At 41.5% G+C, this 144,179-nt stretch overlaps 1 long non-coding RNA gene and 1 pseudogene across 2 annotated transcripts; both read left to right on the forward strand.

Moving 5' to 3' along the window:
• The first annotated feature begins 27,562 nt into the window (after positions 1-27,562).
• On the forward strand, positions 27,563-101,343 carry LOC309864213. Its single transcript, XR_014311392.1, has 2 exons — positions 27,563-27,796; positions 100,599-101,343. It is a non-coding gene; the product is annotated as an uncharacterized lncRNA (long non-coding RNA).
• LOC309864212 (large ribosomal subunit protein eL39 pseudogene) lies at positions 96,727-97,498 on the forward strand (annotated as a pseudogene). The gene has a single exon. The product of its transcript is annotated as a large ribosomal subunit protein eL39 pseudogene (transcript).
• Positions 101,344-144,179: the final 42,836 nt, after the last annotated feature.

Raw genomic sequence — 144,179 nt, forward strand, 5'->3', positions numbered from 1 at the left:
ATTCTCCTTCTACCCCTCCCTCCACTTGTGCCCCCCCCCCCCGCCCAATAAAATAAATAAATAAATAAATAAATAAAATTTTTTTTAAAAGAAAATCTATTTTGTCCAACATAAATATTGGCTGCACTGGCTTTCTTACACATATTTCTGTTTGCATGATAAATGCTTTTCCATTTCTTGACTTTTTTTTTAAGATTAAAAAAAAATTTATTTGAGAGAGAGAGTGTGAGCAGGGTGTGGGGTATCAAGAGGGACAGGGAGACCCCACACTGAGCATGGAGCCCAACATGGGGCTCTATCTCATAACCCTGAGATCATGGCCAAAATCAAGAGTCAGCTGCTTAACCTACTGAACCACCCAGGCACCCCTCCATCCCTTCACTTTTAATCTGCGTGTCTGTAGGCAGCATATAGATGGGTGTTACTGTTTTATCCCTTTCATCTCCCTATGTCCCATGATTGGAGCATTTACTACACTGATATTCAAAGTAATTACTGATAGGTATGTACTTATTGCCATTTTGTCAGTTGTATTGGTTGTTTTGTAGTTCTCTGCTCCTTTCTCTTCTTGCTATCCTCTTTCATGGTTTGTTGGCTTTCTTTCCTTTTATTTTTTTGTGTATATATTACTGGATTTTGATTTGTGGTTACCATTGTATTTATATAACACACACACACACACATATATACACAATAGGTTTATATAGAACATATATATATATTATATATATCTATAACCTCTTATGCAGATAGCAGTCTATATTAAATTGAAGATTGCTGAAGTTTGAACCCCATCTTTACTCCTCTGTGTTTTAGTTATATGGTATTATACTTTACATCATTTTATTCTGTGAATCCCTGACTAATTTTTACAGACATACTTAATTTTACCACTTTTGTGCTTCCAACTTTTCTTTTTCCTACTTGCAGTCTTTCCTTTCTACTCAAAGAGACCCCTTTAACACTTCTTGTAGGGCTGGTTTGGTGGTGATGAATTTTTGAAAGCTTTCATTTGTCTGGGAAACTATTTATTTCACTTACTCTGAATGATAGGCTTGGTGGATAGAGGATTCTTGGCTGTTGGTTTTCTCCATTTAGCACTTTGAATATATCATGCCATTCTCTTCTGGCCTGGAAAGTTTGTGCTGAAAAATCAGCTGATAGACTTATGGAGTTTCCCTTGTATGTAACTGTTTTATTTTCTCTTGCTGCTTTAAAAATTCTCTTTGCCACTGCTTTTTATTTATTTTTTTTTCATATTTGGAGCAAAAGACTTTTTTTTTTTTAATTTTCAGCATAACAGATTTCATTATTTTTCACCCAGTGCTCAATGCAATCCGTGCCCTCTCTAATACCCACCACCTGGTTCCCCCAACCTCCCACCCGCCGCCCCTTCAAACCCCTCAGATTGTTTTTCAGAGTCCATAGTCTCTCATAGTTCACCTCCCCTTCCAATTTCCCCCAACTCCCTTCTCCTCTCTAACTCCCCTTGTCCTCCGTGCTATTTGTTATGCTCCACAAATAAGTGAAACCATATGATACTTGACTCTCTGCTTGACTTATTTCACTCAGCATCATCTCTTCCAGTCTCGTCCATATTGCTACAAAACTTGGGTATTCATCCTTTCTGATGGAGGCATAATACTCCATAGTGTATTTGGACCACATCTTCCTTATCCATTCGTCCGTTGAAGGGCATCTTGGTTCTTGCCAGTTTGGCGGCCGTGGCCAAACCCCAACATTGGTGTACAGATGGCCCTTCTTTTCACTACATCTGTACCTTTGGGGTAAATACCCAGTAGTGCAATTGCAGGGTCATAGGGAAGCTCTATTTTTAATTTCTTGAGGAATCTCCACACTGTTCTCCAAAGAGGCTGCACCATCTTGCATTCCCACCAACAGTGGAAGAGGGTTCCCCTTTCTCCACACCCCCTCCAACACATGTTGTTTCCTGTCTTGCTAATTTTGGTCATTCTAACTGGTGTAAGGTGATATCTCAAAACAGGAAAAAATATACAGTGGAAAAAAAGACAGTCTCTTCAATACGTGGTGCTGGGAAAACTGGACAGCTATATGTAGAAAAATGAAACTCGACCATTCTCTTACACCGTACACAAAGATAAACTCAAAATGGATAAAAGATCTCAACATGAGACAGGAATCCATCAGAATCCTAGAGGAGAACATAGGCAGTAATCTCTTCGATATCAGCCACAGCAACTTCTTTCAAGATATGTCTCCAAAGGCAAAGGAAACAAAAGCAAAGATGAACTTTTGGGATTTCATCAAGATCAAAAGCTCTGCACAGCAAAGGAAACAGTCAACAAAACAAAGAGGCAACCCACTGAATGGGAGAAGATATTTGCAAATGACAATACAGACAAAAGGTTGGTACCCACCATCTATAAAGAACTCCTCAAACTCAACACACACAAAACAGACAATCATATCAAAATATGGGCAGAAGATATGAACAAACACTTCTCCAATGAAGACATACAAATGGCTATCAGGCACTGAAAAAATGCTCATCATCACTAACCATCAGGGAGATTCAAATTAAAACCACATTGAGATACCACCTTACACCAGTTAGAATGGCCAAAATTAGCAAGACAGGAAACAACATGTGTTGGAGGGGATGTGGAGAAAGGGGAACCCTCTTCCACTGTTGGTGGGAGTGCAAGTTGGGGCAGCCACTTTGGAGAAGAGTGTGGAGATTCCTCAAGAAATTAAAAATAGAGCTTCCCTATGACCCTGCCATTGCACTACTGAGTATTTACCCCAAAGATACAGATATAGTGAAAAGAAGGGCCATCTGTACCCCCAATGTTTATAGCAGCAATGGCCATGGTCACCAAACTGTGGAAAGAACCAAGATGCCCTTCAACGGACGAATGGATAAGGAAGATGTGTTCCATATACTCTATGGAGTATTATGTCTCCATCAGAAAGGATGAATACCCAACTTTTGTAGCAACATGGACAGGACTGGAAGAGATGATGCTGAGTGAAATAAGTCAAGCAGAGAGAGTCAATTATCATTGTGGAGCATAGCAAATAGCATGGAGGACATGGGGAGTTAGAGAGGAGAAGGGAGTTGGGGGAAATTGGAAGCGGAGGTGAACCATGAGAGACTATGGACTCTGAAAAACAATCTGAGGGTTTTGAAGGGGCGGGGGGGTGGGAGGTTGGGGAACTGGTGGTGGGTATTAGAGATGGCACGGGTATTAGAGATGGCATGGAGCACTGGGTGTGGTGCAAAAATAATGAAAACTGTTGTGCTGAAAATAAATAAAAGAAAAAAATAACAAGAAGGTGGATACAGCCTAAAGTAAGTGAAGGGAAAGCAGAGGCATGTGGGAATGAGGTAGACCCACACAGTCTGCTGTAAGGACTTTGGCCGGGGATCTGAGCAAGACCTGAAGCCACTGAACAGCTCTGAGAAGGAATATGGCATGCACTGCCATTACATTTTAATAATCTCACTGCTAAAAAGGAGCGAGAGTAGAACCACAGAAACTAGTTAAGAGGCCACAGCCACTTCCCAGGTGAGAACAGGTAGTGGCTTGAATTGGGCTGGTCAGAAGCAGTCAGGATCTGGATATAATTTGAAGATTTGCTAGCACTTAGGGAGATGCTGGAGAAAGTTAAGTAGAACTCCAGGGTTTGGGGCTAGAAGAAGTGAAAGAATGGAATTGCCATTCACTGAGATGCGACAACTGGAGGAAGAACAGGTTTGAAGCAGAAAAGAAATCAGGACTTGGTTCTGATGCTTTAAGTTTAAGATGCCAATTAGGCATTCCATACTCAGAAAGACTTGTGGATTTATGAGTCTAGAGTTTGGTGGAGAGTCCCAAGTTGGAGGTCTAAACTTGAGAGTCATTAGCAAATAAGTGACATTTAAAGTCATGAGATAGGATGAGATCACCAAGAGAGAACATGGGTAGAAGAAAGGTCTTAGGACTGACCCAGCTTATGTCAACACTTGAGGTCCCGAAAACCATAAGAACCCAAAAAAGAGACTAATAAGAATATCAATGATATAGGAAAGGAACAAAGGCCAAGTAAAAAGTGTTTCAAGGCAAGAAGAGTAATCAACGACATCAAATGTTGCTGAGGAATTGAGAAAATTATCCACGGAATCTGTCAACACTTCTGGGACCTTGATGAGAGTAGATTCAGAGTACAGGGCATGAAATCCTGATTGTGCTCAACATCACTATTCACCAGGGAAATGCACATCAGCACCATAATGGGACATCACTTCATACTTGTCATAATGGCTAGAATCAAAAAGACAAGAGATAAGTTTCAGGGAGGATGAAAAGAAAAGGGAGCTCTTGCACACTATTGATGGGAACATGACTGGTGCAGCCACAATGGGAAACAGTAGGAAGGTTCCTCCAAAAATTAAAAATATAACTACCATATGACCCAACAACTTTATTTACTCAAAGAAAACAAAAGCACTAACTCAAAAAGATATATGTACATCATGTTCATTGCAGCATTGTTTACAATAGCCAAGAGGTGGATACAACCAAGTGTCCATCATCAGATGCATGGATAAAGAAAATGTGGTATATATATTCAATGGAATATTATCCAACCATTAAAAAAATGAAGTCTTGCTGTCTTGATAATATAGATGGACCTTGAGAGCATTATGCTAAATGAAATGTCAAACCCAGAAAGACAAATACTTTATGATCTCACTTATGTGGACTCAAAAAAAAAAAAAAAATCACAGAAAAAGAGAACAGATTGGTGGTTTCCAGAAGCAGGGAGTGGGGGTGGGCAAAATGAGTGAAGGTAGTCAGTCAAAAGTCAATTATAGGGGCATCTGGGTTAAACCTCTGCCTTCAGCTCAGGTCATGGTCTCAGGGTCCTGGGATCGAGCCCCACATCAGGGTCTCTGCTCAGCAGGGAGACCTGCTTCCCCCTTTCTTTTGGACTGCCTCTCTGCCTGCTTGTGATCTCTCTGTCAAATAAATAAAATCTTTTTTTTAAGTCAACTATAAAATAAAGAGGTACCTGCATTATGGAAGGGGACAATCTTAATGTTTAAGCCATTTTGTTCAGTTTTTTCTGCTGTCTACAGGCAAAACAACATCCTAACAAATACACTTCACTAGGAAACACTCAAAGATTATACCAAGTGACTTATATGATCAGTCAAGATTAGGCTTTGAAAAAAAAAAAAATAGACCAACAGACAATGCAAGGATTCAGATCTTCAGAACAATGACTCTCAGCTGCCGTAGGCTGCAACCAGAATGAAGATCAAACCAAGAGGGGTTTAAATGTTTTAAGAATTTCTGATTTAATTCTGTTACCCATTTTTCCTATCCTAATGACTCTCTCAATAAAAACAGAGAGTTGAACCTCTTCCAGCACACTCATGCTATTCTGAGGTAATTTCCCTTGGGTAAGAAGCTCCCTTGGAAGTAGATGTACTATTTGGCAGAAGACAGCAAGAAACTGTCCCACTTCTGTGTTAATAAAATTCCCCTGTCTCCTACTTAAGCTCAGTGGGATTTCCCATAGTCAGTAGAGGCAGGTCAGTTTTAAGGATAGGGAAATGAGATGGCATGAGGAAATTAATGGCTCTGCACCCCACAGTTCCAACATGTGGGATATAGTCTCCCCATACCACCAAGCATGCTCCAAGACTCAAGCTGGGTGCCCCACCATCAACTCACATTTGACACTATCTACCCCTATGTACCTGGAGACAGCATCAGATTCCACAGGTTCAGTCCTACCAGGCTGCCCTCCACTTAGACACCAATCACAAGCCCGGATTCTTATGTGTGCTTCTGACCAACTTGCTATAGATCAGAGGTTCCCATGAACCCCTCCTTGGGTTTGATTAATTTGCTAGAGTGGCTCACAGAACTCATAAAACCCATTAACTCACTAGATTGCCCATTTATCAGAAATGCTACTGAAGGATACAAAACAACAGCCAAATGAAGAGATAGGCAGAAAGAGGTCCCAAATAAAGGGGCCCTGTTCTTAGAGAAATTGGCAAGTAGAAGTGTCTTGGTTCCCGTCTGGAAGCTCACTGAACCCGATCTTTGTAGGTCTTTATGGAGGCTTCATCACATAGGTAAGAGTGATTAAATCATTGGCCATTGGTGATCACTTCCCCAGAAATCAGAGAGTGGGCCTGAAAGCCCCACCCCTCTATTCATTTCTGGTTCCCTTTTGCAATCAGCCCCCATCCTTGGAGGCTGCCCCATGAGCATAAAGTCAGTTGGGATAGCAAGGGGCTTGATATGGATAACAAGACACCCATTTCACCTTCATGACTCTAAAGCATTTTCAGGAACTGAAGACAAGAGACAAAATATTGTATATATTTAATATATAACAAGAGATGTTCCCATTGCTCTAGTGCCTCAGGAGATTCTAAAAGTTTGAGGGCCTATGATCCAGGGACCATGGGTAAAGACCAAATATATATGAGAAATATATTTTGGTCATCTGAATGGCCAAATATATCAATTCCTTATAAATCACAGTATTACAGAAATGGGAATATTCCACATATTAGCTTTGAGCTGCATATTGCTCTCGGAGCATCCTAAGCATCGAATTAGAAAGAATTCCATGGGAAACTGTTTGACCTTAAGAACAAAAAGATAGAGGAAAGGAACTTATTAGAGGACCAGCTTCAGCGTGTATAGTCTCTCTACATATTGAGGTCTTACCCCATCTTATCAAGCATGATAATTTATTACACTCATCTCCTTGACTATAGTGTAGTGCCAGTAATAACTAATTGACTCAGTCAGTGGATGCCTCTTTTTGGTTGTTGAAAGGACCTTCTTTTTAAGACAACATGAAAATGCCTACATTTTAAGACATTTGTAGAAATAACAGAAGGCAATTCTCACACTTAAGGTACCAAACAGATGGAAGTTGAAGCCAGGCAGGTGGTGGTCAGAACTCTCAAATATAGGATTGGGTTATCATCTCTCTTAAAGTGGAAAGAAAAAATTATCTGACAAAAGGTGAAATTCAGTTTGATCTTTTTGCCTTAATAATAAAGATTATTATTGATTAGGGAAAATGATTTTATTTATATTCTGAAGTGATAGTACTCCAAATAATCAAGTTAATTAACAAGTACAAAGCAAACAGTAAAATGTTAAGGAATCTTCTGGAATACATTACTGCTTGAGAGTTAGATAAAAAGAGTTAATCATGAAAATGCTACATTCTCCATTTTAAACACTTTGTATCACGTTGATATCTTTTATCCATTTTGAGTTTATCTCTGTGTATGGTGTAAGAGAATGGTCGGGTTTCATTCTTCTGCATATAGCTGTCCAGTTTTTCCCAGCACCATTTATTGAAGAGACTGTCTTTTTTCCACTGTATATTTTTTCCTGTTTTGTCGAAAATTAATTGACCATAGAGTTGAGGGTCCATATCTGGGCTCTCCACTCTGTTCCACTGGTCTATGTGTCTGTTTTTATGCCAGTACCATGCTGTCTTGGTGATCACAGCTTTGTAGTAAAGCTTGAAATCAGGTAACGTGATGCCCCCCAGTTGTATTATTGTTTTTCAACATTTCCTTAGTGATTCGGGGTCTCTTCTGATTCCATACAAATTTCTGGATTATTTGCTCAAGCTCTTTGAAAAATACCGGTGGAATTTTGATCGGAATGGCATTAAAAGTATAGATTGCTCTAGGCAGTATAGACATTTTAACAATGTTTATTATTCCAATCCAAGAACATGGAATGGTCTTCCATCTTTTTGTGTCTTCTCAACGTGAGACAGGAATCCATCAGAATCCTAGAGGAGAACATAGGCAGTAACCTCTTCAATATCAGCCACAGCAACTTCTTTCAAGATATATCTCCAAAGGCAAAGGAAACAAAAGCGAAGATGAACTTTTGGGACTTCATCAAAATCAAAAGTTTCTGCACAGCAAAGGAAACAGTCAACAAAACAAAGAGGCAACCCATGGAATGGGAGAAGATATTTGCAAATGACAGTACAGACAAAAGGTTGATATCCAGAATCTATAAAGAACTCCTCAAACTCAACACACACAAAACAGACAACTATATCAAAAAATGGGCAGAAGATATTAACAGACACTTCTCCAATGAAGACATACAAATGGCTATCAGACACATGAAAAAATGTTCATCATCACTAGCCATCAGGGAGATTCAAATAAAAACCGCATTGAGATATCACCTTACACCAGTTAGAATGCCACTACTTTTTGACATTTAAATTGCTATGTGTCTTGGTGTGGACCTCCTAAGATTGATTTTGTTGGAGGCGCTCCATGACGCCTGGATCTGGATTTCTGTTTCCTTCTTCAGATTTGGGAAGTTTTCAACTATTATTTCTTCAAATAAATTTTCTGCCCCCTTTTCTTTCCCCTCCCTTCTGGGACCCCTAAAATGCAAAAGTTATTACACTTGATGATGTCACTGAGTTCCTTAAGTCTATTTTTATTTATTATCATTATTTTTTCTCTTTCCTGTTCAGCTGATTGCTTTCCATTACTCTGTCCTCTAGGTCACTGGTCTGTTTGTTGGCTTCCTCTAGTCTTCTATTTATTCCACCTAGTGTATTTTCAATTTCAGTTAAGAGTTCCTTATCTCTGTTTCATTCTTTTTTATGTTTTCTATCTCTTTTTAAGGTTCTCACAAGGTCCTCCATTGTTTTCTCAAGTCCAGGGAGTATCTTTATAATAATTACTTTAAATTCTCTATCAGGCACATTACTTATCTCCGTTTTGCTTAGGTCTCTTGCTGTGATTTTATCCTGTTCTTTCATTAGGACAAATTCCTGTCTCATTTTGTCTAATTCTATGTCTGTTTCTTTGTTAGGAAAGTTAGCTTCATCTCCTGCTCTGGAAAGTAGTGGCCTTCTGAAGAAGAGGTCCTGTGATGCTCTGTAAAGTAGTTTTCCCTCTTCATCAGAACCTGGCACTTCAGGGGTGTCTCTATATGTGATGTGTGTACCTTGCTGTTATGGCTGACCCACTTTTGCCTTGAGTCTGTCATCTGCAATAGCTCTCTGCCTGTTGTGGGCAGTGTTTGGTTCCCATAGTATTAATTGACTGGTTTGAGCTCAAGTTGGGCTTGAATTGAGTCAGACTGGGAGTTTACCAGAGATGCAGTAGCACCAAACTACAGGGTGCTTTCCCTGTGTTGTCCTTGGAGAGCTGTCATTGGTGGGCAGGGCCTGAAGTCAGATTAGATGTGTGTCCCCAGCCTACTCCTGGAGGCTCAGGGCTGCTTCTGTATGGTGACAGCAGGTGTTTAAGAAGTTGATTGGAACACTACATCAAAAACCAATGATGTACTGTATGGTGACCAACATAAAACAATTTTTAAAAAAAGGAAGCTGGTAAGCCTTCCTAATCTTCTTATGTCCCTTCTGCTGGACATGAATGCTAGTATTTTGAAAGGCACTTGTTAAAGATGGCACAGACACAGAAGAGAAAAAATTCTGTGTCCTTGAATTGTTGCTTCAAAGAGAGCTGTGTGACCAAGGATATCCAGATTATGGGAAGAAGAACTAGCATCCTAATGTGGAGAGGCACAAAAATGTTATGATTTGTTTTTTATAGCAGCTAACACTAATAACCCAGGGGTATTCTCCTTCTGCCTGATACACTATCCTGTTATTCTTTGGGGAACAACTTCTTTTCACTCCATCATGGCTTAGTAAGGCTATCTATTCCTGTGCTCTGTCCCCATCCCTCCCCAGTTTGGCCCACTAGGTGGGTATATGAACCGAGCTGGTCAAGTTCTCTGTTTCTGGGTGCATAATCAGTCCCGGAATGGTTTCATGACTCAAACTGCATCAGTGAGAATCTTTCTAAGCCTCAGCATCTGGGCAGTGGGAAAAGTAGTTTTCCCCTTCTTTGGACTCCTGTTTGAGAGAGGCTGCAAAATGGTGGCATCTTGTCCTCTATAGTGGGACATAATTAAGACAGTGAGTGAGGCAGGAAGAGCTGAAGCATGGAGACAGAGGCAGAGCTCCACTATCACTGTTGGGTCTTTGAACCTGGTGGTGCCTGGGTTCACTGCTTCTGTGAGCTGAAAATTCATTGAAATTACTGTATGTAACTTTCATTTCATTACTTATTCTGCCTAGGCAAGTTGAGCAGGACCACTGTTGTGAGCCAACATACTGCCTACTGTCAGTTCTGGCTCCATTCTGCTCTCCAGGCTTATGGCACACAGTCCCCACTCTCCATGAGAGCCACCAAGGAGAGCTCAAGGTTCCGCCCACTCCACAATCTGCTCCTTTCTGAGTCCTTCCCACCTCAGTAAGTGGTAACACCTGATGTCTTGAATCCAGAACCTTAGTTGCTCTCAATCTTCTCTCTCTCTCTCTCATTGTCCAGTTTGTCAGCAAGTCTTGTCTTTCTTCTTTGTTCTCATTTCTCTACTTTCTCACCTGCATTTTCTCCAAGGGCCTCCCAAGTGGGTTCTCAGCTTCCATTCTTGCTTCCCTGTAACTTATTCTCATGTAGCGACTAGAATAATCCTGGAAGTGCACATTCTTCTGCTGAAAACTGCAATGTCATTCCTTTGCTCTTAGAATAAAGTCCAAAATTCTTCCTGCGACTTTCAAGGATTTGCATGGTCTGGCTCTTCCTTGGTTTTCAACCTCACCTCTCATCCATCTCCTGCCACTCCCTACACATGGGGTCCTGGGCTCAACATTTCCTAGACCCCTCTCAGTTCTTCTGGGCCTTTGGGCCTTTGCACCTGCTGTTCCTACCACAGGGAAGTTATTCTTCTCTTTCTTGACATGGCTATACTTCCGCAGAGAGGCCTCCAACTATCCTATTTGAATGTATTTCCTTCCCAGGAGAGTCTGTGATTATCTCTTTATTCTTTTACTTGTTTGTTACTTTCCTCTCTGTTTTAGAACCTAAGCTTGAAGGAGGCAGGGGTCTTGCGTGCTAATCATAGCTGAATCTCGGGGTCCTATCTAGCACATAGCTGGTGCTCAATAAAAAACTCTTCTCTTCATGTGACAAGCCTTGAGGGGGTTCTCAGAAGGCAGTTTGAAACCACTCAAACTAGAAATTCTCTATGGTCCCTGTATGGTATGTCTTCCTCCTGAACAAAGTGCAAATCAAATATAATATTGTAATTAATATTCACTAGGTTGGAGTGGTATTTTATCTTATTTATATGTACATTTATTTTAAATCGAAGTATAGTTGACATATAACCTTATATTAGTTTCAGCTGTACAACATCATGACTTGACAATTACATGCCTTATGAAGTGCTCAGCATTGTAAGTGTAGGTACCATCTGTCAATATAAGATTTCTTGCATATTTCCCGATTACAGAGGTAGGGAATAGATGAAATACGTACTTAAGTTTTGTTTTATGAATACTTGTAAGGAGTTTCTTTTAACACCTCAAAGGTTAAAGTTGAACCCAAACACATGAATTTCTGGCACTTTCACTGCTGGAAGGATGTGGGTGACTGTGTCTGTGTCTGTTATTCTCTTTACTTTGGCTATATTCAGCTGTTGTTATAGTTTTGGTGAAATAGAGACAGAGTTTTAAAAAAATAGATTTTATGTTTTAATTCAATTTAATCAAATTTTTAAAAAAGTAGGCTCCATGCTCAGTATTGAGGCCAACATGGGGCTTGCCTTCACAACCCTGAGATCAAGACCTGAGCTGAGTTCGGGTCAGATGCTTAACAAACTGAGACACCCAGGTGCCCTAGACTTTATGTTTTAGAGAAGTTTTAGATTAACAGCAAAACTGAACAGAAAGTACAGAGATTTCCCACTTACCTGCTGGACTTCCTATAGCCTCTCCCACTATAAACATTCCTCATCAGAGAAGTGCGTTTATTATATTCAATGAACTTATATTGACAAATCATAATCAACTGAAGTCCTCAGTTGTTTATATGAGAGTTCGCTCTCAGTGTTGTATATTCTATGGATTTTGATAAATGGACAATGACATGCATCTGTCATCAATACAAAATAGATTCATTACCCTGAAAGTGCTCCGGGCTTCCCCTACCATTTCCATCCCCACAAGCTTCCGGCAACCGCCGATTTTTATTTATTCTCTTTACTGTCTCTGTAGTTTTGTCTTTTTCAGACTATCAAATACTTGGCATCATACAGAATGTAGCCCTTTCCCATTGGCTACTTTCACTTAGTAATATGCGATTAAGGCCCCTCCATGTCTTTTCATATTTTGATAGATAATTTCTTTCTGTGTGCTGAATAATGTTCCACTGTGTGGATGGACCACAGTTTATCTTGATTGCTTCTAAGTTTTGGCAGTCACAGAATAAAGCCACTATATACATGCCTGTGTAGGTGTTTGTGTGAATATAGATTTTCAACTTATTTGGGTAAATATCGAAAGTGATCCTTATAGGGAGACTGTGTTTAATTTTATAGAAATGGAATTTCAAAAAATTAACAAATAACGTTGAGATGGTTAAATGTTCACCCCACTGTGGGGATAATCTTACCAGTAGCCAGGGCCTCTGCAAATGATTGTCAGGCTGTGCCCCACAAGGACCGGGCCAGGAGAGTGAGTGTGGGCTGGAATCCAGCCTTCTCCTGCCCTAGTGTGAAGATTCACCTGCTTCACTCCCACAAAACTGCCCTGAGAGCAAGCTTAGATCTTGCTAACTGTCTTCTCTCTCCTTGGGTCCTGGCCTGGCACCTTATCCTTGGGTCAGTTTTCTCATTTCTTCTCTTTCCCAGAGAATTCGTCATCTCCAAGGCTGCTGGGGGGTGTGATGGGAAATGGAAGAATTTTGTGTCTTTATTGTACCCCGTAAATGTATCCCTTCTTCTTGAATTCCTCGTTCTAGAATGTGCCCTGGGCTCATCTGAAACCTGAAGAGCCATCTGCCACAGGCTCTGAGTGTGAGACTGAGTGCTTGGGCAGGCCTAAGGTTAAGTGACCTGTTTCCCTTACTCTCCGAAAGGTTTTAAAAGACAATCCCCATAGAAAGCTCTGTTCTTCCCAGTGCAAGAGGATAACGCAGCATGGTTTCCCCCACTGCGCCCCCAGTTCTCTAAATATATTTGCTCTCGGCCAGCAGGTGGCAGTATTCCCACACTTTTCTCTCCCCTGCACGCTACTAAACGCAGGATTTATGTAAAAGCAGAGTGGGTTCAGGGTGTTGATATAGTATCAGAGGAAACCTCCAAAGGCACAAGACTTTTTTTGTTTTGTTCATTTGAGGACAGATAATTTTTTACTTTTTTTTTTTTTTCATTTTAACCCCCTCCTTTTTCTTTTGAAACAATTTCAAATTTACCTAAAAGTTGCAATTATGGTTCTAGAACCTTTTTTTTTTCCCCTCAGAATCTTTTGAAAGTTGCCCATGTGATGTCCCATCACCACAGAGAACCTTATCTGTATTTCCTGCAAACAAGGACATTCTTCGACATAGCCACTAGAGAGCCTTCAAAGTCAGGAAATGAACCACAGTACATTACTCTTGTGTGATTCTCAGATAACCATCCGAGTTTCACCCCTTGTCCCATTATGCCCTTTACAGCACAGGAATCCAGTCCCGAATCACCACTGGATTTAGTTATCATGTCTCCTAATATTCTTAAAGCTGGGAATGTTCCACAGTCTTCCTTTGTTTTCCATAACCTTGGTACTTTTAAGATTACCGGTTTTACTTTGTAGAATGTCCCTCAATAAATCTGCGTCCTTACATGAGATTCAGTTTATGCATCTCTGGCAGGAAGATCACAGAAGTGACACGGGCTCTTTGCGCCGCTTCCTTTCAGGTAGTCAATGTCTCGGCTTGTGCCGTGACTGGTGAGCAGCTGTGTCTCTAGGCCCTTGATTACAGTGATGTCTGGTGGTCATGTCCGTCATAAGGACATTCTCGGTCCCTTTGTACTTAACAAGACTTTGGTGAGGAGGTACTTTGAGACTATGTGACTAGCACGTTTATCATCAAGTTTTTGAATTACTCACTCATTTACTTATACCAATAAGGACTGATGAATTGCTGTTTTATTCAGTGGGCTATTTGTTTCAGATTTAGTCAGTGAGAACCACTTTGAGGTGTCTTCATATCCTTTTGACACACTCCATCATTAATTTCTGGCACAACATGTGCAAAGTTCATACCGTACTTTCCTTGCCCCCATCTGCCATTTTTTCTAAGAGTTCTGGGTTCTTTCAGTGGGGAATGGTATTTAGAAACCAGATGAGCTCATTGTTTTTGGAGTGTCCTTGCTCCCAGGTGTTTTTGTTGGACAGAACTAAGGAATATGTGACTATGCATGTGAGTATGTGTATACACACACACATGCACGCAGAGAGACACACACACAGACACACATGCAGACATTGGCACACACAGATAGGCATACATTGACATATACATACAGATACACATGTGTGTACACACATATATACACGCAGACACATACACATATGCACATCCATACCCACATGTATACTCATTTATACACACCTAGATACACACATATGTACACACACACACATAAATACCTACGTATATATCAGACAATTACATCTACAAATTTTTTTGTACCTGTATATACTGAAAACTATGAGTCTACACCAGAGCTGACTACATAATTTGTGGGTCCCAGTGCAAAATGAAAATGTGATGTCCCTTATTCAGAAAACAGAAAAAAAGTGCTGTTTAAGGTATTGAAATATAAAGCACTTTCCTGTATTCCACAAGTTTCTCTTAATTTGTCATGATTTCTTTTATTTGGTATTTAAAGAAAGAATAATTAAAAATTTAAATCATTAGCAGGAATTTTAGTTTTCATCTTTATATTGTGCAATGCCAGTTTTCTGTTCAAATATGAAAGCATTTCATTTGTATGCAGAATCACCTAGAATAATACATACTTTGTACAGGCACACATATTTTGTCCTTAGTAGAACAGCTGTAACACTGCACAAAACTGACTGTGTTTATTTCCGTCCTGCTTTGTGCACGTTCTACCAACACTGTTTGCTCAGCTTAGGCTCACTGATGAGCCAGGAGGGACGTAAGGAAAGGAGCTATAAATTGTGTAGGGCCACAGGCAGGCTGCCCCAAGAGGGGCCACTGTGGCATATAGATTGTTTTAAATACAGATTACGTGAGAGATGTTCGGTGTGAGGACACTGAGACCCTCCTGGCCACCTGACATCAGGAAACACAATCCTCCGTGTGACAGGCGCCTTCCCTATATCAGGAGGGAGAGACAGCCTATCACCAGAGATGGAGAATTTGGAGCCCAGAATGCCGTATATACTTTTGGGACATTCTACTAATTAACTACCCTCGCCCGAGTTCCTGGAGAATTCTTTACTAATTGAAGCTCTGGAAGTTGTTTTCTTTGTCCTGTCAGTGCCTAACAGATTTATCATCTCTGTCTAAAAAGTATCAGATCTGTCTGTCTGGGTCATTCTTTCAGTCTCCATTTCATTCCTGGGCTCCATGCACATGTCACCAACCTTTGTTTTTCTTCTGTTTATCTGTCTTATGTCAATTTAATTCTTGGTCTAACCAGAAGAATCTTGGCCAGAAGAATATTTCTTCCTCCCTGACAATTGCCATTATCTTTCCTTTTCCTTCTAGGTCCAGAATTTCGGCAAAATTAGTTGGCTCATACAAGAGAACATGAGTAAGGAAGAATATGGTCTTTTGTATTTATTAGAATACTATTGTCTTCTAGCAAGTTCTAGTCCAAATGGAAAGCATGGCTCTCAAATCTGTCAGTCACAGAAGGACTGTGTTTCCCGTGTGCTGACTCTGAGTCTCCCTGAAGTCCCGGTGGGTCCATGGGAGCCTGGACTCATGGGGCATGGCGGACGCCACAGGCAAAGGGGACATCAGGGAACAATAGACATGTATTGTCGTATCTTCTCTACGTATTCTAGACTCTGTTGTCTTGTTAGACTTCATTTCCAAAGCACAAGTTCAAAAACAAAACTGCTAAGAATTTCGAGAAGGTGATGCAGAGTGTGAAACAAAGCGTGGGACTCTTCTAAGCTTGGGGACCCACTGGTCAGCACAGATCAGGAGATCAGAAGGCTGGCCTTGGCTCTGACATCTGATGATCCAAGGAATCTACCTTAGAGGCTGTCATGGGTGTTGATAGAAGACCCCCACATCCTGGACCCTGTGCAAAGGGTCATAGTGGGGAAAACACCCTTTGCTTTGCTTTGAACTTTGACACCTTCAGTTGGGGCTGTTAGCCTACGTGCACAGTTTTGTGAAGGCTCAGAATGGGAAGCTTCCCACTTAGCCTGCGGTGAGTTTCTGTGGTATGCCGTTTGAGTTCACTGGCTTCTGTTCACATCTTTCTCACTCCTTGGGGGGGAAAAAAAACATTTCCTTGAGGCAAAAGTTCCTGTGTCGTGTTTTTTTCCCAAATCTTTTGTTCTGACTTATTTAAGTTATGAGATGTCATCCTTAGTTTTCAGACATTTTAAGAAGGACCCAACTGCTGTCGAGGGAAACCGTGTGTGGGACTCAGCCATGATGTAGTCCACTGGTCCTGTTTCTCCCTGTCTTGCCAAGGAGTTTCTTCCCTCAAGAAAGGGATCACATTTGTCTGGGTCATGAATCTCAACCCTATTTCTTTAAGTATTCCATTTGTTCCTTTCACCTCTTTTTTTTTTTCCTGGGAAAATCCAGTTAGTCTCTAAGATTTGGTGTAATGGTGCCTTTTTTGGACGCCCCAGGCTAAACTGGTCAGAACTTTGTATCCTCTCTGTTCCTGTCTCCGTTCTGGTGTGTCCTGGTTTACATGGTGATAATTGGCTTTCAGGTCTGCGTTCTCCAAAAGGCTTCACATTTCTCCACGGTGGGAATTGGCCTTTATTCATTCTGTATCCCTAACACTTCTCATAGGGCTTCACCCCTGGCTCATTGTCAGCCTCTCTAAAAACACGTGCCTTCAACAGCTCTTTCCTTTGGCTAGTTTCTTCTCACATTTTAGTCTGGCATTTTCCGCTATTTACCTGGAGTATGTTTTTAGTTGTGGAAAATAGAATAGAAAACATTATCTCATATGCTGATGACATGGCTTTATTTTCAATTACTAGATGTTGTCTTAAAAGACATTTAATTATTCTCAAAAAGCAGAACATAAAAGTCTCTTTGGAAACCCAAACTGCCATTTTAAAGGCTCATTGCTAACCACTCTACAATAGTCCATTCGATTTATTTAGGCTTTTTGAAGGTTACCATGTTTTAAGACATTTCTTGCCCTTTCCTAGTTTTTTTATTAAACAATGGCTATAAATAACATTTGGTAAAATTCATTTGAATCTTCATTTGAAGATTCAACTTCAAGGGTTGGTTTGTCTGTGTGTTGAGGCAGACTCAGAAACTGTCCTGTGGGGAAGAGGATGGCCCTGGCCACCTCCTTTGGAGTGAACCACCTTCTGTTCACGCACACTGTAGTTTATTCTACAAATCCTATCTCAATCCAGCAGACAGTGAAGGGGTGTGGACCCGCCCATATTTGGCAGTATGCAATTTGCACTTTAGGTAGTCGTCAAACCCCAAATTCTCTCCTGGCCAATATTTGTAAAAACCAAGAAATAATATTTATAGACATGTGAAGGAAGCATAGCTGCTTAGCAGCTCGCGTGGTGATCACTCATGAGTGATAGGCTCTGATCCTCGCCATCACCTGCTTCCTCCTCCTTGTGGTTATTTTGGTGATAATTATGACAAAAGTGATGCAGTCCACCTGTTCTCCAAACTGGGCTGGACCTGCTAAAAATCATTCGTGGACTCAGCAGACCATTGGATAACTGCTCAGGTGCACGGCATTATTTCAGTCTTCTGTAGATCTTGGCTGAGCAGTCTCAGTATTTATATTTAAAAACGATTTAAAACTTTTTATCATAATTATTACCTGCACGTTAGTGAACTATCATTGGCATTCATTGGGGTAACATTATGATGGAGTTCCCTTGTGATGTCATGGTAGGGATTTGCCAAGATGTTCATTCATTCATTATTTATGCAGTATTTGTTGACTGACTGTAGTTGCCAGGCATGATTCGTATTGCTGTGATGGAGCGATGAACAAAACATTGAATAATCCCTCCCTCAAGAAGCTTATATTCAAGGTGCTGGTCAGTGGGGGGAGGCAATAAGCATAAAAATAAATAAATATTTAATACGTTAGAAAGCGAGAGTGCTATGGAAACAGAATAAGAAAGTGGGCGAACAGGTGCATTTAAGAACGTGATCATGGTGAGCCTCACTGGAAGGTGGCCTTTGAGTGAATACTTGAAGGAAGAAGGGGGGAGGGGCACAGACAGCTGGGGGAAAGCCTGGTGTTGGAGTGAGTTTCTGGTGTGTTCAGGAATGGCCAGGAGAACACTGTAGTTGGAGAGCAAGGAGGTAGCAGTGGGTAATGAGGTTGGGGTGGGGGCATCGTTCACTTGGGTCTGTTGGCCTCAGGAGGGACATTGGTTTTTGCTCTGAATAAGGTGAGAGCCATTGGAGGGTGGTGAGGGATATGTTGTTCAACTTGTGTCTCACTGTTTTCTTCCTTCTCTCCTTTCTCTCTCCTTTCTTTTTTAAAGATTTATTTATTTATTTGACAGAGATCCCAAGCAGGCAGAGAGGCAGGCAGAGAGAGGAGGAAGCAGGCTCCCTGCTGAACAAAGAGCCCAGTGCTGGGCTCGATCCCAGGAGCCCCGGGATCATGACCTGAGTCGAAGGCAGAGGCTCAACCCACTGAGCCACCCAGGCGCCCCACTCTCTTTTCTTTTTTTAAGATTTTATTTTTAAGTAATCTCTACACTTATAACTCTGAGATCAAGAATCACACGCTATGCTACTGAGCTGGCCAGGTAGCCCTTTCTTCTTTTCTCTTTTTCTTTCTCCTCTCCTCTCTTCTCCCCTACTCTCCTTCCCCTCCCCTCCCCCACCCCTCCCCCACCCCTCCCCACCCCCCTCTTCTCGCCTCTTCTTTTCTTTCTTCTCCTTCCTCTTCTCCTTTCTCTTCCTCCTTCGGGTAGTTCAATAGGAAATTTTTTCTTCAAATTGCAGTATCAGGTCAGCTGGAAAGTGTGACTGCTGGGACTCCCGAGGCTGTGTCATTCCGTTGAGAGCCAGAGGACTATTCTCCATCCACTTTCAGGTCAACGCAAGGGCCCCCTTTGATGGCAGAGTGTTAGGTTGATGAACCCGGACTTGGTGACCTGCACAGCTTCTTCACAGCAGTAGGCAGCTTCGGAACACGTACACATGGATTTTGACTGTTTTGGCAGATCGTTTTGTTACTAGTGGTTTCCCACACTAGACCATAGCTTCATGAAGGCAAAGGTCATGGAACTGTTTTAAAAATCAGCATTGTGGTGCCAGAAACCACTACACTGCCCTATTCATTTACAAATATTGGTTGAATATTATAAATATTGGATAAGTGTGATAATTTCTAGTTTCTTTATTGCCATAATGCTAGAACCACACAAGAAACCTGTGCTCACAGAGCCATAGGCAATTATATTACTGCATAAATCTATCTGTTTAAGAATATGTTGCAAGACTGTGGTTTGTGCCAGCAAAATGTGGGCCATGGGGCCAAGCTTTTGTCATGATTTAGCAACTGTCTGAAATGTCCCCTCTCTGCCAGTTTGTTGGGAAGTTAGATAAGAAGATTTCAGAGGAATGGTAAGATTTGATAAGAAAACCTACGTGTGTGTGTGTATGTGCACACGCATGTGGATGCGTGTGTAAATGAAAGAATTCATGATACTCGGTGTTCTTTTTAAAAAATATTTTATTTATTTATTTATTTATGAGAGAGAGGGAGAGAGAGAGAGCACACGTGATTGTGTGCGAGCAGGAGTCGGGGTTAGAAGGTGAGGCAGGAGAGGGACAAGCGGACTCCATGCTGACCCCACAGCCCTGAGATCATGACCTGAGCCAAAACCAGGAGTCAGACACTCAGCCAACGGAGATGCCCAGGTGCCCCTAGTTTAAATGATTCTTAAATTAATATGAATACATCATAATAATACCAACCTTTATAAAAATATCTACTTTTATGGATATTACTTAACTACAAAACCAAATAAATATGTCATTTAACATGAACACAGTTATGAAAGTGATATAATTTGAAGGAACAGCATCGGTGAACTTAACGGTGCCTCCTGCGTGAACCCTGGCCTACCTTCCCACGCCCGTGCCTGTGTTTCCCTTGGCAGGCTTGCACACCCCACTGCACGCCACTTCTCTCAACATTCCTCTTACTCAAAATATTGCAAAATACATATGCTTTCTGCCATCTGCAATGCAATTTACCTTTTACCTCCACTGGATTAAAAATGCCTCGTTCGTCACTAAATCAATTTCTGCTCAGTTCACCAAATTTAAAGTGGTATTACTCGATGACTATCTAATCAATCAGCCCAGCTGCTGGTGGAGTTCGCTCACTGTCCCTAGATGTTAAGCAGATGTTCCGATAGCCCAGACAGTGCTTACATAAAAAGTTTATGCATTACAACTGAAATGAAAAATAACTATATACTAATTTGTTGTAAAAAAAAAAAATTTAGAGTGACCAAATGTAGACCAGAGGACTGTGGCTTAAAAAACATCAGGCTAAACAGTGACTTACTGCCAATTCATTCAGACCCAAATAATCAATTTGGTATTTTTTCTTTCTCTGTGTGTGCATGTGGGGTGTGTGTATTTGTGTGTGTGAGTGACAGAGAGAGGTAGGGAGTGAGCAAGAGAGATGTTATTCTTGAAATGTACTTGTTTATTTTAGGCGAGTCCTTAAATTTGGATAGGTACATAATTTCTTCTGGAGATCTTTGAGGACAATCAAGAGTATGGTTGCCTCTGGTTATTTTCAAGATTCTTAACATTAAGTTAGCATTCTTGAGATGAAAGATACTATGTAGTTCTAGTAAATAAATACAAGAATTTGGGAATGCATGTCTTGGGCAAATGCCAAGACTATTGCTTTTTATTTTCCACTTAAGTAAAATATTTTTAAAATGTTCTTTGGAGATGGTGTTTGCCATTGTGTTATGTTTTAGACTGTTCATTAGAGAGTTTATCTAAAGCTTACTGGTGTTTATTTAGATTATAATAAATGGATTAATTATCTGTTTTTAGTCTTTTGTAATTGTTGTGAGGCTGACTTCAGTTAAAATGTCAAGTTACTTTTCTTTCTTTATACAAATGTTTTCTGGAGTGTTCAATGAGTTCTTTAAAAGTAAAGTATATACTTTACTGCTGCCAAAGAATGTATATGCCTTAAATGTGAGTTTTTGAACTCTAACATCTGTGAACATTTGAAATGTTTGTTTAAAAACCAAATTGTGACATTAATGTGGAATCTCCGTCTTGAAAATGCATGAGAGCTTCACTATTGAGATGACCAATTAACAGAAAGTGTAGTGACTTCAGATTCAGTTTCACGGTCTGCTTTCGAGGTCTATGTGGGGAACAATTCTAGTGCTTTGCAAATAAAATACATTAGCTCTAACTAGTGAAATAAACAAATGTTAAAATTCAGAGGGAGACAAACCATAAGTGACTCTTAATCTCAGTGTTAAAATTTAATTCTAACCTTGATAAAGAGCAAAGCTGTATGAGGGCCAGACCATGGAGTAAAAATGTTAATATGTAAAATTCTATTTCACAGTCTTAATCCATGACTGTGGAGACACCCATCTTCATTTGATTATTTTTAGTTTGCAGTCAGATGTTGGGTGTAGTATAGGGGGCCATAGCATAGCATAGCTGATAGATGTATTTATCTGTATGGAATTTTGGCCATTGTGATAGCCTTGGTGCTGTGTCTTCTTACCACAAGATTTGCTCATTATTTTTACTAGGATCCTAAGGGCTATTAGGATAGCTTTTAAAATCCCATCCTAAAACTACACCAAAGCATTTAAGTTTTACTGTCAGGGGGGACACCATTAAAGTAATTTTGGTAGAGTGTCATAATTCATGACATAAAGCACTGATTTTTTTCCCCTCTAGTTAAGATGATGCTGAGTAAGCTATATTTATGTGTGGGTGTCTATGTGTGCTTGCAATTATGCAAAGTTTATTGTGTCTCTTTTTATTTGATTCACTGACACATTGTAGAGTATACAAATACAAAAATATCATGTTAGAAGTTTCAATTTGGATTTTAGGTTTTTCAAAGTGTTTATATAGATGTTAGACAAAAACACACACTCAGTTGAACCTCAGGTGACAAGCTTGTGGAGCCATGAGCCTGATTGTTGGTCCAAAATCAGATGGCGTTTTGGTTGCAAAGAAAAAGAATCGCAACTCACACTGGCTTAGCTAATGAGAACACTGGATGGCTTGTGTAACAGAAGTTGGAGGCCATGGTGGACTTCGGGTCTGGGTGAGCCAGTGGCTCATGTGGTCTTCAAGGATCCTGGTCTTTTCTGTCTGTCCACTCTGACATCCACAATATCAGCTCAAGCAAATGCTTATTTTCTGAGCACTTGTGGTTTGGTCAGCAGCTCAGTTAGGGCTTCATGCTTGTCTATTCCCATCCAGTGGGAGGGACGGCTGGCGTCCTGTGGCTCTTTGAAGTCAACCACATGGATGGGGAAGGAAGGGAGAAAAGTAGGTGAGGCATGAATGCTACTCCTTAGCAGAAGATACGGAGCCGATCCAATAGCCAGGATTTCTCCTCAAAGGGCGGGTCAAAGATTGAGCAGAGATGGTTAAAATCTAATCACATGGGGTTGGGGTTCAGCCAAGAATGCAGTCATGGCAGCTAGGAGAACCCACATGCTGGGGAAGGAATTTTGTCTCTGAAGGTTCTGGGGAAAGAAGGAAGTGGGACATAGGAAGTATTAAGTCTCAGTTTCAGAACTGAGGATACCAAGAATAAATGAGAAAACCAACTTCATGTGGCACCAACAACATGTCAGGGGATGCCAGAGGTCATGTCCCCACATGGGACGGGGTGGCTAACTCTCCCCAAGGATCTGAGGGGCTCTCACCCTCCAAGCAAACCTCATGGGAGGGTCAGGGCTTGCCTAGGACTGGAGGGAAGCTCTGCTCCTTGGACTCTGTACCCGTCATTGGTCCAGGGCCAGTCCCTGCCTCTCTTGACCCCGGGTTCCCAACTGTCCCTGAGGGTTGGACATGGAAATGCTTGAGCTTGGCCGTTCCTCCAGGGGTAGGTGGAGGTGGAGGACAGGTGCCCCAGACACACAGACCTCCATTCCGAGAGGGCCAGGTGTGCACAGGAGACCAGCACAGAGGACGTGTAGCATGACCCAGCCTTGCGGTGGATGTGTACACGACCCATGGCACTGTCCCTGACCGGTCCCCCATGTTCCCTCACCACTGCCAAGTGCTCTGTGGCCCTGAAGTCTGCTGAGCACCAGAACCGTGCCCATCCTGGGAAGCAAGGCTCAGGGTGCAAGGCCAGGCGGGTTGGACATCTGGGCATGCAGAGGTCACTGAGTACCCCCAGCCAGCTGGCCTGGAATTCAGAATCCCTCCCAGGGTCCCGCTCAATGCGGGGTTGAGCCAGAGGACTGGGAGACATCAGTGGAGGCCAAATCAGGGCAGGGAGATCCGTGGGCCCCTTCAACTTCTCCTCTCTCCCTCTGCTCGGTCTTCCTGGTTGTTCCCTGGGACAGAGGTCCAGCCTGTCCTTGGATTTAGCCTGGGCTTGAGCCAGTGGGTGGGAAGGAGGAGAGGGAAGGTTAGGGTTTGGGTTAGGGGTTTGGGTTAGGGTGAGGGTTACAGTCAGGTTTTGGGTTAGGGTCAGAATTAGAGGGTTAGGGTGAGGGTTAGAGGGTTAGGGTTAGGGTTAGAGGCATAGGGTTAGGTTTTGGGTTAGGGTTAGGGCCAGGGGTAGGTTTAGGGTGAGGGTCAGGGTTAGGGTTAGGGTCAGGGTTAGGGTTAGAGTCAGGCTGAGGGTCTGGGTGAGACTCAGGTTTAGTGGTTAGGGTTACGGTTAGGATTAGGCTTAGCCTTCGGATCGGGTTAGGGTCTGGGCTTACGGCTTAGGATTCGGTGTTAGCGTTCGGGTTCACGTTCAGGTTTGGGGTCAGGGTTATGGGTTATGGGCTCGGGTTCGCGTTTCGGTTAGGTTTCGTATTGGCTTTCTGGTTCGGCGTAGGATTAGGCCCTGAATGGTGGCTCGGGTCACGTCCATCTGTGGCCCCAGTGCTGACCTTCCTTCTCCTTGGCCCTCTGTCATGCTGGATCCTCTCCACCTCCTCCTTCAACAATTACGAATGTCTCCAGGAGCAGGGTGGCAGGAGTGAGGTCTCAGGAGGGGCTGCCGCGATCCCGTGCCGCAGACAGCACTGAGTAAGTAGCCCCAGGACACTGTGTCATGAGGACTGGGATGAGGCTCCCCGCCCTCTCCTTGGGCATGAACACTGTTCCATTCGCTGCTGTCTCTACCACTGCTGTGCCAACTACGACTGAAAACACATCTGTGCCACACCGAGCCAGAGTTTCTGGGGGTGAGTCCAGGCTGAGCCCTGTAGGTGATAGGTGCACCTGTGACCTGGGATGGGCGCCGCTCACTGTTGTCCCAGACAGGCACCCCTGCCCCCCCCCTCTCCAGGGGACCTGCATTGGACCTCTGCTTCCTCACGTTCTCCCCAGGGCTGCTGGTCCCCAGACCAGACACCTGCCAGTCGGAGGGTGACCAGCACTGCCTCCCCAGGGTTTCCTTTGCCTGAGTCCTTCCCCGGGCGCTCCTGCATCTCCTGACACATATTCCCTGTGTGCCTACCCTCCCCCTTGAACTGGCACGTGTCTAGTCTCTGTCCCTGTCTCTGTCCCTGTGGGACCCAGGGTCTTGGAGCATGGATTGGAGCAGACCCATGGGAAACCTTTCTCTGGCCTTGGGTTGTGAGCGATGCTTTTGCCCGCTGCGGTGTGTCTTCCAGCTTTCTGCATTTCCCTGGTTTCTGTGTGGGCCACAGGAGGAAATAGCGTGTCCCGCCTGGGGACCGACGGTGGTGTCCCAGCAGGAACAGGGGGCTTGGCCCCAAGATGGTGCCCAGAATTTCTAATGGGGTCTCTAGGATGACATCTCCTCTGTAATGCATTGGGCGTTTCAACACCAAATAAGGGCAATTCTATGTCACACAGAGAAAAAAAACAAAAGGATCGCCCTTTGAAAATAGGCGCAGACACAAAGGCACCTATTGAGTGATTCCACTTCCAGAAACCTCCAGAACATGTGCAGGATCAGAAAGAGGAAGCAGCTTAGGGGTTGTGAGGGGCCAGGCTGGGGGAGCAATGGGCAGGGAGGGCTTGGGCTCAGGGTCTCCTGTGGGGTAGGAGATGTCGTGCAGCGATGTTCTGGGGTGTGGTGGCACAGCGGTGGGAATGGACTTCATGCTCATGCGGTGTTCGAGGGAAAAACAAGTACTTTTATTTAGAATAAATACTACGGAGCATACAGGAGATGGGCGGCGACTATAATGGTAACTACATAGAGGAGAGGAAGAACACGGGGGGAGGGGATGAAACATTGTGGGGGGGTGTCGGGGTCAGGGGATGGTAGTGAGGCAATTTTACGGGGAGATCTCCCCGCAGAGTTGTGGGCTCTGGAGGCGGGTCTGGGAGCCCCGCAGGAGCAGGTGTGGGGGCAGGGGTTGGATTCGGGGCGGGGACAGGGTCCACAGGAGAGGCCAGTGCAGGATCCAGAGCAGGAGCTGGGTCAGAGACAGGAGCAGGGGAAGGGCAGGGAAAGGAGCAGGAGCAGGGGATAGGGGCTGGGTCTGGGGTGGGAACAGGGTCCTAAGCAGGGGCAGGGGAAGGGGCAGTGGTCCTGGCAGGGCCAGGGGAAGGGAGGGGGGCAGTTGAAGGGGAAGAAGCAGGGGCAGGGTCCGGGTATGGGGCAGGAACAGTTGCGCAGGCAGGGCAAGGGGAGGCCATCCTGGCAGGGCCAGGGCCAGGGCCAGGGCCAGGGGAAGGGGAAGCGGCAGGAGCAGGAGCTGGGACAAGTGCAGTGGTGAGGACTGGTGCAGGGTCAAGGGCAGGAGCTGGGTCTGGGGCAGGAACAGGGGCACAGGGAGGGGCCTGGGAAGGGGTGGGACCAAGGGAGGATCTGGGTCAGGGGCCAGAACAGGAGCACAGGCAGAGGCAGGGGAAGTGGGAGTCACTCTGGCAGGGGCAGGGGCAGGGGGAGCGGCAGGAGCAGGGCTGGGGGCAGCAGCAGGAGCCAGCTCTCCCCGGACAGCATCAACATGTCCGTGGGCAGGCGCCCGGGCACCTGTCGGCTCCCGGTCTCCCGCCGAAGCGTCTCCAGTCACCATGTCCCCCTTCGGAGTTGCTGAAGTTGGGAATGGGTCTAGCTGCTCCCCTGGAGCAGCTGGGAGAGGAGAGAAGGTCACCCGCGGGCCTGCCTCTCCCTGTGGCTTTGCAGAGACAGAGCCCAGCCCGGGGCCTCCCAGAGAAGCCGCAGCCTCGAAGGAACCCTCCCCGGGCCGTCTCCCTGACTGCAGTCCACCCCCTGGGTGCTCCGAGCCAAGTCGTGGCTCCTGGCCCCACCCCAGCCTGTGCGGGCTTCTCCCTGTGGGGCCCACCAGCGACCCCTCCCCACACAGCCTCAGGTACCCGGTCCCAGCCTTGTCGCCCTCGGTCTTGGCCTCTGTGGGCTCCACGTCCAGGACCGCAGTCCAGTGGAGTAGCGCGGGCAGTGGTCTGGGAGGGAGCGGGGGCCTTCTCAGGACCGGGGACTCCGGGGTCAGGGAGGAGTGTGTGTCTTCCCGCCTCCTTCCTTGTTCATCCGTGGCCCGCCAAGGCAGAGACGGGGATTGTGCAAGAGGCCTTGGAGCCCTGCCCAGCCATACCCACCGTGCTCCTGCCCAGTCCCCCCGTTAATCTCGGACCCCAGGCCGACCTGAGCGGTCACAGTCCAGCACCTTGGTCAGTGACCTGTCCCTGCAGGTCTTAAGACAAACCGTGGGCAGAAGGGTGCAGTCCCCACACCTGTCCCACCCTGCCAGCCAAAACCTGGGGTGTGAACAAGTCCTGCCCACCAGGCATCTGACCCCTCATCAGCCTGTTCCTGCTCGGGGCGTCTCCACCCTCCATGAGCTCTCTTTAAACACACACACACACACACACACACGCATGCACACTCAGGGTTTGAGCAAAGGCCCCCAAAGCCAAAACAAAACCTGGGTGCTATGAGGTCTCTTGTTTTGAAGGGAGGAGCACTTCAGTTGTATAGGACTTGCAAAGGGAGTGGCTCTAGGGGAGGTTTTATTAGTGATCCACCTACCTCCAGTCCGGAAGATCATCAAGGTTCAAGACTTGAGGAAGAGATTGGATTTTTTGCAGGGAGGTGTGGCCATGCTGTGCTTTTTCTCCTTCTCTAGCAGGAAGGGTGGGGGTGGGAGTTTGGGAGGTTGGGGGATGCCCCTCCTCTCCAGCCAGGTTACAGATGGAGTGTATAGTTTCCTGGGCAGCTCTGATGCAGTACCACAGAGTTGGTCGCTTCAAGCAAGAGATTATTTTTTTGTCTTACAGCTCCGGAGTCCCAAAGTCTGAAATCAAGGGGCAGGCTCCCTCTGAAGGCTCTAAGGGAGGATCTTTTTCTGTCTCCCCCAGCTTCCCTGGTGTTCCTCGTATCGTGGCTGCGCCACACCAGTCTCTGCCTCTGTCATCCCATGGCCATCTTCTCCCTGGTGTCCATCTCTTCTCTTTTCACAAGGACACCAGTGGGTTCAGAGCCCTCTCTGAATCAGTAGGACCACATGGTAACTTGATTATGATCCACAGAGATGCTATTTCCAGGTAAGGTCACATTCTCGGGTATCTGCGGGGTAGAGCTTTCAATGTAAAGTTTTGGAGGGCACAATTTAACTCACAATAGGGGCCTCCAAGAGGAACCTTGGAGAACTCAGAATGTGTCCCCTGGAGAGTTGGGGCATGTGAGTAAGTGTCTAATACTTTATCCAAGAAGCGTAAAGGTAAGAGGATGTGGCTGTTGCTCCTGGGAGCTGGAGCGTGGTGGGGGAGGGAGCTGGCTAATCGGCAGTTCCTCAGTCGAGGGCAGGTCAATGTGTGCGTTTGTAGGAGCCAGAAGTGGAATGCATTAAAAGGAAGCTGGCCTGGAGTCTTCTTAAAAGGATCCCTCCCAGGTGGGATGTGGTTCTGTGACTTCCGATGAGAGGACGGTCCGTTAAAAAGAGCAGGAAAGTGCAGCCAAGACTTCTCTGCCCAGACCCAGGCCCCTCGCTGGGAATATTTCTACATGTAACCTTGCATACCTCCATTAAGCTAAACATGACTCGTGACTGATGTCTCCATTTCTAATATAGCACCATGTGGATCATTCTGGCTTTCTTGCTTACCTATCAATTCCCTCTCCATCAGTGCCACTAGCCATTACTTAGTTATTTAATTCCAGTATAGAGGATAGCAGCATCACAACTTTTAGCTGTACACTCCAAGGGAGCAATTTTATCAACTAGAGTATGGTGCTTGTGTGCAGTTCCTTTCTACTTTTAATCTTTAGGCTCCACACATTTCCAAAGTTACTTAGTTCAGCTCCTTTCCCCAACAACTTTGGTGAGGTTGTCATACCTTTGTCATAGTCTGCCTGCCTTACTGGGACTTTTCTGACTTCCAAATGAACTTTTTGCAATGTGCATGCATTAAATCTCAATCTTTGTGCTGTAACGTGTTTTGGACTTTGATAAATGCACAGCGTCATGTAGTCACCAAGATAGTATGATGTAGAATAGTCTCGCCATCCTAAAATCCCCCGTAGTCCACTTTTGAAGCCCGCCTTCCCACCTGAACCACTCATCTTTGAACTGTCTCTACATATTTGCCTTTTCCAGAATGTCATATAACTGGAATCATATAGTATATAGCCTTTCCAGCCTGGTTTCTTTCACTTTACCCTATGCATTTAAATTTCCTATGTGTCTGAATTTCATGGCTTGAGAGCTCATTTCTTTTCACTGCTGAATAATATTCTATTGTATGGATGTGCCAAAGCTTGCTTACCATTCGTTTTTTTAAAGCACATCTTGGTTGCATAAAATGCCTATATACATTCATTTGCAGGCTTTTGTCTAGATACACGCTTTCAGATCAGTTAGGTATAGAGCTAGGAGTGTGATTGCCGGATCCTATGGTAAGACTATGTTTAGCCTTGTCAGACACTGTCAAATCGTCTTCCAAAGTCACTGCTCCATTTTGCCTGACTAGCAATAGTGAATGAGAATTCCCGTTGCTCCCCATCCTCACCAGCACTTGGTGTTTTTCGCGTATTGGATTTTGATTCTTTTTTCTTTTTTTTTTTTGAAGAGACAGAACGAGAGGGCATGTATTGCATGGAGCGCTGCATGTGGTGCATAAAAAAATGAATCTTGGAACACTGAAAAAATAAAATAAAATAAAAAAGAAGAGACAGAGCGAGACAGCATGGGGGAGGGGCAGAAAGAGAGAGGGAGAGAGAGAATCCTAAGTAGGCGCCACACGCATTGCGGAGCCCAACATGGGGCTTGATCTCACGACCCTTAGATCCTGACCTGAATCTAAATCAAGAGTCAGATGTTTAACTGACAAGCCACCCAGGCACCCAAGATTTTGACCATTTTATTAAGTGTTGGTATCTCATTGTTGCCTTGTTTTAATTTTCAATTCCCTAATTACCAGTGATGTTGAGCATCTTTTTCTATGTCATCACTGCTTCAGGAATGAAAAACCTCAGTGCAGACAGAATGAGTTACCTCTGGACTGAATATGTCAATTTTTCTTTGACTAGAATATGCTCATCTGGAATGTTCTATCTGTACATCTACTCTAGTGAAGTGTCTGTTCAGATCTTTTGCACATTTTCTAATTGGATTGTTTGCTTTCTTATTGTTGAGTTTTAAAAGTTCTTTATACATTTTGGGTTCAAGTTATTTATCAGTTATGTGTTTTCTAAATATTTTCTCCCAGCCTGTGGCCAATCTTCTCGTTCTTTGAACAGTGTCTTTCCTAAAGCAAATTTTTTAAAAATTTCAATGAAATGTAACTTAATAGTTTTTATTTCATGGATCATGCTTTTGGTATTGTATCCAAAGAGTCATTGCAAACTCAAAGGTTACATGCATTTTATTCTATACTTTCCTTCGAAAAGTTTTGATAGTTTTGCATTTTACATTTAGGTCTAGAACCTGTTTTGAGTTAATTTTTGTGAAAAATCAAATAAATAAATAAATAAATAAATAACTTTAAGAATTTAACTGCAAATAATCACTTGTTACATTTATCTGTATTTGTACTATGTGTGACTAATCTGGGTAAATCTGTGACCTTTTTCTCCATTACGCAGGTCACTCAAAAGTTTACAGCATGCATGTGCTTTGTTACTATCAGTGGCTCTTCTAAAGCATTGCATTTTCCTTCTCTATCCACTGAAAACTGTGTTCCTTCTTACTACCTCAGCTGGGGTGGACATTCTTTCAGTACAGGTGCACTTTAAAAAAAAAGATTTTAGTTATTTATTTGACAGAGAGAGAGACAGTGGGAGAGGGAACACAGACAGGGGAAATGGGAGAGGGAGTAGCAGGCTTCCCAAAAGAGTAGGGAGTCCAGTGTGGGACTCAATCTCAGGACCCTGGGATCATGACCTGAGCCGAAGGCAGGCTTTTAACAACAGAGCCACTCCGGCGTCCCACAGTTGCACTTCTTAAATTAAAATCAATTCCCTTAGTCAATATCTCATTAGTTGGGGTCATTTAGTGAGAACTCTAGAATTAGAGAATTGTTGGAAAATAATGCTTTGAAATGGACACATTCAGGTCATGAACATGAAACAAACGCGTTCAGGTCACAAGTAAGTTCCTCTGTCTGCACTGATACTTTTCTCTCCTGATTCAGGGTTCTGCCTAGCTCCCTTCTTAACCTGGGAATCTGCATCCACATTGCCCCTGGCTATAGGCTGACTCTGTCACAGGCTATTGGACAGTCCTGTGTCTAACGAGGAAGATACAGAAAACTGTAGGTCAGAAGCCCATGAACTATCTAGTTCTGCTTGCTGCCGGTTGTCTCCGGTCTTGAGGTTGGATTGTCCATCTGAAATCTGACAATTTCCTGCATGGCTGCTGCTTAGATACGAGATATTTTAGATTCAACTTAGACCTTTGGCTATCTAGAGTAGTCACATCTTCCCCTCTTAGTTCTTGGCGGCTTCATTTTTTAGTTTCAAACTTGCATAAGCCTTTGTGACTTCCAGAAGGAATTAAAATGAGTGCTTGTGCCTAGAACCTCAGCCTCATTCTTCCCATGGGTCTCTGCGGATTCTGATTCTAGTTCTCTCATGTTCAGCCCATCCTGCTCCGTCTGAACCTGGTGGGCCATCTCTTTCACTTCCTCTCTTTGTCTCCTCCGACCTCCCTCCACCCTCCAGCAGACCCTCCTTAACTCCCACAGTCCCCGTGTGGACACAGCATGTGATGTCACTTCTCCCCAGGGGCCACATGTGTCTCTTCTATGTTCATGCCAGAGCACACACTGACTTGGCGCACACTGACTTGACACCACCTTCTCTGCCTTCCTCGCTCACCTGGGGCGCCAGGTTCTCTGCCTGCCCTCAGCACACTCAATTCTGGCACAGTTTCCCCAGCCTGCTGGTTATGCTCCATCTGCCTGCCTGGTCTTTGGCCAGAGGTGCCCCCAATTCCTCAAATCAGGTTGTGTTTTCTCCTCAAGGACTGGGCGAGCATCAGCTTTTCTAGAAGTCACTGTGCGCCCCTCGCTCTCCCCGTTCCGTGCTTCACACTGCTTCTTGTTTGTTCACCTGCCAGAGCCCTCCTCTTTGTTACCTGACGAACTGCATCAGTATAGAAGTCAATGAATAGATTTGCTCCTTTATCAATTTGCCAACCTACAGACTTAGGAGTTTTTGCTTGACTGAATATTCAAGAATTATGAAATTCCCTTGTGGGCCGAATCTCTCCCCGGCAGCACACCAGGAAGCAGCTCATGGAAAGGAAAGGAGACTGAAGACCGGAGGGTAGTGAGGATGCAGGGAATGTGGGCCCAGGACAGGAGAGGAGGGGCCATGCCCTGACCAGGGCTGCCTGGCCAGGGGGGGTGCCTGGGACTGGTGTGAGGAACCGGTCATTTTAGTGCTGGTCACGAGTTGGTTCTTCCCTCCCTGGGCAGGTGGATTCCTGTGGTGATAGAGGGAAAACCCTACGGCAGTCACTAATTCATGCTTTCTCAGTGGTGGAAAATGGAGGGTGAGAATATCACAAATACGGTTCTTGGGAGGCAAAATAATCTTAGATATTGCAGTGGTCTATAGCCTTTCAAACAGCCTCAATTCACAGTATTTCTGTGGCATTAATATTTTATGCAAGGGAGCGATTAGGAAAAAAATGCGCAGTATGGCTTTTGGGGAGAAAGATGTTAATAATATGAAGATTGGGAAAAATGGAGCTGACAGACAGTCTTCAAGCTAAGGAAGGAACTCTGGCTAGAGATACCCTGGAGAATGGTGATGTTTCTGCACCGCCCAAAGCTGCCCAGCTGAGGGGTGAGTGGGACTGAGCTCAGCCACTCTGTGGGTGTCCCTGAGTCTTGCCCACCGACAGGAAACTCTTATATTTGCACCTGCCAGCTGTATACTCACTGACCCACCTCCTGGAGGCCCTCAATCTGGGAGTCCTGCCTGCTCATGCTTGAGCCTGAGCCGGCAGTGTTGGAAGGTTCAGACGAAAATAAGAATTGAATTATGGGCAGGTCAGCTGAGGATTCGATTGACAGAGAACATGGCACCTTCGCTGGAGTGAAGCAGGAATATGGGTCATTTTAAGGACAGACGAATCCTTGTACAGCTGGAGACATGTTGGTTGTGCTTCCCAGGTGGAAGGTGCCCTAGAGCAAGGTGAGGGTGTGGGAGCGGAGCAGCACCCCCGGAAACGCCTGCCATCCCTGGGCTTCTGTGATGTGGGGCTGCTCTATAAGCTGAAAGTCAAGGCCAGAGGGAACGCTGGTGCATGAGCCCTTCTATCACTGGGAATTGGTTATTCCGTCCTAAATCAAAACCCTTATTTGTTTGCCTTTTGGAATCTTCTCATCCTGAAAGTCCCAAAGGAAAACCAAATACAGAAGAAGAACTGCAGAAAAGTGGGGAAATTGCCAGTTTACTTTTCCTCTAAAACCTTGACTCTGGGTTGGCTTGTGGTAATGAATACATTGGTAATGAGTCTGTTGTATACACACTTTTATAGATAGAATGTCAATAAATAAGTGTCAAACAAACTTTGAAAGACCGTCCGTTAGGCAGTCTTGGGTGCACATTGATGGTTCATTCTGCGTCATGAATTACAGGATGGCGCAAGTGTTAGCTGCTCTCTCCTTAAACTAGGGGGCTGTCTGGGGCTGGATGGCTCTGGGGCTTGGGGCAGGGGACGGGTGAGGTCAGGGCCGTGGGCTCTGCTCCATCGCACACCCACATCAAGCCACAGCGAGCGCTATCTGGTGACATGTGTGGTTAGACTGGCACCAGCCCACTTCGCTGACTCGGGAACATCTCCAAGCCACGGCTGTAATGCGGGTGGGTCAGTGAGGTAATTTTCATGGGAGACGGGCATGCGCCATACCACAGACTCAGAGAGCTTCTCTGCTGTTTTCTACAAATGGAAAAGTTAGATTGTTTATTCTTCTGTGGGAAAGCTGTTTTGTTCTGTGGGTGAGGATGAAGACTGTCTCCCTTATTTTCACCAGATCAGACGTGCTGCCAGGCCTGTTGTTAATATCTTTTTTTTTTTCTTTTTTAAAAAGACTTATTTATTTATTTATTTGAGAGAGAGAGAACACGAGTGGGGGGTGGGGAGTGGAGGAGAATCTTCAAGCAGACCTCCTGCTGAGCATGGATTTTTTTTCCCCCATGTGGGACTCGATCCCATGACTCATGTGATCATGGCCTGAGCCGAAACCAGATGCTCAGCTTCCTGAGCCACCCAGGCGCCTCCCTGTTGTGAACATCCTGTGCTCTGTCTCACCGTTGTCTGATGGGGCAGAGCAGCACGCTGGCTGCAGTGAGGAACACGGAGTGAGAAGCCCTGTCGGGCAGAGGGGCAAAGCAGGGCAGAAAGAGAAGACACACGTGGTGTCCAGCTTCCAAAGAGGTGACGTGGAGGAGCAAGCAGCAGCCGTTGGAAGGATGATGAAGTGGGTTTGTGCTTTCCTCCTCTCCTGTGTGATGCCACGCTGGCCCCATCTCCTTCCTTAGTGCAGAAGCACGACAAGTTGCCTGGAGTCTGGAGCTTGTGCAGACAGTCTAGATCTTTGAGGGAACACAGATGGTGCCAACTTCCCAGACTGTCATCCCTGCCCCCTTCCCAATAAAACTACTGGGTTGTGAGATAAAAACATTTGAAATTTTATTAGATAGTGTGTGCCATCTTGTTCCCCAAAGCCGTCCTGGCCCACTTTTGATACTTTTACCTCTGAAATTGTTGCTAGTCTCATATGGGTGAAAAGTGCTATCGCTCCCTTGATTTAGACTTTTCTAATTACCAGTGGAGTTGACCTTTTCTTTCCCCATTGAACTTTTTTCCCAATTAGTGTGTTGGCTGTTTGCATTCCTTCCTCTGAGGACTGCAGTCATCACTTTTGCATGTTTTTATTGGGTGTTTGCTGTTTTCTAATTGATTTATAAGTTGTAAAAAAGTATTTATTTGGATATGAATCTTTAGTTTGTTCTATGTAGGGCAAAGACTTTCTCAAGCTGTGACTCCTCTCTTATTCTGTTTATGGCATCTTTTGATACATTGGAAGTTTTGTATTTGACGGAGTCAAACATTCTCCCTTATTAATCATGCTTTTGGTGTCATGGTTAAAAGAACCTTACTACCTCAAAGTCATAAATATATTCTTTTACTTTTTATGAATGATTTTAAGATATTTTTCTTCTTCCCATTTGGGCCTTTGATTAATCTGGTGTTGATTTTGGGGGTATGCATCTATTTTAGCTTTTTTTTCTTTTTTTTTTTTTAACTGAAGTAGAATTAATATAGAGTCTTATCTTACTATCAGATGTACAGTATAGAGATCCAACAATTCTATGCAGGCCTCATGCTCATCATGATTGAGTGTATTGGTTTAACTTTTCAATATGGAAAGCCAACTCTCCTAATACTATTTATTGAATGGCTTATCAATTCTCCACTGGTTGGTATTGCCATCCTATCATATCCCAAGTTACTATATATATATGTATATGTATATATGTATACATATGTGTGTGTGTGTGTGTGTGTGTGTGTGTACACAGGCCAATTTCTGGACTCTCTGATTCATTGAATTTTTTTTTGTCACTCTTGCCTCAACTTTTTTTTTAAGATTTTATTTATTTATTTGAGAGAGAGAAAGAGAGATCACAAGACACAAGTAGGCAGTCAGGCAGGCAGAGAGGGGGGAAGCAGGCTCCCTGCTGAGCAGAGAGCCCGATGCAGGGGCTTGATCCTAGGTCCCTGAGATCATGACCTGAGCCTAAGGCAGAGGCTTAACCCACTGAGCCACCCAGGTACCCCTTGCCTAAACTTTTAAAAACAGTTTTATTGGGGTATAATTAACTTGCAATATGCTGAATGTATTTAGTTTTTAATTTTAGTTTTCAATTTCACGAGCTCTAGCTTTTTGCATTTATTAAATATTTATTTATTTATTTATTTATTTATTTATATTTGAGCATAGTGAACCCAAAATGTTACATTAGTTCCAGGTGTATGACACAATGATTCAACAAGTTTATACATTACACAGTGCTCACCACAAGTGTGCTAGCTTCCATCTGTCACCACCCATCTGTGTTATAGGATCATGGAGTACATCCCCCATGCTGTGTCTTTTATATCTGTGACTTTCTCATTCCATAACTGGGAGCCTGTATCTTCCACTCCCATTCACCCATTTTGCCCGTTTCTCACTCTCTTCTCCTTTGGTGACCACCATTTTGTTCTCTGTATTTATAGGTTCTCGTTTCTTCACCTGAATATTTATCTCATTAATTTTTGCATTTAAAAAAATATGCTTCCTGTTTTAGCTGCATCCAATAAGTGTTAATAGGTAGTACTTTTGTTGTTTGTTCTAAGTACTTGGGAAAATTTATGTGAGTTTTTCCTTAACCAAGAATTAAAAAAAAATGTTTTCTTATTTCCAAGCATATTTTAATTTTTCAATTAAAAAGTTTATTGTTTCCAATTATATTGCATTGTGATCATAGAACCTGGTTTTCGTGGTACAAATATTTTGGAGTGTGTTGAAAGTTGCTTTGTTTTCATAAAATATTGTATATTATCTGTTTATCGGGAAGTATATCAAGCTGTTTGCATTGCTTGAATTATTTGTGCTCTTATGCTTGATGTAACAGTTTCTGATGGCAATATGTTAAAAAAACTCATTATAATTGTGAAATCGTCAATTTCTCCTTCTAATTCTGGTAAATTTGGCATATATATATTTGAAGGGAATTTTGCTAGTGAAGCAAATTCATGATTTTTGTATCTTATTGGTTATTTTCCCCTTTAATTATTAAGTAATCTCTGTATCTTCATTAATATTTTTCTTTAATTTTATTTGACTAAGTTAATATTGCTAAACTGGTTCTATTTTCAACTTAAAAGAAAAAAGATATTATTTATTTATTTGCCAGAGAGAGAGATGGGGGGGGGTGGCAGGCAGAGTTGGAGAAGCAGGCTCCCTGCTGAGCAAAGCCCAGTGTGGGACTCAATCCCAGGTCCCTGGGATCATGACCTGAGCTGAAGGCAGATGCTCAACTGACTGAGTCACCCAGGCATCCCTATTTTTGACTTTTGAATATCACTTTTTTAAAAAAGTAGGCTCCATGCCCAGCATAGAGCACAATGCAGAGCTCAAACTCACAACCATGAGATCAAGACCTGAGCTGAGATTAAGAGTCAGATGCTCAGCCGTCTGAGCCACCCACACCCCCCTTAATGTCAAAATTTTTTTTCCTTAATGTCAAATTTTTAAGTGGAAGACTAAACAGTCAAAAAATAAAGAAATAAATATGGGAGTTTTTCTTTTAAATGGCAAATCTAAGGCACCTATATTTATTGTAGTTCCTATATACTTAGACTTCTACCTAGCATTTCATTATGTAACTACTATGTTTTTCTTTGGTTCTTATTTTTTCTTTACTGTATTCTGTTGAAATAATAATAAGGGAGCACAAGGCTGGCTGAAGACAAAGCAAAAGCTGACACCTTGCACCCCCCTCTCCATCCGCTCCCTCTCAGTCATTGTGTAGCAACCCTCAGGCAGCCCTGACTGCCAGGAACAATAAGCAAATAGTTAACTTGCAGGGATCACAATCCTGCAAGACAGGAGTCTCCCTTGGTTACAAAAGTCCTAAATCTCACTAACAAAGACGATTGATAGCAGGATTATGACATCCCACCAAAAAGTCTCCCAACTATCTTAATGTTAATGGCTGGTCTAAAGACAACATTGATCCAGTCCCAAGGGCAAGGCCTCACGTAGGCCTTGGACCTTCTGGCACCTTGTAGGCCCTCTTTAGCATATGAAAACTCCACTGAACCCTCCCTTCCCCTCACCTTCCCCCAATCGCAGGGTACAGAACCTGCCATCCCTCACAACCCGGGGCAGCTGCATCTCCGCCTGCCTACAGGCCCTGTCCCCGTGCTTTAATAAACCACCTTTTTGCACCAGAGACATCTTAAGAATTCTTTCTTAGCTGTCAGCTCCGAACCTCACCCCACCGAACCTGACTTAGGTTCTGGGACTTCATCAATAAAAGGTATTTTTTTCTTTTTCTTTTCTTCTCTCTCTCTTTTTTAATATTTTCTATCTTGTTCCTTTACTGGTTTGAAAATTATGCCTTCTATTTATATATGTATACATACCTCTAATTTTAACATTTTAAACAATATCTAAAGTTAATAAATATCTCTTTCCCCCTCTTGAAAAGACAGTAACCTTAGAACACTTAGACTTTCTTTAAACTCACTTGCCCTCTGAGGCTCCTGGCTGGCTCAGTTGGTAGAGCCTGTGAGTCTTGATCTCAGGGTTGTGACTTTGAGCACCAAGCTGGGCATGGAAACTACTTAAAATAAAAAAAATAAATAAACTCACTTGCCATCTTCCATTGTTGTGTATTTTTTCCCCTAAATCTCTGCTGTTTTATTTATTTATTTTTTATTAACATAAAATGTATTATTAGCCGCACGGGTACAGGTCTGTGAATCACCAGATTTATACACTTCACAGCACTCCATTGTTGTATATTGTTTAATCCTATCTTTGTCATCTCAAATGAGTTGTTATCTTTATTTTTGAGATGGGGCTTCTTTTTAGATTCTTTAAGTCTTTTGTTGTTGTTTGTGTGAGATCATGATTGCTTCAAGCACTCTTCTCCTTTCTGGGCTAAATGTTTTTCTTGCTGAAGTAAGAGCTGTGGTTACTCCCTGTGGGCTAGACTCTGCTCTAAGTGTGGTCATGGTCATGGTCATGGTCATGGTCAGCATTGGCTCTCCATCCCTATGGCAGCTCCAGGTGCTAGGTGCTGGTAGAAGGGCATCTGCCTGTACCTCAATTTCCACATTTACAACCTGAGCTCTGTCTCTCTGTGCATGTTCCTTCCTTGTTTTTCTTCTAGTGTCCAGGTTTCTGTGTGTTCAAAGCAGGAAGGGTGAGGATGAGGGGTCTCCAGCAGAAACCCAAGCATTATCCTTAGAGAGAACTTGAGCTAAGCAATCAGACATCCGTGGCTTTCTTGTGGCTAGGGAAAGTTCTGTGGAAGAGTTGCAGTCTCTGTGAATTAGTTCTTCCTTCTCTATTTGACTATGTGAGCTCAATTATAATGGAAACAAGTGAGAGTATTGTGGGATTTAAGACTGGAATCAGTGGTTCCCACATCAATTCATACAGTTTTTTCTAGATAGTTTTTTAGGAATAAGGAATAAGGAGTAATTTGGGGAATTTAATCAGAGGATATTAGTTCTGGTCCTCATCACCCACAAATGAAACATGGTAATTCAGTTTACTAGTAAGTGCTGTCAGAGAATAAAATTCAACTGAGTAAAATTTAAAGATCTTATTGACTTTTTTCAGCAATTCATTAATTAGGCAGCATCTAATCTAGCAGATAGGAGCTCTGCATAGCTGTATAAGCAGAAGGGAGTAGGAACAAGGAGATGGTACTAGGAAAAAGTAGATTGGTGGTTGTGAGGTTACTCTCCTTTAGGGATGAAGTGTGATCAGGCATATTACCTAACTAATGCTGATCCAGTGATTCCTGATGACTGGCTTAAGAGTCCATTTCTATGAGGGTCGAAACTATCATTAAGTCCCATGTTGGTGATGTGGGGGTTAGCATATATAAATCCATTTTGGGCCTGTTGTGTTTAACAGTACTTCTGAATACCATTATTAAATACAGGAGATGTAGATCGTGGAATACACTTTCATCCCAGTGCCACCTTGAGGAAGGAATTTGAATTGAGAGACAAGCTCTGTAGCTATGTCCATCTTAGCCACCTACTTGTCCTGTTTGCTTTTCACATGTATTTCTTCTTCTGTAAAATAAGGGCACCCACAGCATAGTTATTTAAAAATCTCTCATGACCAGAGTTGATAACTGGTAAGAATTTTAAAAAAGGCTTGCTACCATTTTTAATGAAAACTGTAGTTTAGGCAAAATGCAACTTACTGATTAAGAGTGAACTGATTAAGAGTTTTGCTTTACAGCACAGAAAGCCATTGAAAAGCAATAACAGTTGGCCATCTCAGTGGCTGAACTGCCTTAACACCAGAATATTTCCACTCTGTGCATGAGGCAGTCTGGCTCACAGTATGTACCACGTGCTCCTAATCTTGGACTTCCCTTTCCCAGAAAGCATATTGCTTACCTTCTAAAGTGAGATGTGAATATTATTGCCATTGCAAGATACTGAAAATAAAAATAACCACCAGTTATTGGGCACCGCAAAATACACTAGTATGCGCTGAATGTTTTCTTCCTCCTCCATGCACATGCCCCCCTCCAAATTCATATGTTGAGGCCCTAACCTCCAATGTAGTGGTATTTGGAGGTGAGGACTATGGGGAGTAATTATATTTAGATGAGATCATGAGACTGGGGCCCTCAGTGATGGGATTAGGGACCTTATATGGAGAAGATGAGACCACGATATCAGAGCTTGCTCTAGTTCCTCCCTCCATGTGAGCACACAGTAGGAAGGTGGCTATCTGCAAACCAGGAGGAGGGAGGGCTCTCACCGAGTCTGCTGGCCCCTCATGTCCAGCTTTCGGAGTCCAGAACTGTGAGAAACAGTCCATGGTATTTTGTTGTAGCAGCCCCCACTGACTAAGATATACATTTAAGGTGATAGGTATCTCAGCACTACAGTCCAGATTGGAATACTGAAGGCCTATCTCCTATTATTTTTAATATCAGGTATCATTAAATTTGTCAAAAAAACGTGAAGAGATTGCTTGGGTGAGCAGAGAGCCAGGAAGTAGGAATACGAAGATGAATATTACACCATTTCTGCCTTTGTAGAGCTCACTGTCTAGCCAGAGGAAAGCTGTGGGGAGCCCTCATTGTGACATGGTGTGATAAGAGGGGTGATGGAAGCGTGTACTGAGCGCTGTGCAAAGGAAGACATTAATTTATAGGGTAGAGAAAGTGGAGGCGAAGTGGGGACAGCTTTACAGCAGACATTTGCATTTTGCCTTGAGGGATGACTATGGATTCTGATACCCAAGAACTGACTTCTGGATAAATGTGGTGGATTGACCTCCGCTTCTTCTGGAATCCCCATTCAAACAACCATATGTGATTTAAAATTTGTGTTTAAATTGTAAGTGATATCAGGGATAGAGATGAATGGGATCTACTCTGGAGGCCAAACAACATCCGAATGAGTGAGAACTGACTGAGCAGAGCAGGTAAAGTTCTGCTTTGCCTGCAGATGAAACACCAGCAGACAGAGAGGGAAGGGCCAGGATGCTGAGGCTCTGTGCAGCGGCCCCCAGAACGGCTCAGGATCTGGAGCTACAGGAATCTCTGAAAATGCAGGTGCTGCTGGGATGGGAGGACGGTCTGCAGGGGAAGTGCTTAGGGTTCCTCCCCATCCCACACCATTAGGCAGCTGCCCCTCCTCTGCCCTGGCAGAAGACTGTATGGTTACTCTGTGAGGATATCCCGACTACCCGTGCTCTGGACTCAGAGGTGTCAGGCACAGTTAAGCCTGGAGGCTACATGCTGGAGAGTGAGACACACTAGAACCTTCCCCAGCCCTGTTCAGGGTGCTGGCAGCCATGCTTACATACCCCAGCAGAATATTGGAGTTCTCTTCTGGGGAAGCTGAGCAGCCCAAGAGATTAATGCCTTCACATACTAACAACTGTATGTGTGTATCCAATGAAAACATCCCAGTTTCCTTGCCACGAAGCTGCTTGTCCACAAATCCTGCCATGCACATGGAAATTCCAGCTGCTTTATCTGAGATTTACTCTTAACCAGGAATGAGTAGACAAAGATCATGAGACTTAGGGGAAAGTTTCCAACATTGAAGAGAGATCAATAACAAACAAAGGGCAAAGACAAACAAATAAAAAGACCCGTTTGGAGGAAATAAACACTTCGAGAAGCAGTAAAGCCTGCCCCCCCCCCCCCCCAGCAGGTTACTTTGAAAACACTGGAGAGGACACAGACAGGTTCTTGGAAAGGATATTCCCTTCCAAATAAAAGGCAAAGTCTTACTAGGAAAGATGTCTTTGTCCTCCGCTATTCTTTCTACCCTGGAATGTGGACACAATGCCTGGAGGTGAGAGCCGCCATGTGACGATGCAGTTGGATGTCACAAGTGAGGATGGTGGAAGAGAAAGGTGGAGAGAGCCTGGTTTCGGAAGAGCCCACTGAGACCCATGCCTACCTTGGAACATCCATGCACGGGCTTCTTAAACTCCTTGCTTGTTTAAGTCACTCTATAAAGGTTTTCTGTTACTTGCAAATGAATCTAATTCTAATCCATTTAACAAAAGTTATTAAGAAATACAGAGAAGACACAATTAAAAGAGCTGAATGTAGGGGCACCTAGATTAAGCCTCTGCCTTGGGCTCAGGTCACTGTCTCGGGGTCGTGGGATCAAGTCCCACATGGGCTCCTTGCTCAGTGGGGAGCCTGCTACTCCCCCTGCTTGTGCTCTCTCGCTCTCTCTCACTCTCTCTGTCAAATAAATAAATAAATTAAAAAAAAAAAAAACAAGGAAAAAAAGGAGTTGAAAGTAGTTAAGACTTGGCGGTGGGGAAAAAATGGGGGAGGGGATGACGGTTTTTCTTTACTCTAAGATTTATAGAACTTTTTTTTTTTTTAAAACTACATGTATAGGGGCCCCTGGGTGGCTCAGTTGTTAAGCGTCTGCCTTTGGCTCAGGTCATGATTCCAGGGTCCTGGGATCGAGCCCCACATCCAGCTCCCTGCTTGGCAGGAAGCCTACTTCTCCCTCTCCCACTCCCTCTGCTTGTATTTCCTCTCTCGCTGTGTCTCTCTCTGTCAAATAAATAAATAAAATCTTTAAAAAAATTACATGTATAATTTTTGAGAAAAATGCAAATTAACTAAAGGTGAAAGAAAAATTGGTGTGGGGGTGGGTGGAGCATTCTGGGCTAATGGCAGGAACACAGGGGTGAGCAGGAGCCTATGGGGGTGACAGGGTGGGGGAGGAGAAAAAGGTGGGAATTGGAGGAGGGACGCTGGAGACAGACTGTGGAAAGTTGGATGTGCCACGCTATAGAACTTGGACCAAAAGCAAACAAAAAAATTTAAATGTTGTTGAGTTCAGCCCTAGCCCAGTGGCCTGGAAAAGCTAATGTATCTGAGTCATTTCTCTAGAAGGGAACTACTTGTTCTCTTGGGAGATGGGAGGTACAAACAATTCAGTTTAATCACTCAGTCCAAAGGGGATGACGGGTTCTGGTTTGATGATGTTCATGATTATTTTGGTCTGATTTCTTTCCTCCTGTTTTAGAAAAGAGATAGATAGGAATGTGAACAAAACAAGGTAAACTTTTACTGTTACGTTTGAGTGCTGAGGAACAAATGCTATGGGCTCAGCACTATTAGTTGTGTGACACTGAGTTCCTTACTTCTCTGTGATTCAGTTTCTTCGACTGTAACGTGGTTATTTATTTTTTAAAAGATTTTATTTATTTACTTGAGAGAGAGCGAGAGAGAGCATAAGCAGTGGGGAAGAGGCAGAGGGAGGGGAGGAAGGAGACTCCCCACCGAGTAGGGAGCCCCACGCAGGGCTCGATCTTTGCACCGAGGGATCATGACCTGAGCTGAATGCAGATGCTTAACTGACTGAGCCACCCAGGCGCCCCTGTAACGTGTTATTATAATACCTACTTGTTACAGTTTAGGGGATTTGATGAGTTGATGAATGTAAAATCCTTAGAAGAGTGGAATATAGTAAGTGCTGTTTACAAGTTTGTTATCGTGACTGACATTACCTGCATGTCCGGTGGTAAGAATCCCTGAAAAAAGATCTACTGAGGATCCGAATGATTTGGCAAATAACATTTTAATATGTAACATAGAAATGAAAACTGCATTACCTATCTTGACAAGTAGAAGAAAACATCTGAAACCAATCAAAGGAGAGTTAATAAAGAACAATTGGGTGAATTAAGTGTGAACAATAGTCCAATCAAATGTGCCATTACAAAAACTGGATTTGGGCGGAAGGTTCCCAGCGGGAAGGGGAGGAAGGGTGAGTGTGAAGGTCAGTGGGGAGTGTAAGAGGCTACATGGATGAAACGAGTCTGTTCTTACGGAACATGAGTCAACAGTGTGATCTAAATACCGTAGAAGGCAAAACCACATTTGGGCAAGGTAACAGACCCAGGCTGAACAGCGGGACAGACTTCATTATTTCATTTCCTTTGGCTCTTGCTGGGTTCTAGGCAGACTTTTTTTGGGTTACATTTCCAAAAATCCCATGTTGCAGAATGTGGAGGGGAGTGCAGGGATCCTGACTTGGAGTTTGGAAAGCAAGAGGGATACAGAAACAGCCAGATCAGCCTGATGCTGACATTGACTTGTGGCTCATGTTTAGAAAAGAGAGGTTTTGATTCTTCTGGTTAGTCAGGACAGGGGAACAGAAATTGCAGTGTGACACTGCCAGCAGGGGGGATAGACATCAAACGCAGGAGGAATCTAACCACAAGAATGGATCGGTCAGTGGCACCAGTGGCCACCAAAGGCTAAGAATGATGCTGGGAACATGAAGGGTTCAGACAACTGCCTTTCAGGCTGACTTTGGCATAAACATGAGCCCAAAGTTGCCCTGAAAAATACTGTGGTCAGCTAAGCCCAGTGAGAGCTGCCTGTCCTCAGGACTTTGGGTGCAGAGTCCTCTGATCCCCACACCCAGGACTGTCAGAGGAGCACAGAACCTTGTCGATGATTAAAGCCACACTCAGGAGACGGTCATTCAGGCACCCGGTGGCGACCTTATGCTGACTAACAGTGGTGATTCTATTTCCGATGACTTCTAGAGTAAGCAGTGAAACCACTTTTGCTTTTCATCTGTATTTATTCAATTTTGTGAGAAAGATATAGAGGGGTCCCTGATCTTCACAAACTGGGAGGAAACAGGAAAAGTTGGTGTAGCGCAGGAAATGAAATTGATGTGAACTGTAAAAGGGGCTTGTCACCCTGGCCAGTGTTTGTCCTGAAAGCAGATCAAATGTCACTTCCAGAGATGTCTTCTTGGACCTCTTTTACTGCAGTAGACTCCCCTCCACCCCCCCCAGGGTGATACTGTCAGGTAATCCTACTATGTTCTATTTGCTTACTTATTCATTGTCTGCTTCCCTCACTGCATATCATATCACTTGAAATGGGTGATGGTCCAATATTTTTAAAAGCTCTGTCACCCAATACCTAGAAGTTTGCCTGGCATGTAATAACTGTACTTTTGTGGTTGATGTTGTTTTTTTGTTTTTGATGAACAAGAGGCAGCTGTCTAAGGTAGGATTGCTTTGGATGGCTAACTATTTGCATTCTTTTATTAGGAAACTTGTCTCTCTGAATGTCTGTGGAGTAAAGGTGCAGGTGGGAAAGTTCGAAGATAAACATATATAGGATGATTATTTAGGATTTTCTAGTTTTGTCAGGGTGCATAAAAATGCCTGGAAAAGCCTGGGTTTTTGCTTTGAGTGGCCAAAGATGTATCTAAAAGATCAGGAACACCTGATGAGGTGAAGAGCTGATTACAACAAAAGGGTAAAGTTAGGGACACAAATGTTCTCTACAACCCGCAGAATCATAGGGTTGTCAGATGCTAGTTTGCTTGGGACAGTCCTGTCTGACTCCTGCTGTCCTGACATAATTTTGATAATGCTCCTTTACAACTTCAGAAGTTTCCTGATTTTGGTGATCAGTTATATGGCTATGTGGTGTGTAACATTCAGTCCACTCCCTTTCAGCGCCCAGTCATACCTGGGCCACAGTGTGCTTCGAGCTGAGGATGGAATAGTAAGAAGGGATAGGAAGTTGTAGTTTTGGAGTTCATGGATTATGTAGGAGAATCTCAAGTGTTTCTTGACACTCATAATATGATTCTCCTAAGGTTCTGTCAGTCAAATGGTCTTTGTGTTTTTAAGTTTTCATGACTTCAGGATATTTGGGGCCATAGCTATGCAGGCAACGGGTCTTGCTACATGATCTTAAAACAGCATGGCTGGATCACAAAGTCTTCTTAGGAGAAAAGTATGGTCAATTTTATTCATAGCTCTGGTCTCTCTAGGGCTTAGCAAAGTCTGATTGTGGGGAGACCTTTGGGGAGAAGGAGATAGGGAGATATGTCTCCTTTTAACCTAAAAGACTTTTTCTTAAATACCCACTGCTTTCTTCTTGAAGATGGCTTTTGATCCTTAAAGCAAAGAGACATCTAAAAGAGCGCTCAGGCCATGCCCAGATATGTCAGAATACTTGGGTCCATAGACATAAAGTCTGCTAACACCAGCATCTGTCTGATATATTTGACCACTTTTGAGTTGTCGATGATGAATGCATGCCTTTGAAGGTTGAGGAAGGTCACTGAGTTCTTCCAGCAGAAGAACATGTCACTGCATGACACCAAAGTGGTTAGGTGATAAATTTCTCAAACCGGAGTGGATGATATGGCCAAGAGGAGAGGGCCACATGCTTGCTAGATCTGAATTACAGTTTTAGTCAATGAAAATCAGAGACAGATAATCTGAGACAAGGCATCACTGATGCAGGCACAGGGGCAGAAAGAAATGCTGCCCTAATGCATTGTGTCCATTGCAATTGACCTGCGCATTACTTTAAGAGAAGCTACATTGACTGTAACCTGTGATCCAATTCACATGAGGTATATTGTAATGTAATATCAATAAATTATATTCTATGTTAATTTGCCTGTGTATCCAGACTGTCCATAGTTTTCATCACCACCATGTAAAATATTTTCGTAGCAGTCTACTGGGTTGGCATACCATGACTTAGACATTCTTCAACTTTTGCGTATTTAGGTTGTTTCCTTGTTTCTATTGTAAAAGTCTGTAAAAGCTGGAAATATGCACACACTTTTCCCCATATTATAAGTTAGTTGATTAAGATGAGTATTCATGAAGAGGAAAGATTAAGGATGGTTTTAAGAGCAGCAGGTGGCAGAGGGTCCGAGGAGCAGTGACTTGGAAAAGGCATGTCCTTGTCTGTACAGCGCTCCTCATGGTGCTCTGTCATCTGTCTGCAGTATGTCCCCGGTGCGTGGTAGTGAACTCCCCAGAGCAGGCTGGTGAAGGACTTGACAATCTGATGAGCAATGACTTTCTGGACCTTGAATGGAAACATTGTACTCCTAATCTGTCTGGGTGAAGGAAGTGAGTGAGGAAAACCCTTCCATCTATACACGACATTGGTTTTTGTGCAACAACATAAGAAGTACTTGCATTTCTATGTTGCATGTCTAGTTTCAACCTTTATATGGATTGTTTTCTTTCCTTTGCATTCTCTCAAAGCAGGTTAATGGCCTGCAGGCAAACTGATTTCTCTGGGCAGAGAGATAGAAGACATTTGCACAAGAGGCAAAGAGCGTGTCTCTGTGGGTCTTTTGTGTGCCTTCCCTTGTTTTATTGAGTGGCCTTAAAGAAGAGTTTACTGTTTTTCTTTTCTTTATGAGGAATTAAAATAGGAGGCTTTGGGTGAGGTTTTATTTTTAAAAACTGTTTTCTTTGAGGAAAAAAAAGGGCTTCCCCTTTGCATGCTTGAGATTGATGTGATGAAGTTTAGGAAAAACTTTATTTGACAGCTGCTTATGTTTCTTTTGGGTGACTTGTTTAGAGATATGTGTACATCTAAAAGCTTAAAGGTGTTTATGACAGATTTCTGAGTTTCATAGGGGATATGGAACATTGTAGAATGATGGGATTTTATAGCCTCCAGTTGATGGAATTGTACACATTTGTAGAAGTGTTGGAAGACGCTGAGAATGATTTTGCAGAGTTTAAAGTAGAGTGTCCAGGCACATGAAGTAAGGGCAGAGCTAACACTAAGTAAGCGCCTACTGTGTGCTGGGCACAGAGCTGTATACTGTACAACTGTCAACCTATTTAATTCTCATGACAACCCTAGGAGGTAGGTAATGTTATTTCCCCATTTTACTCAGCATCAGTAGAAGAATTTGGACAAAGAAGTTTGATTTCCTAGATAGATGCTTGATCCACTGTATGGTCCTTGGGGCCAGTGAAGCTGTTCCCCACTTTCAGAAGTTGACTGCTTTGTGAAGTCTTCTTAAGGGTCAGAAGTGGCTGCTCAGCACCACTCTCACAGGGGGTAAATTCTAAGAATAGAAGAAAATCATTGCCAAGGAGAATGGTTATTGGTCCTGGCTTTAGCAATTTACAAAGTCCAATAAAAAGTAAATCCCAAAGCAGTCATATGTTTCGAATCTGAATGTTAACAGCTGTGCTTTTATTTCTTTGCTTACTATAATTCTACAATGCTAAGCTTTTTCTCTGTGTTTAGAAAAAGCTCTACCTTCACCTTAATGTTCTGGCCATACCACCCAATTGTATATTCCAAATTTACACCCAATTCCCATTTCTTTCTTTATATATTCCTTTCTTTTTCTTCTTTTTTATTTTAATTCAATTATCCAACATATAGTTCATCATTAGTTTTTGATGTTTCAACGTGTTCAATGATGTTCAATTTTCATTAGTTGCATTTAACACCTAGTTCTCATCGCATTATATTTCTTTCTTCTTAGGGAGTGATCCCTATAGGGTTAATATTTTAAAACAGCAAATTGCTAAACTCTTAATCTTCCTTTAATATCTAAATGTATGCATTTGGAACACACACACACACACACACACACACACACACACACACACATTTTAGTAATGTTTTAGGAAGTCTTTCTACCCCTGTCGATAAAGAAACTCTAAGAACCAATTTTTTCATTATTTCTTTCCTTCCTTCCTTCCCTCCCTCTTTTTCCTCTCTTCCCTTCCTTCCTCCCATTCTCTCTCTTCCTTTCTTTCTTCCTTTCTTTCTTTTTGTCTGTCCTTCCTTCCTTCTTTCTTCTACATCAAGGGAAAATGATCCCTTAATGGGTATATGAGAACACTGAGAGATGCTTGAATGTTTCCTGTTCCTTTCTGGTCTCTGAATTCTGAGTCACTGAGTTTGTATTTTTAAGTCAGTACCTGTGGGTGAAGTTGTCTTTCAAAATTAAACCCATGTCCATGATTTAAAATATCAACCAACCAGTGAACCAAAAAGCCCACTGCCTAAAAAAAATGAGCAAACTAACCAAAAACCCCTCAGGTTGAACCAAAACCTCTCCAAAAAAATCAGGTCCTCATATGTGATCAAAACCAGACAACTTCCCCCCGCCCCCAATTCCTCTTGCTCTACAGAGAAGGTACATCTCTGAACCTGCCAAATGGAAATTTTGATATGAGCAACTCTTTTAAAATTCTTAAGTCCCTTAAATATTCATTGTTTTCCAGTTCTTTACAATAATAAAATTCTTCTCATTAGAAAGTTTACCATGGAGAGGAGCAAGTTTGGGAGGCTTCTGTTTTCCTGTCTCCCCACTTGCTCAGAAAGTGGCCCGTCATTGGTGGGACATCCGGCTGTGGGTGCTAGAGGGTCCTAGTTTGAGTCTATGAGGACTGAGATGTGTCCCTCTAAATCAATCACCAGGATTGGACAGAATCCACTGAAGCCTCTCTGGTGGGGGTGAGGCTGTGAATTCTTGGAGGCAGAGATGCCAGGATTTACTACAGGATGAGCCTGTAGAACTTGTCTATAGGTTGGCTATTAAGCTAGAAGGGCATAGCGCTGGGGACGTGACTAACAGCTGCATTTGCACAGTACTTTATATAAGACGGAAATGATCTTTGCTTAATTCATTGAAGAATGTGGAAGAGGGCTGCTGGTGACAACAGTGGGACGTGGAGGGGGAAGGAAGGCCATTCCTTTCAGGCCCTTCATGGAACCCCTGCTGGTGAGGAGCTTCCTGGGATAAACACTGACCATGCTTGAAGATGGGCATGTTGGCAAACTGACGGTGGGAGAAGCTAGGGCAAGTGCATTTGCCCGAGCCTGCAGAAGGGGCAGGCAAACCTAGACACTTCTTCCATCATGGGAAGGGAGAAGCATTTCCAGGTTTCATCATGCGTCCTGTAACTTGTCTCCTTGGTTCAGTGTCTGGGTCCCAGAAGCTTCTTTACTAACAATCTCTTAAGGAATGGAGAACCATGGAATCTCTCAAGTAATCTTGCCCACATAACTCCAGTGGGTGATGAGGCATCCTGTTTCATTATGCCTCAGAACAATTTGGGCACCATGAGAGCCCAAACGTAGCTGGGGCAGGGCACTGCAGCAAGTAAAGGACGATAGGCATCACTTCCTATACGGGTGCGATTCTAGGTTTTTGGGTTTTTTTAAGTTCTACTGCAGTAGTCAGTGGCACAAGTGGTGGACATCTAGTGGTACCCCCTCCACTGAGTTTCTGTAACATCTGTGCTGCAGATTCTCAGTGAGTCTCACAGGGACCCTAGAGGTTGGCTTCTCAGCCTTGTGTCTCCTACACCCTAGAGGGGTGTTTCCTACTGGCCAGTCGCAGCCCATGTTACCCCACCTTCCAACCTCTGCCCAACCACTGTGGACCAGCTCTGGCTCAGGTCAGCCCAGGGAATTTCCCCACCACCCAGTGGGCATCAATCATACCTTTTCAGTGAGATCTGAATCCCAGGTTTGGAATAGGGAGTGTTCTTCTTTTTGAGTTTGTTCTTTCATTGGGTATTCTCCTTCAACTCTTGGGTATTCTTTAGAGTTCTCTTTTTCCCTTGGTAGTCAACCCCCTATTATGGTTAATGATTCTTTGTATTAAGGTCTCCCTATTAAAATTGTTATGTGGTTTCTGTCTCCTAACTAAACCCCAATTAGTACAAGATGATATTAAGATAATTGCTAGAAATACTGATTTTGTTCCTATCACCGTCCAGCAGCGATAATAACAACCCTCAGTCTGGTTGGGTTACAAAAAAGCGGGCTCTCTTTATTTCATATGGCCATCGCTTATATAGGGGAGCCGAGCCAATCAGCATAGACAGTGATATGCATCCACCAATCTTAAGCTTGTTACCAAGTACCCACAGCATAGCAATAGTTCAACAGCCAATAGGTAGTACTTCCTGTTTACAATCAGTCACTCTAGACACACCTTCTGGCAAATCGCCAGGCGCCATTTTGCAAAGCTCTGCGGTTGACAGATCTCCGGGCCCCTGGAGCATCTGCCCTCAACAGTTCCCCCTTTTTGTTTTATGGTAGAAGGAAAGACTCAGCAGGGGTCGTGCCTGTCTTAGGTTGTCGCAAGGCCAAGAATATCCTTACCCGTCATTGGATCATGATGCTTATAGGATCATGTCCTGTCTTAGGTTGGTATATTCCGCCTACGATCTTACCCGTCTTTGACTACCGATCCAGCATACTGAGCCATACCTGGGACTATTGTCCGGACTCGATGGATAACAGAGCTTGTTTGATGGCAATGGTGTCTCTTTTACAAATCCTCATCATGGGGCAAATGCACCATAAGCAATACACCACAGCGAATATCAGCAATCCACCCATGGATATGAACTCAAACCATTGCTTCCCCCATCCTACAACATTTTTCATACTTCTACCTTACTGGCACTAACGTTAACAATATTAGCACGAAGCTGTATTGTCAGATTCTCGAACCTGGCACTCCAGTTGCCTGTAAGCATCTTGGATAGTCCCCTGGAATAATTAGCTGCTCGAGTGAGGTTATCATATCCAACTGGAGTAATGCAGAGTCCAGTATCTGAGCGAAGGCATCCTACAGTCAGTAGTTGTATTACAATGTCCATTTGTTCTTGTAGCAAGTCAATCTGCTGATTAGCAAAAAGGAATACCCGCAGCGAGATGATCATTAATTTCACTCTGGGTTTGTAGAGCTTCTGCGGTATTCGTAGACAGTCGATTAATCTCCTTGGCTGTAGGAATAGCAACGGCAAGTGCAGTAGCAGCGGCAGCAGCAGAGGCAGCAACAGCTGTCACCACGGCAGCAGTGATACCAAAGTCTCTTTTATGTCTCAGCAAAACTGGAAGGTCTCCCTCTGGGACAGAGATGGGCATAGGCAAAAACACTGGAATACGCATTATCATAGTAAATGAAAAGCCTGTAGCATTCCAACATTGTGTAAGGAAGCAAGTGTTCAACTTATTAGAAATGGTTGTACTGTTACTGACAAGAAACATAAAAGGGGGGCGAATACAAACAGGAGTACAACAAGTTTGCACTTCAACACTCGTTTCAAACGTTTGGGAAAGGTTGTGCTTTTAAGAGGAGTTACATAATAAATTAGTAGTTAAGAGTGCGGGATAAGTAGCAGCTGGATAACTTTTGACAATTGACCCTGTAAATCACCTGTGCCTTGTATGGTTTTCCACGCCGTAGCGGCAGCAGTAGCAGTTTAGCAGTTTGCAAATACACTGCAGGTGGAAAATTGATCCGATTTTGATTTCCCGAAAACTGACAGAGACATGAACATATCTTAACTTTCCAAATTCTGAAACATGTGTGACATCCATATGCCATATATGATTAGGTAACAAACCCTTAGGATTAACCCCCAAGGTCAGTGCAGTTAGTAAGAGCATGCAATTTAGTTAGTAAGGCATGTCCCCTGCCTGTGCTTTTGTTATGGCCGGAGCAGTTTTTGCTTTTACGTGGACGTTAAAGACTCGCGCGGCTAAATTCCGGCTCTAAGGCTGCCCCGCTTCTTATCGCAGACTTGTAAAATCCCGGCTCAAGGCCGCCCCGCTTCTTATTGCGGACTTGTACAAGTTAATCCCGGCTCAAGGCCGCCCCGCTTCTTATTGCGGACTTGTACAAGTTAATCCCGGCTCAAGGCCGCCCCGCTTCTTATTGCGGACTTGTACAAGTTAATCCCGGCTCAAGGCCGCCCCGCTTCTTATTGCGGACTTGTACAAGTTAATCCCGGCTCAAGGCCGCCCCGCTTCTTATTGCGGACTCGTTAAATCCCGGCTCTAAGGCCGCCCCGCTTCTTATTGCGGACTTGTACAAGTTTAAATCCCGGCTCAAGGCCGCCCCGCTTCTTATTGCGGACTCGTTAAATCCCGGCTCTAAGGCCGCCCCGCTTCTTATTGCGGACTTGTACAAGTTTAAATCCCGGCTCAAGGCCGCCCCGCTTCTTATTGCGGACTCGTTAAATCCCGGCTCTAAGGCCGCCCCGCTTCTTATTGCGGACTTGTACAAGTTTAAATCCCGGCTCAAGGCCGCCCCGCTTCTTATTGCGGACTTGTACAAGTTTAAATCCCGGCTCAAGGCCGCCCCGCTTCTTATTGCGGACTTGTACAAGTTTAAATCCCGGCTCAAGGCCGCCCCGCTTCTTATTGCGGACTTGTACAAGTTAATCCCACCACCTTTGTCATGGTTTTACCCCGCATACCTGCGGACTTCTCCCTTGCAAGGTTTTTCTATTTCTACTCCCCGCTTTACCGCGGAATTCCCACTTTTGACGGTGGCTAATGTCCCTGCTTACCTGCGGACCTTTACTCCCCACTTTCCTGCGGATTACCTTACAAGATTCCTTTATTAGTTCCCGGGTTTCGGCACCATTTATCACCGTCCAGCAGCGATAATAACAACCCTCAGTCTGGTTGGGTTACAAAAAAGCGGGCTCTCTTTATTTCATATGGCCATCGCTTATATAGGGGAGCCGAGCCAATCAGCATAGACAGTGATATGCATCCACCAATCTTAAGCTTGTTACCAAGTACCCACAGCATAGCAATAGTTCAACAGCCAATAGGTAGTACTTCCTGTTTACAATCAGTCACTCTAGACACACCTTCTGGCAAATCGCCAGGCGCCATTTTGCAAAGCTCTGCGGTTGACAGATCTCCGGGCCCCTGGAGCATCTGCCCTCAACATGTTCCCTTATATATTTTAATTCCTTCTTATTTGAAGGCTGTAGTTGAGGAGAAGGAGTCTCTATCCTGGTCCTGAGAGGTGCCAACCCCCAGAAGCTGCGAGTTGTGTCCAGTGGAACAGGGTCCCAAGTTGCTGACACCCAGGCTCACTGAAGATTTTCATACTTGACAAAATGGGCAGAATGGATGAGAATTGATAATGTAACACTAGCTTCACATGTGAATGAGAGGAACCTGGAGAAAACAAGCTTGAATTTCTGGCTTGTCCAGAGGGATGGAAACTCAGAATTGGAACAAAGTTGAAAGAAAATACAGACAAGATTCCCTCAGTGAATCTGCTATATGATATATTTTTTATATCAAATCATTGACAAATATGTAAATATAAAAGGTGACCTGAATTTAGTAATGCTTCCATAAACTTGTATTTTGTTATGTATAAAGTGTTTACAAGACTAGAAAAAGTGGTGCATATATCAATCTATTTATTTGTTATTTAGTCTGTAGATGAGAGGGTTTCTTGCCTGAAGGTTATAATTCCACAACCCCCACTGAGATCAGAGGTTCACAGGCCTGGATATAGTGTTAGATTATAAGAATGGAAATAATACTGACAGCTAAGTTCTCATTAATGTATAACACTGAGTTCATGTCATCTTTTAAAAAGTCTTAGCAAAGTACAGAAATCTGGCTTTCCTTTGCAAAGTCTCTGTCTCCGCTGTATAATCTTCTTTGTCCATGCTTTGAAAGGAGAAGCAATCATTGTTTGTACTTCCTGTGAGAAGATGGTATTCTGGGTGAAATGCACTGGCCCTGCCTGGGCAGCTTGAGGGTTCCACTGAGGGAGCAGCTGGCTGCTGGCTACTGGCTGAGTGATGGACAAAGAACAATATGTCTTGGAGCTTGTCCCTGTCCCCAGCTGTCCACATCCTCATCCCCATCCTTATTTCCTTGATTTTTCTTCTGGACCAGGGGAATGTGGTTTTTTGATGTGATTTTCTCTTTCTCTACCTTTCATATTTTAAAAATTAGGATGCTACAGGGAAATACAAATCAAAACCACAATGAGATATCACCTCACACCAGTCAGGATGGCTAAAATTAATAAGTCAGGAAATGATAGATGCTGGCAAGGATACGGGGAAAGGGGAACCCTCCTACACTCTTGGTGGGCATGCAAGCTAGAGCAGCCACTCTGGAAAATAGCATGGAGGTCCCTCAAAAAGTTGAAAATAGAGCTACCCTACGACCCAGCAATGGCACTACTGGGTATGTACCCTAAAGATACAAATGTAGTGATCAGAAGGGGCACGTGTACCTGAATGTTTATAGCAGCAATGTCCACAATAGCCAAACTATGGAAATAACCTAGATGTCCATCAACGGATGAAGGGATAAAGAAGATGTGGTGTATATATATATAGGAATACTATGCAGCCATCAAAAGAAACGAAATCTTGCCGTTTGCGACAATGTGGCTGGAACTAGAGGGTATTATGCTTAGTGAAATAAGTCAATCAGAGAAAGACAACTATCATATGATCTCCCTGATAGGAAGAAGTGGAGATGCAACATGGGGGGTTTGGGGGATAGGAAAAGAATTAATGAAACAAGACGGGATCAGGAGGGAGACAAACCATAAGAGACTCTTAATTTCACAAAACAAACTGAGGGTTGCTGGAGGGAGCGGGGGTAGGGAGAGGATGGTGGGGTTATGGACCTGGGGGAAGGTATGTGCTATGGTGAGTGCTGTTAAGTGTGTAAACCTGGTGATTCATAGAACGGTACCCCTGGGCCTAATAATACATTATATGTTAATTAAAAAAATTAGGATCTAATATTTATGAAGACATGAACTAATATTTAACCTTTTCTGGCACCTAGTATACATGGTTACTCGACTCCATGGCACAGGTCTACATTACGTTAATCCAGAGAATACCAATAAGAAAAATGAAATAATGAAAGCAAAGGCTCCATTAGCTATAGAAACACTTCATTTAACAAAACCAGGAAGGAGAATGTATTTCCCTAAGTTTGATGTGATAGAATAAAGCAATAATACTTTGGTTTCTATAATTTCACATCCTCTGCTCTGTTTTTCCTTTGACCACTAACAACACTCAGCTGTGTTCCTTTGTGACCCAATGGCTGTGTGCCCAAGAGCTGGGGCTGATGACAGGGGGACCCGCTTGCTCTCTACCAATTTTCAGCTTCTTTTCTTCAGTCACCACCAGTCCCTGAGACTCAGCTCTTCCTGTTGTGAGTCTAGTGTTTGGCTAAACTGGAGAAGGAACTTAATGATGGTACTGGAAAGAATTTCTTGACAAAAATTAATTTTCTGGATATGGGAAATAAGTATTCTGGGCTTCATAAATGTGACTTATGGGGCAATTAGACAGCTTGGCAGCTCTTTTGGGTTTAGCATGGATGTCTGGAAATTATATGTCAACTGCCATCCTCATGCAAGAGTCTAAAGTTTTCTGGCCTCCCCAAGGGGAGACATGGTGATTAAATAAATGATCACTAAGTGAAAGACAAGAAGAAAGAAAATAAGTTATTTCATAAAATGGGAGAATAAAGGAAAAATGGAGTTTTTACATTTTGATACTTTTTCTCCCGTGGACTTTCCCCAATCTTAGTTTCCTTAGTGCCAAAGTTTTGATAATTCTATGTAATAACTTAAGAAAATCACACGACATGACTATGCTCTAGTTAAATGCAGACATCTATCAGTCCCAGTAGCGGGCATTGGGATGTTTGTGTCCACTCACGGATGGAGAAGTTGATTGTTGAGGGTAAATTGAACAGGCATCAAGGATACAATCTTAACTCACTCATCTTCTATGATAATGAAAACAGGAACAACCTTAAACATAAGTGGAAACTGGTGATTGGTGGAGGGTTGGGGAAGGAGCTTTCCTTTGCCCATGACCTTTGCTTCTCACCACTGTCATGCTGGCAGTGGTCACCCTCTGGATCTCAGTTTCTTCTGTGCTCTTATGTATTAGATCCTCCTCTCAACCCACCTCCTGTTCAGGTTATTGCTTCATGTTGGTATACGGGGAATGCCTGCTCAAGTTGATCTGAAAATATTTATAAAATTAAGTGGGGTTGGGTCAGATTACCAATGTTCAAAAGAAGCCTATGTGTTTGGTAAAAAAGAAAAACAAGGTGAGAAATACTGGTTTTCTTTCTAAAGAAAACTACATAGAGTTTTTGGAGCTGTGGACTAGTTTTAGGAATTGGCTCCAAACACAAGTTCCTGCCTGTGCTCCTGAGCAACCCAGGGTGTTCTTCCAATTTAGCCAACACCTGTCCAGCGACCTCTTGGGCTTTGGTTTCACCACCTGTGAGAAATAGCTGTGAAGCTCAGGGCTCATGATGAACAAATGGTGAAGCAGGCCAAGTGTGTGACTGCTAAGCTCCCAGGCCCCTTCTTCAGCTTTATTTCTCTTCTGGCTTCCACACTTCCCACAGGAGCTCAGAGCTTTTGGCAAGTATATAATCAAGACATTGCAATACAGTCCTGATTTTAAAGGTTCAGTGTAAATGTTCCTTCCCCAAAGCATCGTTGAATTTGTTTGATCATGAATTCTCGTTTTAGTGAGTTCTCAAGAGAATTTGCAAGACAATTGTTGAGGCACCAAGTGATGAGGACAGACTAAAAGCTTTTGCTCCCATTCAGGAAATGATGACTTTTGTGCTGTTTGCTAATGATGAATGTGATTATGGTATGGGGCTTGAGCTGGGAATGGCTCTCTTTTGTTATGGCTCACACTATTTTCATAAAGTTGCTGGCCAGCTTTTACCTCTTGCATATAATCTGTTGAAGAGGAATCTCTTTGCAGAAATTATTGAAGATCATTTGGCAAACAGAAGTAAAGAAAACAGACCAACTTTCAGCATGAATGAGTTGGCTTTCTTTCGGTGTATATTTTAAAGCGTTAGTATTAAACTTGTGATTTTTGTTTGTTTTTAAGGAATACAGAAAATAAATTGATGGAAATATTTACTAAAAAAAAAAAAAATGCCTGGATATAGGCTTATAGTGGGGAGGCATTGCTGTAAGATATCCCGTTCCTTGAGGACCTGAGCTCAACTTTTTGCTGAGCCACCTTACCTATGGCACTAGTGGTCACAAATATCTTACTGGGTCAGCTTACAGGAGGGTTTATATTTAAAACAAGTAAGCCAGTTTCTCAACTCAGGGGTAACCAAGTGTTCCTGTGTTTTTAATTGTGAGGTACAAACATGACCAAAAATCCAAATGTATGTGAATACTGTTAATACTTTCTTTTATAGAATGATAATTTGAGGGGGTTTGAGCATTAGACATGACTTGAAGAATGTGTGGAGTCTGGCCACATCCTTTTTTCTGGTGTCAGCAATCTTTCCTAAGCTTCATGGTTGAGGTTTAGTGGTTAAAACATGAAAAACTCAAAATTATGCCATTAAATGAAGATTCACTGTGAACTTGCAATGTGAGCCTCCTAGCAATCACTCAGTAGGAGAAGCCCATGTGCCAATTGGGATTCCTGTTACTAAATTCAGGAAGCAAACAGCTCTGGATAGTGAGGGATAGTTATATTAGATCATGTGTGCAACTTACTAAAACCCAACCCAACCCAACACAACACAACATAAACCTGTGTATTCTTTTTTTCTGAAGATAGTGTTTGGGTTGCCTGGATGTTGTCTGTCCCTAAACAGTGGTTTTCAAAGTTTTTATCCACTGGATTTTTCTTTAAGTGAAACAGCATTACTCCAAATAAGCTAATACTATGACAGATGAAACAGAAGTGCCCTAGTTGAAAACTGGGTTGGCAGTTGAGACTTCACTCTTGGTTTTTCCTCCTTGAAGCAGTGCATGAGCACTTCTGTGGAACTGCCAGTCTCTTAAAGAATGGTTGGGAGGCCATTCAGTGAAAGGAGTAACTCTTTGGAATCTATGTGGTCCATGTGAATTTGACTCCTTCTGGACTATCAAGTACCCCTGAAGCCTAGTGGACCCCCAGAACACTCCAACTATAATATGAGCAAAGAAATGCAACCGTTGGCCAGAAAATAATACTATGCCAATTTTGACTCATGAAAGATTCACCCAACCTCAGTGGCTATTCAGAGCAAAGCATTTTCCAAGCCAACACATGTAGAAAAATAAAAGTTTTACCCTAACTGGCATTTCTGTTTCGAAAGGAGAATAGAACTTGAAAGACAATGGGAAGGTAGGCTAGTGCCTCTGAGATGCAGTGTTCAGGACGAATGAAACCTTGGAATCTTGTGTCCTGATTTACTCACTGGTATATGAGCTTGAGGGGTGGATAATACATATTTTCCTCTTTTCGTAAAAGGTCCGGGTTGGGCCAGACGACACTTAGAAGCTGACCTCGGAAGGCTCTATTTGGAAGGCTCATGTGTATCACATGATGAAAGCTATGGGGATGGTCACCCAGCCAGCTGTTCACTGTGCCAAGCTGGGTCTCCATAGCTTCAAAGTCATTCCAGTATAATTGAAAACATGTGCTGAAATATGCATTTTCTTAAGGTTCAAAATTTCCTTGTGATGCATTTTCCATACCATCTTGATTTAAAAGCAGAGGATGACAATGCTGTGGCCAAAAACTTGTATGTCAGTATATAAGTCTTTTAAAACAAATCTTTTCAGAATAAAAATCCTGATGAATGAGCAGAACTGAATCACAGGTCTGAGAATGGAGACAGGTGAGAAGTCTAAAGAAAAGGCTTCGAGTCAGATTGTTCAAGACAATGTCATTATAGTTCATAATTTTGTACAAATGTTTCACGCTTTTGCTTTCTTAAAAATTATTCTTATATCTGGACATCATGTCTATGACTTCGACAAAGAGGAAAAAAAGCATCCGATCATATTTATCTTGTGCGAGTTTCCATCTGTGGCAATATTAAATGCCTATCTGGACCAAGCTTTAAATTATGGGGGCAAAGCCAGCAGGTGGAGGCTTGGCCACCTGGACATAGCAGCTCATTTGAAGGGAGCTGCCATCGAGAAAGGCCAATGCAGAATAGCCACAGCTTCTGATGTTTCAAGATAGCCTAGAAATTAATACTTCTAATGTAAAAACCTCCTAATTTAAAAAATTTTGGAAATTAAAGATGTAAATACAGTGTGTGGTCCAATAAGTAACTCTGAAGGGGAGGCCAGGCCCTGGGAAATGTCTGGTCTACAGAGTGTGATACTGTTTTGAAAAGTTAGCAGGCAGCAGAGACTTACAGAAAGGTGGGACAAGTATTCCTGTTGGGGTAGAGTGGGGTGGGAGAATGGGGTTAGTCCCATCTCTGTTTATCCTAAATGAGGTGGGGAACGGAGCGTGGGAGCCCACTTCAAGGTGGAGTCAGAGAAACTTGGTTTTGCCATCTTTGTGTTGCTTTCCTGCATGTCTCCTTTACCTTTCACTTTTCATAGCACATTTCACTTCAGACATTTTTGGTTATTAAGTGTATGGAGACTTTCCCCCATATTAACCAATTCTTCATGACACCAGTTGGGTGGCTTACTGTTTAACTCAATTCTGACACTACCAGTCTAGAAAAAGCATCAGATTCCACAGGTGAAGGCTCAGCCCCATGAGGTGTCCCTCCACTTCAGGTGCCAAATGTAAAGAGTAGGTCCCCAGGTTATCCAAAACTGCTGTCCAGTTGGGTACAAATTGGGGGTTCAGTTTCAATTGATTTGCTACAGCAGCTCACACTTATTTCTGTTTACCAGTTTATTAAAGGATGTGATAAAGGACACAGATGAGTAGCTAGATGAAGATGTACAGAGGACAAGGTGTGGGAGGGTCCCAAGTGCAGAAGTTTCTTTTCCTACGGAGTTGGGGGGAGCATCACCCTCCTGATATGGATGTGTTCACCAATTGGGAAGCTCCCAGGAGTAAAGGTAAGGCTGGAAATTCCTTTTTTTTTTCTTTTTTAAAGATTTTATTTATTTATTTGACAGACAAAGATCACAAGAAGGCAGAGAGGCAGGCAGAGAGAGAAGAGGAAGCAGGTTCCCTGCTGAGCAGAGAGCCCGATCGGGGCTTGATCCCAGGATCCTGGGATCAGGACCTGAGCAGAAGGTGGAGGCTTTAACCCACTGAGCCACCCAGGTGCCCCAAGGCTGGAAATTCCAATGGCTTGGTCTTTCTTGTAACCAGTCCCCATTCAGGAACCCAGTAGAGTCACCTTACTAGAACAAAAGATGTTTTTGTACTCTTATCACTTAGAAAATTATGTTTTTGTACTCTTATCACTTAGAAATTTATAAGAGTTTTAGGAGATCTATGTCAGGGAGAGGCCAAAGACAAATATTAAAACAAGAGATAGTCCTAGTATTCTTATCACTTATGAAATTCCAAGACTTTTAGGAGTTCTGTGCCAGGAACTGATGGCAGAGACCAATATATATTCTACAACACAGTAGAAATCCAAATGTTGGTAGAAGTAAGTGAGATCCAATGTTCTAACTATTCCCTAACTATTGCAGGGAATCTGTCTACTTTGGAGTGATACAAGGCCCACAAGCCAACAGACACAAAGGTTTATGAGGCTGGAAAGAGCCTGAGGAGTCTTCTTGCCTTTACAGTTTCCCACATCATGGAGCTCAGGGATGGGCAATGCCAATTTATCTCTTAGGATCAAAGTTTAAGAGAAGAAAAAAAAAAATAAAGGAATCCAGAGAAGAGGACTTCTAAGTCTGGCCAAGATGGAGTAACAGGGACCACATTTACTTTTGCACTTGAAACAAACAAACAAACAAACACACACCAGGGGTGTCTGGGTGGTTCAGTCAGTTAAGTGCCTGACTTTTGGTTTCATTTCAGGTTATGATCTCATGGACCATAACATAGAACCCCACATCAGGTTTCATGTTCAGTGGAGAGTCTGCTTGAAGATTCTCTCCCTCTGCTCCTCCCAACTCTCTCAAATAAATACATCTTAAAAATAAAAGAAGAAACCAGGGGGCGCCTGGGTGGCTCAGTGGGTTAAGCCGCTGCCTTCGGCTCAGGTCATGATCTCAGGGTCCTGGGATCGAGCCCCGCATCGGGCTCTCTGCTCAGCAGGGAGCCTGCTTCCTCCCCTCTCTCTCTGCCTGCCTCTCTGCCTACTTGTGATCTCTCTCTGTCAAATAAATAAATAAAATCTTAAAAAAAAAAAAAAAAAAAAAAAAAAAAGAAGAAACCAGAAAAAATATGTGTTTTGAAAACAATAGTTTTCAAGACACTAAACATCAGACAATGGACTAACTCCTGACATAGGAAAACTCCTGACATAGGAAGACACAAATGTGTCTTGTGATTGCTCCAGCTTTGGAGGTTTAGGCTGCAGCACAGAGAGGGGAAATCCACATGGGACACTCATGGGACACTCCACAAATATTACCCCCAGATTGAAGGTAGAGAACCAAGGTGGCTAGAGTTCACAGGACTAAATTCTGGAGAGGAGAGAACTACACAGAGAAAGAATTCTGGAGATTTGCAGAGGGCACCTCTAGAGTATTCATCAGAACACTGATCAGCATATGCATGTAGAAAGCACTTGAGATCAGGAAGGCACTCTCTGAAAGATTTAGAGGGAACAGTGCTCAGTGTCCATACCTGTATGGACAGCAATAATACCTGTTCCTACTAGCCAGATTGAAAAACCCCATAATTCATGTGAAATTGAGTAGAGTCTCTCGAAGGGTCTGGTCACTGTAGCAGGGTGTAATTATTTCTAGACAAAATCCTGTTTTGGTTCTACCTAACAAGACTTAAAAGCAAGACCTAAAAGGATTAAACTGGTTCTAAGAAACGTAACTGCACCTCAGAACAAAGTTTGAGAATATTTATGGGTATACAAAAATATCCAATACCTGACAAATGAAAATTCAAAATATCAGACATCTGATAAAAAATTACTGTGCATGTAAAAAAACCCAGGGAAACACATTTTATAATGAGAAAAAAAGTCAAACAGAAGCCAACCCAGAGCTGACAAATATTAAAATTAACAGTCAAAGACATTAAAAGATTATAACTATATCCTATGTGCTTGAAAGTTAAGTGGAGAAATGGAAGTTATACAAGACCCCAATAGAGCTTCTAGGGATGAAAACTACAGAGTATCAGATAAAAATACACCGAATGGGATTGCAAGCAGATTAGATATTACACAAGAAAAATTTAATGAAAAGATTGAAGACAGAAAATAGAAACCATGCAAAATTAAACCAAGATAGAAAAGAGGAAAGCAATAACAAGAGTAAAACTAGAATAATAAAACAGAGTCCCAGTGATCTGTGGGACAACTATAAGCAGTATGATGTATACACAATTGGAATCCCCTGAGAAGGGGTCAGAAAAAGTTTTTGATGAAATAATTACTGAAAGTTTCTCAAGTATGATACAAACTATACACTCATAGATACAAACAGCTCAATGAACCCCAAGGAGAAGAAACACACATGAGAAACTACACAAAGGCACATCTCAAATTACTCAAAACCAGCAATAAAGAGAAAATGTCAAAGGCAGCCAGTGGGGAAAATACACATTTGTACAGAGGAGCAAAGTTAAGGATGATGGCAAATGTCTCCAGAAATAATGCAGGCAAAACCATAGTGGTGCAGCATCTTTAAAGTCTACTGAATGAGGGGCACCTGGGTGACTCAGTGGGTTAAAGCCTTTGCCTCTGGCTTAGATTATGATCCTGGGGTCCTGGGATTCAGCCCTACATCAGGCTTTCTGCTCATTGGGGACCCTGATTCCCCCCCTCTCTCTGTCTGCCTCTCTGCTTACTTGTGATCTGTCTGTCAAGTAAATAAAATCTTAAAAAAAAAAGTACTACTGGATGAAAAAAAAAATTCCAACAACAAAACCTCTTCAACCTAGAATTCTTCACGTAGCAAAAATATCTTTCAAAAATGAAGAGAAGGCAAAACGGTGGAGAAGTAGGAGATGCTGTTTCAACCGGTCCCCTAAAGTGAGCTTATTATCTCCCAGAATACTCTGAACAGACATAAAATAAGCCTGAGATGTAGGATTGTACGCTTCTAGATCTCTGCGGGGGCAGAAGACACCAGTAGACAGGTAAAGTGGAGTGGGAACTTTGGACAGATATCAGAAGATAAACAAAAGGGGGAGGGAGCCACCAGAAGCAACCCATTGGAAAGTAATACCCCAATACGAGAGTGCCCTGTGATTGGGGACCAGCATTAACTTGGAGTCTGGTTAAAAGCACTCAAAAAGAGCAAAAAATTTCCATTTACTATAGCACCAGGAACCATAAGATAGCTGGGAATAAACCTAACCAAAGAGGTAAAGGATCTGTACTCTAGGAATTACAGAACACTTGTGAAAGAAATTGAAGAAGACACAAAAAGTAGAAAGACCATTCCATGCACACAGATCAGAAGAATAAACACTGTTAAAATGTGTATACTGCCTAGAGCAATCTGTACTTTCAATGCCATTCTGATCAAAATTCCACCAGCATTTTTCAAAGAGCTGGAGCAAACAATCCTAAAATTTGTATGGAACCAGAAGAGACCCTGTATTGCTAAGGAAATGTCTAAAAAGAGAAACAAAACTGGGGGCATCACTTTGCTTGATTTCAAGCTTTACTACAAAGCTGTGATCACCAAGACAGTATGGTACTGGCACAAAAACAGACACATAGAGCAGTGGACAGAGTAGAGAGCCCAGTTATGGACCCTCAACTCTATGGTCAACTAATCTTCAACAAAGCAGGAAAAAAATATATAGTGGTAAAAAACCCAGTCCTTCAATAAATGGTGCTGGCAAAATTGGACAGCTATGCATAGAAGAATGAAACTTGACCATTCTCTTACACCATACACAAAGATAAACTAAAAAAAGATAAAAGACCTCAACGTGAGACAGGAATCCATCAGAATCCTAGAGGAGAACATAGGCAGTAACCTCTTTTACATCGGCCACAGCAACTTCTTTCAAGATATGTCTCCAAAGGCAAAGGAAACAAAAGCAAAAAAGAACTTTTAGGACTTCATCAAGATCAAAAGCTTCTGCACAGCAAAGGAAACAGTCAACAAAACAAAGAGGCCACCCACGGAATGGGAGAAGATATTCGTAAATGACACTACAGACAAAGGGCTGATATCCAGGATCTATAAAGAACTCCTCAAACTCAACACACACAAAACAGATAATCACGTCAAAAAATGGGCAGAAGACATGAACAGACACTTCTCCAATGAAGACATAGAAATGGCTAGCAGACACATGAAAAAATGTTCATCATCACTAGTCATCAGGGAGATTCAAATCAAAACCATACCGAGATACCACCTTACACCAGTTAGAATGGCCAAAATTAACAAGACAGTAAACAATATGTAGTGGAGAGGATGTGGAGAAAGGGGAACCCTCTTATACTGTTGGTGGGAATGCAAGTTGGTGCAGCCACTTTGGAAAACAGTGTGGAAATTCCTTAAGAAATTAAAAATAGATCCTCCCCATGATATTTGTTATGCTCTACAAATAAGTGAAACCATATGATAATTGACTCTCTCTGCTTCACTTATTTCACTCAGCATCATCTCTTCCAGTCCTGTCCATGTTGATACAAAAGTTGGGTATTCATCCTTTCTGATGGAACCATAATACTCCATAGTGTATATGGACCACATCTTCCTTATCCATTTGTCCGTTGAAGGGCATCTTGGTTCTTTCCACAGTTTGGCGACCGTGGCCATTGCTGCTATAAACATTGGGGTATATATGGCCCTTCTTTTCACTACATCTGTATCTTTGGGGTAAATACCCAGTAGTGCAATTGCAGGGTCATAGGGAAGCTCTATTTTTAATTTCTTGAGGAATCTCCACACTCTTCTCCAAAGTGGCTGCACCAACTTGCACTCCCACCAACAGTGGAAGAGGGTTCCCCTTTCTCCACAGCTCCTCCAACACATGTTGTTTCCTGTCTTGTTAATTTTGGCCATTCTAACTGGTGTAAGGTGGTATCTCAATGTGGTTTTAATCTGTATCTCCCTGATGGCTAGTGATGATGAAGATTTTTTCATGTGTCTGATAGCCATTTGTATGTCTTCATTGGAGTAGTGTCTGTTCATATCTTCTGCCCATTTTTTGATATGATTGTCTGTTTTGTGTGTGTTGAGTTTGAGGAGTTCTTTATAGATTCTGGATATCAACCTTTTGTCTGTACTGTCATTTGCAAATATCTTCTCCCACTCCGTGGGTTGCCTCTTTGTTTTGTTGACTGTTTCCTTTGCTGTGCAGAAACTTTTGATGATGAAGTTCCAAAAGTTCATCTTCGCTTTTGTTTCCTTTGCCTTTGGAGACATATCTTGAAAGAAGTTGCTGTGGCTGATATCGAAGAGGTTACTGCCTATATTCTCCTCTAGGGTTCTGATGGATTCCTGTCTCACGTTGAGGTCTTTCATCCATTTTGAGTTTATCTTTGTGTATGGTGTAAGAGAATGGTCGAGTTTCATTCTTCTACATATAGCTGTCCAGTTTTCCTAGCACCATTTATTGAAGAGACTGTCTTTTTTCCACTGTATGTTTTTTCCTGTTTTGTCGAAGATGGAGAGGAGAAGGGAGTTGAGGGAAATTGGAAGGGGAGGTGAACCATGAGAGACTATGGACTCTGAAAAACAATCTGAGGGTTTTGAAGGGGGGGAGGTTGGGGGGAATGAGGTGTTGGGTATTAGAGAGGGCATGTATATTGCATGGAGCACTTGGGTGTGGTGCAAAAACAATGAATACTGTTACGCTGAAAAAAATAAATAAATTATAAAAAAAAAGAATGAATGTTACAAAAAAAAAAAAAATAGAGCTTCCCTATGACCCTGCAATTGCACTACTGGGTATTTACCCCAAAGATACAGATGTAGTGAAAAGAAGAGCCATCTGTATCACCATGTTCATAGCAGCAGTGGCCATGGTCGCCAAACTCTGGAAAGAACCAAGATGCCCTTCAACGGACAAATAGATAAAGAAGATATGGTCCATATATACTACGGAGTGTTATGCCTCCGTCAGAAAGGATGAACACCGGGGTGCCTGGCTGGCTCAGTGGGTTAAAGACTCTGACTTTGGCTTAAGTCATGATCCCAGGGTCCTGGGATAGAGCTCCACATCAGGCTCTCTGCTCGGCAGGGAGCCTGCTCCCCCCACATCTGCCCTCTGTCTGCCTCTGTCTGTAAAAAAAAAAAAGTTGAATACCCAACTTTTGTATCAACATGGATGGGACTGGAAGAGATTATGCTGAGTGAAATAAGTCAAGCAGAGAGAATCAAGTATCCTATGGTTACGCTTATTTGTGGAGCATAAGGAATAGCATGGAGGACATGGGGAGTTGGAGAGGAGAAGGGAGTTGGGGGAAATTGGAGGGGGAGACGAACCATGAGAGACTGTTGACTCTTGAGAAACAAGCTGAGGGTTTTGGAGGGGAGGGGGGTGGGTGGTTGGGTAAGCCTGGTGATGGGTATTGTGGAGGGCCTGTATTGCATGGAGCCCTGGGTGTGGCAAACAAACAATGAATTCTGGAACACTGAAAAGAAATAAAAAAATAAAAATTAAAAAAAAGTAAAAAAAATGAAGAGGAAATAGAGAATTCTTTAGACATGCAAAGGCTGAAAGATTTCACCAGTGGCCTACATTATAATAAATTTTTAAGATAATCTTCCAGGCAGAAGGAAAATGGTATCAGATGGAAATATGGCTCTAAACGGAGGAATGAAGAGCTCTAGAAATAGTACTATGTGGATAAATGTAAAATTAATTTTTCTTACTATTTAAATCTCCTTGAATAATAATTGAACAAATAAACAAAAACAACATAGTGTGGGGTTTAAAACGTATTGAAAATACAGCATAATGGGGTGCCTGTGTGGCTCAGTTGCTTGTGTCTGCCTTTGGCTTATTCATTAATTGCTTCCCTCACTGCTTATCATATCACTTGAAATGGGTGATGGTCCAATATTTTTAAAAGCTCTGTCACCCAATACCTAGAAGTTTGCCTGGCATGTAATAACTGTGCTTTTGTTGTTGTTGTTGTTTGTTTTTGATGAACAAGAGGCAGCTGTCTAAGGTAGGATTGTTTTGAATGGCTAACTACTTGCATTCTTTTATTAGGAAACTTGTCTCTCTGAATGTCTGTGGAGTAAAGGTGCAGGTGGGAAAGTTCGAAGATAAACATATATAGGATGATTATTTAGGATTTTCTAGTTTCGTCAGGGTGCATAAAAATGCCTGGAAAAGCCTGGGTTTTTGCTTTGAGTGGCCAAAGATGTATCTAAAAGATCAGGAACACCTGATGAGGTGAAGAGCTGATCACAACAAAAGGGTAAAGTTAGGGACACAAATGTTCTCTTCTACAACCCGCAGAATCATAGGGTTGTCAGATGCTGGTTTGCCTGGGATAATCCTGGCTGACACCTGCTGTCCTGACATAATTCTGATAATGCTCCTTTACAACTTCAGAAGTTTCCTGATTTTGGTGATCAATTATATGGCTATGTGGTCTGTAACATTCAGTCCACTTTATTTCAGCATCCAATTATATCTGGGTCACAGTGTGCATTGAGCTGAGGATGGAGTATTAAGAAGGGATAGGAAGTTGTAATTTTGGAGTTCATGGCTTACATAGGAGAGTCTCAAATATTTCTTAACACTCATAATATGATTCTCCTAAGGTTCTATCAGTCAAATGGTCTTTGTGTTTTTAAGTTTTCATGACTTCAGGATATTTGGGGCTGTAGCTATGGGGGCAATGGGTCTTGCTACATGATCTTAAAACAGCATGGCTGGGTCACAAGGTCTTCCCAGGAGAAAAACGTGGTCAATTTTATTCATAGCTCTGGTCTCTCTAAGGCTTAGCGAAGTCTGCTCTTGGGGAGACCTTTGGGGAAAAGGTAGATATGTACTCATAATTATGCCTCCCTTTAACCTAAAAGACTTAAGAAAGAACCCAAAAGATAAGTTAGAAAGTGTTTTGAATGAAATTAAAATGAAGGCACAACGCTTAAAATTTGTGACATGACTCTAAATTGGTACAATGGGAAGCTTAGGGCACGAAATGCATATACTAGAAAAGAAAAAAGGTTTCAATCAACAATTTCAGCTTACTAATTAGGAAACAACAAAAAAAGAGCAAACTAAACTCAAAATAAGCATAGGAAAGGATACAAGGATGAAATTAATGGATTACAAACAAAAAACAATAGAGAATATTAAGTCAAAAACTGCATTTTTAGAGAAAACCAGTAAAACTGACAAGCCTTAGCCATACTAATCAGGAAAAAAAGAGAGAAGGTACAATTACCAGTATAAAAAATGAGAGGGGCGCCTGGGTGGCTCATTGGGTTAAAGCTTCTGCCTTTGGCTCAGGTCATGATCTCAGGGTCCTGGGATCAATCCCCTGTTTCCCCCACCCCTATCCTGCCTGCTTCTCTGCCTGCTTGTGATCTCTGTCTGTCAAATAAATAAATAAAATCTTCAAAAAAATGAGAGACATGGTATCATCACAGATCTTACAGATATAAAGTTATGATAAAGGACTATTCTGAACAAAATTAATAAATTTGATAACTGAGATGAAATGAGCACAATCCTTGAAAAATAGAAACCACTAAAGCTCACTCAAAAAGAGATAGATGACCTAAATAGTCCTATTGAAGACACTGAATTTATAGTTAAATAACTTCCCACAAAGAAAATTTCTGGTTCAAATGTCTTTACTGATGAATCATACAAAACTTTTAAGGAAAAACTTAAATCAGTTTTTCCCAAACTCTTGTGGGTAGTTGAAGAAAAGGGGATATTTCATAAGTCATTTTATGAGGCTAACATTACCTCTTAATAAATGGTAAATGTTAAAAGACAAGCAAAGACATTATAAGAACAGAAAGCTACATACATAATATCATCATAGAAATAGTTGTAAAAACTCTTAACAAACTTATAGCAGATTGTACAGAACAACATAGAGACAGAATAATATATCATGGCCAGGAATATACTATATTTATCCCAGAAATGCAAAGTTGGTTTAAAATTTGAAAATTAAAACTATACCACGTTAGTGTAAAATGTTAATAACAAGGGAAACTATGTGTAGCAGGATCATATAGGAACTCTGTACTTCCTGTGTAATTCTCCTATAAACCTGAAAAATCACCTATAAAAAGATAAAGTCTATTTTAAAAAACTAAAAAATAAACATTCCGCTTCTCTTTCCAGGGACTGGTTTAGAAAATAAAAAAAATTGAAAATTAGCATGCGTAATTCCTCATGTTAACAAACTAAAACACACACGCACATGTGCACACCAAAAACTAAAGCTTGTTGTCAAGAGCATTTGCCAAATTCAGTATCCCTTTATGATAAACTCTCTCAGTTAACTAGGAACAGAAAGAAACTTCCTCAGCCTGATAAAAGAGTCAATACAAAATGTCTCTGTTCTTATTTGGCTTGGAGTTAAGCACACACAGAATGATGGAAATATTATGGAAATAGCGCAAGCTGGTGGGTCAGAACACTTGAGTTGGAAACACAGCCTTCCCACTGCTGTGATCACACACGTGTCAAAAAGCCCCTCGGAGCCTGTAAGCTCTTATTTGTAACAGAAATAACAAACAAAGAAGTTCTGCTTTGTTACTGCACAACATTGCTTGGACACATTAAAGTTAGTACCTTCTCTGTTTTCTTCACTTGGTTCTAACAATGGAGAGATTGGTCCAGGATGGCAGGTTTCAGCATGTTTATTAGGCACAAATATTTATTCCAGGTCTGATCTGGGTAAGGCATCAGTAAGCTGGTATAAAGGAGTTGGGAAGAGGCTAAGAGGTAATCATAAGAAGATGAGGGGCACCTGGATAGCTCAGTCGGTTGAGCCTCTGACTTTTGGTTTCAGCTTTGGTCATGATCTCAAGGTCTTGGGATCAAGTTCTCCCCCCACCCCACAGGGCTCCCCACTCAGTGTGGAGTCTGCTGGTCCCTCTGCTGCTCCACTTGTTCAGCAATAAAAAATGTTTCCCTTATTACACTAAAACTCTCTTTAGGTGTGTGGGTGGGACAGACAACACATAATGAGTGCTATCAGTGTCTGTTTTATAGGTGTAGAAACCTGGAGGACTAGAATACAGTCTTACATTCACACTTGGTAGATATTTGGAGCTATAAAACAGTTACTAATGTCTCAATATGCCCATCCTTGAAATGGGAATGGTAATAGTTAAAAGAATTACATTACTGTATTTTTTAAAAAGATTTTATTTATTTATTTTAGAGAGGGAGTGAGCGGGGAAGGTGCAGGGCGGGGGATGAGAATCTGAAGCAGACTCCACCCTCAACATGGAGCCCCATGCAGGGCTCAACCCCATACCCTTGAGAGCATGACCTGAGCTGAAGTCAAAAGTCAGGCTCCACCGAATGAACCACCAAGGTGCACCATTTACCGTATATTTTGATGTGACTTGAAGACTCTGCAAAAGCTAAGGTTATCACTCATTTGCATGTCTAAATGGGACTGTTCATGAATTTTCACCCACCCACCTTTGAGCTGCACCTGCCCCCTGCCCCTGACCCCTGCACCTGCTCATGCGGTCGTGCCTGCTCTCTTCCTCTGCAAAGACACACACACCAGGCCTTTCCACGGTCCGGGGCACTTTCCTCCAGACAAGGACAAAACAGGGTGTGGGGTCAGAACAGCTCGGGTTTCAGACCCGAGAACCCAGACCCTGCACAGGAGTGAGGTTTGGAAAAGCTGCTCTTCAAACCGCTGCTGCACTGGCTTCCCGGGCCAGTTGGAGGGTCTTCTCATGCACCTTTCCCAGGGTGGTGCTGCACCCTTTCCTCCTGCTCTTGTCCTTCCTCACCCACCCTCTGGCTCCTTCGCAGGAGATGAGTTTCTGTAATTTGCTAACATTTCTCTTTCCAGTTTAGCCTCTGAGTGGTAGTGGAAGACTTCGCCTAAGGAGACTGGCCAGCTCCCAGCCTGCCTCCAGCCAGGCTTTGTGGGTAGGGCTCAGTGGGAGATGGGCCCCCACCGATGGCTCCTTTGAGAAGGGGTTGGTGGGGTGTCTCTGTCCAGGATCGGCTCTGTTAATGCTCGCTGTTCGTCAGTCTCCAAACTGCGTCTTTTTGATTGAAGTGCTAAGCGTTTCTTTTCTTTCCTAAGCAATATTTTATGATTGATTCCTGGGTTTTGTTTTAAGTACTTTGAAGAAGAGGGATGCCCCGCCTCCAGTTTGATTTGATGCCATACTCACACCAAGAGGGTATGCGAGAAGTTGATCACACAGGTAGGGAGGCTTTTGGGGAGAGCAGGCAGGCTCTCCTTGCTGGCTTGAAATATCCTGAGAGACATCTGACCCACACCTGTATCCACAAAGAGGGAGCACTGGGGCCTTCTCAGCTTGCTCAGGTGTGGATGGAAGGTGATGGATGGGGGAGGCTTAAAACCTATCAGGGAGGCACCTGGGTGGCTCAGTGGGTTAAAGCCTCTGCCTTTGGCTCAGGTCATGATCCCGGGGTCCTGAGATCGAGCCCCGCATGGGGCTCTCTGCTCAGCAGGGAGACTGCTTCCTCCTCTCTCTCTCTCTGCCTGCCTCTCTGCCTACTTGTGATCTCTGTCTGTCAAATAAAAAAAAAAAAAAAACAAAAAAACAAACAAACCTATCAGGGAACATCAAAAAAGGGAGGCATACTTTTTATTATAGGTTTATTTCAGATTTAAGAACAATTATTCAAACTACGGAGACATTTTGTCAAGTCAGAGAAGATTTACCTGTCCTTAACTGATAACCAGATTTAAAAATCTAGATTGTCGGTGTCGTGCCCCTCAGATGGCGCCGATCGCGCCTCTCAGATGGCGCGGGCTACATAGTCCGAGCAGCACGGACAACCTGAAAAACATCCGCCCTGGCCACACGTGACCTCGTGCTCGTCACATGAACACCGCATGCCACCACTGCCTACGAGCCCCAGATACCTCCTGTTCACGTGAACACCTCTGTGATTGGCTGTTATGCCCTATATAAGGCAAGGGAACTTCCCCGCAGGGGAAGGAGAAAGAAAGGGAGGAGAAAGATCAACCAGGGAATAAACAAGGGCTTGTGCATCGACCTGTGTGTGTGTTGGTGTTGTGTCGTCTCTGCAGGCAGGGAGGGCGCGACACTAGATATCTGTGGGCAACAAAGCGAGCAACACAGCCTGCTTCACTTCTTCAGACACCCCATGTGAACTAAGCCACCAGCAGATGACCTCCTTATGCTGTCAGCGTGAAGCCTCAGGTCATGATATAAGAGGTGATTAAAATAGACTTTATCATTTATTTCAAAATTATTTCCTTGTTCAAAGTCTCAATAGTCTCATTGGCCCTATTAGCAAAGAAATTCAATTTCAAATGAGGCTCTTTATTGCTTATTTCCAGATTTACATGTCCACTGGGCACCTGTCACCTGAGAGCCAGCAGGTGTGTCTACGTGTGTTGAGAAAACATCCCATAGGGAACATGCTCCTAATACAGCTCCTGATTGGCCCTCACAACTTGACCCATCTTTTTACTTTTTCATCTCCCCAGCTGGACTACCCAAGATCCTAGCAGTCACTACTCTCACCCCCATAAGTCAGTGGGTAGAGTTATAAAACAACCCGAATCTTACCTGTTTTCACTCTGATTCCCCGAGACATCTCCACCAATGTTTTTCTGCCTGCACCCTGTAGGAGCCCCTGTGTCATTTCCTGTGCCCCTGCTGTGGGTTGACCTGTGGTCTCCCAAGAGGTGTGTTGAAGTCCTGACCCCTGGGAATTTTGAATGCGATTTATTTGTTTATTTATTTAGTTTGTTTATGAGTTATTTATTTATTTTAGGCAGACAGAGTACGTGTGAGTAAGCACAGGGAGTGGCGTGAGGGGACAGGGAGAGAAAGTCTTAAGTAGACTCCACTCTGGGCATGGGGCCCCACATAGGGCTTCATCTCACGACCTTGAGATTGTGACCTGAGCTGAAACCAAGAGTCAAATGGTTAACTGGCAAAGCCACCCAGATGCCCTGAATGTGATCTATTGAGAAATAGGGTCTGCAGGTGCAATTAAGTCCATCCTTAGGGTGGGTGCGGATCCAGTCTGACTGGTGTCTTTATTAGAGGAGAAGACACGAATGTACACACCACACACACACACACACACACACACACACACAGGGAAGGCACCATGAGAAGATTGAGGCAGAGCTTGGAGTGATGCAGCTATAAGCCCACGAATACCAATACCAGGGCCACTAGAAGTTGAAGAGGCAATGAAGGATCCTCCCCTAATAGCATTGAATCACCATATTGTGCTCCTAAAGCTAATACAACACTGGATGTTAACTAACTGGGTTTAAAATAAAAACTTAAAAAAAAAAAAAAGAAACTACATTATGTCTTTAAGAAAAGAAAGTAAGAAAATTTAGTTCAGTCTTTCAATATTGTGTTGAATGGTAGGTAGCTGGAGTTCAGTTCTAGTAATTATCATCAACAGGAAGAGCCCATGATGTCATAATTTACATACATAGAAACATCTCTCAACTGTAAAGTACTACCTAAAACATTGTTAACAATTAAATGTGCCACACAGACAAATAAGGATAGTATGTCATAAACAGTTAAAATCACAACCTTTTGAGTAGAGGTCTGCAGAAGAAAAAAAATCTAATTAATAAACCGAGGCCTTGCAATAGGAATAAAAGAAGAAGAAACCTCCTTTCCAAGAGCCTTCTGAGGGAGCATATCACTATCAACATCATGATTTGGGACTTCTGGCCTCCAGAACTATGACACAATCAGATTCTGCTGTTTGAAGCACCCCACTTTGTGTTACTTTGCTCCTGCAGCTTTAAGGACCTAGTACTAGCCCTATAGTCACCTTTTCACATAGTGGCCAGAGGGATCTTTTGAAACCTAATTCAGATTGTGCTCTTCTTCTGTATCTCTTACTGATTTTTCTCTGAAGTTGGGATAAAATCCAAACTGCAGGAAGGTCAAGGAGGCCTGACATCTGGCCCCGCTATCTCTGACCTCATCTCTTACCCCTTCCTCTGTTCCTTATCTTCAGCACAAGCAGCCTGTTTGCATCTGGGACCTCACTTGCTAATGGTCTTTTTATTTGCTTGTTCTATGGTCCCAGAGGAATCAGCTGGAGTCACTAACCTGGCCCTACATATTAACCCTACTTGATTTCCGCCCAGAGCACGTGTCCCCTTGTGACATTTCTGTACTAGTTTGTTGTTGGTCCCCGCGCCCTCTATGGGGAGCTCGTGAGATCTCAGCCTCCTCTGTGCAGGGCGGTGCCCCAGTGTCCAGAACGGGGCACCCCACTGTAGGAACATGGATTTCATGGGTGTTTGGTGAATCAATGTATGACACGTGAAAATGTTTAAAGAAGAGTTTTGCTTTTCATGGACACCAGTAAATGAAAAGAAACTTTGTATTTGCCGAATTTATTGACATTTTCTTAAGTATGCATTCATAAGTGCAATATTTGCTTTTGTGCAGCTAATCTCCCTTGGCTCTTAATTCAGAAACAGCAGTCAAACTTCACTGGGGAGAGGATCATAGACATGTCACCATACCTACTGTCTAGGCAAATACCCGCTCTGCCATGAAACAAGAGGGTCTTGGTCTAAAGGAGGCTCATTGTACCCTTTCCAAGGACCATGCCATGGAGACTACAAACTGAAGTACTTCTTGATCAAACAAAAGTGACCAAGTGTTAACGCAGTACTTCTAGGTGAAGAGTAGAAAGGTAGTCAGTGCGTCATTTGTCATTTCACTCTATGCCTGAACATTTTCAAAACGGAAAGCTGGAAAAAAAATTAGCCAACAAAATACTTCATGATTTCAAATTACCTTTAGAAAAACTTTCTGCTAAGATTAAAGGGCTAATGGCAGGTTTGTATTAGAGAATTGACCGTAGACTATTGGTTAATTCTGAAATACAATGCATATTTTATGTGTTTTAAAGGTTAGTCAGAGGTCTTTGCAACAAACCAGGGAACTGAACCACAGAGTTAAATTCCGGAATTTTCTCAGGTGTGAAGAATAAAAATTAACAACATTTTTTTTTTTGGGGAGATATGAAACAGTGCTTGAAAATTAAGCAAACCACCAGTAATTGAATGACATGAAAGAAATAGCTAAAAAAATTGATCTTCATTTTGTCAGGGACTTTTTGTTCCAAACATGATAGTTGGCCTTTTGTCCTAGTAGGCTACACAAAAGGAGAAGGAGTAGCCTACACAAAAGTAGGCTACACAAAAATGGGAAAATTCTCAAAGTTACCTCAACTGTGAAAGATCAAGCTCAGGTTTCATGGCTTTGCACATGAAATCACTTGGTGATGTATGAAAAAACTTGATTTTGCCTATTATCTCTTAAGTGGCAGATGCTTATTTCTTACAGAGTGATAGGATGTGGCCAGCCAGGGGGAGAAAGTGACTGTTCTGGTTGTCTCTGGAATGGAGGAAAATGACCAGAACCGCTTTGTGTTGTGTGTTGAAAGGACAGCTTGACCCTCTACCACTTTTGCCTGACTGTCCTGTAGTGTCTTCTTCTGTGTCAGAGAGAGAAATTACACTTGGGTTTTGATATCTCTCTGTGTCACATAGCATTAACATTCTTGTCCCTAGAAGCTCCTTCTGCTGTAATATGATGGAGTATAAAAGTTTATTTTAAAAAATGATCCTTCTGGGGCACCTGTCATTCTCACCTGTTAAGAATCTGTATTCAGTTCAGGTCCTGATTCCAGGGTCCAGAGACTGAGCCTGGTGGCAGCCAGCTTCCTGGTCAGTGGAGAGTCTATTTCTCTCTTTCCCTTCCCCACAACCAGTGCTCTCCCTCACACATTCTCACACATCCTCTCTCTAAAATAAAATAAAATAAAAACAAATAAAAGATTTATCCTTCAGCAACGTGGCAGGATACAAAGTCAATGTACAGAAATAAGTGGCTTTCTTATACACTAACAATGGAAATACAGAAAGGAAAATTAGAGAATTGATTCCATTTACTATAGCACCGAGAACCATAAGATAGCTGGGAATAAACCTAACCAAAGAGGTAAAGGAACTGTACTCGAGGAACTACAGAACACTCATGAAAGAAATTGAAGAAGACACAAAAAGATGGAAGACCATTCCATGCTCTTGGATCGGAAGAATAAATATTGTTAAAATGTCTATACTGCCTAGAGCAATCTATACTTTTAATGCCATTCCAATCAAAATTCCATCGGTATTTTTCAAAGAGCTTGAGCAAATAACCCAAAAACTTTTATGGAATCAGAAGAGATCCCAAATTGCTAAGGAAATGTTGAAAAACAAAAATACAACTGGGGGCATCATGTTACCTGATTTCAAGCTTTACTACAAAGTTGTGATCACCAAAACAGCATGGTACTGTCATAAAAACAGACACATAGACCGTGGAACAGAGTAGAGAGCCCAGATATGGACCCTCAACTCTATGGTCAAATAATCTTTGACAAAACAAACAAACAAACAAACAAAACAGTGGAAAAAAGACAGTCTCTTAAATAAATGGTGCTGGGAAAACTGGACAGCTATATGTAGAAGAATGAAACTCGACCATTCTCTTACACCGTACACAAAGATAAACTCAAAATGGATAAAAGACCTCAACATGAGACAGGAATCCATCAGAATCCTAGAGGAGAACATAGGCAGTAACCTCTTCGATATCAGCCACAGCAACTTCTTTCAAGTTATGTCTCCAAAGGCAAAGAAACAAAAGTGAAGATGAATTTTTGGGACTTCATCAAGATCAAAAGCTTCTGCACACCAAAGGAAACAGTCAACAAAACAAAGAGGCAACCCATGGAATGGGAGAAGATATTTGCAAATGACAGTACACACAAAAGGTTGATATCCAGGATTTATAAATTACTCCTCAAATTCAGAGCACACAAAACAGACAATCATATAAAAAAATGGGCAGAAGATATGAACAGACACTTCTCCAATGAAGACATACAAATGGCTATCAGACACTGAAAAAATGCTCATCATCACTAACCATCAGGGAGATTCAAATTAAAATCACATTGAGATACCACCTTACACCAGTTAGAATGGCCAAAATTAGCAAGACAGGAAACAACATGTGTTGGAGGGGATGTGGAGAAAGGGGAACCCTCTTCCACTGTTGGTGGGAATGCAAGTTGGTGCAGCCACTTTGGAGAAGAGTGTGGAGATTCCTCAAGAAATTAAAAATAGAGCTTCCCTATGCCCTGCCATTGCACTCCTGGGTATTTACCCCAAAGATACAGATGTAGTGAAAAGAAGGGCCATCTGTACATGGGGACATGGGGAGATGGAGAGGAGAAGGGAGTTGAGGGAAATTGGAAGGGGAGGTGAACCATGAGAGACTATGGCTGATGGGCACAAGGAGGGCTTGTGATGTAATGAGCACTGGGTGTTATATGCAGCTGATGAATCACTAAAGTTTACCTCTGAAATTAATACATTATATGTTAACTGAATTTAATTTTTAAAAATAATTAAATAAAAATAAAAAAGAAAGGGCGCCTGGGGGACTCAGTGGGTTGAGCCTCTGCCTTCGTCTCTGGTCATGATCTCAGGGTCCTGGGATCAAGCATCAGGCTCTCTGCTTGGTGGGGAGCCTGCTTCCCTCTCTCTCTCTGCCTGCCTCTCTGCCTACTTGTGATCTCTCTCTGTCAAATAAATAAATAAAATCTTTTTTTTTTTTAAAAATTGAATCTCTTATGGTTTGTCTCCCTCACTATCCCATCTTGTTTGATTTATTCTTTTCCTACTCCCAAACTAATAAATAAATAAGAAAATAAAGAGGTTCAAAAAAAGAAAATAAATAGAAATTTATATTTTTTAAAAAGGAAATGTGTTTAATTTGCAAATAGAGCTGGGAAAGATACAATCTTGAGTTCAGCACAGAGAGTCAGCAGTGTTGCCTGGAGGGAGAGATCAAAAGTCTTATGAGACAGATGAGTCTTGATATGAACCCTAAAAAAGGGAGAAGTTGGAAAATCAGAGAGCCTAGTAGAAAACATTCCAGGGCAGGTGAAATGATGGATGTATAAAGTCAAGAAATCTGAACAGTGTCAATAAAGTTTCTTAAAGGTAAGTTTCACTACCTGAGACCAGAGCCAACCAGTGATGGAATTAATACATAGGAAGAATTGATCTGCTGCCCTACCTCCTCTCTTCTCTGCTTTACTGCCCTAAGGTCCAAGCAATACTCAGTTTGTTTCCTATGTTTCAGAATCTCTTGGGGTGCTTGGGTGGCTCAGTGGGTTAAAGTTTCTGCCTTCAGCTCAGGCCATGATCTCAGGGTCCTGGGATTGAGCCCCGCATCGGGGTCTTTGCTCACTGGGGATCTTGCTTGTGATCTCTGTCTGTCAAATTGATAAATAAAATCTTTTTAAAAAACCTCTTATGGTTTGTCTCCCTCTCTGATTTTGTCTTGTTCCCTTCCTTCCCCTATGATCCTGTTTTCTTATATTCCACATATGAGTGAGATCATATGATAATTTTCTTTCTCTGTTGGACTTATTTTGCTTAGCATCATACCCTCTAGTTCCAACCACATGATTGCAAGTGGCAAAATTTCATTTTTTTTGATGGCTGAGCAGTATTCTATTGTGTGTATTGTATGTTTGTGTATCTATCATCTATCTATCTATCATCTATCTATCTATAAATATATCATCTTCTTTACCCATTGATCTGTTAATGGACATCTTGGGTCTTTTTACAGTTTGGCTATTGTGGACATTGCTGCTATAAACACTGGGGTGCAACATGGCCCTTAGGATCACTACATTTGTGTCTTTGAGGCAAATACCCAGTAGCTCTCTTTTCAACAACCCGAGGAAGCTCCATACTGTTTTCCAGAGTGGCTGCACCAGCTTGCATTCTCATCAGCAGTGTAAGAGGTAAACAGATTTCTTTTGCACCTCCAACATTCATTGTTTGGCATCGTTATTGACATTCTCATGTGTTTATGTATTGTTTACATTACTCTGTTCTTGGCTCAGTCTCATAGGTAGAGTAGATGCATGCAAAAATTTGAATATGTTGGGTGTGTTGCAGCATTTTTAACAAACAAGGGCATTAAGGCCATGATTCCTTCAGAAGTAACTGGTTGCAATCAAACTTTCAGCTTGCATGGTTTTTGGAAGAAGTAATGACAAATTAGAAACTGACAACTGAAAAAGGAATATTTCAGTCAGAAGGTATGGTTTCTGCACTAGTGGATTCATTTGATTTGAACCCTATTTTTAGTAATCATGAGGTCATTATATCTCTGACTGATTAAACATAATTCTCACTGGGACGCCTGGGTGGCTCAGTAGGTTAAGCTGCTGCCTTCAGCTTGGGTCATGATCCCAGGATCTTGGGATCGAGTCCCATATGGGTCTTCTTGCTCAGCAGAGGAGCCTGCTTCTCCCTCTGCCTGCTCTGACTGCTGCTCCCCCTGCTTGTGCTCTCTCTCTGACAAATCAATAAGTAAAATCTTAAAAAAAAACCCCATAATTCTCACTGTGATATGAGCATGTGTGTCCTTCTAGATGCACACATTGTCTCGTACCCACAATCATGAGGGTGAGTGAGATTCTGGGAACACAGGAAATCCTGCTCCAGTCAGGGTTTGGCACTTGAAAGCCCATCCAGCCTGGTGCCAATGTATCTGGGCGGTACCTTGCCTTCCTCTTTGCTGAATTTTCCTCCTGACTTTGGTGACATCCTTTGTCTCTGGAGTTATGGCAGTTCCCACTGCAGGATCCACCCTAGGAGGGCCTCCCAGTGCTGTGCAGCCTCCAGAACCCAAAGGGTTGAATTTCATCAAAAGATGTTTCTTTTTGGTCTTGTAATGATGAAGGTAAACACATGGGCCATTAGCTTCATTTTCTGAGGATTTTCGAGGTCATGCTTTAAAAATTGTGAATGAAATTAACATCTCCATTTTATGTGGTGCATGTGTCCCACATGTGGAGTTCCTGTTTTCTTGCTTGGGTGGAGGAGAGCTGCGGAGGTGCTTTCCTCCCGGGAGCTCCTGAGGAGTTTAAAAAACAGAGGTTCTGGGTTGAATGAAAACGTCTCTATTCTTTCTTAAAATATTCACAGGGTCTCATGCCAGAAAGCAAAACAAGATTGCTCCATTAGTCACCTAACAATGAAAGGAGAAAACCACCCACTTCTCCAATGCTTCCTTTCAAAGTAACCTCAAACACCCTGATGAATTCATGGAATTAATTAGAAACAATAGTAGTGACACAGTGAGATGGGTAGTATTGTCCCCGGATGACATTTCAGAATGCCCTGAGGATCCTCTACTCCCTCAGCCGTACTTCACTGCCACCCTAGATGCAGACCCTCGTCCCTCCTGACAGTGGCTCAGGTGTCCCTTCCCCCATGTTGCCACTGTCAACCTGGGCCTTCTCAGGCATAATTTTCAGTCCTCAAGCACTCCAGGGACATTTAAAAATAACTAGTCATAGGGTGCCTGGGAGGCACAGTCACCTCTGACTTTTGGTTTTGGCTCAGGTCATGAACTAAGGGTCCTGGGATTGAGCCCTGAGTTGGGCTCCATGCTTGGCAGGGAATCTGCTTGACACTCTCTCTCACCCTCTCCCTCTGCCCCTCCCACCTTCTCTCTAAAATAAATAAATCTGAAAAAAAAAAAAAAAAAGCTGGTGACATACTTGACCATAAATCTCAACAAATCCAAAAGATTAGCATCATCAATAATAAAAAGTCTGACCAAAATACAACAAAATGTGAAAGCAACAATGCAAAAGATATACAAAATGTGTTATGTAAGTATTTAAAAAATTAAACAAACACTTCTGAAAGATTCATAGTTCAAAGAAAGTATCATAATAGCGAATTTAAATATTTTGAGCTGAATAACAATAAAACCACTACCAAAAATTGTGGGATGTAGCTGAAACAATATATATACAGGGAAACTTTTGGCTTTAAATGTATACATAAAAAAGGTTTCATAGATCAGTGAGCTGAGTTTCAACTGAAAAGTAAGGAAAAGGACAAGAGAGCAAGTCCCCAAAAGGATAAAGACAAATATAAAGGACAAAGAACAGGAATAATAAAATAGCATTTTAAAAACCCACAGAGGAGTAAAATGAAACTAAGCTTTCTTTTTAAAAAATTTTTTTAAAGATTTTATTTATGTATTTGACAGAGATCACAAGTACGCAGAGAGGCAGGCAGAGAGAGTGGAAGGGATGCAGGCTCCCTGCTGAGGAAAGAGCCCGATAAGGGGCTTGATCCCAGGACCCTGGAATCATGATCTGAGCTGAAGGCAGAGGCTTTAACCCACTGAGCCACCCAGGCACCCCAACACTAAGCTTTCTTATCTCTAGAAAGGAAGTGCTAAAATCCACTTGAAAGTGAAGTTATGAAAGTCACGTCATACATCGTACAAAAGCACTTTGTAAAAAGTAGAGAAATATTCATGTGCACTTCTGTCCTTGTTTAATTTTTCCAGCACATTCTTACTATTGACCTGCTCTGTGCCAGACAACTTGCCTGACAGCTGGAGTTCAATGCCTGCTGGGAACTTACCCTCTATAGGGGTAGTGGCAATTGTGATATCTACCCAATATGTCCCAAATCAGTATGTGTGGCAAAAGGGACATCCATTGTGTAATGGAGCCTAGGAGGTTATAAGTAGGAGCAGAACATTTCTCTTCTTCCCTTCTAGGTTCTTTGGCTGGTCTAATAATTAAATTGGTACAGAACACATTAACAGGAGAAAAACAAAAGTTTATTAACATGTATATGCAGAGGCCAAGGGGAGGCTGTCTACAAAAGTGTCTCTCTTGGCACATTGATTATTCTATTTTTTGATTATTTTAAATAAAAATTACTTAAGAAACAGCCGGCTGCTAGAACACTCAAACCCTCCTCTGTCCCCTGGAAAGCAGGAAACAAATCTCCCATATGAAAAATACCCTTCCTGTACTAAGAAGTAAAAAGATATTCCTAACCCCAGAGATCTGGAGTTTAAAGCCAAGAAAGCTGTAGAAACAGACCTTATTTTCCTCTATTCTACTACCTCAACTGAAATTTGCTTAGAATTCCCTACTAATTAAAACTCCCAAATACCTCTTTCATTACTCTGTTAATTCTTTACAAATTTATTGTCTCTTTGTTTAAAATGTATAAAACCTGTCTGCCTCGGTTATTTCCTTAGGGCTCAATTTCATTGGGTCTTCTTGTGCATGTAATAAAATGTCGGGTTTTTTTCTCCTTTAGCACGTCTCATGTAAAATTTAATATTTAGTCCAGCTGGAAGACCTTGAAGGGCAGAAGAAAACTTTCTTCCCCTACATATACACGGGGAGACACCCAGAAAAACTCTCTAAAATGGCTAAAGCCATCACTTTATTTTTATTTTTTAGGATTATTTATTTACTTATTTATTTGAGATAGGGAGCAGTGGGGAGGGGCAGAGGGAGAGGGAAAAGCAGACTCCCCACTGAGCAAGGAACCTGACTTGGGGCTGAATCCCAGGACCCTGAGATCATGAAGTGTAACAAAGGCAGATGCTTAACCCACTGAGCCATGCAGGTGCCCCCAAAGTCATCACTTTAAGTATCATCTTCTTCTAAAAACAAAATAAAATGTGGGGGGTGGGGATGGTTATGGGAGGTGATCAGGTGACCAAGAAAAGCACAATAAACGATGAAAAGTTTGTTATGCAGATTTAAGTTGCTGTCTTCTCCACTGGTGAGAGTTTCTAGGGGCTTAGAGTCATCATCCTCTTCCTAGTACAGCAGAGAGAGTCCCCTTACACACACAAATGTCCCTTATAAAGGGTAATTTTGACTTGATTTCTAGAGTTTCTCCTGTGTTTGCAGTTTCTTAAAAATAATCAGCCTAAAATAATCCATATGCCAAAGAGACCTATTTTGAGGTGGTAAATTCTGATCTCCTATACCTACTTAACGATGTTAAGAGTGTTCTGCTAGGAGATGAGGTTCAAGCAGAGGTCAGGAGGTGGGAAGGAGGGAGTAGTGTACCAGGTGAAGGGAAGAGCTTGTGGGACAGAAAGGGCCAATGTGGCTGGAGCCCAGTGGGCTGTGGAGGGGGAGGGGGACACAGGTAGGAAGGAGCCACGTGGGCTCTGGTAGGCCATGTTTGGAGTTTTGCTTTCTAAGAGCAATGGGAAATAGCGGCAGTATTTAATTTGTGACAAGGAATGGATGAGAAGAGGGGAGGTGAGCATAGGGAACCATTTGGAAGGCCTGTGTGGTCCAGGTGAGAGATGAGCTGATGGCGGCTGGGATGAAGATGGCAGAGGCAGAGATGGGGAGAAGAGGTGGGTTTGAGTAATATCTTGAAGATAAAATCTAGAGACAAGGGATATTGATCCAGATACCCTACTGGCCCCCATTGAAAGGGATGATCTAAGGGGTGTCTCTCTGGCATGCAGTCTTTGAATGTGGACCTACTGGCTTATCTACCAGACAGGGGCCCTGAAATGCTGTTCTTATGCACCCAGGGTCAAAAGACAGCAAGGCTGCTGACCTTCTGTTTATGACATAAGCCTATGTCATTGGTCTACCTTCTCTGATGATGATAGTCCTGTTGCATTTTCTGGGAAAAGTTGGCTGCTTGAACAGCTGCTCTGGTGGACCTAATGTTCCTCCTTTTTATAGTGATGGGATATAGCCAGAGGCCCACTGTACGTTATGAAACTTTTAATAAGTCCTATAAATAATACCCTACTTGTTGAAAACATTTATTATTTAGGATTTTAATTGCATTAATTTTATAAATTCAAAACTTACCTTGAAGCTGACAACAATGAGGAAACTTATAAAACATGTGTTCTGTTAAAAGTTGAAATCTGAGTAATCCTATGCTGATTTTGGAGGTCTGGGTAATTAATACAGTTTGGGGAAGTGAATCTTAGTGGGTCACTTGTAGAATATCTTCATGAATAGGGTTTTCTGGGAAGATGCGCCAGATGCTCACCAAGCTTAAACCTTGGTGTAGTTAGTATACATTTCTTCCTGGGTGCACAGTCAGACTACAGTTCCCCGTCTCTCCTGCAGGTAGGTAAGGCCACATGACCTAATGGAATTTGAGTGGAATTAAGGTGGATAATTTCCAGGACTTGCCTAGAAAAACCTCCCATGTAGGAGCCTGATCTTTTCTCCTTTCTGCTGACAGAATGGTGGGTCCTCAAATGACCTTGGGAATCAGCTGTCAAAGACGGCTCAGAGCCTAAACATCTACATGAACCACACCCCACTTCCAGCTGGATTTTATATATGTGAGAAATAAACTTCTGCAATATTAAGCCACTGAAAGTTGGGAGTTTGTTATGTAGCAGTGTTCTGCAATACTGTACTGGGCACTGAATTGTGTCCCCTGCCCCTGCCCCAATCAATTCATGTACTGAAGCCCTAACACCTAGTGGGATGGCATATGGAGACGAAGCCCTTTGGAAGTAATTAGGATTAGGTTTAAGGTCATGAGGTTGGGCCCTCATGATGTCATTAGTGGTTTGTAAGAAAAGGAAGAGAGAAAGCTGTCTTTCCGACGTGAGCACTGAGACAGAAGGCAAGCCAGGAAAGAAGGCTTTCACAGGAGCTGAATTGGCTGGCACCTTGATTTTGGATTGCCAGCCTCTAGAACTGTGAGAAATAAATGTTCTTTAAGCTGCCCAGTCTGTTACTTTGTGAAAGCAGCCCGAGCAAACACACGAATCTGTCTAGCTAAGTGCAGTTGAATCAGGTAGTCACATTCTGAGAATTCCTCCTAAAGATCTTTTGTTTTCCAACCATCTGGTTCAGTGTATCTACTTATTCTCACTTCCCTGTTTCTTCCAGGTTTCACTGGTCCCATATTTCTCAACTGTTCCCAAGCAAACACCATAGGCAGTAGAGAAAGAACAATGTGTACTGCCAGAATGCTTGGGGGCTTCCTGATGCTGCTTGGACTTGCATTTGAAGTGAGTTTGTCTAAGAGTTCATGCTGGGTCTCTGGGAAGACCCCCAGCAAACATAGTCCCTCCATCCTCTGCTCCCACTCCAGTTTCCCTGCCCTTGTTCTGAGGCGGATCATCAGGAGATCTGAATCAGTATCCTAGGAAAATCAAAGGCAAGAAATATCTTGACATAGAGCAAAAATAAGAAGAGATGGAAAGCAAGTGGAAAAGAAACTTGGAAGATAGATCCTAAAACATTTTTTTTATTAACATATAATGTATTACTTGCCCCAGGGGTATAGGTCTGAATCATCAGGTTTACACATTTCACAGCACTCACCATGGCATATACCCTCCCCAAACCCCCAGCACCCCCTAGTTTGTTTTGTGAGATTTAGAGTCCCTTATGGTTTGTCTTCCTCTTGATCCCATTTTTTTCATTTTTTCCTTCCCTACCCCCACAACCCACCACCGTGCCTCTCAAATTCCTCATATCAAAGAGATAATATGATAATTGTCTTTCTCTGATTGACTTATTTCACTCAGCATAATACCCTCTAGTTCCATCCACATTATTGCAAATGGCAAGATTTTGTTTCTTTTGATGGCTGCATAGTATTCTTCTCTCTCTCTCTCTCTCTCTCTCTCTCTCTGTGTGTGTGTGTGTGTTTGTGTGTTTGTGTGAATATATCTCACATCTTCTTTATCTATTCATCTGTTGATGGACATCTATGTTTTTTCCATAGTTTGGTTATTGTGGACATTGCTGCTATAAATATTTGGGTGCACGTGCCCCTTCAGATCCCTACGTTTGTATCTTTAGGGTAAATACCAGTAGTGTGATTGCTGGGTGTAGGGTAGCTCTATTTTCAACTTTTTGAGGAACCTCCATGCTGTTTTCCAGAGTCTCTGCACCAGTCTGCATTCCCACTAACAGTGCAGGAGGGTTCCCCTTTCTCCACATCCTCGCCAACATCTGTCATTTCCTGACTTGTTAATTTTAGCCATTCTGGCTGGCGTGAGGTGGTATCTCATTGTGGTTTTAATTTGTATTTCCTTGATGCTGATTGATTTCATGTGTCTTTTGGTCATTTGGATGTCGTCTTTGCAGAAATGTCTGTTCATGTCCTCTGCCCATTTCTTGATTGGATTATTTGTTATTTGGGCGTTGAGTTTGATAAGTTCTTTTTTTTTTTTGATAAGTTCTTTATAGATTTTGGGTACTAGCCCTTTATCTGATATGTCATTTGCAAATATCTTCTCCCATGCTGTCAGTTGTCTTTTGGTTTTGTTGCCTGTTTCCCTTGCTGTGCAAAAGCTTTTGATCTTGATGTGGTCCCAATAGTTCATTTTTTCCCTTGCTTCCCTTGCCTTCGGTGATGTTTCTAGGAAGAAGTTGTTGCAGATGAGGTTGAAGATGTTGTTGCCTGTGTTCTCCTCAAGGATTTTGATGGGTTCCTGTCTCACATTGAAATCTTTCATCCATTTTGAGTCTATTTTCATGTGTGGTGTAAGGAAATGGTCCAGTTTCATTTTTCTGCATGTGGCTGTCCAATTTTCCCAACATCATTTGTTGAAGAGACTGTCTTTTTTCCACTGGACATTCTTTCCTGCTTTGTCAAAGATTAGTTGACCATAGAGTTGAGGGTCTATTTCTGGGCTCTCTATTCCATTCTATTGATCTATGTGTCTGTTTTTGTGCCAGTACCATACTGTCTTGATGATTATAACTTTGTAATAGAGCTTGAAGTCTGGAATTGTGATGCCACCAACTTTGGCTTTCTTTTCACCATTCCTCTGGCTACTCGGGGTCTTTTCTGGCCCCATTTTAAATTTTAGGATTATTTGTTCCATTTATTTGAAAAAATGGATGGTATTTTGATAGGGATTGAATTAAACATATACATTGCTTTACATAGCTTAGAAATTTTCACAATATTTGTTCTTTCAATCCATGAGTATGGAACATTTTTCCATTCCTTTGTGTCCTCCTTAATTTCTTTCATGAGCACTTTATAATTTTTTGAGTACATATTCTTTGCCTCTTTGGTTAGCTTTATTCCTAGGTATCTTATTGTTTTGGGTGAAGTTGTAAATGGGATGAACTCCTTACTTTCTTTTTCTTCTGTCTTGCTGTTGGTGTATAGAAATACAACTGATTTCTGTGCATTGATTTTATATCCTGACACTTTACTGAATTCCTATACATGTTCTAGCAGTTTTGGAATGGAGTCTTGGGTTTTCCACATAAAGTATCATATCATCTGCAAAGAATGAAAGTTTGACCTCTTCTTTGCCAATTCGGATGCCTTTTATTTCTTTTTTCATCTGATTACCAAGGCTTGGACTTCAAATACTTTGTTGAATAGCAGTGGTCATAGTGGATATCCTCGCTGTGTTCCTGACCTTAGGGGAAAAGCTCTCAGTTTTCCCCCATTGAGAATGGTATTTGCTGTGGGTTTTTTGTAGGTGGCTTTGATGATATTGAGGTATGTACCCTCTATCCCTACACTTTGAAGAGTTTTGATCAAGAAAGGATGCTGTACTTTGTCAAATGCTTTTTCAGCATCTATTGAGAGTATCATATGGTTCTTGTTCTTTCTTTTATTAATGTAAGTGTATCACATTGATTGATTTGTGGTTGTTGAACCAACCTTGCAGCCCAGGAATAAATCCCAGTTGTTGGTGGTGAATAATCCTTTTTATGTACTGTTGGATCCTATTGGCTAGTATTTTGGCAAGAATTTTCGCATCTGTGTTCATTAAGGATATTGGTCTGTAATTCTCTTTTTTGATGGGGTCTTTGTCTGGTTTTGGGATCAAGGTAATGCTGGCCTCATAAAATGAGTTTGGAAGTTTTCTTTCCATTTCTATTTTTTTTGGAACAGTTTCAGGAGAATAGGTATTAATTCTTCTTTAAATGTTTGGTAGAATTCCCCTGAGAAGCCATCTGGCCCTGGGCTCCTGTTTGTTGGGAGATTTTTGATGACTGTTTCAATATCCTTACTGGGTATGGGTCTGTTCAAGTTTTCTCTTTCTTCCTGGTTCAGTTTTCATAGTTTATATGTCTCTAGGAATGCATCCATTTCTTCCAGATTGTCAAATTTGCTGGCATGTAATTGCTCATAATATGTTCTTATAATTGTATTTCTTCGGTGTTGGTTATGATCTCTCCCCTTTCTTTTTAAAAATTTTTTTATTTTTTAAAATTACTTTTCAATGCACTAGAATTCATTGTTTATGCACGCACACCATGTGCTCCATGCAATACGTACCCTCCACAATGCCCATCACCAGGCTGGCCCAACTTCCCACCTCCTGCCCCTTCAAAACCCTCAGATTGTTTTTCAGAGTCCATAGTCTCTCATGGTTCATCTCTTCCTCCAATTTCCCTCAACTCCCTTCTCCTCTCCATCTCCCCATGTCCTCCATGTTATTTGTAATGCTCCACAAATAAGTGAAACCATATGATAATTGACTCTATCTGCTTCACTTATTTCACTCAGCATCATCTCTTCCAGTCCCGTCCATGTTGCTACAAAAATTGGGTATTCATCCTTTCTGATGGAAGCATAATACTCCATAGTGTATATGGACCACATCTTCCTTATCCAGAACCAAGAACCAAGGGCATCTTGGTTCTTTCCACAGTTTGGCACCTGTGGCCATTGCTGCTATGAACATTGGGGTACAGATGGCTCTTCTTTTCACTACATCTGTATTTTGGGGGTAAATACCCAGTAGTGCAATTGCAGGATCATAGGGAAGCTCTATTTTTAATTTCTTAAGGAATCTCCACACTGTTCTTCAAGTTGATCTCTCCCCTTTCATTCATGATTTTATTGATTTGGGCCCTTTATCTTTTCTTTTGGATAAGTCTGGCTAGGGGTTTATCAATCTTATTAATTCTTTCAAAGAACCAGCTCCTAGTTTTGTTGATTTGTTCTTCTGTTCTTTAGTCTCTATTTCATTGATTTCTGCTCTGATCTTTATGATTTCTTTTCTCCTGTTGGGTTTAGGCTTTCTTTGCTGTTCTTTCTCCTGCTCCTTTGGTGTAGGGTTAGGTTGTGTACTTGAGACCTTTCTTGTTTCTTGAGAAAGGCTTGTATCACTATATACTGTCCTCTCAGGATAGCCTTTGTTGTGTCCCACAGATTTTTTTAAAATTTATTTTTTATTTATTTTCAGAATAACAGTATTCATTATTTTTGCACCACACCCAGTGCTCCATGCAATCTGTCCCCTCTATAATACCCATCACTGGGTACCCCGACCTCCCAACCCCGCCCCTTCAAAACCCTCAGATTGTTTTTCAGAGTCCATAGACTCTCATGGTTCACCTCCCCTTCCAATTTCCCGCAACTGCCTTCAGATTTTGAACAGTTGTGTTTTCATTTTCATTTGTTTCCATGAATTTTTTTAATTCTTCTTTAATTTCTTGGTTGACCCATTCATTCTTTAGTAGGATGCTATTTAGCCTCCATGTACTCAAGTTCTTTCCAATTTTCCTCTTGTGATTGAGTTCTAGCTTCAGAGCACTGAGGTCTGAAAATATGCAAGGAATGATCCCAATCTTTTCATACTGGTTGAGACCTGATTTGTGACCCAGGATGTGGTCTATTCTGGAGAATGTTCCATGTGCGCTAGAGAAGAATGTGTATTCTGTTGCTTTGGGATGGAATTTTCTGAATATATCTGTGATGTCCATCTGTCTTCAGTGTGTCATTTAAGGCCTTTATTTCCTTGTTGATCTTTTGCTTGGACGATCTGTCCATTTCAGTGAGGGGGGGTGTTAAAGTTCCCTACTATTATTGTATTATTGTTGATGTGTTTCTTTGATTGTTGTTATTAATTGGTTTATATAGTTGGCTGCTCCCATGTTGGGGGCATAGATATTTGAAATTGTTAGATCTTCTTGTTGGACAGACCCTTTGAGTATGATATAGTGTCCTTCCTCATCTCTTACTATAGTCTTTGTTTCAAATCCAATTTATCTGATGTAAGGGTTGCCACCCCACCTTTCTTTTGATGTCCATTAGCATGGTAAATTATTTTCCACCCCCTCACTTTATTAAATTTTCTCCACCCCCTCACTTTAAATCTGGAGGTGTATTTGGGTGTAAAATGAGTCTCTTGCATATATATATATATATATATATATATATATATATATATATAATCTTTGGGTCTTTTAAAAAAAATCCAATCTGATACTCCGTGTCTTTTGGTTGGTCATTTAGCCCATTTACATTCAGGGTAGCTATTGAAAGATGAATTTACTGCCATTGTATTGCCTGTAAGGTGACTATTACTGTATATTGCTTCTATTCTGTTCTGGTATATGTTACTTTTAGGCTCTCTTGCTTAGAGGACCCCTTTCAATATTTCTTGTAGAGGTGGTTTGGTGATGGCAAATTTTTTTAGTTTCTGTTTGTCCTGGAAGGTTTTTACCTCTCCTTCTATTTTCAATGGCAGCCTAGCTGGGTATAGTATTCTTGGATACATATTTTCCTCATTTAATGCCCTGAATAGATCATGCCAGTCCTTTCTGGTCTTTGGATCTCTGTGGATAGGTCTGCTGCCAATCTAATATTTCTACTGTTACAGGTTACAGACCTCTTGTCCCAAGCTCCTTTCAGGGTTTTCTCTTTGTCTCTGAGATATGTAAGTTTTATTATTAGATGTCAGGGTGTTGACCTATTTTTACTGATTTTAAGGGGGTTTCTCTGTGCCTCCTGGATTTTGGTGCCTGTTTCCTTCCCCAAATTATGTAAGTTCTCTGCTATAATTTTCTCCAATATACCTTCTGTCCCCCACTCTCTTTCTTCTTCTTCTGGGATCCCAATTATTCTAACATTGTTTTACTTTATGGTATCACTTACCTCTTGAATTCTTCCCTCATAGTCCAGTAGTTGTTTATCTCTCTTTTCCTCAGCTTCTTTAGTGTCCACCATTTGGTCTTCTATATCACTAGTTCTGTCTTCTGCCTCATTTATCCAAGTAGTTAGAGCCTCCATTTTTGATTGCACCTCATTAATAAACATTTTGATTTTTACTTGTTTAGATTTTATTTCTCCAGAAAGGGTTTCTCTAATATCTTCCATGCCTTTTTTGAGCCCAGCTGGCACCTTGAGAATCAGCGTTCTGAACTCTAGTTCTAACATCTTGCTAATGTCCATGTTGATTAGGTCCTTGGCAGTCAGTACTGCTTCTTGTTCTTTTATTGAGGTGAGTTTTTCAGTTTTGTCATTTTGCCAGAGAGGAATAGATGAATGAGAGAACAAAATGCTAAAAGGGTAACAATGACTCCAGAAAAATATATACTAAGCAGATCAGAAGAGACCTGAAACTGGGCAAAAAGAAAAGAAAAACCCTTGCAACCCAGAGATAAATCCTACCTGGTCATGGTGGATAAGCTTTTTAATGTACTGCTGGATCCTATTAGCTAGGATCTTGTTGAGAATCTTGGAATCCATATTCAACAAGGATATTTGCCTGAAATTCTCCTTTTTGGTGGGGTTTTGCCTGGTTTGGGGATCAGGGTAATGCTGGCTTCATAAAAAGACTCTGGAGTTTTCCTTCTGCTTCAGTGTTTTGAAACAGCTTCAGGAGAATAGGCATTATTTCTTCTTTGAATGTTTGGTAGAATTTCCCCAGGGAATCCATCAAGTCCTGGGCTCTTGTCTTGTCTTTTTTGGGCGGTTTTTGATCACTGCTTCAATCTCGTTACTAGATATTGGTCTATTCAGGTTATCAATTTCTTCCTGATTCAGTTTTGAAAGTCATTAGTTTTCCAGGAATGCATCCATTTTGTCTAGGTTGCTTAACTTATTGGCATATAACTGTGATAATAATTTCTGATGATTGTTTCTATTTCCTTGGTATTAGTTATGATCTCTCCTTTTTCATTCATAATTTTATTAATTCAGGTATTCTCTCTTTTCTTTTGGATTAATTTGGCCAATGGTTTATCAATCTTATTGATTCTTTCAAAAAGCCAGCTTCTAGTTTCATTGATGTGTTCTACTGTATCCCTAGTTTCTATCTCATTGATCTCTGCTCTAATCTTGATTATATCCCTTCTTGTGTGTGGATTTGGCTTAATGTGTTGTTGTTTCTCCAGTTCCTTAAGGTGTAAAGAGAGCTGGTGCATTCTGGATTTTTCAATTTTTTTGAGGGAGTCTTGGATGGCTATGTATTTCCCCCTTAGGACTGCCTTTGTTGTATCTTATATGTGGTAGGACAAATCAATAAAAGAAGAGAGAAGAACCACATGGTCATCTCAATTGATCCAGAATGAGCATTTGACAAAATCCAGCATCCCTTCCTGATTAAAATGCTTCAAAATATAGGGATAGAGGGAACATTCCTCGACTTCATAAAATCTATCTATGAAAAACCCAGAGCAAATATCATCCTTAATGGGAAAAAGCTCACAGCCTTCCCGTTGAGATCAGGAACACAATGATGCCCACTCTCATCACTCTTGTTCAACATAGTATTAGAAGTCCCAGCAACAACAATCAGACAACAAAGAGAAATAAAAGCTATTCAAATTGGCAATGAAGAAGTCAAGCTCTCTCTTCACAGATGACAGGATACTTTATATGGAAAACCTAAAAGACTCCACCCCCAAACTACTAGAACTCATACAGCAATTCAGTAATGTGGCAGGACACAAAGTCAATGTACAGCAATCAGTTGCTTTCTTATACACTAACAATAAAAATACAGAAAGGGAAATTACAGAATCGATTCCATTTACTATAGCGCCAAGAACCATAAGATAGCTGGGAATAAACCTAACCAAAGAGGTAAAGGATCTGTACTCGAGGAACTACAGTACACTCATGAAAGAAACTAAAGAAGACACAGAAAGATGTGAGACCATTCCATGTTCATGGATCGGAAGAATAAACATTGTTAAAATGTCTATACTGCCTAGAGCAATCTGTACTTTCAATGCCATTCCAATCAAAATTCCACCAGCGTTTTCCAAGGAGCTGGAGCAAACAATCCTAAAATTGGTATGGAACCAGAAGAGACCCCAAATTGCTAAGGAAATGTTGAAAAAGAAACACAAAATTAGGGTCATCATGTTGATTGATTTCAAGCTTTACTACAAAGTTGTGATCACCAAGACAGCATGGCACTGGCACAAAAACAGATACATAGACAAGTGGAACAGAGTAGAGAGCCCAGATATGGACCCTCAACTCTATGGTCAAATAATATTTGACAAAGCAGGAAAAAATACACAGGGAGAAAAAAACAGTCTCTTCAATAAATGGTGCTGGGAAAATTGGACAGCTATATGTAGAAGAATGAAATTTGACCATTCTCTTACACCATACACAAAGATAAACTTGAAATGGATAAAAGACCTCAATGTGAGGCAGGAATCCATCAAAATCCTATGGGAGAGCATAGGCAGTAACCTCTTTGACGTCGGCCACAGCACCTTCTTTCAAGATATGTCTCCAAAGGCAAAGGAAACAAAAGCAAAAATGAACTTTTAGGATTTCATCAAGGTCAAAAGCTTCTGCATAGCAAAGGAAACAGTCAGCAAAACAAAGAGGCCACCCACGGAATGGGAGAAGATATTTGCAAATGACAGTACAAAGGGCTGATATCCAAGATCTATAAAGAACTCCTCAAACTCAACACCCAAAAAAACATAATCAAGTCAAAAAATGGGCAGAAGACACAAACAGACACTTCTCCAATGAAGACATACAAATGGCTATCAGACACGTGAAAAAATGTTCATCATCACTAGTCATCAGGGAGATTCAAATCAAAGCCACACTGAGATACCGCTTTACACCAGTTAGAATGGCCAAAATTAACAAGACAGGAAATAACATGTGTTGGAGGGGATGTGAAGAAAGGGGAACCCTCTTGCACTGTTGGGAATGCAAGTTGGTGCAGCCACTTTGGAAAACAGTGTGGAGATTCATTAAGAAATTAAAAATAGAGCTTCCCTATGACCCTGCAATTGCATTACTGGGTATTTATCCCAAAGTTACAGATGTAGTGAAAAGAAGGGCCATCTGTATCCCAATGTTCATAGCACCAATGACCACAGTTGTCAAACTGTGGAAAGAATCAAGATGCCCTTCAATGGACGAATGGATAAGGAAGATGTGCTCCATATACACTATGGAGTATTATGCCTCCATCAGAAAGGATGAATGCCCAACTTTTGTATCAACATGGATGGGACTGGAAGAAATGATGCTGAGTGAAATAAGTCAAGCAGAGAGAGTCAATTATCATATGGTTTCACTTATTTGTGTAGCATAAGGAATAACACAGTGGACATGGGGAGATGGAGAGGAGAAGGGAGTTGGGGGAAATTGGAGGGGGAAACGAACCATGAGAGACTGGACTCTGAGGAACTAACTGAAGGTTTGGGAGGGGAGGTGGGTGGAAGCCTGGTGATGGGTATTGTCGAGGGCACATATTGCAGGGAGCACTGGGAGTGGTGCATAAAAAGTGAATTCTGGAACACTAAAAAAAACGTAAAGAAAAAAAAAAGAATCATGGGAAAAAAGCATGAATTATATGTGCTGTATTTCCCTAGCGCTGGAGATTTGCAGTTCTCATTGATCAGTAAACTTGGTCTTGGCTGACGTTCTAGCTCATCTTCTGGGAGAGGGGGCTCTTGTGATTCTCAAATGTCTTTGCCCCAGACAAACTTGCATCACCCTTGCCAGGGGCTAGGATAAGCAATCTGCTCAGTTTTGCTCTGGGGAGATTTTGTTCCCTGAATACTTTCTGTACAGCTTTGGTGGGCCAGAATGAAAATCGTACCTCCCAATCTCCAACACAGTGGACCTGAGAGCTCAGGGCGCCACTCCTCAGTGAGCCCTTAGAGAAAAACTGTCAATTATGTCTGTCTTTCTGGTCTCCAGCTGCATTCTGAGCTCACCTGGCCTGTGACCAAGTGTTTCTATCTTTGGCACATCACCCTGTTTGGAGTTTCCAAACCAGCAGATTCTTAAAGTGCCCTCCCATGCTGCTCCTCCTGTTGGAGGAAGTGGAGTGGTGTCCCCAGATCTGCCACTTGTGGGGTCCTTGCTTGAAGAGTAGTGGCCTGACTGTGCCATGGGTCATGGTTTATGGCAACCCTGAGCTGAGAGCCTTCTCTTCGGGTCCATCTCTGCAGCCAGCCTTCCTGCTCTGATACTTGGAAGCTCCACCACACTTAGTCACCCCTGGTCTTTCTGTGACACTTAGGGTTCTGAGACCACATTGTCCCAGCGAGGGTTCCATCCCCTGCTTAGCCACTGGAGCAACATCCCTCAGTAGAGCAGACTTCTGAAAGTTCTGATTTTGTGCTCTGTTGCTCTATCACTTGCTGGGAGCCCGCTGATGGACCACCTCCCCCCCGCCCCACGTTCTATCTTCCCATATATCACCTCAGATTCACTTATCTACATGTCTTACCACCAGAAAGTGGTTGCATTTCTGTTCATAGAGTTGTGTTATTCTTTTCTTTGATCTCCTGTTGAGTTCATAGGTATTCAGAATGGTTTGATAACTAGCTGAATTCCTGGGACTAGATGAAATTTACGTCTCCTACTTTTCTGCCATCTTGCTAGCTCCCTCTACTGTGTTTCTTCATGGCTTTATGTCTCATATATTTTCAGTCCTGAATACTATTCCATTGCCTGGACATACCATGTTTATATATCCATTCACCTACCAAACAACATCTTAGTTATTTCCAAGTTTTGACAATTATGAATAACCTCCCATAAATATCGGAGGGTGGGTTTTTTATGTCGGGATAAGTTTTCATTTCTCTCGAGTAAATATTAAGGAATGCAATTGCTGGATTGTATGGTGAGAATATATTTAGTTTTGTAAGAAGGTGCCAAAGGGTCTTCCAGAGTGGCTGCCCTGTACTGCATGCCCACCAGAAGTGAATGAGAGCTGTTGTTGCTCCACATCCTCAGCAGCATTTGGTGTTGTCAGTGTTCCAGGTTTTGGCCATGCTAGTAGGTATGTAGTGGCATCTCATCTCTGTTTTAAGTTGTATCTTCCTGATGACATGTGATGTGGAGCATCTTATCAATGTTTGCTTGCCATTTGTATATTGTCTTTGATGAGGTATCTATTCAGATCTTTGGTACATTTTAAAATTGGGTTGTTTGATTTCTTTCTCTTTTTTGCCACCATCCTGCTGTGTGCCACTCACTGTTACTGACCATGTCTTCTCACAAGACTTTCAGGATGAAGCAATTCCTGGCCAAGAAACAAAAGCAGAGTCATCAAATTCCCCAGTGGATTTGGATGAAAACTGGTAATAAAATCAGGTACAACTCCAAGGGGAGGCACTGGAGGAGAACAAGGCTGGGTCTCTAAGGCGTCCCACATCATGAGATGACACACCTAATTGGCACCACGTAATTAATTAATTAATTAATTAAGCTCCTTGAAGATCATGTGTTCTATTCTGTCACCCTGTAAACACCTTTCTACCTGGCCAATAGATACCTTTGATCAGGGAAATGATTTTTCTGTTACTATACCTCTGCACTAGTGGGTTGGCTTGATAATAAACATGAGGTCTTTCAGCAGTAAAAAAAAAAAAAAAAAAAAAAAAATTGGGTTGTTTGTTTTCTTAGTTGTGAGTTTGAAAGTTCTTTGCATAATTTTGATAACAGCTCATAATTTTGATAACAGCATATAACTAAGTGTTATATGCAACTGATGAATCACTAAATCCTATCCCTGAAACTGATAATACACTATAAGTTAACTAAATTGAATTTCAGTTAAAAAATTAAAAGACATTTAATAATAGTCGTTTATCAGATATGTGTTTTTCAAATATTTTTTTCCCAAGTCTGTGGCTTGTTTTCTCATTTTCTTGAAAATCTGCTTTTTTAAGAGTTAGCCAGGTTTGAGGCCAATTTGTTGAGAGAAAGCATCTGTCCAGGCATTTCTAGTAACAATGCAGAACTCTAAGAATAGAGGGAAAAATATTTCTCTAAATGCCTCTAGGCAGAAGGAATAAGGAAAGAGTCAGGTCTGCTGAGAATTCCACATGTGACCCCCTTTTTGATATTCCTTTCATGGCTCTGGCATGTCTATTTCTCTTAACATCCCTCCTTTATATGGCTTTTCCCCTAACAAATATTTGTACTCTGGATATAAATATACATATCCAGACCCAACAGTTATACTTCTAGGAACCAAAATCTATAGAAATAAAAACACTGGGTAGTAATAACACATGTGTAAGGATGTCTATAGCGGCAAGAAAAAAAAGTAAACGAAGGGAATACTTACTATCAGTGAAGTGGTCAAGCTGTTTATGGGATAGATTAAAGTATTACACAAGCATTAAAGAGGATGAAGGAAAATATGCCAGTGGACTTGATAGTGATGAGTGAGAAAATCAAGAATCAGAAAACTGTGATATGTTCACAGCACATGTGCATGGTGCATGTTTATAAGTGTAACTATATGGAACTAAAAAATGTAAGCTTAACTAGCACAGGAACTTTATTAATTGTTTACCACATAATCTATAATGCTTAGGAGACCAGTGTAAATTTAGAAAAAAAATTAGAAAGGTAGATACCAGATTGAGAGAATACCAGTGTATGTGGTTAAATGGGTGAAAGGGGTCCAAGAAAAAAATGGTTTATATATTACCATATTTACATATTTATGTAGCAGTCTATATATGTATGTTTGAAGAAATCTTTTTAAATTAAAAAATTTAGCTTATTTTTTCATCTTAGAGAGAGAAAGAGAACATTAGTGGGGGTGCAGAGAAAGGGAAAGAGAATCTTAAGCAAACCTCATACTGAGTGTATGGAGTCCCACCTGGGACTTGATGTGGGGCTCAACTAGGGGCTCAATTTTAGGACCCTGAGATCATGACCTGAGCTGAAACCAAGGGTCAGATGCTTAATTGACTGCACTACTCAGGCATCTCTGTTTGAAGAAAAAATATTTTTAAAGGTTTCATTTATTTATTTGGAAGAAAGAGAGAGTGAGTGAAAGAGTGCACAGCAGGGGGAGGGGTAGAGGGATAAGCAGACTCCCTATGAGCAGGGAGTCTGATGTGGGACTGGGCCCCAGAACCCTGGGATTGTAACCCAAGCTGAAGAGATGATTATACTTAACAAACTGAGCCATCCAGGTGCCCCTGAAGAAATTTTTAAAAGTAAAATAAAATAAAAAATTTGCAAACTTTATGTTCTACTTCATTGTGTATTTATGTTTATACACAATATTTATATTCATTAATTTAAAAATACTTTATTTTTTATTTATTTTTTATGTTAATAATTTTTAAAATATTTATTTATTTTTTTCAGTATAACAGTATTCATTGTTTTTGCACCACACCCAGTGCTCCATGCAATCCATGCCCTCTCGAAAATATTTTAAATTACTTATATGGAGCTCTCTCAAAAGATTTATTCTCAATTCAAAGAGAGACTGTGGTATCAAAGAATGGTTAATTTTTAGGTGTGGTTATGGTAGACCAACTCCTGATCTTTGTGAAATACACACCAAAGTATTTATGAATAAACTGATAGAATGCCTGGGTTGGGTATGTGCAACAAGACTGGTTTGTACTGGGCGCCTGGGTGGCTCAGTGGGTTAAGCCGCTGCCTTCGGCTCAGGTCATGATCTCAGGGTCCTGGGATCGAGTCCTGCATCGGGCTCTCTGCTCAGCAGGGAGTCTGCTTCCTCCTCTCTCTCTCTCTGCCTGCCTCTCTGCCTACTTGTGATCTCTCTCTGTCAAATAAATAAATAAAATCTTAAAAAAAAAAAAAGACTGGTTTGTACTAATAATTGCTGAAGCGGGGTGATGGAGACATGGAGGATTCATTATATTTTTATTGTATACTATCATATTATTGAAATTTGCCATACAAAGTGTTTTTTTGTAAATTTTTAAAAAAAATTTATTTTTTCAGTGTAACAGTATTCATTATTTTTGCACCACACCCAGTGCTCCATGCAATCCGTGCCATCTCTAATACCCACCACCTGGTTCCCCCAACCTCCCACCCCCCTCAGATTGTTTTTCAGAGTCCATAGTCTCTTATAGTTCACCTCCCCTTTCAATTTCCCTCAACTCCCTTCTCCTCTCCATCTCCCCTTGTCCTCCATGCTATTTGTTATGCTCCACAAATAAGTGAAACCATATGATAATTGACTCTCTCTGCTTGACTTATTTCACTCAGCATCATCTCTTCCAGTCCCATCCATGTTGCTATAAAAGTTGGGTATTCATCCTTTCTGATGGAGGCCTAATACTCCATAGAGTATATGGACCACATCTTCCTTATCCATTCATCCATTGAAGGGCATCTTGATTCTTTCCACAGTTTGGTGACCATGGCCATTGCTGCTATAAACATTGGTGGTACAGATGGCCCTTCTTTTCACTACATCTGTACCTTTGGGGTAAATACCCAGGAGTGCAATGGCAGGGTCATAGGGAAGTTCTATTTTTAATTTCTTGAGGAATCTCCACACTGTTCTCCAAAGTGGCTGCACCAACTTGCACTCCCACCAACAGTGGAAGAGGGTTCCCCTTTCTCCACATCCCCTCCAACACATGTTGTTTCCTGTCTTGCTAATTTTGGCCATTCTAACTGGTGTAAGGTGGTATCTCAATGCGGTTTTAATTTGAATCTCCCTGATGGCTAGTGATGATCATTTTTTCAGTGCCTGATAGCCATTTGTATGTCTTCATTGGAGAAGTGTTTGTCCATATCTTCTGCCCATTTTTTGATATGATTGTCTGTTTTGTGTGTGTTGAGTTTGAGGAGTTCTTTATAGATCCTGGATATTAACCTTTTGTCTGTACTGTCATTTGCAAATACTTTCTCCCATTCCGTGGGTTGCCTCTTTGTTTTGTTGACTGTTTCCTTTGCTGTGCAGAAGCTTTTGATTTTGATGAAGTCCCAAAAGTTCATCTTCGCTTTTGTTTCCTTTGCCTTTGGAGATATATCTTGAAAGAAGTTGCTGTGGCTGATATTGAAGAGGTTACTGCCTATGTTCTCCTCTAGGATTCTGATGGATTCCTGTCTCACGTTGAGAAGACACAAAAAGATGGAAGACCATTCCATGTTCTTGGATTGGAAGAATAAACATTGTTAAAATGTCTATACTGCCTAGAGCAATCTATACTTTTAATGCCATTCCGATCAAAATTCCACCGGTATTTTTCAAAGAGCTTGAGCAAATAATCCAGAAATTTGTATGGAATCAGAAGAGACCCCGAATCACTAAGGAAATGTTGAAAAACAAAAATACAACTGGGGGGCATCACGTTACCTGATTTCAAGCTTTACTACAAAGCTGTGATCACCAAGACAGCATGGTACTGGCATAAAAACAGACACATAGACCAGTGGAACAGAGTGGAGAGCCCAGATATGGACCCTCAACTCTATGGTCAATTAATTTTCGACAAAACAGGAAAAAATATACAGTGGAAAAAAGACAGTCTCTTCAATAAATGGTGCTGGGAAAAACTGGACAGCTATATGCAGAAGAATGAAACCCGACCATTCTCTTACACCATACACAGAGATAAACTCAAAATGGATAAAAGATATCAACGTGATACAAAGTGTTTAAAATGGAGAATGTAGCATTTTCATGATTAACTCTTTTTATCTAACTCTCAAGCAGTAATGTATTCCAGAAGATTCCTTAACATTTTACTGTTTGCTTTGTACTTGTTAATTAACTTGATTATTTGGAGTACTATCACTTCAGAATATAAATAAAATCATTTTCCCTAATCAATAATAATCTTTATTATTAAGGCAAAAAGATCAAACTGAATTTCACCTTTTGTCAGATAATTTTTTCTTTCCACTTTAAGAGAGATGATAACCCAATCCTATATTTGAGAGTTCTGACCACCACCTGCCTGGCTTCAACTTCCATCTGTTTGGTACCTTAAGTGTGAGAATTGCCTTCTGTTATTTCTACAAATGTCTTAAAATGTAGGCATTTTCATGTTGTCTTAAAAAGAAGGTCCTTTCAACAACCAAAAAGAGGCATCCACTGACTGAGTCAATTAGTTATTACTGGCACTACACTATAGTCAAGGAGATGAGTGTAATAAATTATCATGCTTGATAAGATGGGGTAAGACCTCAATATGTAGAGAGACTATACACGCTGAAGCTGGTCCTCTAATAAGTTCCTTTCCTCTATCTTTTTGTTCTTAAGGTCAAACAGTTTCCCATGGAATTCTTTCTAATTCGATGCTTAGGATGCTCCGAGAGCAATATGCAGCTCAAAGCTAATATGTGGAATATTCCCATTTCTGTAATACTGTGATTTATAAGGAATTGATATATTTGGCCATTCAGATGACCAAAATATATTTCTCATATATATTTGGTCTTTACCCATGGTCCCTGGATCATAGGCCCTCAAACTTTTAGAATCTCCTGAGGCACTAGAGCAATGGGAACATCTCTTGTTATATATTAAATATATACAATATTTTGTCTCTTGTCTTCAGTTCCTGAAAATGCTTTAGAGTCATGAAGGTGAAATGGGTGTCTTGTTATCCATATCAAGCCCCTTACTATCCCAACTGACTTTATGCTCATGGGGCAGCCTCCAAGGATGGGGGCTGATTGCAAAAGGGAACCAGAAATGAATAGAGGGGTGGGGCTTTCAGGCCCACTCTCTGATTTCTGGGGAAGTGATCACCAATGGCCAATGATTTAATCACTCTTACCTATGTGATGAAGCCTCCATAAAGACCTACAAAGATCGGGTTCAGTGAGCTTCCAGATGGGAACCAAGACACTTCTACTTGCCAATTTCTCTAAGAACAGGGCCCCTTTATTTGGGACCTCTTTCTGCCTATCTCTTCATTTGGCTGTTGTTTTGTATCCTTCAGTAGCATTTCTGATAAATGGGCAATCTAGTGAGTTAATGGGTTTTATGAGTTCTGTGAGCCACTCTAGCAAATTAATCAAACCCAAGGAGGGGTTCATGGGAACCTCTGATCTATAGCAAGTTGGTCAGAAGCACACATAAGAATCCGGGCTTGTGATCGGTGTCTAAGTGGAGGGGAGCCTGGTAGGACTGAACCCTTTACCTGTGGAATCTGATGCTGTCTCCAGGTACATAGGGGTAGATAGTGTCAAATGTGAGTTGATGGTGGGGCACCCAGCTTGAGTCTTGGAGCATGCTTAGTGGTATGGGGAGACTATATCCCACATGTTGGAACTGTGGGGTGCAGAGCCATTAATTTCCTCATGCCATCTCATTTCCCTATCCTTAAAACTGACCTGCCTCTACTGACTATGGGAAATCCCACTGAGCTTAAGTAGGAGACTGGGGAATTTTATTAACACAGAAGTGGGACAGTTTCTTGCTGTCTTCTGCCAAATAGTACATCTACTTCCAAGGGAGCTTCTTACCCAAGGGAAATTACCTCAGAATAGCATGAGTGTGCTGGAAGAGGTTCAACTCTCTGTTTTTATTGAGAGAGTCATTAGGATAGGAAAAATGGGTAACAGAATTAAATCAGAAATTCTTAAAACATTTAAACCCCTCTTGGTTTGATATTCATTGTGGTTGCAGCCTACGGCAGCTGAGAGTCATTGTTCTGAAGATCTGAATCCTTGCATTGTCTGTTGGTCTATTTTTTTTTTTCAAAGCCTAATCTTGACTGATCATATAAGTCACTTGGTATAATCTTTGAGTGTTTCCTAGTGAAGTGTATTTGTTAGGATGTTGTTTTGCCTGTAGACAGCAGAAAAAACTGAACAAAATGGCTTAAACATTAAGATTGTCCCCTTCCATAATGCAGATACCTCTTTATTTTATAATTGACTTAAAAAAAAGATTTTATTTATTTGACAGAGAGATCACAAGCAGGCAGAGAGGCAGTCCAAAAGAAAGGGGGAAGCAGGTCTCCCTGCTGAGCAGAGACCCTGATGTGGGGCTCGATCCCAGGACCCTGAGACCATGACCTGAGCTGAAGGCAGAGGTTTAACCCAGATGCCCCTATAATTGACTTTTGACTGACTACCTTCACTCATTTTGCCCACCCCCACTCCCTGCTTCTGGAAACCACCAATCTGTTCTCTTTTTCTGTGATTTTTTTTTTTTTTTTTGAGTCCACATAAGTGAGATCATAAAGTATTTGTCTTTCTGGGTTTGACATTTCATTTAGCATAATGCTCTCAAGGTCCATCTATATTATCAAGACAGCAAGACTTCATTTTTTTAATGGTTGGATAATATTCCATTGAATATATATACCACATTTTCTTTATCCATGCATCTGATGATGGACACTTGGTTGTATCCACCTCTTGGCTATTGTAAACAATGCTGCAATGAACATGATGTACATATATCTTTTTGAGTTAGTGCTTTTGTTTTCTTTGAGTAAATAAAGTTGTTGGGTCATATGGTAGTTATATTTTTAATTTTTGGAGGAACCTTCCTACTGTTTCCCATTGTGGCTGCACCAGTCATGTTCCCATCAATAGTGTGCAAGAGCTCCCTTTTCTTTTCATCCTCCCTGAAACTTATCTCTTGTCTTTTTGATTCTAGCCATTATGACAAGTATGAAGTGATGTCCCATTATGGTGCTGATGTGCATTTCCCTGGTGAATAGTGATGTTGAGCACAATCAGGATTTCATGCCCTGTACTCTGAATCTACTCTCATCAAGGTCCCAGAAGTGTTGACAGATTCCGTGGATAATTTTCTCAATTCCTCAGCAACATTTGATGTCGTTGATTACTCTTCTTGCCTTGAAACACTTTTTACTTGGCCTTTGTTCCTTTCCTATATCATTGATATTCTTATTAGTCTCTTTTTTGGGTTCTTATGGTTTTCGGGACCTCAAGTGTTGACATAAGCTGGGTCAGTCCTAAGACCTTTCTTCTACCCATGTTCTCTCTTGGTGATCTCATCCTATCTCATGACTTTAAATGTCACTTATTTGCTAATGACTCTCAAGTTTAGACCTCCAACTTGGGACTCTCCACCAAACTCTAGACTCATAAATCCACAAGTCTTTCTGAGTATGGAATGCCTAATTGGCATCTTAAACTTAAAGCATCAGAACCAAGTCCTGATTTCTTTTCTGCTTCAAACCTGTTCTTCCTCCAGTTGTCTCATCTCAGTGAATGGCAATTCCATTCTTTCACTTCTTCTAGCCCCAAACCCTGGAGTTCTACTTAACTCTTTCTCCAGCATCTCCCTAAGTGCTAGCAAATCTTCAAATTATATCCAGATCCTGACTGCTTCTGACCAGCCCAATTCAAGCCACTACCTGTTCTCACCTGGGAAGTGGCTGTGGCCTCTTAACTAGTTTCTGTGGTTCTACTCTCGCTCCTTTTTAGCAGTGAGATTATTAAAATGTAATGGCAGTGCATGCCATATTCCTTCTCAGAGCTGTTCAGTGGCTTCAGGTCTTGCTCAGATCCCCGGCCAAAGTCCTTACAGCAGACTGTGTGGGTCTACCTCATTCCCACATGCCTCTGCTTTCCCTTCACTTACTTTAGGCTGTACCCACCTTCTTGTTATTTTTTTCTTTTATTTATTTTCAGCACAACAGTTTTCATTATTTTTGCACCACACCCAGTGCTCCATGCCATCTCTAATACCCGTGCCATCTCTAATACCCACCACTAGTTCCCCAACCTCCCACCCCCCCGCCCCTTCAAAACCCTCAGATTGTTTTTCAGAGTCCATAGTCTCTCATGGTTCACCTCCGCTTCCAATTTCCCCCAACTCCCTTCTCCTCTCTAACTCCCCATGTCCTCCATGCTATTTGCTATGCTCCACAATGATAATTGACTCTCTCTGCTTGACTTATTTCACTCAGCATCATCTCTTCCAGTCCCGTCCATGTTGCTACAAAAGTTGGGTATTCATCCTTTCTGATGGAGACATAATACTCCATAGAGTATATGGACCACATCTTCCTTATCCAGTTGTCCGTTGAAGGGCATCTTGGTTCTTTCCACAGTTTGGTGACCATGGCCATTGCTGCTATAAACATTGGGGGTACAGATGGCCCTTCTTTTCACTACATCTGTACCTTTGGGGTAAATACCCAGGAGTGCAATGGCAGGGTCATAGGGAAGTTCTATTTTTAATTTCTTGAGGAATCTCCACACTGTTCTCCAAAGTGGCTGCACCAACTTGCACTCCCACCAACAGTGGAAGAGGGTTCCCCTTTCTCCACATCCCCTCCAACACATGTTGTTTCCTGTCTTGCTAATTTTGGCCATTCTAACTGGTGTAAGGTGGTATCTCAATGTGGTTTTAATTTGAATCTCCCTGATGGTTAGTGATGATGAGCATTTTTTCAGTGCCTGATAGCCATTTGTATGTCTTCATTGGAGAAGTGTTTGTTCATATCTTCTGCCCATATTTTGATATGATTGTCTGTTTTGTGTGTGTTGAGTTTGAGGAGTTCTTTATAGATGGTGGGTACCAACCTTTTGTCTGTATTGTCATTTGCAAATATCTTCTCCCATTCCGTGGGTTGCCTCTTTGTTTTGTTGACTGTTTCCTTTGCTGTGCAGAGCTTTTGATCTTGATGAAATCCCAAAAGTTCATCTTTGCTTTTGTTTCCTTTGCCTTTGGAGACATATCTTTTTTTTTTTTTTAAAGATTTTATTTATTTATTTGACAGAGAGAAATTACAAGTAGATGGAGAGGCAGGCAGAGAGAGAGAGAGAGAGGGAAGCAGGCTCCCTGCTGAGCAGAGAGCCCGATGCGGGACTCGATCCCAGGACCCTGAAATCATGACCTGAGCTGAAGGCAGCAGCTTAACCCACTGAGCCACCCAAGCACCTCTTTGGAGACATATCTTGAAAGAAATTGCTGTGGCTGATATCGAAGAGGTTATTGCCTATGTTCTCCTCTAGGATTCTGATGGATTCCTGTCTCAAGTTGAGGTCTTTTATCCATTTTGAGTTTATCTTTGTGTATGGTGTAAGAGAATGGTTAAGTTTCATTCTTCTACATATAGCTGTCCAGTTTTCCCAGCACCATTTGTTGAAGAGACTGTCTTTTTTCCAGTGTATATTTTTCCCTGTTTTGTCAAAGATTATTTTACCATAGAGTTGAGGGCCCATATCTGGGCTCTCTACTCTGTTCTACTCTGTCTATGTGTCTGTTTTTATGCCAGTACCATGCTGTCTTGGTGATCACAGCTTTGTAGTAAAGCTTGAAATCAGGTAACGTGATGCTGCCACCTTCTTATTATTGCCCAAATACCCCACCCTGCCCTGAGATCTTGACACTTGTTTTTTCCTCAGCTTTGGATACTTACCCCAGATATTCATGTGGCTCATTCCTCACCTCCCTCTTGTATCTTCTCAAAGTTTTTGTGTGACCACCCTCCTCACCCATCACTCTCTATCCATGGGTTTTGTTTACTTTTCTTTATTGTCCTTATGTGGATAATTTTATAAGATTTTATTTGTAATTTAAAAAGTTGGTTGCATGTTAAATGGTTAATATTTTGAATATCTTGGGTTAAGTAAAACAGATTATAACAATATTTTTAAAATCTTTTTTCAGTATGCCTACTAGAAAATTTAAAATTATATATGTAGCTTGCGTTTGTGGCTCACATTCAATTTCGCTTGCACAGTTCTGGCTTAGACCAGTAATGCTTTACTTGACTCATGGTGGGGAAGGGGTGCTCACTCATGTAGAATTGGAGTTCTGCAAGTATTGAAGAAGTGGGGGAACAGCCACTGGAAGACAATCAACAGTGTTTGCTACATGGAAGCAGGTGTTTGGAACGTGGGGTTTGGAGCTAGACAAGCCTTTAGATTCTAGACCCACTAATCAGGGGGTAACATCTCTGAGCTTTAGTTTCTCTTCAGTGAAATGGGGATAATAGTATTTAGCATGTAAGGTCACTGGAGAATTAATGGGATGATATTTATACAGTTCTTAACACAGGCCTGGGACCTCAAGGGCACAAATCAATGGTCGTTACTATTCTTAGTTCTCACGCCTTGGCTAGCCCCGTTGCTGGGCAGACTGTCCTTGGCTGGCATTCCTAGGTGCTGTTGGCAATGTCCCGAAGTTCCAGTTTTCTAAACTGTAGTGTTGGAAGCACATCATCACCACGGAAACTTTTTTCTGGTTTATTGAAACATTAGCTGGGCATATGTGAGGTATATTATTCCCAGGATTCAGAATTTACCAAAATCACAGGCGCATGACGGTAATGTCATTTTAGCAAAAGGGTCCTCTGAACCACAAAGGGATATCCCAGTGTGTTTGGAAGTTTCATCCAACCATTCATTCTTGCCAGATGCCAATCCCACTCCTACCTGCCTCCAGGGATTTCAGAGCCTGTCCAGGTTCTCAGGTTTAAGGACCCTTAGGCTTAAAGCTCCTCGTCAAAACTCTGAACTGTTGGAGGAGGTGAAGCATGTCTCTGAACCCTGCCAACTCACACTGAAGCTGACAGTTTGCCTCCTTGGAAGGAAGCTTTCTGTACATGAATGAGATGGGCCTGACATGACATTCTGCCAGGCTGTCTACAAGGGCCACACCCACAACAGAAAGGATTCAGCTGGTGCCATTAAACATACTTTTTGGAGGAGGAATGCTGCATCAGTACTTGTTTTGCTGTACTTATTGACTCAGTAGGGACTGGTGGGGAGAACACATAGAGCTGATTGCCAGGTTGAATGAGACTGACTACTCCTCTGAAATAGTCATGGTAATCAATACTAAAATCAGATCTGAATTGTGGATTGTCTCAGAGATTCTCAGAAACACACCTATTGTATAAAGTAGTGATTTCCAACGTTTTCAGAAATGGAAGTTGTCACTTGGGTGATTTGTCATGATCATTCTCCACCTTTCATTCATTGAAATACACCTTTCCATTTAGTTTGGGGATTGTAAATATTATAAGTTATATTTTTAAAAAGTGATTGAAACTTAAGGCTGGTTTTCAGTTTTAAAATCAACACATTTTTTTTAGAATTTGTGACTCTGCTTATTCTTCCAACTGACTCCTTCCCTTGAAGATAATTTGAACTTCTTTAAGGTACAAGATAAGATCCAACTCTCTTCCTTGTGTTCTTTCTGCTCTTGGGTATATTTCATAGTGACTCTGTCCTGACCTCTCAAGCACTGGTATATTGCTGAATAAATGAGAATGGGAGTAAAAGCAAGAGTTCTTGCTCTGGACCCTTCCTTGGGAAGAATAGTTCTGTCTTCTGCTTTTGGTATTTACTCAAAAGGATGTGTGATTATTCTTAAAGTATTGCTTGGCAATTGTTATTTAATTTCTCATTTGTATATCTCGCACCTCAATTAAATAGTATGCACCTGGAAGGCAGGGATATGAGCTCCTTTGGGTTCCAAGTGGTAGTAATTCAAGTCCATGTAGCTTAAGCAAGAGCTGGGATTTACTGACTACTATACCTGGGAAAGATAGGGCTGCCCTAAAGGAATCAAAGGTTGTTGTCAGGGCTGTTCTTATTCTTTATTTCTTATTACATCTTCTCTCTTTACTTTACTTCTCTCTTTACTCTCTTTGTGTTGGTTTTATTCTGTTATCACAAGACTTTTCCTCTATGTGGTAGGTGATGGGGGTGGGCAGAGGGAATGAATAGGAAGCAGGGGACCTGGTAGCAGAGAGTTACAGACTTCTTTTGTATGCTGAATTTGGCTGGTCTTTGTCCATGGTTCCTGAAAGAAAGTCTCTAACCTCTTGGAATTTCCCAAGTGATAGGAGTGTCTTTGTAATTCAGTGTGGGTTTCTTGGACCACACCTGAGTTTATACTAGTGAGGTGACTCATGGTCATCCCCTAGATAGTTTCAGGACAGGTGTTTGTCATGCCAGAAAGGCCAACCATGTAGTTAGAGGGTTGGGGCTGTGGTAGAAGCCCTACTTCTGGAGGGAAGGAGGGTTGAGATGGGGGCCAGTGACACCATCAATCATACCTACAGAACAAAACCCCAGTAAAAACTCTGGTAATCATGCATCAGTGTGCTTGGAGAGTGACACCATCCTGAGAACATGGGAGTTTGTGTTTGGAACCCTCCTACATATTGTCCTGTATGTCTCTATTTGGCTGGTACTGATTGGTATCTTTGTGCTATAATAAAGCTGTATAATGTTTTCCCAAATTCTATGAATCATTCTAGTGAATTATCAAACCTGAGGAAGTGGTGGGAATCTCTGAATTTTTAGCAGTGGCGATCCCCAATTTATATCTGGCATTTGAGCTGAGGGTGATAGTTATAGGACTGTGCTCTTAACCTGTGAACTTTGACCTAACTCTGGATAGTTAGAATTATATTCTTTAAAAAAATTTTTTTTTCATTTATTTATTTATTTATTTTCAGCATAACAGTATTCATTGTTTTTTGCACCACACCCATGCAATCTGTGCCCTCTCTAATACCCACCACCTGGTTCCCCCAATCTCCCACCCCTTGCCGCTCCAAACCCCTCAGATTGTTTTTCAGAGTCCATAGTCTCTCATGATTCACCTCCCCTTCCAATTTCCCCTAACACCCTTCTCCTCTCTAACTCCCCATGTCCTCCATGTTATTTGCTATGCTCCACAAATAAGTGAAACCATATGATAATTGACTTTCTCTGCTTGACTTATTTCACTCAGCACCATCTCTTCCAGTCCTGTCCACGTTGCTACAAAAGTTGGGTATTCATCCTTTCTGATGGAGGCATAATAGTCCATAGTGTATATGGACCACATTTTCCTTATCCATTCATCCACTGAAGGGCTTCTTGGTTCTTTCCACAGTTTGGTGACCATGGCCATCGCATTCTTCTTTCCAAATAGAATTTGCAGCTACCTTGGCAAAGAATGAGATAGTTTTTCCTCCTAACATTGAAATGGAAAATTCCACATTAAGACTTTGATTAGACAGACTGGGTAATGTTGCCACCTTTGAGCTTACAGGTACATGGCAGGGGGAGGGGCAACTATGCAAAAAATAAATAATTTTTTTCATCCATGCCTGAGTGGAGGAAGCAAGGAATAGTGTTGGGTGACAGGAGCTGGAGTTGTCTTCCATGGTGCAGGTCCCTTGTAATTTTGTGACCTTTTTTAGTATGTTATAAGGACAGCTATTGCCCATCAAATATCAAATATTTATCTCCTCCCTTATATATGTCTGCTTTCCTTATAGTTGGGTTGGGTCAATATGACTAGTTCTGGTCCATGAATTATGAGCAGAACTGATGTGAGTTAGTTTAAGGCTAAGGTAATAGAAGCCTAGGATTCTTTGTCTTCTCTCTTCTTTCCTTGTTGCTATGCCCTTGGCAGCCACATGTTCCATATGGCATACCAAAAGATGGAGAAGGCCACCTGTTCATGTTGGTCCTTACTGTTAAGCCAATGAGACTAGGGGACATAGTAGGCAGATTAATGACCCTCCCCCAAGATATTAGGTTTTAATCTCTGGAAACTTAAATGAAAAAAAAAAAAGTCTTTGCAAGTGTAATTAAATTAAGAACCTTTTGATAAAGAGATTATCTTAAAAAAAAGAGGTTATCCTAGATTATCTGGATAAGTCCCAAATACCATCATAAATGTCTGCATAGGTGAGAGGCAGAGGAGGTTTAGATATACATCCAGAGGAGAAGATGATGGGGGCAGAGATTGGAGTGATGTGGCCACAGGCCAAGGAAATTTATTCTCTCACATCTCTGAAAGCCAGAAGTCTGAAAACAGTATCACTGGGCCAAAATCAAGATGTCTACAGTGCCACATTTCCTTTGAACACTGGATGAATTTTTTTCTTGCCTCTTTTAGCTTCTGGTGGCTCCAGCATTCCTTAACTTGTGGCAGTATCACTTCGAACTCCACATCTGACTTCTCATGAGCTTCTCTTCTGTGTCTTCTCCCCCACATCTATGTCTTTTCTTCCCATAAGGACACATCATTGGATTTAGGACCCATACAGATAGATAATCAAGGGTTGTCTCTTTATCTTGAGATCCTGAATTTAATCACATCTGTAAGGATTCTTTTCTCAAATAAGGTCACATACACAGGTTATGAGTGGACAGGTTTTGGGAAGCCATCATTCAACCAACTAGAGATATCAGTGTCTCTCCAAAGTAACTCTGGGACAGGCAGTGTCTCCAAAACAGATTTAGTGGAAGATTTTATTCAATGAGTAGTTTACCCTTATCTAAAGAACATATATTTTAAGAAATATGAAAGCTCTTAGTATAGGTGTTGACCAATTATTGCTTTATGCAAAACACACACAATTGAATACTGCCTGTGTATTGTTTGAGAATGTTCTACATTAGGTTGAACATATGTCCTATCTAGTAATTGCTTTCTTGGCTTTGTGTTATTGGCCTAGAATGTCATCAGTATATCTGACATACCAGTCCCATCTTTACCATGATGATTTGATTGATTCCTGTTATGAGGATGACGTACCGGTTGAATAGTTTATGACTATAAATCCCAGGCTCCAAATACATCAAAGGAGATGACAAACATGACATGTTTACTTATGATGCTAAACTCAAACCAGAAATTGACTTGAAATACTGTTTTAAACATCTCAAAGTCTGCAATTCTTTGGTTCAGTTGAATAAGATTAGGTTAAGCATTCTTCAAATCTTGATGGCTTAAATTGTAAAATGGTATATTATTTGATCCAAAGAAGTAGAAAAAATTCAGAAAGTACCCAGAGGCTTAAATTGTTTTTAGGCATCTCCATTTAAAATGAATATATTTGGAATCAATTTTGAAATCAAGCTCAACCCAAAACTAGGGAGTCTAGGAATTTACCATGTTGAGATAGAAAGGATCCTGCACTTTCTGGAGATTCTGTACCATTTCTGGCTTTGCAGCTGGATTGCTATGCAAGCTTGCACAAGTTATTTAACCTCTCTGGGCCTCGTCTTTTCATCAATAAAAGAAGAATGTTGGAGAAGTTCATGTCTATGCTTCTTTCTACTCTAGAATCCTATGATTCTCTCACAGGAGCCCTATTTTATAACAGACCACCCAGGTGAGAAGTTAACTCTCTAGAGCATACCTCATTGTTTGACTTAAGAGAACATGCAGGAGTAGGTCATTGCAACACAATCATGAGTAAGGGCAGACCATGAAGCAAAAACAACTGAAACAAAAACTTGGAACTGATGTTGATTTATCTTGAAGATATGTTTTTCCATTTTCTCTGGCAAGTTTGCTCTCAAGTAGATTCAGCTGAAAAAGTACAAGCTGGCAAGATGCACACAGGCCCTTCTACTTAGGAAAAGTTTCAGAGTCCTGGACTCCTGAGAACACCTCATGTTTACTTTCACCATGAGCTTCTAAGGGATGCCAGCCTGGGCTGTAGATCTTCCTGTATCTAGCTTCCCTGGGCATCAAGTCACCTTGATACCTTTCTGCTCCATCAAGAGTTGTACCACCCCCACTCACAGCTCCCTCCACCCCCCAGAAGGAGAATATGTCTGCAGAGAACATCCAGGGCTAGGGGAGCGTGTTTAGGGGATGGCGTGCTTATGATGAACTGGATGAGGGGAGATGTTGGATGGTTTCCTAAGGGTGAGAACATACAACTAGCTGCTTTTTGCCAAAACAATATTCCATAGCTCAAGGAATGAAGTGGCCTTCTAAGCCAGGCGCCTAATGTGCTCAGGCCCAGATGACTTCATGTGGACAGTGACAACTGGCTCTGTCTTAATAAATAGTTCTTAGCAGAAGGCCTGGCAGACTCTGTGTTTTCTCTACTTTATAGGTTGGAGGTATGGAAATAAGAAACAGGAGGCTTTCCTTTGAGAAATGTGTGTTTCAAACTTGAGAAGCTTAGGGGAATTTTAAGTTATTTTTTCTTAGGTTTTTCCTTATGATATTTGATATTCATTGGAGGGAAAAACAAATGATCCTTACCTTGTGATCTCCCCACTTTGAGATTTCATGGGAAGATTGATAGGTCTGTCCCTGTGAGCACTGTGGTAAAGTGATGACAGATTTTCCATGTGGAGTGTGGTGTGGGCACAAGTTTAGTACCTTCAAGAGTTTCCAAGATCACACTCTTGGCACCATGACCCTAAAGTGTCCAGGAAACAACTGAAAATCACTCATCACACCAGGAAACAGGAAAATATTCACTTGATTGAGAAAAGAAAATCAATACCAAGGTGACACAGGTGTTGAAACTGTTTTAGGCCAAGAGCAATGAGTGACCTGCACCCCCATTCTGCACAGACCTGTCTGGAGACTTGGGAAGCATCACCACTGTGAGGAGCAAGTGACATGGGACCAAGGCAGTGCCCAGGGATGGCACAGACCAGGCAGGTATCTGCAGAAGAGAGTTCAGTTAGGGATGAGGAGAGGTGAGGAACATCTTACACCTGTGAGATGATTTGCTTGGAGCACAGGAGAAATTGTGGCAAGTATTTTGAGAGTTTTTCCTATCAGCTAGAATACAAAAATCTTTGCCCTCAGGAAGTCAGGGAGACCCAACCTTTTGTGTGTGTGTGTGTGTGTTTGTGTATGCAGGTTTTATAGTACATTACATGAAAAAAATCATCATTCCTAGTGCTAGAGTTGATATATTTGTCTCCACTGACTTCTTTGTTTTGCTTTCAAGGCCTTTAGCATTTACTACAAAAGTTATAAAATCTGGCCACACCACCAGCTGGTCAATGATAGAGCTGGATCTTAGCTCTACCACAGTTACTGCTTTTTGTTTCTTCCCTTTCTCCTCCACTTCATTCTGATTCTGGAAAACTCTAAGGCTGGCTCTTCCAATGCTCAGAAACCTTTCCTCATGACACTTATTTCCAAAACAGAACTTTTCTCCTGCATTATGCTAGTAGTTACGATGATCACACAATTAAAGTCCTTCCATTATCTGTAGCATCTTAATGTTCATTGCCTTTCCTCTTTCAAGTAGAGATTTCTCTGGTTCTTGGTATGGCAAGTGATTTTCTGTTGTATTCTAGACACTTGGAATAATACATAGTGAGACTCTGGATCTCATTTAATCCTCTGCTTTAGCCAGCAATCACCATCTTGGAGTGTAGTAGGCAGGTCCAGAAGGGAATGGATGATCAGTGCTCCCTAGGCTTACTGACATCACCCCAACAAAAGTGGAGTGCCAGAGGGCCATGCCTTGCTTGCCTTCCCCTGCTTTGTAGCTGATGCCCGGTCATGGAAGCTTAGTGCTGTACTGAACTTCAGGGGTGCAGTGGTGGCAGAGGAAGGTGTTGTGTATTAAATAATTTGATTGACTGTGTCCTTGATTCCTAGGAGAAAATTCCCTGGAAATTCCTCAGTAATAGGAGTATCTTTGTTCATCATGAACCCCTGGAATCACACTGAATTTATTCTAAAATATGAGATGACTCAGGCTGGTGGCCATTCACCAGAAACAACAACCTTATGATTATGAGCATGGAGATTTGAGCCAGCCCAACCTCTGGGAATGGAGGGAGGCTAGAGATTAAGTTGAGTCATGGGGCCCATGATTCAATCAATATTGAGTATGTAACCCCAGTAAAAACTCTGGACACTACAATTCAGTGGAGCTTTCTGGTTGGCGACCACACTGATGTACTGGCGGTTGACACACCCTGACTCCATGGAGAGAAGGCATAGAAGCTTTGAGTTTGAGATTTATTCTAAAGCTATTCCTATGTGCTTCATTTGACTGGTCCTTGTTTTTATCCTTTATAATAAAACAAATCAAAACTATGGACTCTGAAAAGCAATCTGAGGGGAATGAAGTGGTGGGGGGGGTGGGAGGTTGGGGTACCAGGTGGTGGGTATTATAGAGGGTATTATAGAGGGCACAGATTGCATGGAGCACTGGGTGTGGTGCAAAAATAACGAATACTGTTATGCTGAAAATAAATAAATGTAATTAAAATGTAATTAAAAAAAAAAGTATGGTGTTTTCCTCAGTTCTGGGAGTCATTGTAGTGAGTTGTCAAACCTGAGAGGGACCCCTCATATTTGTATTCAGTGGTAATAAGTGTGGGTGGCCTGGGAATTGCTGAAGTTAGCAGTTGGCATCTGAAGTGAGGGTAGTGTTGTTGGGGACCATGCCCTTTAAGTGACGTGGTCTCTACTAACTCTGAGTGGTTAACATCAGAACCAAATTACAGGACACCAGCTGGTGTTAGAAATAGAGGGGGATTGCTTTGCACTGCTTCATTAGACCTTGTTGCTGTTGTGTGGTGGTGAAAGTTCCCCCATTGGCCCTGCTGGCATTACCCCTGTAGAAGCAGAACACCAACTCACAACTGCACTCTGGCTTGTTGCCACGTGTGGGTGGAATTTCAGCTCCATGTTCAGCCCTACTGACCTTGGTTGGGGGCAGTGGGCAGCTTTCCTTTTGGTGTTTGGATGGGTGGGTATTACAAAAAATATTTCTGTTGTGCCTTTTTCCTTGTCATTTGGCTCAAGGGGTAAGCTTCTTTGTCTGTTCCTTTTGGTATATCTGTGTTGCAGTCTCCTCTAGAACCCCTTGCAGATATATAGGAGGCTAAAAGAAACTCAGAGAGTTCACCTTTGTGCTCTTTCTCAAGTCCTGTGGTCCCTAGCTGGCTCTCTTTCTTCTTTCTACCATTCAGTCCTTCTATGTTTGTTTGTTGTATTATGCCCAGGGGTTCTGGGTTGTAAGAGGGAAGAATAACAATGAATGGGGCTTCTACATCTTGACTGGAACCACAAGTCTGATAGTACAATTTGTCAGCTAAACTGGGACACTTGAGAGTGAAAGAGGATCCTGACTGTCAGGATACCTGAGTAACTGGCACAAAATAGAACCTATGGTCTACAGTCCTTGCTCCTGGCTAATCTCAAATAGGAATCACTTTTTCATTTTTACTCAAGTCTAACTCAAAATTTCAGTGACCCAACTCTACCAGATGGTTTTAAGTGTCAGTTTCTGCTCTTGGCCTCTACTGTGTAATCTCTGTGCTTGCCCTTCTCCCATCTGGTGATAACACCCAAGCATGCCAGAGAAGATAACATTGGAAGTGGCAACTGATCTTCCCCAGGCTAAGCTGCTTTCCTCACTTTTGAGGGATGGTAACTTGACCTCCTGTGAAGATCAACAACTCCTGTTATGATTTTGTGCATCAGAGTCTCCAGGATTCTCTGCCCCCAGTGCTTACTTTTAAAGGCAAATGATGCTTTTGACCACAGGTCTGTCATCTCTCCAGGGCTTAGAACTTTCCCTTAAAGTCATTTGGTGCTTACTGCAGAACTTGTTCCTTTGTTTGAGTAATCTTCAAGTCAGATGTTTTAAGGGCTGTTCTAGAATGAATCCTGCCTAACAGTTATCTACCAGACCATCCAAACTTGCTGAGTCTTGACCACTATGCCTTTATTCCATGGTGATTATTCATACTTTTTCTGGAATAAATATCATAGAGAAGGACCCCCTGCCATTTCCAAGTACAGTCTTGCCTTAAATAAACAGAAAAATGCTCTCTATGAATATAATAGGAACAAGGCTGACTATGCTCTAGAACAACTTGGGGTTAAACTTCACCTTCTTTAGCTTGGTTGGTATATACTAACCACATTAAAAACCATTGATGCTACATTTGGAGAAGGGGCAAGTCTGCCTATGGTTACCTGAGGCTAAGAGCCATCTGGATAGAGTATAATTTAAATAAAATATTAAAATTAAAAGCACTAAGCTTAAATCTGAACAGAGGTTAGCCAATGAGTACATTGGCAGAAAGAACTTTTGGACTGGGATATCTGGATGGCATATCACAATTCTTTTTTGGAAAAGTTTTTGTGCCCTTGATGTTTAGGAAATAACCAGCCAAGAAAGGTTATTTTTGTGTGTTCTTTCTTTCTTCCTTTCTTTCTTCTTTCCTTCCTTCCTTCCTTCCTTCCTTCCTTCCTTCCTTCCTTCCTTCCTTCCTTCCTTTCTTTCTTCTTTCTTTTTTGATTGATTTATTTATTTACTTGGCAGGGGAGGGACAGAAGGAGAGAAACTCAAGCAGACTCTGTGCTGAGAGGGAATCCCAACTCAGGGCTTGATCCATGACACTGAGGTCATGAAATGAACCCAAATTAAGGGTCAGATGCTTAACCAACTGAGCCACCCAGGGTGCCCCCAAAATGTTATTTTTGTTACTTTTAAGGGACCAAATTATAGCTAATTTTGAGAGACAGAGTATAATATAGTATTTAGATTCTGGGCTCTAGAGCCAAAACACCTGGATTTTATCAGCTCAGCTATTTGTGTCTCAGATTCTCTTTCTATAAAGAAATAATAGCACCTACTTGACTGAATTGTGAAGATTTATATATACACATATGTAGTGCTCAAAATGAGACCTGGTATGAAGTATTTGACACACACATACAGGTTAACTTTAATTATTCCTTTGAATGGAAGTGCATGGTAGATATCAGTTTACTAGCATTTATCAGATTTGGAAATTGTTTCAGCAGAATGCTTCCAGTTTGGAAATGAAGAAACGAGTGACATCTGGAAGCATGAGAGACTGTGGTAACAATCAACTTGCAAGGGAAGTCTTGTCAGACTGAGGACTGAGTTCATAAGCCCAGAGACACTGCCTTTTGAGGACTGCAGTGTAGTGTCCTCTTTTGATAGCAGGGTTGGAAATTGACACAAGCCTTTGCAGGGCCTTTTGGTAATGTTTATCAGTTTTCTTCTTTTTCTTTCTTTTATTGCTAGGTCCTGTAGCCTGGCAATTTTCCTTCTAGGAATGCTTCCAAATGAAATGTCATGGCTGCAAGGATATTTATTCACAAAAATGGTTGTTGAAGAGTTAACTATAATAACTGGAAATAAGAAACAATGAGAATATCTAAGAATAGGGGTTCATTGGTAACAAACTAAGATATGCATGTATATGGATTATTAAGTGGTCATAAAAAGTAATGTTGAAGATTACTTGATGATGGGAAAATGTCTGCAATAAAAAAATAATAAAAGAAGTTTACAAAACTCTGTTTAGTATTATTCTTGTAGAATCTACCCCTTGCCCACTTACTTTTCCAGGCTTCCTTAGCACACAAGCCACAGGATATGGGGGTGTCCCTGCCTCCAGCACTGTCCTCCCTGGGGTGACTCCACTATGACCAGGGTGGGTTCAGTTGCTTGGGGCTCCCACACAGCTGATTTCAGTAAATTTTCACAACCAGAGTGTAATAGCAAATGAATATGTGGACTGTTTTAATAGGAAGTGAAACCATTTGGGTTTGTTTTATTTTATTTTTGGTCATTCTCTGATGTGCTAGAAGGATAGAACATAAATATGTCTCTTTACCTCCTGGGGGATTTTAGGAATTAAATTTTCTTTGCTCTTGAGGATAAAGCAACTGTTTTTTAGGGGTAGTAATGGTTAAGAATCTGGATTTATTTATTTATTTATTTGAAATTAGGCTCCCTGCCCAGTGAGGAGCCTGATGTGGGGCTTGAACTCATGACCTCAGATCAAGACCTGACTGAAATCAAGAGTCAGCTCCTCAACTGACTAAGCTGTCCAGGTACCCCAAGAATCTGGATTTAATGGGCTATTAATATCCACCAGGGGAAGAACAAGAGAAAGGAAAAAGGTTGGAGGAAAGAAGCAATTTATTTTGGAGAAACAGGAGTAGATGTTGGTCTGGAATGAAGGCAGGGGCAGCTCTTTAAGTTTCTGACAGTGCCCTTAGAAGATGGCAGGACCTGGGAAATTCATGGTCTTGGGATGTAACAGGACAGGTGTTCTGAGCCTTGTTAAGAATTACTCTGTCCCAAATGTGATACTCAACAGCAGAGGGGCCGTATGTAGAAAGGATGCAGATGTCTTAGTGATAGCTGGTGTGGAATGGAGGACTCAGCCAGTTTTCCACTCTCCCTTGGAAGTGCATAGATCTGTGTTCAGTTTTTGGATTTGAAACTGTTTAGAAGTGCTCTCACTGAAATCACTGCTTAGGGGAGAAAACAGACCTGGTTACTCAGTCTGATTGTTCAATCAGCACGTTTTATAAATGGTTCCTATTTCTTCCCCTACTTCCAGTTGCCACATAATTACAATAAGCTTCTCTAACCAGCTTGGGTATCCATCCCAATAGAAATAGTTTATATTTCAGATGGGTGAACACTGTGTCTTATAGTAAAATAATTTAACAAGGGGAAAATATAGTAGAAAAAGTTTAAAAAAACCCAACTCTTTCTACTTGTGATGGAGACTAGGACATGGACAAGTTTTATCTTACTTAGGAGCTAACTCCAGCTGATGGGTCAACTCACCAAGATTCTTTGTTTACTTGGTTCATTGTAAATATTCAACAAGTTTCTTTTCAACAAATACCAAATTATCTTACATCCCAACATCTGAGTAAAGTACCTTTAGGTCCTGGCGATTTGCTTTCATATTTCCCTTAAATTAATGCTCACCGTGGTATGATGGAAATGATGAAGCCGAAGCTTTGCAGGGTTTTATGTGCCCAGAAGACCCCAGCTATAGCTAATCCTGCCTGTTTGGGGGTGAAGAGACTGTCAGGCCCAAACACAAGGCCCCATTCCATTCACACCAGGGTTTTCACCCTGCAGTCTGGTTCCAAGCCTGTTTGCCCAACAGAGCAGGTAACTGAAAACAACTGTGGCCAATTTCTAAGAACCCATGGTGACATGGAGTGAAGCAGGGGTCAATTTTCCAGAAGTTCCATTTTCCCAGTAGACCTAGGATTTCGATTTTTTTTAAAAAAGATTTTATTTATTTATTTGACAGAGAGAGACACAGTAAGAGAGGGAACGCAAGCAAGGGGAGTGGGAGTGGGAGAAATAGGCTCCTGAGATCATGACCTGAGGTGAAGACAGATGCTTAACGACTGAGCCACACAGGCACCCCAAGGATTTTTGGTCTTAAAGAAATTCCAATGTTTTGTCATTAAAAATGAGCCTTCTGTTGGTTTTGTTTTAGATACTTTTCAGCACAATAAGGAAGTATTCTGCTCCAAGTTTGCTGAGAGATATTTTTAAATCATTAAAGAATGTTGATTATTTTCAGAAGGATTTTGTACATAATATTAAGATAAATGTATGTTTTTCTCCTTTAGGCTGTTAATGTGGTGACTTACATTAGCTGATGTGCTCATGTTAAATCGATGATAAATTTCTGGAATAAACTTAGTTAGATCATTCTATTATTTATACATATATGTTTTCCTTCTGCTTTTTTTTTTTTCTTTTCTTGTTTGTTTGGGTTATTTGTATCCATTTTCATGACAAAGAATGACTTGTAATTTTCTTTCTTCATATGGTCTTTGTCAGGCTTGATATCAAGAAGCTAATAATAATTCATAAGAAAAACAGCAGCAACAGCAGCAATATATGGTTGGGTGGTTGTTTTTCTAAATCCTGTGACTCATTTAATCCTCACACAATCCTCAATCCAACGCACATTGATCTCAAGCTCATCAGAAGATGAGCTTGTAAGTGACCAGAGCTAAGATTCACACTCAGAAGGTTTAACTCTAGACCACTTCTTCCTCTTTCTAGTTTATAACTATATGAGTATAGCTGACTCATGATGTTACCCTAGTTTCAGGTGTACAATGTAGTGATTCAAAAACTCCATATGTTACGCTGTGCTCTCTGCAAGTGTAGCTCCCATCAGTCACCATACGCTGTCATTAACAATACCACAGACTGTATTCTTTGTACTGTGTCTTTCATTCCTCACTCATTCCATACCTGAAAGCCTGTACCTCCCTCTCCTCCTCATCCATTTTACCCACCCCCTCTCTTCTGGCAACCACTGGTTTGTTCCCTGTATTTATAGCAGAAACTTTATTCTTAATCATATACTATATAGTGCTTATGTTGCTCTTTCTGCCTCTCCATTTCACCACTGACCTACATCTTACTGACCTCACATAACAATTGAGAGACATTCCCTTATCTTCTGTATTCTAGAATTGTTTGTGCAGAGATGTAATTATCTGTTCCTTGAATGAGCTACTAATTCCATATCTTTAATATTTATTGGACTATGAAGGTCTTCGATTTTTTTAATTAGGAAAATGCAAATTGATTTTTATTATTATTATTTTTAAATTTTGGTTTATTTAATTTATTTATTTATTTTTTATTTTTTAAATTTATTTTCAGCATAACAGTATTTATTGTTTTTGCACCACATCCAGTGCTCCATGCAATCCATGCCCTCTCTAATACCCACCACCAGGTTCCCCCAACCTCCCACCCCCTGCCCCTTCAGATCCCTCAGATTGTTTTTCAGAGTCCATAGTCTCTCTCTTTTTTTTTTTTTTCATAGTCTCTCATGGTTCACCTCCCCTTCCAATTTCCCTCAACTCCCTTCTCCTCTCTAACTCCCCTTGTCCTCTTTATTTTTAAAATTACTTTTCAATGTATAGAATTCATTGTTTATGCACCACACCCAGTGCTCCATGCAATACGTGCCCTCCACAATACCCATCACCAGGCTGGCCCAACTTCCCACTCCCTGCCCCTTGAAAACCCTCAGGTTGTTTTTCAGAGTCCATAGTCTCTCATGGTTCATCTCCCCCTCCAATTTCCCTCAACTCCCTTATCCTCTCCATCTCCCTATGTCCTCCATGTTATTTGTTATGCTCCACAAATAAGTGAAACCATATGATAATTGACTCTCTCTGCTTGACTTATTTCACTCAGCATCATCTCTTCCAGTCCTGTCCATGTTGCTACAAAAGTTGGGTATTCATCCTTTCTGATGGAGGCATAATACTCTGTAGTGTATATGGACCACATCTTCCTTATCCATTCATCCATTGAAGGCATCTTGGTTCTTTCCACAGTTTGGCAGTCATGGCCATTGCTGCTATAAACATTGCGGGTACAGATGGCCCTTCTTTTCACTATATCTGTATCTTTGGGGTAAATACCCAGTAGTGCAATTGCAGGGTCATAGGGAAGTTCTATTTTTAATTTCTCAAGGAATCTCCACACTGTTCTCCAAAGTGGCTGCACCAACTTGCATTCCCACCAACAATGGAAGAGTGTCCCCCTTTCTCCACATCCTCTCCAACACACGTTGTTTCCTGTCTTGCTAATTTTGGCCATTCTAACTGGTGTAAGGTGGTGTCTCAGTGTGGTTTTGATTTGAATCTTCCTGATGGCTAGTGGTGATGAACATTTTTTCATGTGTCTGTTAGCCATTTCTATGTCTTCTTTGGAGAAGTGTCTGTTCATGTCTTCTGCCCATTTTTTGACACGATTATCTGTTTTTTGGGGTGTTGAGTTTGAGGAGTTCTTTATAGACCTTGGATATCAGCCCTTTGTCTGTACTGTCATTTGTGAATATATTTTCCCATTCCATGGGTGGCCTCTTTGTTTTGTTGGCTGTTTCCTTTGCTGTGCAGAAGGTTTCGATCTTGATGAAGTCCCAAAAGTTTATTTTTGCTTTTGTTTCCTTTGCCTTTGGAGACATATCTTGAAAGAAGATGCTGTGGCTGATGTCAAAGAAGTTACTGCCTATGTTCTCCTCTATGATTTTGATGGATTCCTGCCTAACGTTGAGGTCTTTTATCCACTTCGAGTTTATCTTTGTGTATGGTGTAAGAGAAAGGCTGAATTTCATTATTCTACACATAACTGTCCAATTTTCCCAGCACCATTTATTGAAACGACTTTCTTTTTTCCACTTTTATATTTTTTCCTGCTTTGTCGAAGATTATTTGACCATAAATTTGAGGGTCCATATCTGGGCTCTCTACTCTGTTCCACTGTGTCTGTTTTTGTGCCAATACCATGCTGTCTTGGTGATCACAGCTTTGTAGTGAAGCTTGAAATCAGGCAACATGATGACCCCAGTTTTGTGTTTCTTTTTCAACATTTCCTTACCAATTCAGGGTCTCTTCTGGTTCCATATAAATTTTAGGATTGTTTGTTCCAGCTCTTTGAAAAATGCCGGTGGAATATTGATCAGAATGACATTGAAAGTATAAATGGCTCTAGGCGGTATAGACATTTTAACAATGTTTATTCTTCTGATCCATCCAAGCCTCCCTCAAAAAAAAAAAAATGGAAAAATCCAGAATACACAAGCTTTCTTTACACCTTAAAGAACTGGAGAAACAACAACAAATTAAACCAACTCCACACACAAGAAGGGAAATAATCAAATTAGAGCAGAGACAAATGAGATAGAAACTAGATACAGTAGAATGGATCAACGAAACTAGAAGCTGTTTTATTTTTTTTTGAAAGAATCAATATGATCGATAAACCATTGGCCAAACTAATCCAAAAGAAAAGAGAGAAGACCCGAATTAATAAAATTATAACAAAAAGGGAGAGATCATAACTTACACCAAGGAAATAGAAACAATCATCAGAAATTATTATCAACAAATATATGCCAAAAAATTAAGCAACCTGGATGAAATGGATGCATTCCTGGAAATGTATAAACTTCCAAAACTGAATCAGGAAGAAATTGACAACCTGAATAGGTCAATATCTAGCAACGAGATTAAAGCAGTGATCAAAAACCAAAAAAAAAAAAAAAAAAAAAACCACCCAAAAAAGACAAGACAAGAGCCCAGGACTTGATGGATTCCCTGGGGAAATTCTACCAAACATTCAAAGAAGAAATAATGCCTATTCTCCTGAAGCTGTTTCAAAACACTGAATCAGAAGGAAAACTTCCAGAGTCTTTTTACGAAGCCAGCATTACCCTGATCCCCAAACCAGGCAAAGACCCCACCAAAAAGGAGAATTTCAGACCAATATCCCTGATGAATATGGATGCCAAGATTCTCAACAAGATCCTAGCTAATAGGATCCAGCAGTACATTAAAAAGCTTATCCACCATGATCAGGTTGAATTTATCCCTCAGATGCAAGTGTGGTTCAACATTCGCAAATCAATCATTGTGATAGAACAAATTAATAAGAGAAGAGAGAAGAACTACACGGTCCTCTCAATTGATGCAGAAAAAGCATTTGACAAGATACAGAGTCCTTTCCTGATTAAAACAATTCAAAATACAGGGATAGAGGGAATGTTCCTCAACTCCATAATATCTGTCTATGAAAAACCCACAGTGAATATCATTCACAATGGGGAAAAAAATCTCACAGCCTTCCCTTTGAGATCAGGAACATGATAAGGATGCCCAGTCTTGCCACTCTTGTTCAACATAGTACTAGAAATCCTAGCAACAATAATTGGACAACAAAGAGAAATAAAAGGAATCCAAATTGGCAATGAAGAAGTCAAACTCTCTCTCTTCGCAGATGACATAAAACTTTACATGCAAAACCCAAGAGACTCACCCCCAAACTACTAGAACTCATACAGCAATTCAGTAATGTGGCAGGATACAAAATCAATGTATAGAAATCAGTTGCTTTCTTATGCACTAACAATGAATATACAGAAAGGGAAATTAGAGAATCAATTCCATTTACTATAGCACCAAGAACCGTAAGATACCTGGGAATAAACCTAACCAAAGAGGTAAAGGATCTGTACAAGGAACTACAGAACCCTTATGAAAGAAATCAATTAAGACACAAAAAGATGGAAGACCATTCCATGCTCATGGATTGGAAGAATAAAAATAATTAAAATATCTATATGGCCTAGAGCAATCTGTACTTTCAATGCCATTCCAATTAAAATTCCACCAGCATTTTTCAAAGAGCTGGAACAAACAATCCCAAAATTTGTATGAAACCAGAAGAGACCCTGAATTGGTAAGGAAATGTTGAAAAAGAAACACAAAACTGGGGGCATCATGTTGCCAGATTTCGAGCTTTACTACAAAGCTGTGATCACCAAGACAGCATGATACTGGCACAAAAACAGACACATAGACCAGTGGAACAGAGTAGAGAGCCCAGATATGGACCCTCAAATTTATGGTCAAATAATCTTCGACAAAGCAGGAAAAAATATATAGTGGGAAAAAGTCTCTCCAATAAATGGCGCTGGTTAATTTTTCTTAACTTAGTTTTGGTAAGGAATAATTTTCTAGGAGTTGGACTATTTAATTTATATTACAAACTTTGTATAACTTTGCTCCTGAATACTGTTCCTAATATGCTCTTATGGTTTTTAATATTGACAATACTTGAAGCTATGTCTCTTATGGAGATTGTGATCTCTCTCTCTCTCTCTTTTTTTTATTCCTCTGATTCAAAGTTGGTCATCGTATTAGTCTTTACAAAGCACTCACAGTTTGTCGTTCTCTCTCATTATCTTTTCTTTAGTTTCATAATATTTTCTTCTTATCTTCGTTGTTTTCTCTCTTCATTGTTTCTACTCAATATGGTTTCTTTTGCAGTTCTTTCTGACTCTGGAGATGTGTGCTTGCATCATTCATTCCTGGCCTTTCTTTTTTACTTATTTATCTAAAGAATTTAAAAAAATTTATCTAAATGAGTAAATTTATCTAAATTATCATGAATTTCCATCTAAGCTCTTCTTCAGCTACGTCCTGGCAACTTTGTTATATTTTCATTAGTAGCATTTTCATTATCATTCAGTTAAAATATTTTCAGCTTTTATTTTGGTTTTTTGATCTATACATTATTGAAAAGAATTTCTTAACTCAAACATGGTAACTTCAGTGATGTCTTTGTTTTTGATTTTTACTGGTAGCATTGTTATAAAATATATTCTGTATGATACTAGTTCTTTTAAATGTGTTGAATTTTGCTGTATGGCACAGTATATGGTAAGTATTTATAAATATTCCCAGTAGCTATTGGATACAATTGTGGTATTTTCAAAGCTTTTATGTCTTTGCCGATTTTTGAAAGCTTGGGTTCACAATTTCTGAGAATGTTATATGAAAATCTATCACAATTGTGGTAGGCTTTAATGTCTTATTTTTACTTTATCTATTTTGAGGCCTTGTAATTAGGTGCATAATTGTCTAAAGTTACATTAACTTTCTAGCAAATTAAAGCATCTATCATTATGTAGTGACCTACTTTACCTCTAGCAATACTTTTCCTGCTTTAAAGTCCAGTTTTTTTCTAAAATTACTACAAATGCAGTATTTTTTTTTGGATTTGTATTCATCTGCATATATATTTTTATCCTTTTCCTTTAATGTTGGCTTCCTGTATCTATGTTTTTTAATGTATTCCTTTAAAAAAGTCTCTTAATTATTGCCTTTTAACTGGGGAAATTAATGTGTACATTTATTATAATTAATGAACTATCTGTGTTTATATTTCCCATAATATTATATTATTTTGTGATTTCTGTCTTTTTCACCATTTCTGTATTCTTTTTCTTGTCTTTTCTTATCTTCATTTGGATTGCTTGGTTAGTTTTTCTCACATCATTTCTTTTGTTCGGTAGTTTAAAAGTTATGCATTTTATTTCCTTTTTTTTTTTTTTTTAAGATTTTATTTATTCATTTGACAGACAGAGATCACAAGTAGTCAGAGAATCAGGCAGAGAGAGAGCAGGAAGTGGGCTCCCTGCTTGGCAGAGAGCCTGATGCGGGGCTTGATCCTAGAACCCTGGGATCATGACCTGAGCCGAAGACAGAGGCTTTAACCCACTGAGCCACTCAGGCATAGTTACTGCAAAATTAAAATGCGTAATTTATCAAACTATAAAGTTAATTGGTGCTAAACTCTCTTTCCAAATAACATGAAATCTTTACAATGCTTCTGTTTCAATCACCACTTCTAACATGGTGCTATTGTTGTTGTGTATTTCAATTCTATTTGTTGAAATTACTGTCCAAGAACATTATTATTATTATCTCATTCTTCTCCTTATTTATATATATCAATGTTTTCCTAGTTTTACCCACATATTTTCCTTTCTCTGTTTTTAATTTCTTTCTGTATCTCATTCTTTCCATCTGGGATAATATCCTCTTTTCCTGAAATAAATGCTTAAGGATTTCCTTTAGTGAGCCTCTGCTGCTAGCAAACTCTCAGTTTTTGTTTCTTTAAAAAAAAAATCTCTATTTTATCCTGGTCCTTGAAAGATGTATTTGATGGATACAATCTTATTTTTTGATGCCATTATTTATCCTTCTCTTGAAGTGGCTTGTAATTGATGAGTATTTAGAATTCCCCTGTCAAGATATGTCTCCAAAGGCAAAGGAAACAAAAGCGAAAATAAACTTTTGGGACTTTATCAAAATCAAAAGCTTCTGCACAGCAAAGGAAACAGTCAACAAAACAAAGAGGCAACCCACGGAATGGGAGAAGATATTTGCAAATGACAGTACAGACAAAAGGTTGATATCCAGGATCTATAAAGAACTCCTCAAACTCAACACACACAAAACAGACAATCATATCAAAAAATGAGCAGGAGATATGAACAAACACTTCTCCAATGAAGACATACAAATGGCTATCAGACACTGAAAAAATGCTCATCATCACTAACCATCAGGGAGATTCAAATTAAAACCACATTGAGATACCACCTTACACCAGTTAGAATGGCCAAAATTAGCAAGACAGGAAACAACATGTGTTGGAGGGGATGTGGAGAAAGGGGAACCCTCTTCCACTGTTGGTGGGAGTGCAAGTTGGTGCAGCCACTTTGGAGAACAGTGTGGAGATTCCTCAAGAAATTAAAAATAGAGCTTCCCTATGACCCTGCCATTGCACTACTGGGTATTTACCCCAAAGATACAGATGTAGTGAAAAGAAGGGCCATCTGTACATGGGGACATGGGGAGATGGAGAGGAGAAGGGAGTTGAGGGAAATTGGAAGGGGAGGTGAACCATGAGAGACTATGGACTCTGAAAAACAACCCGAGGGGTTTGAAGGGGCAGGGAGTGGGAGGTTGTGGGAACAAGGTGGTGGGTATTAGGGAGGGCATGTATTGCATGGAGCACTGGGTGTGGTGCAAAAACAATGAATACTGTTATGCTGAAAAAGAAATTAAAAAAAAAAAAAAAAGAAAGAAATTCATATGTAAATTGGGCTCTGCCAGGAAGCATCAAGCATGTCTTTCTATGTAATTACACCAACATTTTGAATTGTTAAAGTGCTCTCATTGAATGTATTCTGGGTTATGTTCATTACTTTGTCAGTTATTTAACTATTTGGACACAAGTAATGAATCAATGTCATTTTGGGAAAGAGGTACTTCTTGTTCTCAAAAAAGAGATGAGAAGTTACAGTAATTATGTCTAATTTTTCTAAGTTAAAGGTAGAGCAGAAGGTCCCAAATTTATTCGCAAATGGTTGAAAACATATCCATTATCTGTTTTCTTCTTTCCTGGAAAAAAAAAAAAAAAAAGCTAATCATGTTAAAAAAAAAAAAAAACCACCAAAAACAATTGGAATCAAGAAGCCCTGGTTCAGGACTTACCCTGATATATTCAGCCTCATGGGACAAGGCAGAAGACCAGGGACTAAAGAACCAGGGATGTGGACTGTGAGAGAGCAAAGAAGGTTGAGGGATCTACCTCACAGCTCATGGGCCACATGGGCCCTCTCAGTAGTCCTACAGTATCTGCACTAAAAATCAGTACATCATCATGAGCAAACAAATGAAATTGTTGGGAAAATCATTCAAATTTGGCTGGAATGCCATGCAGTGTTGACCTGGCATACCTACTTTAATCTGGTCCTGGGCCTCCACAATAGGAGAATTGAATAGGAGAAATTTTCCCTATTTGCTCCTCAAAGAACTTTAAAGTCCCTAATGTATCATTTTGTCAGTTGTACAAAGACATTCACATCTCAACTTTTTAATTCATAGTCTGCTAAGCAGGAACAAGACCAAATTGCATAGTTCTGAAGAAAATATAAATGTCAGCTTGTAAACCATGTCTCCATAAAATACTGCATTTGACAACTTGCTCCTAAATCATTTGGCCTAAGTACACCTCCTATACAACCCAATACAAATCCATACATCCAAACTCTATGTTCTGAAGTATGTCAGTACTGACACAATATTGTCTATGCATTTAATGTCAATGCTTTATCTTTCTGCAATCATACCTCTTACGTTAAAACATTTGGGGTTTCAAAAAATAATGCTATGAAAATGATTCACTTATGGACTCAAAATAAACCCTTCTCTGTATTTAGGCAAAGGGAATACATTAGCCAATGTGTCATCAGAGGACTAGCAAAGAGTTCCATGCTGTGCATGAACCAAGTAAGGTCAGACAGAGAATTATGAACTGGAAGGATTGGGGTCTCCTGAGGCCTAGGAAGAGATGTGAAGATGGTGAGACTGAAGAACTGTTCTATGAGGGTGAGGAAGTCCAGGGAGGATGCAGGAAGTAAGAAGTGCCAGAGAGAATTTTCAGGAAGGGAAGGCCCAAGTTTACAGGTACTGTAGCTCCTAATGAAAGAGCTCCAAGTGTGAATGAGATAACTGATCTGGACTGGAGCCCAGGGTCACTGGGGATCAGAAGGCTGACATACTGTGTGTCTCGATTTCCTTCTCCAATCTATCTTTCTTAAAATCGCCAGAATAATCATTCCAACAGCAAAATCTGAACTGAACTGATGCACATTTCATAAATGCCATATTGCTTACTTATTCCAACTGATAAATGCTTGCTCACTGTTCAAGTCTCTGCTCAAGAGAGGAGCCTTCCAGAGTAAAGCCTGGCATTTGCTTCTCCTCCATCTCTTAATACTGTGCACAGTCTCAGCAGCATTCATTGCTCTGTGTTGCAAATTCCACATAATCAGTTATGATCTTTAAGGATAAAGAGTAAGATTTATTCATGTCTACACCCCAGTGCTTAACACAAAGACTGGCACATTGTGCTCAACTAATTAATATGTAAGAGTAGGTGGGGTTTAAACAGGGATAAATGGTTGAATCTTCTAGAGAGATTTTTCTTTTTTTCTTCTATTATGTTATGTTAGTCACCATACATCATTAGTTTTTGATGTAGTGTTCCATGAGTCATTGTTTCATATAACACCCAGTCCTCCATGCAATATCTGCCCTCCTTAACATCCATCACTAAATATGGAAGGAAACAAAATTAATGCACATAAATGTAATCAATTTCTTTCTTATACACTAACAATGTGACTGTAGAAAGAGAAATTAGAGAATGGATTCCATTTACAATAGCACCAAAAACCATAAGATACCTTGGAAAAAACCTAACCAAAGAAGTAAAAGATCTATACTCTAGGAACTATAGAACACTTATGAAAGAAATCAAAGAAGACACAAAAAATTGGAAAAACATTCCATGCTCATGGATCTAAAGAATAAACATTTTTAAAATGTCTATGCTGCCCAGAGCAATCTATACTTTCATTGCCATCCCAACCAAAATACCAATGACATTTTTCAAAGTGCTGAAACTAACAACCCTAAAATTTGTATGGAACCAGAAAAGACCCTGAATTGCAAAGAAAAGGTTGAAAAAGAAAAACAAAACTGGGGCATCACATTGTCTGATTTCAGGCTTTACTACAAATCTGTGATCACCAAGACAGCATGGTACTGGCATAAAAACAGACACATAGACCAATGGAACAGAAGAGAGAGTCCAGATATGGACCCTCAACTCTATGGTCAAATGATCTTTGACAAAGCAGGAAAAAATATCAAAGGGAAAATAGAGAAGTTTTTCAAATGCAGAATTCTTGGCTGTTCCCAAGACCCAATGGATCCAATCTCTCAGGCTACATTTGGACAATTGTATTTGGAGAAGCTACTTCAGATGAGTCAGATGCTGCCCATGGTTGAAAGCCTCTGCCCTAAAGATACTACTCCAAATTCCAAGCACTCACACCCCTAACATCACTCATGGGCTCTGGAGGCAGAATTTCACTGCAAAAAAATCCAGGTTCTGGAGCCAGGTGGATCTAGATTCAATCTATAGCCTTAGTCTATGGGTTCACTGACAGCCAACCACGGGAACTTGGGCAAGTCCCTACACCTCTCTGAACTTCAACTCCAAGGGTGGTTATAAAAATTAAAGACCATGCATAGTACACAGTTGATGTTCAAGCTGGTACTGATAATAAATATTGGTAATGAATTGAAGTCTTCAGTATACTTTTCCCATTGACCTCTATCTATTACAATATCATGATCTTTTGTATATTTGCAGAGCTAATTCCTCTTCCCACAGAAGTTTCGCATTGTTGATATCATGTAGACTTCTTAGTAACTCTGAAAGGGGGCAGAGAATGTTATGTTTGCTCACTTTATAGATGCAAAACTTGCATTTTATGGCAGTGTAAAGATTAGCCTTGAGCACATCTGAATGCCTAAACTGGAACAAACACCTTCCCGCTCTTCTCACTTGACCACCAACTTCCCCAGTGCACATCTGTCCCCCTCCCCAGGTAGTCACACAGTTGTACAGGGAGTTGGTTAGAAGCCCCAAGTAAACAGCCATTCATTAAGTCAAAAACTGCTCAGGGTAAGAGGAAAGCAGCATGCTTGAAGTGAAAGTTCTACTAGAAAGATAAGGTTCTATGTGAAGAGAAGGCCATGTGCTAAAATGCAGAGACAGAAAAGAAATAGATACATCTGAAGAACAAGCTCAGAGTTGATTCTGATGAGTAAGAGAATATGTTGGCAGGAAGCATCCTGGCCAGATCATAATGTACTTTGAATTACATTTACACTTTATTTGCTTGACAATTCAGTTTGCTGAAGATTGTTAGCAGAAAAACTGATAGCTTCAACACTGGCCCTGGCTTTTTCTTTTTTTTTTTTTTTAAAGATTTTCTTTATTTATTTGAGAGAGAGAGTGAGAGAAAGCATGAGAGGGGAGAAGGTCAGAGGGAGAAGCAGACTCCCCGTGGAACTGGGAGCCCAATATGGGAGTCGATCCCAGGACTCAGGATATGACCTGAGCCAAAGGCAGTCACTTTGAGCTACCCAAGCACCCTGGCCCGGCTTTTTAAGTGGATTAAAATGGCGATGATGATGATGATGATGATGATACTAAAAGCAAAACACTTAATAAGGCACTTAACACAGAGGACATGGGGAGATGGAGAGGAGAAGTCACTTGGGGGAAATTGGAGGAGGAGATGAACCATCAGAGACTGTGGACTCTGAGAAACAAACAGGGTTTGGGAGAGGAGAGGGGTGGGAGGTTGGGTGAGCCTGGTGAGGGGTATTATGGAGGGTGCGCATTGCATGGAGCACTGGGTATGGTGCATAAACAATGAATTCTGGAACACTGAAAAGAAAAAAAAATAAATAAATTTTTTTTTTAAAAAAAAGAACTCATTTAAAAAAGAAAGAGCTCATAGAGAAAACAGATTGATGGTTGCCAAGGCAGGGGATGGGGAGATGGAAGAAACCTGTGAAGAGGGGCAAAAGGTACACTTACAATTATAAAATAAATAAATAAATGGTACACTTACAATTATAAAATAAATAAATCATGAAGATGTAATGTACAGATGGTGACTATAGTTAGTAATACTGTATTACATATCAGAAAGTCACTAAGAGAGAAGATCTTTAAATTTTTCATCACAAGAAAGAAAATTTATAACTCTGTGTGGAGATGGATGGTAATTAGACCTACTCTGATGATCACCTCACAATGTATACAAATGTCAAATCATTATGTTATACACCTGAAACAAATAAGATGTATGTCAGTTATACCTCAACTTAAAAAAAGAATTAACTCATTTAATTCTCGCACCCACCCTTAGGGCAGGGCATATTTATACAAAGCAAACAAAAACACTAATTTGAAAAGATACACGCACCCTCATGTTTTATTGTGGCGTTATTTATAATAGCCAGGATATGGAAGCAGCCCAAGTGTCCATTGATAGATCAGTGGATAAAGAAGACATGGTGGATATATACAGTGGAATATTACTCAGCCATAAAAAGGGATGAGCTCTTGCCATTTTCAATGACATGAATGGAGATAGAGAGGATAATGCTAAGTGAATAAGTCAGAGAAAGACAAGTACCATAGGATTTCACTTATATGTGGAATTTAAGAAACAAAACAAAAGAGCAAAGGAAAAAAAGAGAGAGAAAGGAACCAAGAAACAAACTCTTAACTACAAAGAACAAACTGATGATTACCAGAGGGAAGGTGGGTGGGAGATGAGGGAAGCAGGTGAAGGGGATTGAGTGCCCTTATCATGATGAGCACTAAGTAATGTATAGATTTGTTGAATTGCTATATTGTACACCTGAAACTAATATAACACTGTATGTTAACGATACTGGATTAAAATTTTTAAAAAGAACAAATAAATGTAAAAAATGTAATTTATTTATTTTTTAATAAACATATAATGTGTTATTAGCCCCAGGGGTACAGATCTGTGAATTGGCAGGTTTACACACTTCACAGCACTCATCATAGCACATACCCTAAATGTAAGTTTCTAATATAATTTAGTGTTTATAGAAATCTACCTGCCAGGTGGATCAAAGATGTCTTATTAAACATCTTTATAAATAGAAGGACGGTTGGTAAGGATGAGTCATTTTCATCTTCATCCACATTTTGCAGGCAAGGAAATATTCACAAATGTTTTAAGAATTTCCTTCTATCTGTCAAGCCCATTATTTGGTCTGATGGGACCAATGCCTCACAGAAACCAAATAAGTAATGGCTCAAGCAAAGAAAACACAGGAAGGACAGGCACCCAGCTTGTGTTTGCTGTGAGACTCCTTCATCTTTCCTGGCCATGCATTCTAGAAGACACTTGGCAATAAAAGGTAGAAGAATATAAAGACTGGAAGAGTTAAAGAGAGGGATCAAGAGAAAAAAAAAAAAAACAGAGCTGAAATACTTCAGCTATCTTTGAAAATGACCAGAAATCTAAAAACATAGAACCTTTTCAAACTTGCAACTGAAATGGAAAAAAGGATAATGATAAGTAAGAGCATGCCCAAAACATGGTCTAAGCTGTCCTGGGTGTCCTGCAAGAGTGTTAGAAATCTCTATGCCAAGAGAAAAGCCCCATCTGGATGCTTTGGACACATCCCTCACTGACCTCACACTCACTGAGCTCATCTTGGATGGCTTCGTGGATAAGCAAATCATGTTGGATGTGCTGCTTTTAATATCTGTCCTTGTTCTCTTATTTCTCTTTGCATAATCTCCAGAGTAATTTCAGTTCCAAACTTTCCTGAAATATTATTTCCAGGGCACTCCATTCTGATCATTTATCTATAAATGCAGAAGTCACTCCTTCAGTGAGTTTTGCTATGTAATATTCTTCATAAGTAGCTGTGATGGAGACTAGCTGGTTGTTCTCCAAGCTGTGTTTCTTTACTGTTGGGCACCCAGCTATGACATTTCCCAGACTCCTTTGCTGTTAGGGGCGCCCATGTGACGGAAGTCTAGACTTAGACTGTGGACAGAATGAGGTCCACTATTTTCAGACTGGCCCACAAAACCTTCCCTAATGCGGTGGGTGTTCTGCTTCAGTCATGTTGAGTCTGACATGCCATTGAGACATCCAGATCTGTGGGTTAGAAGCTCATGGGAAAAACAAGTAGAATCACTGACAGAGATGTGATTGCCCAGAGACTGGAGAATGAGAAAGAGCCAAGGGCAGATCCATAAAGACCACTAGCACTTAACAAGTGAAACTATCCCCAGAAGCTGGAGACACAGTCTAAGAAGGAAAAAGGAAAAGAAAATTAGGGTGACATGTTCATGAAAATTGAGGAAGGAGAGAGCTTCCAGGAGGCAGGAAACAATCGTGACAATTGCCACTGCAAGTTCAATAAAATGAGGAAAGAAAAATGTCTATCAGATTCACCAGTGCCAAGGTCTTTGACAGCATCTGTCAGCTTCTGGTGGGGAATGGGAAAGAGGGACTTGGGAAAGCACAGAGTACAGTCTTCAAGAGTTTGAGGATAGGGGGCACCTGGATGGCTCACTCAGTTAAATAGCTGCCTTCAGCTCAGGTCATGATCCCAGGGTCCTGGAATCGACCCTGCTCAGGCCCCCTGCTCTGTGGAGAGCCTGCTTCTCCCTCTCCCTCTGCCTGACGCTCTGCCTGATTGTGCTCTCTCTGTCTCTCTCCAAGTAAATAAGTAAAATCTTTAAAAAAGAAGAGAGAGAGTTTGATGACTGAATGAGAAGGCAGAATTGTAGACAGGGAGTGTAGCCTTATGTTTATGAGGGAAAAGAAGACAGGAAAACACAACAACAAGACAGAAAAAGCATAGCAACAGAAAGATGAAGTAAATTAGAACATGGATCTTCATTACCATTCTAATTTTGTATGTGGCGGGGAGGAGGGTTAGACAGTGATAGAGAACACACATTAAAAAAAAATCTAAAAAATAATAAACAAAAATGTTAAAAGTGATTATCTTCTAGGGATGTTTATATGTGGGTTCTATTTTTCTTCTTCGTAATTTTGTGTATATTCCAGATTCTGTACAGTGAATACTCTATTGCATTTATCACAGTAAAGGGATTTTGGTTTGGGTTTTTAATGCAAGAGATTCAAACATTTATAAGCAGAAGACCAAAGGGAAATTGGTAAGAAGGAGAAGGGCAGTTTGTGAAATGAAGTTGTTGACTTAGTGGCAAAAGTTCTCATCTGATACTTCATTTTCTCAAGGCCACAGCTGAGGAAGAAGTGGGGACGCATGAGCTGAAGAGCTCAGGGTTGAAAGTTGAGGTACCCTGAAACACATGGTCAGTAATCCCCCATTCACTGCCAGGAACCAATGCTCCCTGCCAGCAACCCTTGTCTAGGCTGTCCTACCTTGCTTCCTCAGACTGCTCAGACTTCCCACGGCTGTGATCCTGGCTCAGAAGCTGTCCTTCTCTCTCCTTCTATCAAAATTAATTTTTCTGTTTATCCCTTTGTGACCCCACTCCAAGCCAACATCATTACCTAGCCATGCAGTGGAAAGCACTCCATGAATTAACTCACTGTATAAAGCTGAGAGTGAACAATGACTAATACTCCTTCCTCCTGATGAGAAGTTGCAATTTTTAAGTGTTTATTTTAATCCTCCATTGCAATGAGAAGTTGCATTTTAACACAAGACTTTTAGAGCCATGTGTATTAATCAAGAGGTGGGCATTTCCAACTCTGTGGCACTTGGGCAAGAGAACTTTTTTTTCCAATGGAAGAGAAGGATTGTTCAGTTTTCTTTAAACCCACCTTCTAAGTAAAGGTATGACAGCCACATTGACAGGGGAATTATTTTTTTTAATTTACTTTTTATTTATTTTCAGCATAACAGTATTTATTATTTTTGCATTACACCCAGTGCTCCATGCAATACGTGCCCTCTATAATACCCACCACCTGGTACCCCGACCTCCCACCCTCCACCCCTTCAAAACCCTCAGATTGTTTTTCAGAGTCCATAGTCTCTCATGGTTCACCTCCCCTTCCAATTTCCCTCAGCTCCCTTCTCATCTCCATCTCCCCTTGTCCTCCATGTTATTTGTTATGCTCCACAAATAAGTGAAACCATATGATAATTGACTCTCTCTGCTTGACTTATTTCACTCAGCATCATCTCTTCCAGTCCCGTCCATGTTGCTACAAAGGTTGGGTATTTGTCCTTTCTGATGGAGGCATAATACTCCTAGTGTATATGGACCACATCTTTCTTATCCATTCGTCCATTGAACATTTTTTCATGTGTCTGCTAGCCATTTGTATGTCTTCACTGGAGAAGTGTCTATTCATATCTTCTGCCCATTTTTTGATATGATTGTTTTGTGTGTGTTGGGTTTGAGGAGTTCTTTATAGATCCTGGATATCAACCTTTTGTCTGTACTGTCATTTGCAAATATCTTCTCCCATTCCGTGGGTTGCCTCTTTGTTTTGTTGACTGTTTCCTTTGCTGAGCAGAAGCTTTTGATCTTGAAAACAAAAATAAAACTGGTGGCATCACGTTACCTGATTTCAGGCTTTACTACAAAGCTTTGATCACCAAGACAGCATGGTCATGATCCCAGGGTCCTGGAATCGACCCCTCAACTCTATGGTCAAATAATCTTTGACAAAACAGGAAAAAATATACAGTGGAGAAAAGAGAATCTCTTCAATAAATGGTGCTGGGAAAACTGGACAGCTATATGTAGAAGAATGAAATTCAACCATTCTCTTACACCGTTCACAAAGATAAACTCGAAAAGGATAAAAAAACTCAACGTGAGACAGGAATCCATCAGAATCCTAGAGGAGAACATAGGCAGTAACCTCTTTGATATCAGCCACAGCAACTTCTTTCAAGACATATCGCCAAAGGCAAAGGAAACAAAAGCGAAAATGAACTTTTGTGGTCCAATTGTTGATATTCTGTGCTCCTTTTAAATTATCTTTATCTGACCCATAAGCATATTTTTCAGTGTGCTTATTCTAAATATCTTCTGGTCTCCCAAATCCTGAACTTCATCCCTACTTACTCACTCTTGGCAAATGACCTTGTTTCCTACTTTCTGCAGGAAATTGATAAAGGCATCTGAATCCCCTTGCTTCTCTTCATCTTAACCTTCTCTGCGTTCCTACTTTGGTTCTACTTCCCATGCATCTCAGAGACAGAACTCTGCCTCACTTCCAGGGGCGATATTCCCATTTGGTCTACCCTCCATCACTTCCTCAGGGACTCCTCTGTCATATTATCCACAGTCAGTTCTCTCTGATGACTCTTACAGGGTCTTCCTCCTCCCTTCCTTAGGCTTCACACATGCTCAGTTCTTCCCAACATTATAACACCCGTGTCTTTGAGGCCAGTCCTGTCATGCTGGTCCCTCATTTTTCCTCTCCCTTCCTCATCAAACTTCTGGTATAGATACCACTGTCTTCTGGTACAGAAACCAATACACTTCTGGTATATTTTTACAACCCTGTCTTCATTCTGGGACCCACCAACGCTGTTCATGTATATGTATCTTATTAGAGTTAGAATGCTCTTTCTTTCACTGTTATTTATATACATTTTTCTGCCAGTTTTTTTATGACTTCAGTCTGTTGTCTCTTCTTGAAAATTTTCCACCATTAGGTGACAAACTTCTATGTTCAGATGCTATGTCTCACTCATCTTAATGTCTGCAGTATCTACTGCAGTGAAGTATAGTCTTTCTTAAATATTACTTTCTCATAAGGTCTGCATTGATCATCCTACTTAAAGCTTCAACTGTGTCCCACCTCTAGTATTCCCGAATTTCCCTTACCCCTTATTAAGTGAAATATGTTAAATTGGAAAGGAGATTGCCTTCTAAGAATGGTTTCCCAATAATTTATAAATGTGTGTCTGAGAGATTTGGTATCACACAGTCTGATCAAGGTGACTCAGGGACATGGCAGCACAAAAGTTGTGACTAATAAAGAACCTAATCAATCATGTTGCATATATTTTAAGATTTTATTTATTTATTTAAGAGAGGAGAGAGAGATTGAGAGAGCATGAGAGGGGAGAAGGTCAGAGGGAGAAGCAGACTCCCAAGCAGGAAGTCTGATTCGGGACTTGATCCCAGGACTCCAGGATCATGACCTGAAACAAAGGCAGTCACTTAACCAACTGAGCCACCCAGGCACCCCAATCATGTTGTATTTTATATACAGGATGATTTGAATAGAATCCATGAGAGGGAAGTTGTAGAGCAAGAATTGTTGAGAGATCTTCCACTGTTGGGGGGCAGGGCAAGGACAGAGCATGCTGGTTAGCCTCCTGCCATATCTGGTTTGCTGGATGAACCTGGCTCTGTAGGAAAGATGGTTGCTTCAGGCTGACTCAGACCTTGAAGTCAGGCCACCAGACACTGAGAGACTATCCAAGAGCTCAGAAAAAGCCTTTGGTGGCAGGTGATAAGGGTTCTCTTCCGCCTGAGTTCTGGGTCTCCACACAATCTCAGGGCTGATCACCTGAGGGGAGCTGGCTCCCCATGACTGCACTCTGGAAAGACATTAGACATCAAATCATTAAAATTTCAGTTTACAGTGAAAAACAGGCTGTTTTTCTCTAGCAGGAAAATATGCAGGAGAAACCGGTGGTAACCAGAGGGATGCTGATACCTTCCTCTGCCTTCACCACAGCTGGTGAGCAGTATGTGGTCCTACATACTTCCAAAGCAAGTGAGGTGTTTGCTGTGTCCACAATTCAGAAATAACATCAAAGCTATGTTCACACATGCATACTTACTATAGCAGCTTCCACCGCTGCATTACTGGCGGGAATCAGTGGAATAATCCCTGCAAAGACTTTGAAATTATCTTTTGTCTTTCAGTCCATCTGTGCCCGGACACTTGCCTTTCTTTTATGCTTTATTTAACTTAGTAACAAACATCAGCATACCCAATAAGAGGACACACTAGCTTGATAACAGGGATGAAAAATAAATGAAGATGTTGTTGGTGTGGAGGGAAGGAGAATTCAACCAGGACTACTGAGCCCCCCACCCCTGCCCCGAGATTTCGGCCTGTGCAGGCAAATTACCAAAGGGGCCAACCCACGACCTCATGAAAGAGTTGCTTCTTTATTTACCATGGCAAGGCCCAAGAGCCAGATTTCCCAGCATTGATAAAACCCTGCTGAAATCCGTCAGCTTGGACTAGTGGGAGGCCTCAAGGCATCTCAATAAATAGTAATGTAAACAATGCTTTACTGCAGCAGAGTGTTTTCATCCCCGTGGAAGATGTCTTGGAGCACACGGTTCCCAGGGCAGAAGATCAGAGAGTGTGTTATAAATTACCCAGCAAAAAGAATGATCATTTCCTTGGGCTGTTTCTAATTGACAGAGCAGATGTTGACCAACACACACTTCATCTATCTGGGATTTCACAATTTGGTGTCACCATGTGAGACCGGCACTCCAGGATGCAATCAACCCGCCATGGAGACGCCTTGCAGGGGTGGAGGGGTTTGTGTGTACCCTGCAAACATTCACCACAAGAAGACCCTTACCTGGACCCTGCTGTGTCTTGGTCACACTGAGAAGACTCTTAAAATCTGAAAGTCTTGGGGCGCCTGGGTGGCTCAGTGGTTTGGGCTGCTGCCTTCGGCTCAGGTCATGATCTCAGGGTCCTGGGATCGAGCCCCGCATTGGGCTCTCTGCTCCGCAGGAAGCCTGCTTCCCTCTCTCTCTCTCTCTCTCTCTCTCTGTGCCTGCCTCTCTGCCTACTTGTGATCTCTGTCTGTCAAATAAATAAATAAAATCTTTAAAAAAAAAATCTGAAAGTCTTGGTGAATCACAGGTAACCTCTGAGTCTCTACCATCCACGTTGCTTCCTGAAGGATAATGTAAATACAAAATAGTTGCTAAAGGCCTGTCATAAATTTACTTGCTCAGAATAAAACAACTTTAATCAATTCTCTTTACATCAAGCTATATGGAATATTAGTTTCACTAATGAAACGTTTATTCTATAGATCGTGTAAGTAGAGAAATGTGTAAATTCTATACTGGATTGATGACAAAGACATTCCTTTTTTGCCTCTGACCCTGAGCTGTCCCACTGTTCACTTCTGTCTTCCTAAAATGCTAACTGACACAGAAGAAAATCTACTTACTGGGAGGTGGTGAGGTAAATAAGACATGTATATGAAAATGCCTGGCTTGAGCCCTGTATTCAGAGGATTCTCCATAAATATGTGTTGAGTTGAGATGACTTTGAAAATAGAATTTCTAGTTCACAAATTGTGGCAGTGCCTCTAAGTACATTTTTCACCCAAGAACTCAGCAAATTTATTTTGGGAGTCCTTGCCTCTAACTCACCCAGGATCAATGGGTACTGAAAATGTGTCTTATGGCAGAAAATGTGGGGGAAGCTGGGTGAGAATCGTAGTAAGAAAACACATTGATCAAATTCATTTCCTGAGCAGAAACCACATTTCTTCAGCTCAGTTGTAAGCTGTTCCTTGTGTGAGTTGTTTCTCTGTAATTGGGGCCATGGGCCACAGCCCTGCAGTAGCTTCTGGACCTGAGGTGACTTCTGGGAGCCAGACCCATACCTTTCCCCTCTTGGGGACACATGAGTTGTCAGCAGGGAGGGTCTGACTCATGAGTAGGTAAGGGGAGAGCTCTTTGACATGAATCATTATGAGCATTTGGATTTCCAAAGGAAGTTTTGGACGAGGCTCTGTTGAGTATCCAAAGGGCTGGAAAAAGAGAGGAGGGAATGGAAAGGCAGCTTAATGCCAAGTCTATGGAAATACTGTGTGAAAAGCAACTCAAGGCAGATGGTCTGTTCTGGAAAGTGAATGGGCCCTTCAGAGGGTGCTGGTTTTTGTTTAATGAAGAAAAAGGAACAAACAAGTAGATGATCAAGATGGCTTTGTGGCCATCGAGAGAAGGGCTGAGCCGAGAGAGAAAGCTACCTGCAGGCTGAAGGCACATGAACACGCTGGAGGTGGGCTAGGGACCCAAATTCTGATCTGTGTTCTATGCTGACCAGGGACATGAGCCTGGGAGAATAATTCATCTTTCTGGGTCTCTGTGTTTTCCTGTATTAGAGGGGGCCTTGGGCCTTATAATTCCCAATATTATATTATCCTAGTCCCTGGCTTCTGGGAGGCCCACTGAGGAAGAGCAGCATGTATTGTTTGCTTACGATGTCCCAGGCACTGTGCTAGGAGATTATATATGTTTTCCCATTTACTCTTTGCAGGCATCCCTACGGGCTAAGTAAAACTTTTCCTATTTCAGAGGTGGACATGGAGTCTTGAAAGAGTGAAGTAACTCGGTGAGCTGCACAGGCATAAAAGGTTTTGGAGGCAGCGTTAACTCTGAGAAGGGCTGACTGGATGATTCAGGAGATTTGCTTCTGTCCCTGTGGCATCCAGAGAGAAGAGGCCAGCCTGGTCCCAAATCTGTTCTAGTCCAGTGGCGGAATGTCAGTTTCTCTGGGGTCCTCTCGTAAGCTGGAGGATGTTTTCTTCTTTCATGCTCAATAGTTTTCATGTTCAATGTTTTCTTCTTTCATCCTCAAAGGGGGAGCCAGGAAGGTCAATGAAGAATTATCCACAACCCTTCGGCCCCAGCTCAGGGATACCCCAGCTCTGCAGAAAAATGACCTGGGAATCAAAGAGTCTTAGGATTTTAGATATAAAAGGATTTCTGCATTCAGCAGCTCTAATACATGAGTCCGTCTGAAACCAGTAGCCTAAAGCCATATCCAGAAACTTCAGGAGCAGAGCGTCTGGGTAGCTCAGTTGGCTGAGCACCTGCATTCGGTTCAGTTTGGACTCCCTGCTCAGTGGGGAAGTGGGGAGTCTGCTTCTCTCTCTCTCTCTGCCCTTCCTCCCTGCTTGTGCTTGTGCACACTCTCTTGCTCTCTCTTTCAAGTAAACAAACAAACTAACTAATAAATATTTAAAAAAAAGAAAGAAAGAAAAAGAGAGGAACTGCAGGAGATTCCAGTCTCTGGAGCTCCCCAGGGTGGGCGGACAGGGGAGGTCAGAGTACTGTGTGCAGAGTTCATGCTGGACTGAGACTCTGGCTCCTTTGCATCTTTCAGGCTCTGGGGATGCCTGGCACTGACCTATTCTGAGGTGGGCTTGTGCCGTGAAAGTAGGGCCTGGGGCTTTTCAAGGAGGTATCTGGGAAATGGGGTTCGGATTCATGGCAAGAGTCAGCACCACAGGTAACTAGAAGTCCAGATGCCTTTTTTCCCATGACATAGAAATGTTTGTGTGGAAGCCTTCTAGGTGTCTCAGAGTTCCGTTTTGCTGCAGTGACTGAAGGCGTGGAAGTGTAAGTCACTTGGAAATATGTTAGAGAGAAGGGTGGTATTTATGGCTGTTCTTTTTTTTTTTTTCTTTTTTTTTTTCCAGTGTTAGATTATTCTTTATTTTTTTTTATTAAATTTTTTTTTTATAAACATATATTTTTATCCCCAGGGGTACAGGTCTGTGAATCACCAGGTTTACACACTTCACAGCACTCACCAAAGCACATACCCTCCCCAATGTCCATAATAGATTATTCTTTTAATGGGTGATCCAGGTCTTTTCCTTCTCTATTCTATTACCTTTATGTTTCTGCAGTTTGGACATTGCCCTTATGCTATTTGATAGTGGAGGGAAGGGCGATGGAGAAGACCCAGTCAAGGAATATTGGTCCAATGGTGGTAGGAGGCGATTCATGTCAAGTGTTAGGCATACTATTAATGTGGTGAGATCTGAGGGCCACAGTGGGCCACTAACCACATAGAGCAATATCCTCAAAGAGAACTCCTTGCTCAGATTAGCCAGCACAGATATGGGTAGTGAGAATGGGGCCCCGTGTGGTGTTCAAGGGATAAATGGGGCAAGCGAGGGAAGAAGTCACAGAGGGTGGTGTTCCGAGCAATCAGAAGAGAGTGAGCGTCCTTAGAACTTGTCAGGAGGCAAAGACGGTAAGAAGAGGCAGGGCTGATGGCTTGAGTAAGGACTGCACTGTTTATATTAGGAAAGCCATATGATGAGCTAATGGGAAACACCTTGGGCTGAGAGCTCTGAGAGAACAGGGTTCCATCCCAGATTCTATAAAGTGTTTGTGTGACATGTGAACACTCCGGAACCCCTTTGAGACTCAATTTTTGCAACTGTGAAATGAGGGGTTGAACTGGATGGGCCTTGGGATTTCTTTCAGCTCTAAATTAGGATGATTATGAATATTAGACTCAGAAAAATTTATGATTCATCTGCTGCATGGGAGGCCCTTCTTGAGGGCCTGCAGCCCCTGATGGGCCATGTGTATTCTGGGCATGAGAAGC

Source organism: Mustela nivalis (genome assembly GCF_964662115.1).
Source record: "Mustela nivalis genome assembly, chromosome: 5".
Lineage (NCBI taxonomy): Eukaryota > Metazoa > Chordata > Mammalia > Carnivora > Mustelidae > Mustela > Mustela nivalis.